The following is a 144,179-nucleotide window of genomic DNA, read 5'->3' on the forward strand; positions in this document are numbered from 1 at the left end:
ATGCCTAAATGCACTGAGTTGCCGCCATGTGATTGGCTGATTAGAAATTAAGTCTTAACACACAGTTGGACAGGTGTACCTAATAAAGTGGCCAGTGAGTGTATATGCAGTATGTATGTATGTTGCATGCATGTGGTATATATGCAGTATGCATGTATGTTGCATGTATGTTGCATGTATGTAGCATGTAGTATATATGTTGCATGTATGTAGTATGTATGTAGCATGTAGTAGGGATTTTTTTTTTTTTTTTGTACATTCAACACATTAGCTGGATGATGGGACTACTACTGTCCCATCATTGGCTAATGTGTCAATCACCGTCATGGTAGCAGGCATCGCCCGATGGGACTTGTAGTCCCATCGGACGATCCTGCACAGACCCCCGCAGCCTGCTCAGACCCCCGGACAGTCGGCACAGCCCCCGGTAGGCTGGTACAGACCCCCGGCAGTCCGAACAGACGCCCGGGCAGTCGGCACAGACCCCCGGATAGTCGGCACAGCCCCCCGGCAGGCCGGCACAGCCCCCCCGGCAGGCCAGCACAGCTCCCTGGTAGGACGGTACAGACCCCCGGCAGTCCGCACAGACCCCCGGGCAGTCGGCACAGACCCCTGGAAGGCCAGCACAGCCCCCCGGTAGTCCGGTACAGACCCCTGGGCAGTCGGCACAGCCCCCCGGTAGTCCGGCACAGCCCCCCGGGCAGTCGGCACAGCTCCCCGGTAGGCCGGCACAGCTCCCCGGTAGGCCGGCACAGCTCCCCGGTAGGCCGGCACAGCTCCCCGGTAGGCCGGCACAGCTCCCCGGGCAGTCGGCACAGCTCCCCGGGCAGTCGGCACAGACCCCCGGACAGTCGGCACAGCCCCGTGGCAGGCCAGTACAGACACCCGGCAGTCCGCTCAGACCCCCAGACAGTCGGTACAGACCACCGGCAGGCCGGCACAGCCCCCCGGCAGGCCGGCACAGCCCCCCGGCAGGCCGGTACAGACCCCCGGCAGTCCGCTCAGACCACCGGACAGTCGGTACAGACCCCCGGCAGGCCGGCACAGCCCCCCGGCAGGCCGGTACAGACCCCCGGACAGTCGGTACAGACCACCGGCAGGCCGGCACAGCCCCCCCGGCAGGCCGGTACAGACCCTCGGAGAGTCGGCACAGACCCCCGGTATATATGGCCGGCACAGCCCCCCCGGCAGGCCGGTACAGACCCTCGGACAGTCGGCACAGACCCCCGGTATATATGTAGTATGCATGTTGCATGCATGTAGCATATATGTGGTATATATGTAGTATGCATGTTGCATGCATGTGGTATATATGCAGTATGTATGTATGTTGAATGCATGTAGTATATATGTTGCATGTATGTAGTATGTATGTAGCATGTAGTATGTATGTAGTATGTATTTTTTTTTTTTGTACATTCAACACATTAGCCGGATGATGGGACTACTACTGTCCCATCATTGGCTAATGTGTCATTCACCGTCATGGTAGCAGGCATCGCCCGATGGGACTTGTAGTCCCCTCGGACAATCCTGCTCAGACCCCCGCAGTCTGCTCAGACCCCCGGCAGTCCACACAGCCCCCCGGGCAGTCGGTACAGACCACCCGCAGGCTGGCACAGCCCCCCGGCAGGCCGGTACAGACCCCCAGGCAGTCGGCACAGACCACCGGGAGGCCGGTACGGACCCCCGGCAGTCCGCTCAGACCCTCGGGCAGTCTGCACAGACCCCCGGCAGGCCGGTACAGAACCCCGGGCAGTCGGCATAGACCCCCCCCCTCCGGAAGGCCCGAACTGATGGCGAATCATGATGCGCACAGACTGCGAATCATGATGACGTCATTTCGGCAGCCAATCAGAGCCACAGCAGTGGCTCTTTGCATTATGGGAACTTCCGATTCCGATATCCGATATTTTAAAAATATCGGTACTCGGTATCGGAATTCCGATACAGCGAATATCGGCCGATACCCGATATTTGCAGTATCGGAATGCTCAACACTACATACAGTACATACATATAGACATACAGTACATATAACATAAAAAGCTGCGTGGGAACTTTCTCACGCAGCAATGGCATAAAGTGAGACTAGGGACTTTTTTTTTTTTTACAGTGGTGGAGGAATACAGTGCAGAAGGATACCTACCTTCCGTCATTGTATTCCTGGAGCTGGTAGAGAACGGTAGCATCAGCTGATGCTGCTGTTCTCCACGCAAGATCGACGTGGGACCCTCGTGGACTTCTGCGGATCGGGGTAAGTATATTGGTGTTTTTTTATTTTGATATTTATTCCTCAGGCGACAATGGCTTCGGGGATCAAAGTGACAAGTGACGGTGAGTATGTACTCTATGTTATATGTACTGTATGTCTATATGTATGTATTGTATGTAGTATATATGTATGTTGCATGCATGTAGTATATATGTTGTATGTATGTTGCATGCATGTAGCATGTATGTAGTATGTATGTTGCATGTATGTAGTATATATGTAGTATGTATGTTACATGTAGTATGTATGATGCATGTAGTATATATGTTGTATGTATGTTGCATGCATGTAGTATATGTATTATGTATGTAGTATGTAACATGTAGTATGTACACTCACTGGCCACTTTATTAGGTACACCTGTCCAACTGTGTGTTAAGACTTAATTTCTAATCAGCCAATCACATGGCGGCAACTCAGTGCATTTAGGCATGTAGACATGGTCAAGACAATCTCCTGCAGTTCAAACCGAGCATCAGTATGGGGAAGAAAGGTGATTTGAGTGCCTTTGAACATGGCATGATTGTTGGTGCCAGAAGGGCTGGTCTGAGAATTTCAGAAACTGCTGATCTACTGGGATTTTCACGCACAACCATCTCTAGGGTTTACAGAGAATGGTCCGAAAAAGAAAAAAAATCCAGTGAGCGGCAGTTCTGTGGCCGGAAATGCCATGTTGATGCCAGAGGTCAGAGGAGAATGGGCAGACTGGTTCGAGCTGATAGAAAGGCAACAGTGACTCAAATTGCCACCCGTTACAACCAAGGTAGGCAGAAGAGCATCTCTGAACGCACAGTGCGTCGAACTTTGAGGCAGATGGGCTACAGCAGCAGAAGACCACACTGGGTACCACTCCTCTCAGCTAAGAACAGGAAACTGAGGCTACAATTTGCACAAGCTCATCGAAATTGGACAGTAGAAGATTGGAAAAACGCTGCCTGGTCTGATGAGTCTCGATTTCTGCTGCGACATTCGGATGGTAGGGTCAGAATTTGGCGTAAACAACATGAAAGCATGGATCCATCCTGCCTTGTATCAACGGTTCAGGCTGGTGGTGGTGGTGTCATGGTGTGGGGAATTTTTTCTTGGCACTCTTTGGGCCCCTTGGTACCAATTGAGCATCGTTGCAACGCCACAGCCTACCTGAGTATTGTTGCTGACCATGTCCATCCCTTTATGACCACAATGTACCCAACATCTGATGGCTACTTTCAGCAGGATAATGCGCCATGTCATAAAGCTCGAATCATCTCAGATTGGTTTCTTGAACATGACAATGAGTTTACTGTACTCAAATGGCCTCCTCAGTCACCAGATCTCAATCCAATAGAGCATCTTTGGGATGTGGTGGAACGGGAGATTCGCATCAGGGATGTGCAGCCGACAAATCTGCGCCAACTGTGTGATGCCATCATGTCAATTTGGTCCAAAATCTCTGAGGAATGCTTCCAGCACCTTGTTGAATCTCTGCCACGAAGAATTGAGGCAGTTCTGAAGGCAAAAGGGGGTCCAACCCCTTACTAGCATGGTGTACCTAATAAAGTGGCCAGTGAGTGTATGTAGCATGTATGTAGTATATAACATGTATGTTGCATGTAGTATATATAGTATGTATGTTACATGTAGTATATATGTTGCATGCATGTAGTATGTATGTAGCATGTATGTAGGTAGCATGTATTTTTTTTTTTTTTTTTTACATTCAACACATTAGCCGGATGATGGGACTACTACTGTCCCATCATTGGCTAATGTGTCAATCACTGTCATGGTAACAGGCATCGCCCGATGGGACTTGTAGTCCCATCGGACGATGCCTGCACAGACCCCCGGAGCCTGCACAGACCACCGGCAGGCCGGCACAGCCCCCCGGGCAGTCGGCACAGACCCCCCGGCAGGCCGCACAGACCCCCGGAGCCTGCACAGACCACCGGCAGGCTGGCACAGCCCCCGGGCAGCCGGCACAGACCCCTGGAGCCTGCACAGACCACCGGCAGGCTGGCACAGCCCCCCGGCAGGCCGCACAGACCCCCGGGCAGTCGGCACAGACCCCCGGAGCCTGCACAGACCACCGGCAGGCTGGCACAGCCCCCCGAAAGGCCCGTACAGACCCCAGAGAGGCTGTACAGGGCAAAAATAGGGTTTTTCTTATTCCGATACCGGAAGTCCCATAGACTTGAATGGGACTTCCGGTATCGGAATCGGTGATACCCGATATTTTTTTTTAGATCAGCTGATCCATTCCGATCCGATACTTTTAAGTATCGGACGGTATCGCTCAACACTAGTCATTCCCCTTTGACTATTGGGCTGTTAAACTGGACACCTGGCCTGAATTGGCACAATATGCCTTGCAGGAGCTCGCTTGCCCAGCTGCAAGTGTGCTATCGGAAACAGTCTTCAGTGCAGCTGGATCAATCCTGACAGAAAAAAGGACCCATCTGTCAACCCAAAATGTGGATGATCCAACCTTCATTAAAATGAACCATGCATGGGTTTCCAAGGATTTTGTCCCACCTTCCCTTGATGACACATAGGTTGCCAGAAAAATGGCTTGCTTTGGTCCTCCTCCTATTCTGCGAACTTGACCTATTTCGCCTTTTTCAGCAGCTGAATGTCCCACATCAACATATGCCACTTTGTAAACCTCCCTAAGTGGGCGGGCCCCCCCATGGCTGGGGTCACCACCTAGCGCACAAAACCGTGCAAGTGCCGTTGCCCTGGACAGGTGGGTAGGCCGACTCTTGGGCGCGGGCACTGGCATAGGGTCCCTCATAGTGCAATCAAGTGTCTCTGACAGTGGTGGTGCACACCCGCTGTCAGACACACCGCCGTACTATGAGGGGCCCAGTGCCAGTACCGACGCCCACGAGTGTGCCCCCCTTGCTTGGGCAGGGCCCCAGCATTTGCAATGTTTACCTCTCCCTGCTCCTCCGCTGTGTAGTCTGGGCTGTCAAATCCTTCACTGGGACTGCCACTACAAATTGATTGAACTGAAAGATGATGGTTAAGATGTAGCTATGCCCTGTCCTGCTGGCTGGGCTCTAGCTCCAGATGATCAGTGGCTTCCATTTCTTATGGACATCGACTCACAGTTACATGCAGTGGTGGTTTATCATCAGCTTTCACAGTTTTCCTACTCACTAACGTGTGACATTCCGGCACACATTTCAAAATGTGCCCTCTCATGCCAATCGAATAGAATCACCTACGGCCTGTGGCTTCTGTCTTTTGCACTCCAAAGTTATGTGACAGATCATGATAGCCAGTGAGCACCATGTTTACATCGCTCCCTGTGATAAAAATTGGATTGAGATGAGTAACAGTGATGGAATCAATGGAAGTGCGATACAGCAAGACTTTATTCACAAAAAAATGTTTTCACTGTCTCAACACACAAATTAATTGAGGGTCAGCATCGCCTATGAGAATTGTGACGGAAGTTTTTTCCCGTGAATAATAATTCCTAGATTTCTGCAATCAATAGCCTTTATGTCACTAATTGTATGCATCTCATTTCCTATTGCGGAGAGGCTGGACTGTATTACTGAGACAGAAATATATATGAAGATTTAAAAATAACACCAAAAGTATATAGTTGTGTACGCCTCAAATACATTTCCTTTTTTCCACTTTTTAGATTGCTGTGTAATCCATACTGAGAACACAGAGATTTTACATGTTTAAACTATGCTATATATACCTGCTATCCAGTGATAAAGTACCCTTTCTCAACTTTGTACAATCTGGTCAAATCTATACTGGGCCTGAGAACATCTGAGTCTGCCTCCTGATCTATAGACATATATTTTTAATGTGTAAACTAGGCTACATATATACGTGTTATCCGGTGAAACTGTACCCTTTATCAACTTTCTACAATGTTGTTGAATCCATACTGGGCCTGAGAACGGCTGCCGAGCTGTTAAGCAAGCTACAGCACCTGTGGTTTGGACACGTAATTTTTTCAGGAATGACGGTTAGGCCTAACTCCGGAATTGTGGTTGACCTGAACTTACTGGGAAATCATCGTTCACGGGGAATAATCTGAATCCCAGATCCCCATCACTAACGGAGTTCAGCAGGTTATCTGCACCTGTAAGCGACAAAAGCTGGTCCTTTCAGTGTAGCGTGCATGCAGCCCCGGACATGTACTGGAATGCTAGACCTGTTATTGCTCGATCTCACGTGCCACAGCCTCGCGTATCCCTCTAGTAAGCTTGACGTGTACCGCGGGGCCATGCCGGAGTCTCGGTCATTAACAGAATAAAGCTGAGAAATCGCTAGCACAACTACAAACGGACATACCACACACAGAATCGACAAAGCTTGCAATCTGTCCATCTTTTCTGTAGCTTGTATGGTAGTGGTTTCCCGGGTGCAGTCCAATTAAGCCACAGGCTCCACTCCTGGTGGTGCCCTTTTGGACATTCCTTTAAGGTTCAGCTTTGCAATCATACTGCCCCCGGAAACCAAAAACTTTGCCTTCAGGGACGCTGCTTGGAGGTTCGTGGGAATAACGCCGCCCGATCAGCAGTCGACATATGGGTCGCCCTCCCAGGGCTGTGGGGTACTCGGTACCTGGCCGATGTCAGTGGGATGTGTCACAGCAGCGGTGACCCGGATGGTGGCCCTGGGCGCCCATGTAAATGGCGTGGTATAATGGTAAAGAGTTTATATAGATAGTTTGACGCCACCTGTGGTGTTCGGCAACATAGATGTTAGGCCGACGCTGCATGCAGATCCTCTGGGACTGATGGTGTTGTGCAGCAAAGATGGTGAAGCTCCCCACAGGTGGAGCTGGAGTCCCAGGGAAGTGTAGATGTAGTGATGGGATGGGGGAAAGGCACAGGCGGTGTAGATGCTTGTACCCAGATGTAGCGGTGCTGGAATAACTGTAGGACACCAGAGCGTGCCTGCCTCCGTGCTGTGTCCTCCGGGTCAGGACCTCTGCCAACCTCCGGGACCAGAATGGAAAGCTCCCTTCCAACACTCCGCCAACATGTACCTTCCTGAACGTCTCCTTTCTAGCGCTTGTGGGGGAAGCACTCACTGGACCGTGGTTCACTGAAACGCCTCCTGTCTAACAGATGTTCCTCAGACTTTACTTGTATGGCAGACAGCTGTAGCCTTTTCCTTCTGCCTCGCACACGTCGATGCTGGGGCCTCCGAGCCTTAGTTGGGTACAGAGCATTTATAGCTGCTACTTCCCCCGGTTTCTGCTGCAGGAACGTCAGTGTCCCTACAAACTCGGAGACCGGAATCCGGACCATGCGCTCCAGCTAGGAGTGAGCCTTAACTCTGCTCATCCTCCAGCTCCCCTTCTCACGTCCACACACTTCCCCTTCCCTGCACAGAGTGCCCTAATTTACCTCCTCCCGACCACAGAGAGCAGCTCCTCAGCAGTCAGGTTCAGAGGTCTCCCTGCTGGCCTGGAGTGGGAAATGTGTTGTGTGTTGGTTTCACTGCTAGAGAGATCCTTCGTTGTTCCCAAGCTTGACAACACACTCCCTAGGAGGAAGGCAATGCCACAGTGGCGACCGTACTCTTGGGGACGCCACAAGTGCACTGAGGCCCAGCCACTGCTGGATGATGCTGCTGGTACATTGACCCAGACCACTACATTCCCCTCGCAATCTACACAGCCAGAATCTGACCCAGAGGAAACTCAGGTTCCCCTTCCCGCATACTATACCACCTTACACGGTGACAAAGAGGAAGGTGCAGATGAAAGTGCAGGTTCCATGAGCAGGTGGGGGGGCATACTCATGGGCGATGGCACTGGCACAGGGCACCGCATAGTACGCAAAAGTGTCTCTGCCGGTGGGAGGGCCTTAACAGCCAAGTGCAGTGAGATGGAAGATGGTGACGACAAGGAGTTCAGAGTAGTGCAGGGATTCCCTAGCAAGGAGACTTATGTAATTCTTTTCAATGTTGGGACAGCAATTTTTGGGGAGCACTATACTCTGGTGAATGATATATGGGGCCCACCATACATTGGAGCATTCCAAAGGTGGAAATCAGACACTGGAGCAGCATTTACAGGGCCCATTATACACTAGAGCAGTAGAAATGGGGCCCATTATATATGGAGCATTATTTGGGCCCATAAGACAGTGGAGCTTCCATTGGGACCAACATATACTGTAGCATTATGTGGAGCTCATCATAACCGGTTTGAAACATTATATGGGAATAATGATTCCGTATGGAGAAATATATGGGCCTCATTACTCTGTATAGCGCACTAAGCGCTGGCCATAATACTGTATGGAGTTATATACTGTCCGTTTTTGCAGGTATTGGAGAATTTAAAATGGATATCAGTCATGAGATGTAAGAAGTGAAGTATTTTTCATTGTACTATACTGCTATTTCTCTGCCGTATCGGAGCATCATGAGTTGTGGTATGTTAAAGGGGCGCTCTTTGGCCCTGGGCCCACGAAAACCTGGAGCCAGCCCTCCCCCCCCACAACTGTAGCCAAATAACCCCCATTTTTCAGTGCGTAACTAGTATTATGAAGTTAATTAAGGTTGACAAGCTTCAGTAACAAGAATTTATGCTTTTGGATTTCAAATGGGCACTGTTGGTGTGTTTCCTGTCCTCCTCTCACTGCCGACTTTAATTCTCCATTGACTTACATTGAGTTTCGGGACGACCCCGACTTTTCCCTATAGTCGGCCGATTTTGCTCGACCCTAAAAAAACAAGTCGCTCAACACTACCCATTAGGGTTAGGGTTAGGGCTAGGGTTGGGACTATAGTTAGGGTTGGGGCTAAAGTTAGGGTAGGGGATAAAATTAGGGTTGGGGCTAAAGTTACGGCTAGGATTGGTACTAAAGTTAGGATTATGGTTACAGTTGGGATTAGGGTTAGGAATAGGGTTAGGGGTGTGTTAGGGTTAGGTTTGTGGTTAGGGCTGAGATTAGGGTTAGGGGTTGTGTTGGGGTTAGGGTTGGAGTTAGAATTGGGGGTTTCCACTGTTTAGGCACATCAGGGGCTCTCCAAATGCGACATGGTGTCTGATCTCAATTCCAGCCAATTTTGCAGTGAAAAGTCAAGCAGCGCTCCTTCCCTTCCGAGCTCTGCCATGCACCCAAACAGTGGTTTACCACCACATATCAGGGACCAGAATACTCAGGACAAATTGCACAACAACTTTTAGGGTCCAATTTCTCCTGCCACCCTTGGGAAAATAAAAAATTGGGGGCAAAAATATCAGTGAAAAAAATATGATTTTTTATTTTTAGAGCTCTACATTATAAACGTCTGTGAAGCAGAAACGTGACATGGCATCCAAACTCAATTCCAGCCAATTTTTCATTAAAAAGTCAAACGGCGCTCCTTCCCTTCCGAGCTCTGCCATGCGCCCAAACAGTGGTTTACCTGCATATATGGGGTATCAGCATACTCAGGACAAATTGTACAACAACTTTTGTTGTCCAATTCCTCCTGTTACCCTTGGTAAAATAAAACAAATTGGATCTGAAGAAAATTTTTTGTAAAAAAAAAGTTGAATGTTCATTTTTTCTTTCATGTACACGGATCAGTCGTCCTGGTCGCTTTACAGAGAAACAGCCCCAAAGCATGATGTTGCCACCCCCATGCTTTTCATGCTGTTCATTGGATACAACTCAGCATTCTGTCTCCTCCAAAAATGACGATTTTGTTTCTACCAAACAGTTCTACTTTGGTTTCATCACACCATATGACATTCTCCCAATACTCTTCTGGATAATCCAAATGCTCTTTAGCAAACTTCACACTGGCCCGGACATGTACTGGCTTAAGCAGGGGGACACGTCTGGCACTGCAGGATCTGAGTCCCTGGCGGCATAGTGTTACTGATGATAGCCTTTGCTACAGTGGTCCCAGCTCTATGAAGGTCATTCACTAGGTCTCCCCGCGTGGTTCTGAGATTTTTGCTCACCATTCTTGTGATGACTTTGACCCCACAGGTTGAGATCTTGCGTGGAGCCCCAGATTGAGGGAGATTATCCGTGGTCTTTTATGTCTTCCATTTTCTTACTATTGCTCCCACAGTTGATTTCATCACACCAAGCTGATTGCCTATTGCAGATTCAGTCTTTCCAGTCTGGTGCAGGGCTACAATTTTGTTTCTGATGTCCTTCGACAGCTCTTTGGTCTTCACCATAGCGGAGTTTGGAGTGTGACTGTTTGAAGTTGTAGACATGTCTTTTATACTGATAACAAGTTCAAACAGGTGCCATTACTACAGGTAATGAGTGGAGAACAGAGGAGCCTCTTAAAGAAGAAGTTACAGGTCTGTGAGAGCCAGAAATCTTGCATGTTTTGAGGTGACCAAATACTTATTTTCCACCATATTTTGCAAAAACAATCTTGCAAAATCAGACCTGTACAGCGCTGGGTCCGGAACTGTCAAGGCTGCATCCCAGGTTGTCCGGGAAAAGGATAGGAGACCGCATAGACCTTGTGAACCAGAAGCAGGGGGCATGGCAAGTGAGAAAGCGTCCGCAGAGATGGTCAGTTTTCCGCTTACGGTGACTGAGGAGGTGTGTGCACAGCATGCTCTGCTGGGTGTGCAGCAGCCCCGCAACATACCATGGTCGCTGTACACGAGCACGTCGCTGAGCTCAGCAGCAGAGGAAGAGACATGGGCTCCGTTAGGTTCAGTGCCGCACATGGGCAAAGCAACGAGGGCCGTGTTCTGGACTGTTCTTTGTGGCCCTCTTTGCCGGACAGCACACCGCAGACCCCCCCTTGTTAATAAACTGTATGCAATTCCGTTGACTTTGGCTGCACAAGTTTATGAACTATTTGACTCAATGGGTAAAAACCAGAGACTGCCCGTTGCCACCAGAAGATATACTGTGAGCTGTGGAATCTCCTCTGAGGAGATTGCACCGGCCGTTGCTGAGACTACAGCCCTCATTGGATCATCCATGGCCGAAGAAGCCACAAACACGATAAGTTGATTGTGCAAACTGTTATCACATTGTGTTTGTTTATTTCCCTATCATTTGCCCCTTTAGTTAAATGAACAGTTGTTCATTTCCCTGCAAGGAGTATTTTTTCTGTTAAATTAAAATGTTAACCCTTGCTCTGCCTTTCTTGCGTCACTGCATCCAGCAACCTGCTTACACATGTACCATATCAAGCATACAGTTGTGGCCAAAAGTATTGACACCCCTGCAATTCTGTCAGATAATACTCAGTTTCTTCCTGAAAATGATTGCAAACACAAATTCTTTGGTACTATTATCTTCATTTAATTTGTCTTAAATGAAAAACACAAAAGAGAATGAAGCAAAAAGCAAAACATTGATCATTTCACACAAAACTCCAAAAATGGGCCAGACAAAAGTATTGGCACCCTCAGCTTAATACTTGGTTGCACAACCTCTAGCCAAAATAACTGCGACTAACCGCTTCCGGTAACCATCAATGAGTTTCTTACAATGCTCTGCTGGAATTTTAGACCATTCTTCTTTGGCAAACTGCTCCAGGTCCCTGATATTTGAAGGGTGCCTTCTCCAAACTGCCATTTTTAGATCTCTCCACAGGTGTTGTTGATTTCTATGGATTCTGCCACACTAGGGTGTGGCCCGTCTTAATTGTCTGTGGCCAAATTGGATCTCTGGCAGAGATTTTACGTGCACGGAGAAAAGAATACACAAGACAAGGTGTATCATGTCAATATGATTCTTCTCTATCTTTAATCCAAGGTGTACAGTTTTTAGAACAGAAATCGTGCTGTCTCATTGTGTTACATCATGGGTGCATTTCCAAATTACTGTTTACCCCAAATAGTAAATTAGTATTGATCTCATATGTTCCCATATCGCTACATAATCATTATGTACATAATTATCGTCTTCTAGCCCGATCCACCCTAGTCCACCCAGTCCACCCAGTATTGCATAAAGCCTAGGTGGGTTATACAATATAGAAACAATTCTCAGAAAATCAGAAGTATCTTAAAGTTACATGATCCCAATATTCAGCAAAGCGTCTATATAGTGGTACAGTTTTGATTCTTGTATATATTCATATGCCATATATTCTCCCCTTAACAGTCCCTCCTTTGGAAATATGCAAAATCAAAATCCTAATCTCATCGAACCTATCGATCTGTCCTCCCGGCCTACCTATCTCAACAATGCTGGAACCTAACTAACTAATCTTCACCGTATACACGAGACGACCCATCTCTAGTAGATGGACCCCCTCCTAACGGACTTTGCACAGGAGGAAGTCAGATCCTGGACTTTCCCTCGTTGGTTGGCTTCAGGCAAGCATATTCCGGAGGTGGATATGGCATTATTCTCATGAGTTCATAGGAGTATCTTTCATATAGGGGATCTTCAAAATCGGCATGCATGGTCATCACTGTGGTTTCCATAGTTTTCATCATCATTTTCTTAAGGCATGGAGCTATGCAGCATAGAATTAAGGAAAATATGATCAAAGGACATAAAATAACTATTGTAAGCTTCATGGGTCAATAATTGCCTTTATGACATCCCCAAGGTATTTTATAAACCGTTGTTGACTATTGTATAAATAGTTTATCCGCTTTGCATTCTTATTTACGGGGATGGTGGGTTTAAACACAACTATTGTCTCGTCCTCAACTTTGAATTTGTCAGGTGCTCCCTGTGTGCCCCCACTGGTATCTATGCTTCTTAGCCAAAATTTTCCTTTTTTGTCACCATTTTCCCTCCCAAGTTTAGTACTTGAGCCTAGTACATATAACCCTTGCTCATTCTCTGAAGGGTTGTCAATAGTAAGGTACAGAACTATGCATTCCTCCTTGGGGCAGTGAGCGGCAGTGACGGGGAGTATTGAATCTGGAAGGTCACTCTGACCCTTAAAATGGGCTTTGGACAGGGTCATGCGGCTTAATAGGCTTATTACCCATTTGTCCCTTCGCTGCAGGGCCTGGACATTCTTATTGTGAGACAGTAGTCAAATTGATATGTTACTCTTGGGGTGGAGACATTATACCAGAAAGTCAGTATGCCCATCTCATGAGTGACTACCCCTTGGTGACTGACTACCCCTTGAGCTAGGAAAAGGATAAGTGCCAGATGGATGAAGAGTGTCAGCCGCTACTGGACTCTGGATCCGGCATCTCCTTGCAGTGGGAAGCGTGGACCCATGGACTGCTGCGATAGTTGACAGGACTTGGAGCAGGCTGTCATCTCTAGGTTCAAGGGTACGACTGTTGAACCTCTTGGTGATGAGGACTCAGTCACCGGGCAGGATCTGGTGGGCTCCTATGTCCTTAGGATCTGGGATGGATGAAAAGACTTGAAAATGCATTTTAGTCACATGTTTTTAAACTTAGTCTACATATAGGCAATTATAAAGAACAAAATATAATCCTAAACTGTGAATATTTACAAGTAGGATCTTATAGGGCTGAGTTTTGTTGGACCGCAGTCCTGCCTTTTGGATATAGGCAGTGGTTTTGCTGGCAGCATGTATCTTCTGTGGCTACTGCTATACCAGTGTGCAAACGGCCTTCTTGGTCTGCATACCTTGGTCTATCCAGAAAGAGCGTCAGGTCAGGATCTTCCAGGTGTTCTCTTGCCTCATGACAGCAAAACAATTGCGTTCAGCCATTTCAGAGTCGACTACCTCTTCCACTAATGTGTCAGAGATGTGGTTTTCATCCTCCATCTTCCTCCCCCCTTTGGCAGAGGTAGAAGAGTAGCTGGACAGCACATCTGGAGATGGTGACGTTGTCCGGGAGCAGAGTAGGGCATTGCAGACAGGTGCTTTGGGCCAGGACCTTCAACTGGTGACCCATAAAAATATCAGAAGCTTTGTCCAGCACAGGTGGGTTGCAAACACAGCTCTCATGCAGGTTGGGGCTCCACGAGCCACTGGGTAAAGTCTTGGAGAGTATAAGCCAGGAGGGCATTGTCTTCCTCCGTGAAGCTGTGTCAGGACTCCAGTTGCATGGTTAGGCTTCTTCATGACATACAGACAAAACAGTTCGGTATAGCCTGGCAGTCCTAGAGCTGTGAAAATGTGATTGCAATTTAGTATATAAAACGCATTGATGCCTTTTTTGGTTAACCTTAAAATAGTTATAAAAAGGTTGCATGTGTAAAAGAGCAGTATTGTCTTGGCTGTCTTCAGTCAGGGTCGGAGGTCATCCATATGTATTGTAAAAAAAAGTGGCTGTGGGATGTATCCTCTTCCAGGGCTCCAGAACCGTGGTCATGGCTCGGGTCAACATAGAGGCTATACTGTGCCCCTTGAGGCATCATAGTCCAAATATATTGCTGGCATCATACGTAAAAACAAACAGGTACTGGCTTGCAGCATGTAGAAATAAACTGAAGAAAGCATTGGCCAGGTCAATCACCGTAAACCATAGAAAAATAAATAGAATTGATAAAAAAAAACATAGTGTGTGGGTTTGGCACCATAGATGTGTTCAGTACTATAATTTCATTGACAGCACATAAGTCATGTATCATCTATTACTTGATAAAAATAATTACAAATTATGAAATGGAGGGTGAATATTGCAATTTCCTTGGTAGCAGGGCTACTGGCTTCGGCCCTACCTTTAAAAACTGGATTTTCAGCCTGTCAATATGAAGTCTGGGATCAGTGCCATTAGTTCAACGCCCACATGATCTATAGATGTGTCCTGTAAAAAAGAAAAGACTACATACTTCTTCAGCAAGTAGATGAATATCCCTGATTACTCTTCTGATTGCATCGGGACCCACCAAAAATTTGAGAGGAGTATCCTCAACCTCTGTCTGGGTGAGAGATGTTGTTTCTCTATTGTATTTTTGTGGGGGGGGCTGTAAGAGTATACGTACTTTCATGGGTTGTGGAATCAGTATGCCAATACCCTATTAAAATCTGGAGCTCGATGTTGGTGGGTGCCAAGCTTCTTCCAACTGGGAACTAATTTGCATTTCAGATCTGAGATCCAGAAACTTTTTGTTTCATTGGTGGAAGAAATTATCCACAGGTTCTCCTTTTCCCTGCATGACATCCTGGAGAATGGGGGTCTGGCAAGCTGCTTACTAGGGTCTCTCTCTCCTGGTATTTCCAGGAGTCCTTGTGTGGAGTAGATTGTGTACAAAAGTATGAGCTTTAAGGCTTAAAAGATGATGATGATGATGATTGTCCCCCCACCATATAACGATAAATACTGTAGATTATCAGTCTGAGCTATTTATTTCCTGTCTCCTCCTGTTCCGTTTAATTATATACCTCCATGTCATATACATCTTTTTCTTCATTATTCTTTTCATAAACTACATTAATTAATAAAACTATAATGGATACTGGACAGGATGTAGCATAAGACGTGCCATCTATATAAATAGTTGGAAAGAAGGTACGGCTCTTTGGGTTGGTCATCTGACAGTCAGAACAAGTCTTATGATATTCTGCATTCTGCGTTTGACAGCTGTCACACGTCCAGTCATCGGGAATGTATATAGAAGTATAAATGAATGTAATGCAGATATTGCAACTGACACATCTTCCTGTGTAAATGTTTGTTTTGCATAAAATTCAGCAATCTTGTTATATTCCTCTCCTCATCCCTTTTTCCTAACTTCCTCTGCCATCTTATAAAATGCTTCAGGGTCCTGTAACACCTCATAGTACCTGAGGCTGGGACGCTGCTCTCTACTCATTAACACATTCTTCCATCCCTTCTTATCTAATGCTCCTCCCCTCGTGATCGGAGGGTTTCTTAACGTACATTTTCTTCCTCACTCCACTATGGGTCATATCTGTCTTATAGATATTGACTGACTGCTCCCACCCATTCTATCATCTGAATTCTGAGTATATCTGAAAAACATATGTATGTGTGCGTCTTGAAACAAATTCTCACGGGGTTATGAACAGTTGGATATATGACTGTAAAAGCTGTATGTACTACTTATGTCCGAGTAAAGGGGTCTTCAATGAACATAGTGATGTCTAGCTATCTTGAACACAGTAATATAGGGAATTAACCAACAACTAACACCAGAGTATTTCACAAATCTTGTGTATCCAGAAACTCAGGATACAAATCCAGCTCACCAGACATAGCATTCCAACATCGGAGCACGAGACCGCTGTGTCAAAGCGCACAATCCAAGGCAATGAGAAAAAACTTTGTCCAGCTCCACGATGTAGTGAAAAATATTCTTTATTCACTCAGTAGAAATGAGGTTTAAAAGCCAGCATGAGTTACAAGGCATGCGATCGATCTACGCGTTTCGAGTGGCTAGGCACTCTTAATCATGATACGCAGCTTTGTCCATGGGTAGATCTTATATACTCTATCCGGTCTACACACCGGTTAAATAATTAATTAAAACAAATATAAAACATAGAGAAAAAACTAACAATCACAATTAAATATAACAATTTGATTCATTAAGATACAATATTATCGCCTTCAGTAGTATTTTCTCTTTTTTTTTTTTTTATTTCTTAATTTTTATTCATTATTCTCTTGTTATTATCCATGAAAGAATGAAGCAAACTTCTGAAATAGAAGAGAAACATAACAGATCTCAATGTTGCAACCATTCACAACAGTAAAATTCACATAGATACAATTTTTTCAAAATGCATGCGGTTTTCAATTACATGTCAAATTTTTATTTCTTTTTTGTGCAATGTTAATTTTAGCACAACAAACCATTTTTTAGTATGCACATGTATACAAAGAAAAAAAAAATCCAAGATTGGAAAGATTTTTTTTCCAGGGACTATTTCAATTAGCGCACCAAATGTGCACACAGCCATAATATATTCGTTTAAAGAGGAGATAGAAAACTCCAATTTGCACTGTTCTAAATAATTTTTTTCAGTGTATGTGATTTTTTTTTTTATTTATATACACAGCCAAAAAAACATTTAATTCTTTTATTCCCCATCATACACCAATCATAAAAAATCCGTTCTGATACATTTATTGAAAAGTCGTTATCATAAACTTTCTCAAGACAGAAAGATGGAAAGCTTCAATTTGCACAAAAAAAAGTAAAAATTTTTTCGTTATATTTAATTTTTAGTTTATATCTGCAACCCAAAAAAAGGGGGGGGGGGGGGAGCATTTGGTTATTATATTTCCCCTTCATGCACTGAAAAAAAATGTTCTAATGCATATATAGAAAGATTATCATAGACTTTCCCAAATAAATGAAGTATTTCCTAAATAACTAAGCAACACAAAATTGTCGAATATTTTAGATTTTATATTTTAAACATGCAGATTCAAAAAACAGCATGAAAATACAGTTCTATGCACAAAAAATACCCTATGAAAAACCTTGCAAAAAAACTACCATATTCCCACATATTTTAATATATATTTAATCAGAACATGAGGATTCATTATAAATGTAATAAAATAGATATTTCAAAAAGGAAAGGGTTGATAAGTGCTAGTCTAATAAAAGAGCATGGTGTCTTTTCTTTTATTCAAGCCTCGTGGCATGCTGGTGTTTAATTTGAACATCCACCACGCCTCCCTATTCCTAAGCACAGGTTCTAAGTCCCCACCTCTGATCCGATTGTGGACTTTCTCAATTCCATATACTTTTAATGAGTCCAGTTTTTTACTATGAGTCTCAATAAAATGTCGGGAGAGCTGCGATATGTTTCTATTCATATTAGCATTCTCTATATCGAGAATGTGCTCTCTAATCCTAGTTTTTAACGTGCGTTTTGTGCTACCCACATATTTTAGTCGGCATGAAACACATTCCATGATATAAACTACATTTTTGGTGTTGCAGTTTATGAAATCTTTGATCTCAAATAGATTACTGTCATCAAAATCTCCAAATTTATCACACCTTTTGGTATAGGTACACATCTTGCACTGACTGGCAGCACATTTAAAAAAACCTCTCGTTTTCAACCAATTGCCCATATGTTCTTGCCGAGTACAAAGAAAACTTGGTGATAAACTATTTTTTAAGGATGGTGCTTTTCTGGAAACTATCCTTAGTCCTTTTTTTATTATTTTTTCAATATCTGGATCTTCTTTTAAAATTGCCAGGTTATCCTCAACTATTTTTTTAATATTGGAAAACTGATTACTAAATTGTAACACCATTGTTATAGGATTAGCAGAATTTTTGGACAGTTTATGCGGGTCTTTAAAACGAGATTTTTTTGAAACAATCTTTTCAGCCCTGTCTAGACTCCATCGATCATAACCTCTCCTACCCAAACGTTGTCTAATGTCAGAAACTTCTTTTATAATCAGAGGGACAACTACAATTTCTCTTCGCACGCGTCATTTCACCCACAGGAATACCCTTAATTGTGTGCTTGGGGTGATGACTTTTTGCATGGAGAATTGTGTTCCCAGCTGTCTCCTTGCGATATGTATGAGTAATAATGGATTTGTTAGGTATGCCAGTCAGATTTAAATCCAAAAAATCAATAGTGGTCTTTTCATGTCGTGTTAGAAATCTTAGATTCAGAGAGTTGCAATTGATATATGCATCAAATTTCTGTACTGTTATTATATCTGATTTCCAAATAATGACAATATCATCAATGTATCTACCGTAAAACTGTATACAATCAGTGTAAGGATTATCAAGATTGTAGATATACATTTCTTCCCACCAACTCATAACGAGATTTGCTAGGGAAGGGGAATATTTAGCTCCCATGGATACGCCATTTACTTGTATATAGTAATTCTCATTGAATATAAAATAATTGTTGGAAATCAACAAAAAAGTGACATCCAAGATGAAATCTTGGAAGTCACACGAGAAATTACTATATTTTTGTAGATGAAATTTTAATGCGTTAATTGCTACTGTGTGTGGAATCGATGTGTAGAGAGAAACAACATCAGTAGTTATCCATGAAAATTTGGAATCCCAGATTAAACCATCCATTGAGTTTAATACTTCTGTATTATCTCTAATAAAACCAGGGACCCTCTGAACCAAGGGTTGTAGAAGCAGATCTAACCATTCCCCTAGTTTCTCACTCACAGATCCTATCCCTGATAAAATCGGTCTCTTGGGTGGAGGAAAACTTTTTTTATGGGTTTTTGGTAATGCATAAAGCGTTGGTGTAGCTGGATTTAACACCTTTAGATAATCCCTCTCTCTCATAGTGATAAAACCCATACAAAAGCCTTCATCAATAATCTGAAAAATACGCTCTTTGATGTTAAGAGAAGGATTCTCTAAAATACGTTTGTAAATCATGGGGTCATTAAGCATATTTTCAACCCAGTTCACATAATCATCCCTATTCATAAGGACAATCGATCCACCCTTATCTGAATTCTTTATTATAATATTATCATTTGCCTTCAGTTCTAACAATGCTTTTTTCAGGGACGGCCTCAAGTTACTGCAGGCACAATTCACACCATGCGTTTTTTCAGATAATAGTCTAAGATCATTTTCAACAGCACTTTGAAACCTAACTGCTGATCAACGTGAGTTACTTTCATTTGGACTTTCTTTTGTTCCTAGTTGTAATTTTAATCTTTTCTCCACAATATGTGATGTTAATAGATTTATTAGGAATATTACTTTGAAATTGCATTTTGAAGATAACCCTGATATTACTATGGAAAATGATGTGAATTTTGAAAATACTTATAGTAATTGTTCCTTTCCAGAACAAATGTCTATTATCAATTTGCAGGCTTTACAAGATGAAAGCATGCCAAATGTTGATATTGCTGTTTCTTCAGCAAAAAGCATCAGTATTCCTAATCCAAACTATTATCCGGTTAAAGCAAGGAGACCTGTGATGGATAGGTCCCTGGTTTTATTAGAGATAGTACAGAAGTATTAACCCCTTCCTGACATGAGACGTACTATCCCGTCCACGGTACCCGGGCCCGTATGACCGGGGACGGGATAGTACGTCTACCGCGATCAGCGGCGCCCACGTGGTGAGCGCCGCTGATCGCGGCCGGGTGTCAGCTGATTATCACAGCTGACACCCGGCACAATGTGTCAGGGGCGGTCACGGACCGCCCCCGACACATTAACCCCTTGCACACCGCGATCAAACGCGATCGCGGTGTACCGGGAGTTAAAGGGAAGCATCGGCAGGGAGGGGGCTCCCTCCGTGCTTCCCTGAGCCCCCCACGGCAGCGCAATGTGCAGCGCTGCTGCGGGGGACTCCTATCCTCCAGGCCCCCGAATCCAAGATGGCGACGGGGGCCTTCGGGGGCCTGGGGAAGCTGGCTTCCTCAGTGCCTGCAAAGCGCAGGCATGAGGAAGCCTTGTGCACTGCCTGTGACAGATTGCTGATCTGTCACAGTGATCTGTGATGTGACAGATCAGCGATCTGTCACAGGACAGTGATGTCCCACCTGGGACTATGTAATAAAGTAAAAAAAAATTTAAAAAAAAGTGTAAAAATAAATTTAAAAAAAAAAAAATCGCCAAATAAATTAGTAAAAAAAAAAAAAAAAAAATTCCCCAATAAATTCATTTTTTTAAAATAATAAAAAAAAAAAACAATAAATGTACACATATTAGGTATCGCCGCGTCCGTAACGACCTGCCCTATAAAACTGTCCCATTAGTTAACCCCTTTAGCGAACCCCTTAAAAAATAATAAAAAACGAAGCAAAAAAATGATTTATTATCATACCGCCAAACAAAAAGTGCAATAACGCGAGATCAAAAAGACGCATATAAATATCCATGGTACCGCTGAAAACGTCATCTTGTCCCGCAAAAAACAAGCCGCCACACAGCATCATCAGCAAAAAAATAAAAAAGTTATAACTCGCAGAATAAAGCGATGCAAAAATAATTATTTTTTATATAAAATAGTTTTCATTGCATAAAACCGACAAAAACATAAAAAAAGACCTAAATGAGGTATCGCTGTAACCGTACTGACCCGAAGAATAAAAGCGCTTTATCAATTTTACCGCACGCGGAACGGTGTAAACGCACCCCCCCCAAAAGAAATTCATGAAACGCTGGTTTTTGTTCATTCTGCGTCCCAAAAATCGGAATAAAAAGCGATCAAAAAATTTCACGTGCCCGAAAATGGTACCAATAAAAACGTCAACTCGTCCCGCAAAAAATAAGACCTCACATGACTCGGTGGGTCAAAATACGGAAAAATTATAGCTCTCAATATGCGGTGATGCAAAAACTATTTTTACAATAAAAAGCGTCTTTTAGCGTGCGACAGCCGCCAAACATAAAAACCGCCATAAATAGTAAATCAAACCCCCCGTTATCACCCCTTTAGTTAGGGAAAAATAATAAAATAAAAAAAATGTATTTATTTCCATTTTTCCATTAGGGTTAGGGCTAGGGTTAGGGCTAGGGGTGTGTTGGGTTAGGTTAGGGTTAGGGCTAGGGCTAGGGTTAGGGGCGTGTTGGGGTTCGGGTTGGAGTTAGAATTGGGGGTTTCCACTGTTTGGGCACATCAGGGGCTCTCCAAATGCAACATGGCGTCTGATCTCAATTCCAGCCAATTCTGAGTTGAAAAAGTCAAATGGTGCTCCTTCCCTTCCAAGCTCTGCTATGCGCCCAAACAGTGTTTTACCCCCTCATGTAGGGTATCAGCCTACTCAGGACAAATTGCAAAACAATTTTTGGGGTCCAATTTCTCCTGTTACCCTTAGGAAAATAAAAAATTGGGGGCAAAAATATCATTTTTGTGGAAAAAAAATGATTTTTTTATTTTCACGTCCGAGTGTTATAAACTTCTGTGAAGCACTTGGGGGTTCAAAGTGCTCACCACACATCTAGATAAGTTCCGTGGGGGGTCTAGTGTCCAAAATGGGGTCACTTGTGGGGAGTTTCAATAGTTTAGGTACATCAGGGGCTCTCCAAACGCACATGACAACCGCAGACCATTCCATCAAAGTCTGCGTTCCAAAACGTCACTGCTTCCCTTCCGAGCCCCGACGTGTGTCCATACAGTAGTTTTCTCCCACATATGGGGTGTCAGCGTACTCAGGACAAATTGGACAACAACTTTTGGGGTCCAATTTCTCCTGTTACCCTTGGGAAAATAAAAAAAATGGTGACTAAAAGATCATGTTTGTGGAAAAAATACGAATTTTTTATTTTCACGCCCGGGCGTTGTAAACTTCTGTGAAGCACTGGGGGGGTCAAAGTGCTCACCACACATCTAGATAAGTTCCTTGGGGGGTCTAGTTTACAAAATGGTGTCATTTGTGGGGGGTTTCCACTGTTTAGTTACATTAGGGGCTCTCCAAAGGCAACATGACACCCGCAGACCATTCCATCAAAGTCTGCATTCCAAAACGTCACTACTTCCCTTCCGAGCCCTGACGTGTGTCCATACAGTAGTTTTCTCCCACATATGGGGTATCAGCATACTCAGGACAAATTGGAAAACAACTTTTGGGGTCCAATTTCTCCTGGTACCCTTGGGAAAATAAAAAAAATGGTGACTAAAAGATCATGTTTGTGGAAAAAATACGAATTTTTTATTTTCACGCCCGGGCGTTGTAAACTTCTGTGAAGCACTGGGGGGGTCAAAGTGCTCACCACACATCTAGATAAGTTCCTTAGGGGGTCTAGTTTCCAAAATGGTGTCATTTGTGGGGGGTTCCACTGTTTTGGTACATCAGGAGTTTTCCAAACGCGACATGGTGTCCGATCTCAATTCCAGCCAAAAACGTCAAATGGCGCTGCTTCCCTTCCGAGCTCTGCCATGCGCCCAAATAGTGGTTTACCCCCACATGTGGGGTATCAGCGTACTCAGGACAAATTGCACAATAACTTTTAGGGTCCTGTTACCCTTGGGAAAATAAAAATTGGGGTGAAAAGATCATTTTTGTGGAAAAAATATGATTTTTTAATTGTACCGCTGTACGTTATAAACTTCTGTAAAGCCCTTGTGGGTTCAAAGTTCTCACCACATATCTAGATAAGTTCCTTGGGGGGTCTAGTTTCCAAAATGGGGTCACTTGTAGGGGGTTTCCACTGTTTAGGTACATCAGGGACTCTCCAAACGTGACATGGCGTCCGATCTGAATTCCAGCCAATTTTGCATTGAAAAAGTCAAACGGCGCTCCTTCCATTCTGAGCTCTGCCATGCGCCGAAACAGTCGTTCCCCCCCACATATCAGGTATCTGCGTACTCAGGACAAATTGCACAATAACTTTTGCAGTTCAATTTCTCCTGTTACCCTTGGTAAAATAAAAAAAATTGAACCTGAAGTATTTTTTTTATGAAAAAAAAGTTAGATGTTCATTTTTTTTTAAATATTCAAAAAAATTCCTGTGACGCACCTAAAGGGTTAATAAACTTCTTGAATGTGGTTTTGAGCACCTTAAGGGGTGCAGTTTTTAGAATGGTGTCACTTTTGTGTATTTTCTATCATATAGACCCCTCAAAGTGGCTTCAAATGTGATGTGGTCCTAAAAATAAAATGGTGTTGTAAAAATGAGAAATCGCTGGTCAACTTTTAACCCTTATAACTTCCTAACAAAAAAAAATTTTGGTTCCAAAATTGTGCTGATGTAAAGTAAACATGTGGGAAATGTTAGTTATCAAGTTTTTTGTGTGCCTTATCTCTGTGATTTAAGGGCATAAAAATTCAAAGTTGGAAAATTGCGAAATTTTCAAAATTTTCGCCAAATTTCCGTTTTTCTCACAAATAAACGCAAGTTATTTGAATGAAATTTTACCACTAACATGAAGTACAATATGTCACGAGAAAACAATGTCAGAATCACCGGGATCCATGGAAGCGTTCGAGAGTTATGACCTCATAAAGGTACAGTGGTCAGAATTGTAAAAATTGGCCCGGTCATGAACGTGCAAACCACCCTTGGGGGTGAAGGGGTTAAACTCAATGGATGGTTTAATCTGGGATTCCAAATTCTCATGGATAACTACTGATGTTGTTTCTCTCTACACATCGATTCCACACACAGTAGCAATTAATGCATTAAAATTTCATCTACAAAAATATAGTAATTTCTCGTGTGACTTCCAAGATTTCATCTTGGATGTCACTTTTTTGTTGATTTCCAACAATTATTTTATATTCAATGAGAATTACTATATACAAGTAAATGGCGTATCCATGGGAGCTAAATATTCCCCTTCCCTAGCAAATCTCGTTATGAGTTGGTGGGAAGAAATGTATATCTACAATCTTGATAATCCTTACACTGATTGTATACAGTTTTACGGTAGATACATTGATATTGTCATTATTTGGAAATCAGATATAATAACAGTACAGAAATTTGATGCGTATATCAATTGCAACTCTCTGAATCTAAGATTTCTAACACGACATGAAAAGACCACTATTGATTTTTTGGATTTAAATCTGACTGGCATACCTAACAAATCCGTTATTACTCGTACATATCGCAAGGAGACAGCTGGGAACACAATTCTCCATGCAAAAAGTCATCATCCCAGGCACACAATTAAGGGTATTCCTGTGGGTGAAATGATGCGTGCGAAGAGAAATTGTAGTTGTCCCTCTGATTATAAAAAAGAAGTTTCTGACATTAGACAACGTTTGGGTAGGAGAGGTTATGATCGATGGAGTCTAGACAGGGCTGAAAAGATTGTTTCAAAAAAATCTCGTTTTAAAGACCCGCATAAACTGTCCAAAAATTCTGCTAATCCTATAACAATGGTGTTACAATTTAGTAATCAGTTTTCCAATATTAAAAAAATAGTTGAGGATAACCTGGCAATTTTAAAAGATCCAGATATTGAAAAAATAATAAAAAAAGGACTAAGGATAGTTTCCAGAAAAGCACCATCCTTAAAAAATAGTTTATCACCAAGTTTTCTTTGTACTCGGCAAGAACATATGGGCAATTGGTTGAAAACGAGAGGTTTTTTTAAATGTGCTGCCAGTCAGTGCAAGATGTGTACCTATACCAAAAGGTGTGATAAATTTGGAGATTTTGATGACAGTAATCTATTTGACATCAAAGATTTTATAAACTGCAACACCAAAAATGTAGTTTATATCATGGAATGTGTTTCATGCCGACTAAAATATGTGGGTAGCACAAAACGCACGTTAAAAACTAGGATTAGAGAGCACATTCTCGATATAGAAAATGCTAATATGAATAGAAACATATCGCAGCTCTCCCGACATTTTATTGAGACTCATAGTAAAAAACTGGACTCATTAAAAGTATATGGGATTGAGAAAGTCCACAATCGGATTAGAGGTGGGGACTTAGAACCTGTGCTTAGGAATAGGGAGGCGTGGTGGATGTTCAAATTAAACACCAGCATGCCACGAGGCTTGAATAAAAGAAAAGACACCATGCTCTTTTATTAGACTAGCACTTATCAACCCTTTCCTTTTTGAAATATCTATTTTATTACATTTATAATGAATCCTCATGTTCTGATTAAATATATATTAAAATATGTGGGAATATGGTAGTTTTTTGCAAGGTTTTTCATAGGGTATTTTTTGTGCATAGAACTGTATTTTCATGCCGTTTTTCGAATCTGCATGTTTAAAATCTAAAATATTCGACATCATTTTGTGTTGCTTAGTTATTTAGGAAATACTTCATTTATTTGGGAAAGTCTATGATAATCTTTCTATATATGCATTAGAAAGGTTTTTTTCAGTGCATGAAGGGGAAATATAATAACCAAATGCTCCCCCCCCCCCCTTTTTTGGGTTGCAGATATAAACTAAAAATTAAATATAACGAAAAAAAAATTTACTTTTTTTTTTTTGTGTGTGTGCAAATTGAAGTTTTTCATCTTTCTGTCTTGAGAAAGTTTATGATAACGACTTTTCAATAAATGTATCAGAACGGATTTTTTATGATTGGTGTATGATGGGGAATAAAAGAATTAAATGTTTTTTTGGCTGTGTATATAAATAAAAAAAAATCACATACACTGAAAAAAATTATTTAGAACAGTGCAAATTGGAGTTTTCTATCTCCTCTTTAAACGAATATATTATGGCTGTGTGCACATTTGGTGCGCTAATTGAAATAGTCCCTGGAAAAAAAATCTTTCCAATCTTGGATTTTTTTTTTTCTTTGTATACATGTGCATACTAAAAAATGGTTTGTTGTGCTAAAATTAACATTGCACAAAAAAGAAATAAAAATTTGACATGTAATTGAAAACCGCATGCATTTTGAAAAAATTGTATCTATGTGAATTTTACTGTTGTGAATGGTTGCAACATTGAGATCTGTTATGTTTCTCTTCTATTTCAGAAGTTTGCTTCATTCTTTCATGGATAATAACAAGAGAATAATGAATAAAAATTAAGAAATAAAAAAAAAAAAAAATAAAATACTACTGAAGGCGATAATATTGTATCTTAATGAATCAAACTGTTATATTTAATTGTGATTGTTAGTTTTTTCTCTATTTGTTTTATATTTGTTTTAATTAATTATTTAACCGGTGTGTAGACCGGATAGAGTATATAAGATCTACCTATGGACAAAGCTGCGTATCATGATTAAGAGTGCCTAGCCACTCGAAACGCGTAGATCGATCGCATGCCTTGTAACTCATGCTGGCTTTTAAACCTCATTTCTACTGAGTGAATAAAGAATATTTTTCACTACATCGTTGAGCTGGACAAAGTTTTTTCTCATTGCCTTGTATCCAGAAACTGCGTAGTCTAAAAATACCTGATAAATTGTTAACATTTCTGTTTCCTCAAACCTTTCGCTCTAAAACATTGCAAAGAAAACATAGTAACATAGTAATTAAGGTTGAAGGGAGACTTTAAGTCCATCTAGTTCAACCCATATCCTATCCTAACTTGCCCTAACATGTTGATCCAGAGGAAGGCAAAAAAACCCATGTGGCAACAGTAAGCTTCACACTGGGGAAAAAAATTCCTTCCCGACTCCACATACGGCAATCAGACTAGCTCCCTGGATCAACGCAATATTAAGGAAACTAGTGTATATACCCTGTAATATTATACTTTCCAAGAAAGGCATCCAGTCCCTTCTTAAATTTTAGTAGGGAATCACTCATTACAACATCATATGGCAGAGAGTTCCATAGTCTCACTGCTCTTACAGTAAAGAATCCGCGTCTGTGAGTATGCTTAAACCTTCTTTCCTCCAGACGTAGAGTATGCCCCCTTGTCCCCATCACAGGTCTAAGAGTAAAAAGATCATTAGATAGGTCTTTGTATTGTCCCCGCATATATTTATACATTGTAATAAGATCACCCCGAAGCCTCCGATTCTCCAAACTAAATAACCAAGTGTAATAACCTGTCTTGGTATTGCAGACCCCCCTAGTTCGCTAATAACCTTGGTCGCTCTTCTCTGCACCCGCTCCAGTTCAGCAATATCTTTCTTATACACCGAAGACCAGAACTGAACACCGTATTCTAAGTGTGGTCGCACTAGTGACTTATATAGAGGTAAAATTATTTTCTCCTCATGAGCATCTATGCCTCTTTTAATGCATCCCATTATTTTATTTGCCTTTGCAGCAGCTGCCTGACACTGGCCGCTAAATGTGAGTTTGTCGTCCACCCATACACCCAGGTCTTTTTCAGTGCCAGTTTTGCCCAGTGTTTTGCAATTAAGCACATAATTATACATCTTGTTCGTTCTACCCAAGTGCATGACCTTACATTTATCCCCATTAAAGCTCATTTGCCATTTATCAGCCCAAGCTTCTAGTTTACATAAATCCTCCTGTAATATAAAATTGTCCTCCTCTGTATTGATTACCCTGCAGAGTTTAGTGTCATCTGCAAATATTGAAATTCTACTCTCTATGCCCCCTACAAGGTCATTAATAAATATGTTAAAAAGAAGCGGGCCCAAAACTGACCCCTGTGGTACCCCACTGCTAACTGTGACCCAGTCCGAGTGTGCTCCATTAATAACCACCCTTTGTTTCCTATCCCTGAGCCAGCTCTTAACCCACCTACACATATTTTCCCCTATCCCCATTGTTCTCATTTTATGTATCAACCTTTTGTGTGGCACCGTATCAAAAGCTTTTGAAAAGTCCATGTACACCACGTCCACTGAATTCCCTTGGTCCAGTCCGGAACTTACCTCTTCATAAAAGCTTATCAGATTAGACTGACAGGAATGGTCCCTTGTAAACCCATGCTGATATTGGGTCATAAGGTTATTCTTCCCCAGATACTCCAGTATAGTATCTCTTAGAAAAACCCTCCAGGATTTTACCCACAGTTGAGGTTAAACTTACTGGCCTATAATTTCCAAGTTCAGTTTTTGTCCCCTTTTTGAATATTGGCACCACATTTGCTATACGCCAGTCCTGTGGTACAGACCCTGTTATTATAGAATCTTTAAAGATTAAAAATAATGGTCTATCTATGACTGTGCTTAATTCCTGCAGTACTCGGGGGTGTATCCCATCCGGGCCCGGGGATTTGTCAATTTTAGTGATTTTTAGACGCCGCCGTACTTCCTGCTGGGTTAAGCAGGTGACATTTAACGGAGAATTTTTATCCCTGATCACGTTATCCGTCATGGGATTTTCTTGTGTAAATACGGTTGAAAAAAAGTCATTTAGCATATTGGCTTTTTCCTCATCCTCATCCACCATTTCACCCAGACTATTTTTAAGGGGGCCAACACTATCATTTTTTAGCTTCTTACTATTTATGTAGTTAAAGAATATTTTGGGATTATTTTTACTTTTTCTGGCAATGAGTCTCTCTGTCTCAATCTTAGCTGTCTTGATTTGCTTTTTACAGAATTTATTTAATCTTCTGTATTTAGTTAATGCCTCATCACTACCTACTTGCTTTAATTCTCTAAATGCTTTATTTTTATCTCTTATTGCACCCCTTACAGCTCTATTTAGCCATAGTGGTTTCCTCCTATTTCTAGCATGTTTATTCCCATATGGTATATATTGTGCACAGGTCCTATTCAGGATGCTAATAAACGTCTCCCATTTTCTTTGTGTATTTTTATGTCTCAGGATATTGTCCCAGTTAATTGCACCAAGATCATCTCTCATCCGTTGGAAATTTGCCTTCCTGAAGTTAAGTGTCCTTGTAATCCCTCTACTACACATCTTATTAAAGGATACATGAAAACTTATTAATTTGAGATCACTATTACCCAAGTGACCCCCAACCCTTACATTTGATATGCGGTCTGGCCTGTTGGTTAATATTAGGTCTAGCAGTGCCCCCCCTCTTGTTGGGTCCTGAACCAGTTGTGAAAGGTAATTGTCTCTCATAGTAGTCAAAAACCTATTACCTTTGCTGTAACTGCAGGTTTCGGTTCCCCAATGTATTTCAGGGTAGTTGAAGTCCCCCATAATAATGACTTCTCCTTGAGTCGCAGCTTCATCTATTTGCTTTATGAGGATATTCTCTGTTGCTTCCATTATTTTTGGAGACTTATAACAAACCCCTATCAGTAGAGTTGAGCGATACCGTCCGATACTTCAAAGTATCGGATCGGAATGGATCGGCCGATCTTTAAAAAAAGTATCAGTATCGCCGATTCCGAAAGTCCCATTCAAGTCTATGGGACTTCCGGTATCGGAATAAGAAAAACCCTGTTTTAGCCTTGTACAGCCTCTCTGGGGTCTGTGCCGGCCTGCCGGGGGGCTGTGCCGGCCTGCCGGGGGGATGTGCCGGCCTGCCGGGGGGCTGTGCCGGCCTGCCGGGGGGCTGTGCAGGCATCGTCCGATGGGACTACAAGTCCCATTGGGTGATGCCTGCTACCATGACAGTGATTGACACATTAGCCAATGATGGGACAGTAGTAGTCCCATCATCCGGCTAATGTGTTAAATGTTAAAAAAAAAAAATACTACATACATACTACATACATGCTACATACATGCTACATACATGCTACATACATGCTACATACATGCTACATACATGCTACATACATGCTACATACATAGACATACAGTACATATAACATAGAGTAACATACTTACCAATACTTGTCACATTGTTCCCCGAAGCCATTGTCTTTTCCGGAATAAATATTAACATAACAAACCACAAAAATACTCACCCACGATCCGAAGCAGTCCACGAGTGTGTCCCACGACGATCTTGGGTAGAGAACTGCAGCATCAGATGATGCTGCCGTTCTCTACGGGCTGCAGGAATCCAATGACGGAAGGTAGGTATCCTTCCGCACTGTATTCCTCCGCCACTTAAAAAAAAAAAAAGTCCCTAGTCTCACTTTATGCCATTGCTGTGTGGGAATTTCCCACGCAGCAATGGCATAAAGTGAGACTAGGGACTTTTTTTTTTTTTAAGTGGCGGAGGAATACAGTGCGGAAGGATACCTACCTTCCGTCATTGGATTCCTGCAGCCCGTAGAGAACGGCAGCATCAGCTGATGCTGCAGTTCTCTACCCAAGATCGTCGTGGGACACACTCGTGGACTGCTTCGGATCGTGGGTGAGTATTTTTGTGGTTTGTTATGTTAATATTTATTCCGGAAAAGACAATGGCTTCGGGGAACAATGTGACAAGTATTGGTAAGTATGTTACTCTGTTATATGTACTGTATGTCTATGTATGTATTGTATGAATGTATGTATGTATGTATGTAGTATATATGTGGTATGTATGTAGCATGTAGCATGCATGTAGCATGCAGTATGTATGTAGCATGCATGTAGTATGTATGTTGTATGTAGCATGTATGTAGCATGCATGTAATATATGTAGTATGTATGTATGTAGTATGTATGTAGCATGTAGTATGTATGTATGTAGTATGTATGTAGCATGCAGTATGTAGCTAGTATGTAGCATGCATGTAGCATGCATGTAGCATGTAGTATGTATGTAGCATGTATGTAGCATGCATGTAGCATGCATGTAGTATGTAGTATGTATGTAGCATGCAGTATGTAGCATGTATGTAGTATATATGTAGTATGTATGTAGCATGTAGTATGTATCATGCATGTAGTATATATGTAGTATGTAGCATGCATGTATATATGTAGTATGTATGTAGCATGTAGTATGTATGTAGTATTTTTTTTTTAACATTTAACACATTAGCCGGATGATGGGACTACTACTGTCCCATCATTGGCTAATGTGTCAATCACTGTCATGGTAGCAGGCATCGCCAGATGGGACTCGTAGTCCCATCGGACGATGCTTGCACAGCCCCCCGGCAGGCCGGCACAGCCCCCCGGCAGGCCGGCACAGCCCCCCGGCAGGCCGGTACAGACCACCGGCAGGCCGGCACAGCCCCCCAGCAGGCCGGTACAGACCCCCACAGGGTGCACAGACCACCGGCAGGCCGGCACAGCCCCCCGGCAGGCCGGTACCGACCCCGGGCAGTCCACACAACCCCCCGGCAGGCCGGCAGAGACCCCCGGAAGGCCCGAAATGACGGCGCATCATGATGCGCACACACCGCGCATCATGATGACGTCAGGCCGTCAATCAACTTTGAACTTCCGATTCCGATGCCGAATTCCGATATTGAAAAAATATCGGAAGTCGGTATCGGAATTCCGATACAGCAAGTATCGGCCGATACTCGATACTTGCGGTATCGGAATTCTCAACACTACCTATCAGTAATTTATTATTTTTCCCCCCTCCCCTTATCTCTACCCACAGGGACTCTACATTTTCATTAGATTCATATATATTATCACGAAGGATGGGTTTTAAGGATGATTTTACATATAAACACACACCTCCCCCTCGCTTATTTGTTCGGTCATTTCTGAACAGACTATAGCCCTGTAAATTAACCGCCCAGTCGTGGCTCTCATCCAGCCATGTCTCAGATATCCCCACCATGTCATAATTATGCTCCAACATTAACTCCAATTCCTCCATTTTGTTGGCGAGGCTTCTGGCATTAGTATACATGCACTTTATGTATCTCTCTGTACCTCTATTCTTTCTCAAATTATTAACTTTTCTAACCCCACCCCCCATGCCACCCCCACCCCCAATGTCATTATTTGTGCCCAGGTATCTATCTGCACTGTCTTCCCCTCCTATAAAAGGAATACCTTCCCCCCCCCCATCCCTAGTTTAAACACTCTTCCAACCTTCTAGCCATTTTCTCCCCCAGCACAGCTGCACCCTCCCCATTGAGGTGCAGCCCGTCCCTAGCGTAGAACCTGTAGCCAACTGAGTAGTCGGCCCAGTTCTGCAGGAACCCAAACCCCTCCTTCCTACACCAATTCCTGAGCCACTTATTAACCTCCCTAATCTCCCATTGCCTCTCTGGTGTGGCACGTGGTACAGGAAGTATTTCCGAAAATACCACCTTGGAGGTCCTTGCTTTAAGCTTACAGCCTAATTCCCTGAAATCATCTTTAAGGACCTTCCACCTACCTCTAACTTTGTCATTTGTGCCAATGTGCACCATGACAGCTGGATCCTCACCAGCCCCTCCCAGTAATCTGTCAACCCGATCAGCGATGTGTCGGACTCGAGCGCCAGGTAGGCAGCACACCGTTCGACGATCCCTGTCTTTGTGACAGATTGCCCTATCTGTTCCCCTAATAATTGAGTCTCCCACTACCAGAACCTGTCTGGCCTGCCCTGCTCTCCTATTTCCCCCCTTACTGGAGCAGACACTCCTCCGGCTTTCAGAGGACATGCCTTGCTGCAGCAGTGCTACTCCTGCACTAACACTCCCCTCATCTGCCAACTTAGGCCTCTTTCACACATCAGGTTTTCGCCGTCAGGCGCGATCCGGCGCTTTTGACAGAAACCGGATCCGGCGAAATGCAATGCCGGATCCGGTTTCACCCACATTGACTTGCATTTGCGCCGGATCGTGCCGGATGGCCATGCGTTTCATCCGGTTTTCGCCGGATCCGGCAATGTGTCGCAATGTGTCGCGATCCGGCGTCTGGAAAAAACGTCTACTGTAACGTTTTTTGTCTCCGGCGAAAAAGCCGGACACGCCGGATCCGGCGCGTCCGGCTTTTTCACACAATGAAAGCCTATGAGCGCCGCAATGCGCCGGATCCGGCGGCCGGATCCGGTTTTTTGGTCTGAGCATGCTCAGTAGCTCTGCCCACAAGACATATATAAAAGCAAGACAGTGGGACCCACAGCCACACCCAACATGCCACCCAAGAAAGCAACCAAGCGAAGCAGGAGAAGGCAGGAGACCACTGCAGCACCACCACCACCCCAAATGGAGCAGCAAATAGAACATGCTGAGGAGGGGAGGCCAGCAGCAGAGGAGAGACGGTAATTATCAAATCCCCCATTCCTCCAAACTAGGGCCATGGAATATCAAGATATTCATTGGCCCTTTGTTTCTCTTTATTCAACAGCCGCCAAAGAAATGCAGCAGCAGCAGCAGAAATGGCATCACTGGCAGCAGCAATACCCACAGCCATGGAGTCTGGCCATCAACAGGACAGCACATCTTCTTCTGGGAGCCCTCCCTCGCATCGTCAGCGTTTGACGGTAAGTTTTTATTTCCAAAATCCATCATCTCTGTAATATATGTCTATTCATTGCCTTTTATTTCAAAACAGGAATCACAAGATGAAGAGGAGCTCCCAGAAGAAGAAGGAAGGGGTGGACAGACACCTGGAGTGGGCTCACAATTGGTAAGTTTTTTGCATCAAACGCAGAAACACAACATCACACTACACACAACACATAGAAAACAATGTTCTGCAGACCACACACAGCAAACAAATGCCTACATCCAAAGACATAACATTTTTTGTTTTCTTCTCTAGTCTTCCCAATCTGGTGCTCGGCCAAGAGGTCCTCGCAGTGCCTCCCAGGGTCGTCGGCGACAGCAACGCGGCGGTCACCAGCGTGTAAGTATTAATATTTTTGCTTTGTTTTTTTGCACTTTTTATTTCATTTCTTTTGTGGAGGCTAATTATGTTATTTTTGTCTTTTTCTTTAACAGCCTTCACAGCGTGCTCCCGACTCTGACGGTGAGGATGGAGGGATTGATGTGGACCGCCTCATCGATCTCGTCAAAGAAAGGGAGCCGCTCTGGAATATGGCTGACCGCCGCCACGCTGACCTGATCATTACCCGACGACTCTGGGAGGAAATCTGTTCTCTCCTTGTGGGCCGCTGGGAGGACCTCGAAGCTCGGGACCAGATTAAAGAGCGTAAGTATATACAGTAATGGTTGCTTGATGTAAACCAGTGTTTCCCGAACTCCAGTCCTCGTGGTCCCCACGGATCATGTGTTCAGGATTTCTATTTACTATTGAAATCCTGAAAACATGACCCCTGGGGACCATGAGGACTGGAGTTTGTGAAACACTGATGTTGTATACTAACCACTCCTTTCTCGTTTCAGGGAACAGAATTGTGAATCGGTGGCGGTCTGTGAGGGATCGGTTCAAGAAGGAGTTCAATAAAGAGATGCGGGCCCCGAGTGGATCTGGAGGACGCAGGAGCAAGTACAAGTACGCACAAGCCCTGTCGTTCCTCCGGGAAACAATGCTCACCAGAAGGTAAATATTACACACCACATGTGAAAAAAATGTTAGATGTAACTTTTTTTTTTTTCAGCCAGGGCCATACCATGTCAGTATTTTAATTGTTTTTTTTTCTCTTTATTCCACAGCACGGTGAGCAGCACTCGGGAGCCTGCACGATTGGACCCTTCTGAGGCGATCCCTGAGGAGACCGGCACCGAGGGACACTTCGACCGCCCCGGTACATCTGCACCTTCCCAGCCTTCCCACACATTCGACCCATCTGTCCCATCCACCAGCACAGGAGCATCGTGGCCGCCTACATTACATGAAGCTGCTGGTGAGGAGATCGCTTTCCCTTTACCCCACCCTTCTGCCCCTGCCGCCTCTAGTACACCTGCGGGTACTGGGCGACAGCGGCAGAGGGGTCAGGAAAAGAGTTATGCGCAAGAGTTATTGCATCTGAATGCATCTTTCCAGAACTGTCTCAAAGTCTTGTCAGAGCAAATCTCCGCAGGCTTTCAGCAGATCAACTCCAGCATTCTGGAGGTGAAGACACTTCTGCAAACCATGCATTCAGAAGCAAGATCTTCACCAAACCACACCTTTTTCAGGTCTGTTGTGGAGCGCATGGAAACGCTCTCTCCTGCCCAGCAGATGCATGTAATGCATTCGTGCCACGGTGCTCTACAGCAGGTTACCTCCCAACCTCCACCTCCCACCACTGTAGTTCCTCCACCTGCACCCCCTCCAGCCACTTTCCATCCTCCCCCTCCTATTACATCTGCACCCCCTCCAGCCACTTTTCATCCTCCCCCTCCTACTACATACCAGCAACCTCCCCAGTACCAGCAACCTCCCCAGTACCAGTCATCTCCCCACTTCCAGCAACCTGCCCCGTACCAAACTCCTTCCCCGTACCAAACTCCTTCCCCATACAACTTTCCATCAACATCATCTGCTCCTACAGTCCCTGCCCAACCCTCCACTCCACCACCCACCACCTCTTCTTCTTCCCACATGTCCACCCATTCTGTAGTTTTTTCCACACCTTCACCTCTAACTGTTCCTTCCCCACCAAGATCCCAGTCCTCTCTCCACACACCCAGTGTCGAAGTGTCCCGCAGCCCCTCCAGCAGTATTTCCACCCCACAGTACACAGAATTGTAATGTGTGTTTTTTGTAATAAAAATGCCCATTGGGTTTAAATCTTTCTAAAAAATTTTTTGCACTTTAAAAACATTTTACAAAAAAAAAAAAAAATTTAAATAAAAGTTAAATTATCGTTTCACAATGGTTGTCTGTCATTTCTTTCTGCGGCGAACTATGTTTTAAAAAAAGGTTAAATACAGGGTATTTCAAAGGTAAAAAGGTATTCAAAACCAGGTATAACTGTGGGTAAACTTTAGCTTTTTGCCACAGTTGTGTTCCTGGTTGTGTTTGAAGCAAAGTATTTCACTTAAAAAGTTGTGTTTATTGTTGGTGATTTCCTACCAATGTACACAACTTTTGTTAAAAGGTGAAATACTTTGCATAAAACACAACCAGGTACACACCTGTGGCCTAAAGGTAAAAATAGTAAGACCATGACAAGATAGCCAACTTTGGTTGGCAAAGGTATATACTGTTGGTCCAGAAGGTACACAAGTTTAGGGCAAAAATCTCTCACACTCTGTCATCCCAGTGTACTCTGCCTTGAGGTGACAAAGTATAGTGGAAAATTGTCCCTGAAACCGTCACAGAACTTCTAGTGGTAATATTTCCAATGACAACATCCATCTTCGCCAGTAACTTGCTCTTCTCTCCAACCTGCACTTTCTTCTCTACAACCTGTCAAAGAAGGGCTGTAGGAACATGCTATATCTAGTTTTCCAGTAGCCAATCCCGTTCGGAAGGCCACAAGGGTCAATTTTAAAAACCGGATCCGGCGTAATCCGTCGAAAAACGGATGAACCGGATGAGACGGATACGGTTTTGTCTGTCAAGAAAAAGACGGATCCGGCAGAAAACCGGATCCGTCACATCCGGTTTTACTAAACATTTGCCGGATCCGGCGTTCCGGCACGACGCCGGATCGCGCCTGACGCCGAAAACCTGATGTGTGAAAGTAGCCTTAGCAAACTTATTGGGGTGTGCCAGATCAGGACTAGCCTCCCTTGTGCTCTTCCCTCTACCCCGCCTTCTAACTGTCACCCAGCTAGCTGCTTCATTGTCCTGCAGCTCCAACCTAGCATCCCCCCCTCCTCTATCCCATTGAGCGTCTGCTCAGTGTGAAGAAGACTCCTTTCCATATTGTCTATGGATCTCAGTGTTGCCAGCTGCACATTTAGATCCAGTATCTGGGCTTCCAAATGCACAACGTGCTCACATCTCGCACAGCAGTATGCACCCTCGACCGGCTGTTCAAGGATTTCATACATGCGGCAAGACGTGCACTGGATGGCATTGGCAATAGTGGAACACATCCTGATGGGGATTGCACCAGACAATAAGATAAGCAAAAATAAATTAAAAAAAAATATTAATATAATATAACAGCAATTTAGTAAGACCTCCCTTGGAAACTCACTGAATCTAAAGTCACTGAATCTCAAGTCACACACTTACCACAGTTCGCACTTACGCTCAGGTCACACTCGCTCAGGCAGAAGATTTAAAAGAGTTTTTTTTTTTTGTTTGTTTGTTTTTTCCCCTTTTACCAGCACACCACCTTGCTGCTCAATGCACTTCCAAAAAAGAAATGTAGTGACATTGGTAAAACAATAATAACTAAAAAGTGACAATAGACCTCGGATCTCACAGAGATATCTGTACAAATCAAAGCAATTACCATTCAAGTAATTCTCTTTCTACCTTAACAAATTTTAACAACTAACCTTATAATTATAGTATGCAGAACAAAACTAGTTTATCCAATTCTCTAATTTCACAACATATATATATATATATATATATATATATATATATATAATGCATTCAAAAATTTTAACCACATGCTAGTACGCCACCTGCCGGCAAATCATACACACTACAAAAGACAATGAATTTAAAACTGGTACTGACATCAAATACTGTGAATCCTTGACACCAAAACAATTCACAATTTATCTATCCATATGCCAGCCTGATTTGTAGAGGTGAAAAATCTACACCTGTGTAGGGTTGGTGGGGCGAGCTGGGGAGGTGGTCCCTCTTCTTACCGCGCAGAGACGAAACAGAGACGAAATGGAGGCAGATTCTGGGTGCAACAGGTCCAAGTTTATTTTCGCTCGCCGTCCGCCTGACGGCCCTCGCAGCACATCGCCATATCTCTCTCTCTCTCGGCCCTTCGTATCCAGAACCACTTCACAATACAGCACAGTACCTCACTCATGGCCCTCTGTATCCAGAGCCGCTTCACACACCGTGTTTCTCGCCTGGGACGTATATATACACGTCCTGTCCTTTTTCCTTTCCTGATGCACTGACAGCTTCCGACACTGTGGCTGCCCTAGGCCTAATCACCAACAGTCCTTTCACTGGTCAAACGTCGTTCTTTACACGGTATGCTTATTCTCTTTAACTCGTCTCTGTTGCGGTATATCTGTCAGGACCACCCCCCTGACGTTCTCTCTCCTCAGTCCCCCTGGTCTGGATTCTCCTCACAGCGCAGACTGTAGCAGTCCTCCTGTCACTGGAGCTCCCCCTGGGGACTGGAACCTTCTGGAACCCTCCCTCAGTATTTATAGCTCTCCCGATCCCCTGTCACTGTAACCCCGCCCCCATGACCAACGGTTTCTAAAGCCCTAAGCTGATGTCAAGTCCTTTGCTCACACTCCTCCCTGCCTTCTAATGGTCAACCCAAGGTACTGCACGTCCACTACAGTGGGAAAACAGCCAGGAAAGTGTAATAACTGACACCTACCTACACTGTGCAAACCTTTCCTTCTTCACTCTGACTAGTCCGTCCGGTCACCTTCCCTACACTCCCCCTTCCTTAGTCCATTGTCGTCCTCGATAATCGTCATCCCTGCCTTCATCGTTCTGAAGCTGCACCCACACTGTCGGACCAGCTGTTGGGCCAATCCCACTATCTGCGGGGGCCGAACCATACTGGGAGCACTTTGCTCTGAGCAGCCTACTGCTACTCACCAGCGCGCACGCCACATGACATCTTTCAAATTGGGCTAGGTACACCCATATTCTCTCTATGACGTGTACCTTCCCCTACTGTCACCTTCCACTATTCGGTACGCCATGATCGAGGTCTCATACCTTCCAGATCATTACCAGCGCCCGCCTTCCTCCTTCAGGGGTGTCCGTGGTGTTGGGGACCTCACCTAGGACGGCTGTCTCTCTCACGTCTTCCAACTCATTTACATGTCATGGTCGGCGTCCCTGTCTCCCAGACCTCCGCAACTCTTAGATCCCTACCGGATCTCACACGTTCCTTTGGTCCCGCAGACCTTCCCTTACCCGGACCTGTTGCATTTTCTTGTGCATATTGTACACCAAAACAACTTTACAATATCACAAGCACCCCATTTTTATAATTTTTTTTTTCATTTTCTTTTTGCTTTTAAAACCAACATATAACAACATAACATTGCAGATCCTCTTTCTTCCTCCCCCCTTCCTTGGACCTGGACACTCCTCCGCTTTTTCGTATCCCCGTTCTGTCAGGCAAACATATTTTCGCATACTTTCCATATAAAGAACATAAAAAGGAGAAAGAAAGAGAGAGAGAGAATAGTTGCATCAGATAAACAACAACAAAAACATTTTTTTTTTTTCACTCTAAATGCAACTGTCCTTATAACCTGCACAACGGTGCATCGAACTCCTGACAGTCTATCCCACTCTCAATGGACAGAGGTGAGGGCTCCACAGCCGTGGAACCCCTGGGGGAACCGAGAGTGTCCATATCAGTCCTTTTTTTCACGGGGGTCCGCTTTGCTCGGGCTCCGTCAGTACTGCCACCGCATAATACCCACGGGGGCAGTACTCTTTATAGTAGGAGACGAAGTCCCCTTCCTTCAGGGCCCAGCCATGACGTATGGATGCTACATTCACGTACACTTTTTGGCCAGACTGGTCACGAATGAAACAGTACCCCCTGTCCGTGTTGGTGTACACCAGCCGCCCCCGGAATCTTTCCACCGCCATGCCAGCCTCCCCTTTTGAGTGAAGCAGGCTCCATACCTCCTGCTCCCGGATCTTCTTTTGTTTAATCACCTCCACAACCCAGACAGAGGGTGTCGCGCCAGTCCCAGAGTCCGGTGGGTGGGACCTTGACGAGAAAGGGCGTGGATCAGAGGCGGCCGATGATTTCTGCGGCTCAGCAGCCGATGGAGCCGGGTGGCGGATGGGAGCAGCCGTGTTTCCGGGGGGCTGGTCCACAGGGCCTGTTACACAGGCCACAGCCGGTTCTAATGCAGGCATAACCGCGGCCGCAGGCTAGGCCGCATCCAAAACTTCCAGCAGAGCCGGAGTGACGGCGGTTTTTCCGGCCGAGAGAGCACAGACGCATCTTCTGTCAACAAGCTCCGCCCTGGTGACTCCGGGAGGGATGGCTCAGGGACGGGGGCAGGGGCCTCTCTCAACTCCGCGTATATCATAGGGCCCTCTGCAGCCCGACCTTCCGGTATGCTGGAGACCGCGTGCTGTGGCAGAATGGTGCGGGCCGCTTGCGGAGGCACTGGTGGTGCCGGAGGTACTCACCTTCCCCGGCACTGCAGCCTCCAATCACATCAACACGCGACTTCCCCCGCAGCCTCCGTCCCTCGCTCCACTGTCCTGCGGGCCTTTCCCCCAGACTCGGGGGCTCCGCTGAGAAGTCCTCTGCCGGTATTGGTGGCGGCCGCTCTCGCTGACTCCGCTCAGGCTCCGCTCCCCAGCCCAGCATCCCGCTACCTGCCCGTGGTCCTGAGGGTGACTTCTGGCACAGCTCCATCCCCTGCCGCCACTGCCACTCTAGGCGGCCGAGGCCCCGACACCCACAGTGTCTCATACCGTCCGTGGGGCAGCAATCAAATGGCGCCAGACAGCCGCAGCCAAGTCCTTCTTCTGTGCCACTCCTCCTGCTGGGTGGGGCGCTAACAGGCCTCTCCACCCATCTGCCAGGGTCCAGTACATGGGAGCGTCGGCCTCCGGGCACATACTGTTGCCCACGGGGGTACGTTGGAGGGGGCCCCAGTCCATTCAACACGGCTGTAAACACCCGGACCTCTCCCCTGCGCTGTAGCAATGCCGCCATCTTGCACAGCACCTGGTACCGCCCGGATCTTCTGTCAGCACCACGGAGTCACCACAGCGCTCCCAATTTGTAATCCACAGCTAAGCCAGTTGTAATCCACAGGTGTGTTCACTCCATGCAGCATAGTCCAAACCCCTTTCCATTACTTGAGGCAGCCCTGCCGCAGAAGATGGGGTATTAGCGGCGGCGATCCTGCCGACTACGCCAAATGTAGGGTTGGTGGGGCGAGCTGGGGGGGGTGGTCCCTCTTCTTACCGCGCACAGACGAAATGGAGGCAGATTCTGGGTGCAACAGGTCCAAGTTTATTTTCGCTCGCCGTCTGCCTGACGGCCCTCGCAGCACATCGCCATATCTCTCTCTCGGCCCTTCGTATCCAGAGCCGCTTCACAATACAGCACAGTACCTCACTCATGGCCCTCTGTATCCAGAGCTGCTTCACACACCATGTTTCTCGCCTGGGACATATACACTCACTGGCCACTTTATTAGGTACACCATGCTAGTAAGGGGTTGGACCCCCTTTTGCCTTCAGAACTGCCTCAATTCTTCGTGGCAGAGATTCAACAAGGTGCTGGAAGCATTCCTCAGAGATTTTGGACCATATTGACATGATGGCATCACACAGTTGGCGCAGATTTGTCGGCTGCACATCCCTGATGCGAATCTCCCGTTCCACCACATCCCAAAGATGCTCTATTGGATTGAGATCTGGTGACTGAGGAGGCCATTTGAGTACAGTAAACTCATTGTCATGTTCAAGAAACCAATCTGAGATGATTCGAGCTTTATGACATGGCGCATTATCCTGCTGAAAGTAGCCATCAGATGTTGGGTACATTGTGGTCATAAAGGGATGGACATGGTCAGCAACAATACTCAGGTAGGCTGTGGCGTTGCAACGATGCTCAATTGGTACCAAGGGGCCCAAAGAGTGCCCAGAAAAAATTCCCCACACCATGACACCACCACCACCAGCCTGAACCGTTGATACAAGGCAGGATGGATCCATGCTTTCATGTTGTTTACGCCAAATTCTGACCCTACCATCCGAATGTCGCAGCAGAAATCGAGACTCATCAGACCAGGCAACGTTTTTCCAATCTTCTACTGTCCAATTTCGATGAGCTTGTGCAAATTGTAGCCTCAGTTTCCTGTTCTTGGCTGAGAGGAGTGGTACCCAGTGTGGTCTTCTGCTGCTGTAGCCCATCTGCCTCAAAGTTCGACGCACTGTGCGTTCAGAGATGCTCTTCTGCCTACCTTGGTTGTAACGGGTGGCAATTTGAGTCACTGTTGCCTTTCTATCAGCTCGAACCAGTCTGCCCATTCTCCTCTGACCTCTGGCATCAACATGGCATTTCCGGCCACAGAACTGCCGCTCACTGGATTTTTTTTCTTTTTCGGACCATTCTCTGTAAACCCTAGAGATGGTTGTGCGTGAAAATCCCAGTAGATCAGCAGTTTCTGAAATTCTCCATACTGATGCTCGGTTTGAACTGCAGGAGATTGTCTTAACCATGTCTACATGCCTAAATGCACTGAGTTGCCGCCATGTGATTGGCTGATTAGAAATTAAGTCTTAACACACAGTTGGACAGGTGTACCTAATAAAGTGGCCAGTGAGTGTATATACGTCCTGTCCTTTTTCCTTGCCTGACGCACTGACAGCTTCCGACACTGTGGCTGCCCTAGGCCTAATCACCAACAGTCCTTTCACTGGTCAAACGTTGTTCTTTACACGGTATGTCTATTCTCTTTAACTCGTCTCTGTTGCGGTATATCTGTCAGGACCACCCCCCTGACGTTCTCTCTCCTCAGTCCCCCTGGTCTGGATTCTCCTCACAGCGCCCAGACTGTAGCAGTCCTCCTGTCACTGGAGCTCCCCCTGGGGACTGGAACCTTCTGGAACCCTCCCTCAGTATTTATAGCTCTCCCGGTCCCCTGTCACTGTAACCCCGCCCCCCATGACCAACGGTTTCTAAAGCCCTAAGCTGATGTCAAGTCCTTTGCTCACACTCCTCCCTGCCTTCTAATGGTCAACCCAAGGTACTGCACGTCCACTACACTTTCCTAGCTGTTTTCCCGCTGTAATAACTGACACCTACCTACACTGTGAAAACCTTTCCTTCTTCACTCTGACTAGTCCGTTGCAGTTTATGAAATCTTTGATGTCAAATAGATTACTGTCATCAAAATCTCCAAATTTATCACACCTTTTGGTATAGGTACACATCTTGCACTGACTGGCAGCACATTTAAAAAAACCTCTCGTTTTCAACCAATTGCCCATATGTTCTTGCCGAGTACAAAGAAAACTTGGTGATAAACTATTTTTTAAGGATGGTGCTTTTCTGGAAACTATCCTTAGTCCTTTTTTTATTATTTTTTCAATATCTGGATCTTTTAAAATTGCCAGGTTATCCTCAACTATTTTTTTAATATTGGAAAACTGATTACTAAATTGTAACACCATTGTTATAGGATTAGCAGAATTTTTGGACAGTTTATGCGGGTCTTTAAAACGAGATTTTTTGGAAACAATCTTTTCAGCCCTGTCTAGACTCCATCGATCATAACCTCTCCTACCCAAACGTTGTCTAATGTCAGAAACTTCTTTTTTATAATCAGAGGGACAACTACAATTTCTCTTCGCACGCGTCATTTCACCCACAGGAATACCCTTAATTGTGTGCCTGGGATGATGACTTTTTGCATGGAGAATTGTGTTCCCAGCTGTCTCCTTGCGATATGTACGAGTAATAACGGATTTGTTAGGTATGCCAGTCAGATTTAAATCCAAAAAATCAATAGTGGTCTTTTCATGTCGTGTTAGAAATCTTAGATTCAGAGAGTTGCAATTGATATACGCATCAAATTTCTGTACTGTTATTATATCTGATTTCCAAATAATGACAATATCATCAATGTATCTACCGTAAAACTGTATACAATCAGTGTAAGGATTATCAAGATTGTAGATATACATTTCTTCCCACCAACTCATAACGAGATTTGCTAGGGAAGGGGAATATTTAGCTCCCATGGATACGCCATTTACTTGTATATAGTAATTCTCATTGAATATAAAATAATTGTTGGAAATCAACAAAAAAGTGACATCCAAGATGAAATCTTGGAAGTCACACGAGAAATTACTATATTTTTGTAGATGAAATTTTAATGCATTAATTGCTACTGTGTGTGGAATCGATGTGTAGAGAGAAACAACATCAGTAGTTATCCATGAGAATTTGGAATCCCAGATTAAACCATCCATTGAGTTTAATACTTCTGTACTATCTCTAATAAAACCAGGGACCCTCTGAACCAAGGGTTGTAGAAGCAGATCTAACCATTCCCCAAGTTTCTCACTCACAGATCCTATCCCTGATAAAATCGGTCTCATGGGTGGAGGAAAGCTTTTTTTATGGGTTTTTGGTAATGCATAAAGCGTAGGTGTAACTGGATTTAACACCTTTAGATAATCCCTCTCTCTCATAGTGATAAAACCCATACAAAAGCCTTCATCAATAATCTGAAAAATACGCTCTTTGATGTTAAGAGAAGGATTCTCTAAAATACGTTTGTAAATCATGGGGTCATTAAGCATATTTTCAACCCAGTTCACATAATCATCCCTATTCATAAGGACAATCGATCCACCCTTATCTGAATTCTTTATTATAATATTATCATTTGCCTTCAGTTCTAACAATGCTTTTTTCAGGGACGGCCTCAAGTTACTGCAGGCACAATTCACACCATGCGTTTTTTCAGATAATAGTCTAAGATCATTTTCAACAGCACTTTGAAAGCACCAAAAAATGTAGTTTATATCATGGAATGTGTTTCATGCTGACTAAAATATGTGGGTAGCACAAAACGCACCTTAAAAACTAGGATTAGAGAGCACATTCTCGATATAGAAAATGCTAATATGAATAGAAACATATCGCAGCTCTCCCGACATTTTATTGAGACTCATAGTAAAAAACTGGACTCATTAAAAGTATATGGGATTGAGAAAGTCCACAATCGGATTAGAGGTGGGGACTTAGAACCTGTGCTTAGGAATAGGGAGGCGTGGTGGATGTTCAAATTAAACACCAGCATGCCACGAGGCTTGAATAAAAGAAAAGACACCATGCTCTTTTATTAGACTAGCACTTATCAACCCTTTCCTTTTTGAAATATCTATTTTATTACATTTATAATGAATCCTCATGTTCTGATTAAATATATATTAAAATATGTGGGAATATGGTAGTTTTTTGCAAGGTTTTTCATAGGGTATTTTTTGTGCATAGAACTGTATTTTCATGCCGTTTTTCGAATCTGCATGTTTAAAATCTAAAATCTTCGACATAATTTTGTGTTGCTTAGTTATTTAGGAAATACTTCATTTATTTGGGAAAGTCTATGATAATCTTTCTATATATGCATTAGAAAGGTTTTTTTCAGTGCATGAAGGGGAAATATAATAACCAAATGCTCCCCCCCCCCTTTTTTGGGTTGCAGATATAAACTAAAAATTAAATATAACGAAAAAAAAATTTACTTTTTTTTTTTTTTTTTTGTGCAAATTGAAGTTTTCCATCTTTCTGTCTTGAGAAAGTTTATGATAACGACTTTTCAAAAAATGTATCAGAACGGATTTTTTATGATTGGTGTATGATGGGGAATAAAAGAATTAAATGTTTTTTTGGCTGTGTATATAAATAAAAAAATCATATACACTGAAAAAAATTATTTAGAACAGTGCAAATTGGAGTTTTCTATCTCCTCTTTAAACGAATATATTATGGCTGTGTGCACATTTGGTGCGCTAATTGAAATAGTCCCTGGAAAAAAAATCTTTCCAATCTTGGATTTTTTTTTTTCTTTGTATACATGTGTATACTAAAAAATGGTTTGTTGTGCTAAAATTAACATTGCACAAAAAAAGAAATAAAAATTTGACATGTAATTGAAAACCGCATGCATTTTGAAAAAATTGTATATATGTGAATTTTACTGTTGTGAATGGTTGCAACATTGAGATCTGTTATGTTTCTCTTCTATTTCAGAAGTTTGCTTCATTCTTTCATGGATAATAACAAGAGAATAATGAATAAAAATTAAGAAATAAAAAAAAAAAAAATAAAATACTACTGAAGGCGATAATATTGTATCTTAATGAATCAAACTGTTATATTTAATTGTGATTGTTAGTTTTTTCTCTATTTGTTTTATATTTGTTTTAATTAATTATTTAACCGGTGTGTAGACCGGATAGAGTATATAAGATCTACCCATGGACAAAGCTGCGTATCATGATTAAGAGTGCCTAGCCACTCGAAACGCGTAGATCGATCGCATGCCTTGTAACTCATGCTGGCTTTTAAACCTCATTTCTACTGAGTGAATAAAGAATATTTTTCACTACATCGTTGAGCTGGACAAAGTTTTTTCTCATTGCCTTGTATCCAGAAACTGTGTAGTCTAAAAATACCTGATAAATTGTTAACATTTCTGTTTCCTCAAACCTTTCGCTCTAAAACATTGCAAAGAAAACATAGTAACATAGTAACATAGTTATTAAGGTTGAAGGGAGACTTTAAGTCCATCTAGTTCAACCCATATCCTATCCTAACATGTTGATCCAGAGGAAGGCAAAAAAAACCCATGTGGCAACAGTAAGCTTCACACTGGGGAAAAAAATTCCTTCCCGACTCCACATACGGCAATCAGACTAGCTCCCTGGATCAACGCAATATTAAGGAAACTAGTGTATATACCCTGTAATATTATACTTTCCAAGAAAGGCATCCAGTCCCTTCTTAAATTTTAGTAGGGAATCACTCATTACAACATCATATGGCAGAGAGTTCCATAGTCTCACTGCTCTTACAGTAAAGAATCCGCGTCTGTGAGTATGCTTAAACCTTCTTTCCTCCAGACGTAGAGTATGCCCCCTTGTCCCCATCACAGGTCTAAGAGTAAAAAGATCATTAGATAGGTCTTTGTATTGTCCCCGCATATATTTATACATTGTAATAAGATCACCCCGAAGCCTCCGATTCTCCAAACTAAATAACCCCAAGTGTAATAACCTGTCTTGGTATTGCAGACCCCCCTGGTTCGCTAATAACCTTGGTCGCTCTTCTCTGCACCCGCTCCAGTTCAGCTATATCTTTCTTATACACCGAAGACCAGAACTGTACACAGTATTCTAAGTGTGGTCGCACTAGTGACTTATATAGAGGTAAAATTATTTTCTCCTCATGAGCATCTATGCCTCTTTTAATGCATCCCATTATTTTATTTGCCTTTGCAGCAGCTGCCTGACACTGGCCGCTAAATGTGAGTTTGTTGTCCACCCATACACCCAGGTCTTTTTCAGTGCCAGTTTTGCCCAGTGTTTTGCAATTAAGCACATAATTATACATCTTGTTCGTTCTACCCAAGTGCATGACCTTACATTTATCCCCATTAAAGCTCATTTGCCATTTATCAGCCCAAGCTTCTAGTTTACATAAATCCTCCTGTAATATAAAATTGTCCTCCTCTGTATTGATTACCCTGCAGAGTTTAGTGTCATCTGCAAATATTGAAATTCTACTCTCTATGCCCCCTACAAGGTCATTAATAAATATGTTAAAAAGAAGCGGGCCCAAAACTGACCCCTTTGGTACCCCACTGCTAACTGTGACCCAGTCCGAGTGTGCTCCATTAATAACCACCCTTTGTTTCCTATCCCTGAGCCAGCTCTTAACCCACCTACACATATTTTCCCCTATCCCCATTGTTCTCATTTTATGTTTCAACCTTTTGTGTGGCACCGTATCAAAAGCTTTTGAAAAGTCCATGTACACCACGTCCACTGAATTCCCTTGGTCCAGTCCGGAACTTACCTCTTCATAAAAGCTTATCAGATTAGACTGACAGGAACGGTCCCTTGTAAACCCATGCTGATATTGGGTCATAAGGTTATTCTTCCCCAGATACTCCAGTATAGTATCTCTTAGAAAAACCCAGGATTTTACCCACAGTTGAGGTTAAACTTACTGGCCTATAATTTCCAAGTTCAGTTTTTGTCCCCTTTTTGAATATTGGCACCACATTTGCTATACGCCAGTCGTGTGGTACAGACCCTGTTATTATAGAATCTTTAAAGATTAAAAATAATGGTCTATCTATGACTGTGCTTAATTCCTGCAGTACTCGGGGGTGTATCCCATCCGGGCCCGGGGATTTGTCAATTTTAGTGATTTTTAGACGCCGCCGTACTTCCTGCTGGGTTAAGCAGGTGACATTTAACGGAGAATTTTTATCCCTGATCACGTTATCCGTCATGGGATTTTCTTGTGTAAATACGGTTGAAAAAAAGTCATTTAGCATATTGGCTTTTTCCTCATCCTCATCCACCATTTCACCCAGACTATTTTTAAGGGGGCCAACACTATCATTTTTTAGCTTCTTACTATTTATGTAGTTAAAGAATATTTTGGGATTATTTTTACTTTTTCTGGCAATGAGTCTCTCTGTCTCAATCTTAGCTGTCTTGATTTGCTTTTTACAGAATTTATTTAATCTTCTGTATTTAGTTAATGCCTCATCACTACCTACTTGCTTTAATTCTCTAAATGCTTTATTTTTATCTCTTATTGCACCCCTTACAGCTCTATTTAGCCATAGTGGTTTCCTCCTATTTCTAGCATGTTTATTCCCATATGGTATATATTGTGCACAGGTCCTATTCAGGATGCTAATAAACGTCTCCCATTTTCTTTGTGTATTTTTATGTCTCAGGATATTGTCCCAGTTAATTGCACCAAGCTCATCTCTCATCCGTTGGAAATTTGCCTTCCTGAAGTTAAGTGTCCTTGTAATCCCTCTACTACACATCTTATTAAAGGATACATGAAAACTTATTAATTTGAGATCACTATTACCCAAGTGACCCCCAACCCTTACATTTGATATGCGGTCTGGCCTGTTGGTTAATATTAGGTCTAGCAGTGCCCCCCCTCTTGTTGGGTCCTGAACCAGTTGTGAAAGGTAATTGTCTCTCATAGTAGTCAAAAACCTATTACCTTTGCTGGAACTGCAGGTTTCGGTTCCCCAATGTATTTCAGGGTAGTTGAAGTCCCCCATAATAATGACTTCTCCTTGAGTCGCAGCTTCATCTATTTGCTTTATGAGGATATTCTCTGTTGCTTCCATTATTTTTGGAGACTTATAACAAACCCCTATCAGTAATTTATTATTTTTCCCCCCTCCCCTTATCTCTACCCACAGGGACTCTACATTTTCAATAGATTCATATATATTATCACGAAGGATGGGTTTTAAGGATGATTTTACATATAAACACACACCTCCCCCTCGCTTATTTGTTCGGTCATTTCTGAACAGACTATAGCCCTGTAAATTAACCGCCCAGTCGTGGCTCTCATCCAGCCATGTCTCAGATATCCCCACCATGTCATAATTATGCTCCAACATTAACTCCAATTCCTCCATTTTGTTGGCGAGGCTTCTGGCATTAGTATACATGCACTTTATGTATCTCTCTGTACCTCTATTCTTTCTCAAATTATTAACTGTTCTAACCCCACCCCCCATGCCACCCCCACCCCCAATGTCATTATTTGTGCCCAGGTATCTATCTGCACTGTCTTCCCCTCCTATAAAAGGAATACCCTCCCCCCTATCCCTAGTTTAAACACTCCTCCAACCTTCTAGCCATTTTCTCCCCCAGCACAGCTGCACCCTCCCCATTGAGGTGCAGCCCGTCCCTAGCGTAGAACCTGTAGCCAACTGAGTAGTCGGCCCAGTTCTGCAGGAACCCAAACCCCTCCTTCCTACACCAATTCCTGAGCCACTTATTAACCTCCCTAATCTCCCGTTGCCTCTCTGGTGTGGCACGTGGTACAGGAAGTATTTCCGAAAATACCACCTTGGAGGTCCTTGCTTTAAGCTTACAGCCTAATTCCCTGAAATCATCTTTAAGGACCTTCCACCTACCTCTAACTTTGTCATTTGTGCCAATGTGCACCATGACTGCTGGATCCTCACCAGCCCCTCCCAGTAATCTGTCAACCCGATCAGCGATGTGTCGGACTCGAGCGCCAGGTAGGCAGCACACCGTTCGACGATCCCTGTCTTTGTGACAGATTGCCCTATCTGTTCCCCTAATAATTGAGTCTCCCACTACCAGAACCTGTCTGGCCTGCCCTGCTCTCCTATTTCCCCCCTTACTGGAGCAGACACTCCTCTGGCTTTCAGAGGAAATGCCTTGCTGCAGCAGTGCTACTCCTGCACTAACACTCCCCTCATCTGCCAACTTAGCAAACTTATTGGGGAGTGCCAGATCAGGACTAGCCTCCCTTGTGCTCTTCCCTCTACCCCGCCTTCTAACTGTCACCCAGCTAGCTGCTACATTGTCCTGCAGCTCCAACCTAGCATCCCCCCCTCCTCTATCCCATTGAGCGTCTGCTCAGTGAGCAGAAGACTCCTTTCCATATTGTCTATGGATCTCAGTGTTGCCAGCTGCACATTTAGATCCAGTATCTGGGCTTCCAAATGCACAACGTGCTCACATCTCGCACAGCAGTATGCACCCTCGACCGGCTGTTCAAGGATTTCATACATGCGGCAAGACGTGCACTGGATGGCATTGGCAATAGTGGAACACATCCTAATGGGGATTGCACCAGACAATAAGATAAGCAAAAATAAATTTAAAAAAAAAAAAAGTATTAATATAATATAACGGCAATTTAGTAAGACCTCCCTTGGAAACTCCCTGAATCTAAAGTCACTGAATCTCAAGTCACACACTTACCACAGTTCGCACTTACGCTCAGGTCACACTCGCTCAGGCAGAAGATTTAAAAGAGTTTTTTTTTTTTTTTCCCCCCCTTTTACCAGCACACCACCTTGCTGCTCAATGCACTTCCAAAAGGAGTTGAGCCCCAACCAGCTGCCCCTTATAAACCCTTAATTACTGTATGAACTCCCACAATTAACCACTTGTGAAAATAGTTACACCTCAAGATTTAAATGCAATATAGTTAACCCTTAAAAACACATAGTAAAATAAGAGATTAACCCTGTAGAGAGAAAAAATAGGTTAAACAAGCCCCCAAGCCCCCCCAAAATTGGACAGGTAGAAAGCACTCAGCAACCTACAATTCAGCAACTCACACAGGTATTTGTTATAGGTTTTCCAAATACCTCTTCACTGAATCTCAAGTCACACACTTACCACAGTTTGCACTTACGCTCAGGTCACACTCGCTCAGGCAGAAGATTTAAAAGAGTTTTTTGTTTTGTTTGTTTGTTTTTTCCCCTTTTACCAGCACACCACCTTGCTGCTCAATGCACTTCCAAAAAAGAAATGTAGTGACATTGGTAAAACAATAATAACTAAAAAGTGACAATAGACCTCGGATCTCACAGATATCTGTACAAATCAAAGCAGTTACCATTCAAGTAATTCTCTTTCTACCTTAACAAATTTTAACAACTAACCTTATAATTATAGTATGCAGAACAAAACTAGTTTATCCAATTCTCTAATTTCACAACATATATATATATATATATATATATAATGCATTCAAAAATTTTAACCACATGCTAGTACGCCACCTGCCGGCAAATCATACACACTACAAAAGACAATGAATTTAAAACTGGTACTGACATCAAATACTGTGAATCCTTGACACCAAAACAATTCACAATTTATCTATCCATATGCCAGCCTGATTTGTAGAGGTGAAAAATCTACACCTGTGTAGGGTTGGTGGGGCGAGCTGGGGAGGTGGTCCCTCTTCTTACCGCGCAGAGACGAAACAGACGAAATGGAGGCAGATTCTGGGTGCAACAGGTCCAAGTTTATTTTCGCTCGCCGTCCGCCTGACGGCCCTCGCAGCACATCGCCATATCTCTCTCTCTCGGCCCTTCGTATCCAGAGCCACTTCACAATACAGCACCTCACTCATGGCCCTCTGTATCCAGAGCCGCTTCACACACCGTGTTTCTCGCCTGGGACGTATATATACGTCCTGTCCTTTTTCCTTTCCTGACGCACTGACAGCTTCCGACACTGTGGCTGCCCTAGGCCTAATCACCAACAGTCCTTTCACTGGTCAAAAGTCGTTCTTTACACGGTATGCCTATTCTCTTTAACTCGTCTCTGTTGCGGTATATCTGTCAGGACCACCCCTTTGACGTTCTCTCTCCTCAGTCCCCCTGGTCTGGATTCTCCTCACAGCGCACAGACTGTAGCAGTCCTCCTGTCACTGGAGCTCCCCCTGGGGACTGGAACCTTCTGGAACCCTCCCTCAGTATTTATAGCTCTCCCGATCCCCTGTCACTGTAACCCCGCCCCCATGACCAACGGTTTCTAAAGCCCTAAGCTGATGTCAAGTCCTTTGCTCACACTCCTCCCTGCCTTCTAATGGTCAACCCAAGGTACTGCACGTCCACTACACTTTCCTGGCTGTTTTCCCACTGTAATAACTGACACCTACCTACACTGTGCAAACCTTTCCTTCTTCACTCTGACTAGTCCGTCCGTCCGGTCACCTTCCCTACACTCCCCCTTCCTTTGTCCATTGTCGTCCTCGATAATCGTCATCCCTGCCTTCATCGTTCTGAAGCTGCACCCACACTCTGTCGGACCAGCTGTTGGGCCAATCCCACTATCTGCGGGGGGCCGAACCATACTGGGAGCACTATGCTCTGAGCAGCCTACTGCTACTCACCAGCGCGCACGCCACATGACATCTTTCAAATTGGGCTAGGTACACCCATATTCTCTCTATGACGTGTACCTTCCCCTACTCTCCCCTACTGTCACCTTCCACTATTCGATATGCCATGATCGAGGTCTTATACCTTCCAGATCATTACCAGCGCCCGCCTTCCTCCTTCAGGGGTGTCCGTGGTGTTGGGGACCTCACCTAGGACGGCTGTCTCTCTCACGTCTTCCAACTCATTTACCCTTCTTTCAATTACATGTCATGGTCGGCGTCCCTGTCTCCCAGACCTCCGCAACTCTTAGATCCCTACCGGATCTCACACGTTCCTTTGGTCCCGCAGACCTTCCCTTACCCGGACCTGTTGCATTTTCTTGTGCATATTGTACACCAAAACAACTTTACAATATCACAAGCACCCCATTTTTATAATTTTTTTTTCATTTTCTTTTTGCTTTTAAAACCAACATATAACAACATAACATTGCAGATCCTCTTTCTTCCTCCCCCCCTTCCTTGGACCTGGACACTCCTCCACTTTTTCATATCCCCGTTCTGTCAGGCAAACATATTTTCGCATACTTTCCATATAAAGAACATAAAAAGGAGAAAGAAAGAGAGAGAATAGTTGCATCAGATAAACAACAAAAACATTTTTTTTTTTTTCACTCTAAATGCAACTGTCCTTATAACCTGCACAACGGTGCATCGAACTCCTGACAGTCTATCCCACTCTCAATGGACAGAGGTGAGGGCTCCACAGCCGTGGAACCCCTGGGGGAACCGAGAGTGTCCATATCAGTCCTTTTTTTCACGGGGGTCCGCTTTGCTCGGGCTCCGTCAGTACTGCCACCGCATAATACCCACGGGGGCAGTACTCTTTATAGTAGGAGACGAAGTCCCCTTCCTTCAGGGCCCGGCCATGACGTATGGATGCTACATTCACGTACACTTTTTGGCCAGACTGGTCACGAATGAAACCGTACCCCCTGTCCGTGTTGGTGTACACCAGCCGCCCCCGGACTCTTTCCACCGCCATGCCAGCCTCCCCTTTTGAGTGAAGCAGGCTCCATACCTCCTGCTCCCGGATCTTCTTTTGTTTAATCACCTCCACAACCCAGACAGAGGGTGTCGCGCCAGTCCCAGAGTCCGGTGGGTGGGACCTTGACGAGAAAGGGCGTGGATCAGAGGCGGCCGATGATTTCTGCGGCTCAGCAGCCGATGGGGCCGGGTGGCGGATGGGAGCAGCCGTGTTTCCAGGGGGCTGGTCCACAGGGCCTGTTACACAGGCCACAGCCGGTTCTAATGCAGGCATAACCGCGGCCGCAGGCTAGGCCGCATCCAAAACTTCCAGCAGAGCCGGAGTGACAGCCGGTTCGGGTGATGGCGGTTTTTCCGGCCGAGAGAGCACAGACGCATCTTCTGTCAACAAGCTCCGCCCTGGTGACTCCGGGAGGGATGGCTCAGGGACGGGGGCAGGGGCCTCTCTCAACTCCGCGTATATCATAGGGCCCTCTGCAGCCCGACCTTCCGGTATGCTGGAGACCGCGTGCTGTGGCAGAATGGTGCGGGCCGCTTGCGGAGGCACTGGTGGTGCCGGAGGTACTCACCTTCCCCGGCACTGCAGCCTCCATCACATCAACACGCGGCTTCCCCTGTAGCCTCCGTCCCTCGCTCCACTGTCCTGCGGGCCTTTCCCCCAGACTCGGGGGCTCCGCTGAGAAGTCCTCTGCCGGTATTGGTGGCGGCCGCTCTCGCTGACTCCGCTCAGGCTCCGCTCCCCAGCCCAGCATCCCGCTACCTGCCCGTGGTCCTGAGGGCGACTTCTGGCACAGCTCCATCCCCTGCCGCCACTGCCACTCTAGGCAGCCGAGGCCCCGACACCCACAGTGTCTCATACCGTCCGTGGGGCAGCAATCAAATGGCGCCAGACAGCCGCAGCCAAGTCCTTCTGTGCCACTCCTCCTGCTGGGTGGGGGCGCTAACAGGCCTCTCCACCCATCTGCCAGGGTCCAGTACATGGGAGCGTCGGCCTCCGGGCACATACTGTTGCCCACGGGGGTACGTTGGAGGGGGCCCCAGTCCATTCAACACGGCTGTAAACACCTGGACCTCTCCCCTGCGCTGTAGCAATGCCGCCATCTTGCACAGCACCTGGTACCGCCCGGATCTTCTGTCAGCACCATGAAGTCACCACAGCGCTCCCAATTTGTAATCCACAGCTAAGCCAGTTGTAATCCACAGGTGTGTTCACTCCATGCAGCATAGTCCAAACCCCTTTCCATTACTTGAGGCAGCCCTGCCGCAGAAGATGGGGTATTAGCGGCGGCGATCCTGCCGACTACGCCAAATGTAGGGTTGGTGGGGCGAGCTGGGGGGGTGGTCCCTCTTCTTACCGCGCACAGACGAAACGGAGGCAGATTCTGGGTGCAACAGGTCCAAGTTTATTTTCGCTCGCCGTCTGCCTGACGGCCCTCGCAGCACATCGCCATATCTCTCTCTCGGCCCTTCGTATCCAGAGCCGCTTCACAATACAGCACAGTACCTCACTCATGGCCCTCTGTATCCAGAGCTGCTTCACACACCATGTTTCTCGCCTGGGACGTATATATACGTCCTGTCCTTTTTCCTTGCCTGACGCACTGACAGCTTCCGACACTGTGGCTGCCCTAGGCCTAATCACCAACAGTCCTTTCACTGGTCAAACGTTGTTCTTTACACGGTATGTCTATTCTCTTTAACTCGTCTCTGTTGCGGTATATCTGTCAGGACCACCCCCCTGACGTTCTCTCTCCTCAGTCCCCCTGGTCTGGATTCTCCTCACAGCGCACAGACTGTAGCAGTCCTCCTGTCACTGGAGCTCCCCCTGGGGACTGGAACTTTCTGGAACCCTCCCTCAGTATTTATAGCTCTCCCGGTCCCCTGTCACTGTAACCCCGCCCCCCATGTCCAACGGTTTCTAAAGCCCTAAGCTGATGTCAAGTCCTTTGCTCACACTCCTCCCTGCCTTCTAATGGTCAACCCAAGGTACTGCACGTCCACTACACTTTCCTAGCTGTTTTCCCGCTGTAATAACTGACACCTACCTACACTGTGCAAACCTTTCCTTCTTCACTCTGACTAGTCCGTCCATCAGGTCACCTTCCCTACACCTGGGCAAACCATACTTTTCAGGGAGAGAGCAATCACTCAGTCACATCAACACGGTAATTGTAATTAGTATAATTACCCTTCCACCTGTATAACTTATGAACCTATGCTGCAGCTAAAACACCATCACCTTAGCCAGGTGATGTCCGGTGGGAACCCCGCAAGAAGTCATCAACCACTTAGAGGTTGGAAAATCACTCAGAGTAATCAAGCCCCTACTCCCACTTGCTCACTGGGAGAGACACAGTTCAGACTTCTGCGATCATCGGTCAAGCCGAGAGCAGGACCAGAACCAGAGTGACAGTGAATTTGCTCAGTACGTCTCCCTATCTATATTTTTTCCTTTTCAGGCTGGCTGAGGTAACAATCACGTATGCAAACAACCAAAACATCAAAGCAGAGAGGCAAAGCATATAAGGCAGACAATTAAGGAAATCGTGACCAGGGTGGGTTTTTGGTGCTAGGACTTGTCGTAACGAGATGGACTCTGTCTGAGCTTCTGTCAGAGTGTTAGCACAGAGGAGGAGGTAGATTTGTGTGGGCGTGGTGCCCCACAAACGGCACATGTGTCCCTCCAATCTGGGTTCTGATTTTGGCAGACTGCACATGTCCACCCCTCTGGAGAATACGGAGGTGGTTTGTGTGGTGCAGGTGCTATTATGAATAGCAATACAATAATCAATGTATTCCTTATCCCTTTCACTGTTCTTTTGTTACCAAGGCAACTAGGGCTGGGCTTTTGTCACTTTAGGTGTAGCAAATAGTGGTAATCACCTCTAGATAGGTGGTTGATATTTCAGCAGAAGGGGAAAATAGTAATCACCTCTTTCCTTAAAAATATATATATATGCCGTGTCATTCACGTCACCGGGCCCAGTTTATACCGTGGGCGTATGGCCGGACGTGAGCACCTATATGTGTGTATATATATATATATATATATATTACACCTATAACTTCTTTGACCATCTAAGGTCGGAACCAGGGTGATAGCCCAGTGTGAACACCCCCTTTGTACTCTGCTCTGTATGTTTCTAGTAGCCCTAGTGCAGTATGAAATAGTTTTTAACAGATACTAGACAGATTCTAGACACACCCTCCGAATTGGTTAGACCGGACAATACACACAGACAATTAAGGAATTATATATCTGACCGGGTCCGTAGGCTCAGGACTTTCAAACGTGGTCAGTTTAAGGGTTCAGAGTAGACAGCCAACTATTTCCTCCCAGCCGGACGTGAATACAGAAGGGTAGGTAAGATGATATATTTTCTCACCTGGTCTCGAGCTGCAGCCTCGTCCTGCTGGAAAGACGTCCGTACAGGGGGAGATTTTGTTGCGGCTGTGATCGTCTGGTATCGTCCTGAGCCCCACGTTGGGCGCCAACTGTTGATTTCTATGGATTCTGCCACACTAGGGTGTGGCCCGTCTTAATTGTCTGTGGCCGAATTGGATCTCTGGAAGAGATTTTACGTGCACGGAGAAAAGAATACACAAGACAAGGTGTATCATGTCAATATGATTCTTCTCTATCTTTAATCCAAGGTGTACAGTTTTTAGAACAGAAATCGTGCTGTCTCATTGTGTTACATCATGGGTGCATTTCCAAATTACTGTTTACCCCAAATAGTAAATTAGTATTGATCTCATATGTTCCCATATCGCTACATAATCATTATGTACATAATTATCGTCTTCTAGCCCGATCCACCCTAGTCCACCCAGTATTGCATGAAGCCTAGGTGGGTTATACAATATAGAAACTATTCTCAGAAAATCAGAAGTATCTTAAAGTTACATGATCCCAATATTGAGCAAAGCTTCTATATAGTGGTACAGTTTTGATTCTTGTATATATTCATATGCCATATATTCTCCCCTTAACAGTGTTCTATGGGATTCAGGTCTGGACTCATTGCTGGCCACCTTAGAAGTCTCCAGTGCTTTGTCTCAAACCATTTTCTAGTGCTTTTTGAAGTGTGTTTTGGGTCATTGTCCTGCTGGAAGACCCATGACCTCTGAGGGAGACCCAGCTTTCTCACACTGGGCCCTACATTAAGCTGCAAAATTTGTTGGTAGCCTTCTGACTTCATAATGCCATGCACACGGTCAAGCAGTCCAGTGCCAGAGGCAGCAAAGCAACCCCAAAACATCAGGGAACCTTCACCATGTTTGACTGTAGGGACCGTGTTCTTTTCTTTGAATGCCTCTTTTTTTTTTTCCTATAAACTCTATGTTGATGCCTTTGCCCAAAAAGCTCTACTTTTGTCTCATTTGACCAGAGAACATTCTTCCAAAACGTTTAGGCTTTTTCAGGTAAGTTTTGGCAAACTCAAGCCTGGCTTTTTTATGTCTCGGGGTAAGATGTGGGGTCTTCCTGGGTCTCCTACCATACAGTCCCTTTTCATTCAGACGCCGACGGATAGTACGGGTTGACACTGTTGTACCCTCAGACTGCAGGGCAGCTTGAACTTGTTTGGATGTTAGTCGAGGTTCTTTATCCAACATCCACACAATCTTGCGTTGAAATCTCTTGTCAATTTTTCTTTTCCATCCACATCTAGGGAGGTTAGCCACAGTGCCATGGGCTTTAAACTTCTTGATGACACTGCGCACGGTAAACACAGGAACATTCAGGTCTTTGGAGATGGACTTGTAGCCTTGAGATTGCTCATGCTTCCTCACAATTTGGTTTCTCAAGTCCTCAGACAGTTCTTTGGTCTTTCTTTTCTCCATGCTCAATGTAGTACACACAAGGACACAGGACAGAGGTTGAGTCAAATTTAATCCATGTCAACTGGCTGCAAGTATGATTTAGTTACTTCCAGCACCTGTTAGGTGCCACAGGTAAGTTACAGGTGCTGTTAATTACACAAATTAGAGAAGCATCACATGATTTTTCAAACAGTGCCAATACTTTTGTCCACCCTCTTCTTTATGTTTGGTGTGGAATTATATGCAATTTGGCTTTAGGACAATTATTTTTGTGATTTTTCATTTAAGACAAATTAAATGAAGATAATAATACCAAAGAATTTGATTTGTGTTTGCAATCATTTTCAGGAAGAAACTGAGTATTATCTGACAGAATTGCAGGGGTGTCAATACTTTTGGCCACAACTGTATAAAATACATTATTTCAAACCAACCATGGAAAAAAGTTGCCTTTTCCCCTGTAACTTGATCTAGAAAGTCAGTCTAATTGCATTGGCTAATGATAATAATTGATGTCACAGATACGCTAAATACTCTTGTGTAGTAAACAAGACTCCATTCTCCCTGATAATCACTTAATGGGTATCTTCTTAAAGGTGCAAATCCTCTTTATGTGTAATAAAAAGAAGGCATCAGAGAGACTGTTTAGCAAGGGAAGAATTTAATGCATATTGGTAAAAAAGAACAGGAACCATTATTTAAATCAGAGACAAGGAGAAAAAAAATAAAAGGTAAAGCAAGTGTGCATTCCTTTAGATAAATAAATTTAATGATTATAGTATACACAGGAATTTATTTAAGCCTCTTAATATTATTGTGTGAACATGCGTGCGCACAGGGTTTTTTTTCTTACGTTTTTCAATGTTTTTTACTGAATCTGTTGATAAAATAACATTATAAAGTACATTGTAAAGGCTCAGTCTGTGTACATTATCTTTATTAAAGATAAGTTAACCATACATGCCCAAAATCAAAATGAATATCCAAATAATAGAGTAAGTTCTCATCATAATGGGAGAAAGTGCGGTAAGCATAAACGTGACATATTCTTCTGTAATTATCTTATGTGGCATAAAAGAAAATGTAGTTAAAAAGGAATGTGAACAAAAGTCTGCACAACATGAAAAGTTATCATTAAATTATTAAATGATGCACTATTACCATACGAATTAAAGAAGCAATTCTCTTCCCACCAGTTTTTATCTTTATATATTGCAGTCATATTACATAGCAGTGTGCACTTCCAATTGCTCATTTTGCCTTTCTACACAGCAAATGCCTTTTTTTTTCTGCTCTATGCAGAAACAGGAAGTATCTTGTCCCTGAAGAAATAATTCCTTTCTTCCACTCTTGACCAAGATTCGCCCCTCCCCCGGCAATTGACTTTTCCAGTGACTGTAATTTGGGCACAGAAAATTAACCTCCTGTTTAGAGATCAGTGAACCTGAACTAAACCCGAATTTAAAAGTTTGGGGTTCATACAGGACTCCTAGTGTCGGGTGCTGAACTCCGAACACGGACTGCTTCTGGAAGTCTGTTTTACAGTTCAGGGAGAGAGAAAGATATTTTCCAGCTCCAAAGTTCCCATTGATTTCTATTAAGTCCAGATTTATGTTCATGTTGGGGTACAGTTCTTGTACCAGAACCAACCTTTGGACTAAATTTCGGATGAACCCGAATTCCTGTTTTTATATAGAGCTTAGAAGGATTCATCTAGTCAGTCTCTAATCACGTGATGTCATAGACCTAACGGAAAATAGAATAATTAAGTAGCTTGAAAGGCAAAATGAGCAATTGCAAGTGCACAGTGCTATATAATATATGTAATGACTGCAATATTTTAAGAGGATAAATGTTTTGATGGGATGAGGAGTGCTTCTTTAAGAAGAATAGAACTTGTACCATGGAAAATAAGCTTAAAGATGTTGTTCACATATACCTGAAAAAGTACATGACAGATTTTGCTGGGAATCCATTTTTCACATGTGTGTTAAAACCCTTCATGGCTAAACTCATATTGTGCTTTACTAATTTAACCCCTTAAACCCCAAGGGTGGTTTGCACGTTCATGACCGGGCCAATTTTTACAATTCTGACCACTGTCCCTTTATGAGGTAATAACTCTGAAATGCTTCCATGGATCTTGGTGATTCTGACATTTTCTCGAGACATACTGTACTTCATGTTAGTGGGAAAATTTCATTCAAATAACTTGTGTTTATTTGTGAAAAAAACAAATTTGGTGAAAATTTCGCAATTTTCCACCTTTGAATTTTTATGCCCTTAAATCACAGAGATACGGCACACAAACAACTTAATAAGTAACAGTTCCCACATGTTTACTTTACATCAGCACAATTTTGGAACCAAAATTTTTTTTTTTTTTTTTTTTAGGAAGTTATAAGGGTTAAAAGTTGACCAGAGATTTCTCATTGTTGCAACACCATTTTATTTTTACGGACCACATCACATTTGAAGCCACTTTGAGGGGTCTATATGATAGAAAATACCCAAAAGTGACACTATTCTAAAAACTGCACCCCTCAAGGTGCTCAAAACCACATTCAAAAAGTTTATTAACCCTTCAGGTGCTTCACAGGAATTTTTTGAATATTAAAAAAATGAACATTTAACTTTTTTTCACAAAAAAAATACTTCAGGTTCAATTTTTTTTATTTTACCAAGTGTAAAAGGAGAAATTGGACTGGAAAAGTTATTGTGCAATTTGTCCTGAGTTCGCTGATACCTGATATTTGGGGGAACCACTGTTTCGGCGCATGACAGAGCTCAGAAGGGAAGGAGCGCCGTTTGACTTTTTCAATTAAAAATTGGCTGGAATTCAGATCGGATGCCATGTAACATTTGGAGAGCCCCTGATGTACCTAAACAGTGGAAACCCCCCACAACTGACCCCATTTTGGAAACTTGACCCCCAAGGAACTTCTCTAGTTATGTGGTGAGAACTTTGAACCCACAAGGGCTTCACAGAAGTTTATAACGTACAGCCGTACAATTAAAAAATCATATTTTTCCACAAAAATGATCTTTTCACCAACAATTTTTACTTTCCCAAGGGTAACAGGACCCTAAAAGTTATTGTGCAATTTGTCTTGAGTACGCTGATACCCCATATGTGGGGGTAAATGACTATTTGGGCGCATGGCAGAGCTCGGAAGGGAAGCAGCGCCATTTGACTTTTTTGGTTGGAATTGAGATCGGACACCATGTCGCGTTTTGAAAGCCCCAAATGTACCAAAACAGTGGAAACCCCACACAAATAACACCATTTTGGAAACTAGACCCCCCAAGAAACTTATCTAGATGTGTGGTGAGAACTTTGAACCCCCAAGGGCTTCACAGAAGTTTATAACGTACAGCCGTACAATTAAAAAATCATATTTTTTCCACAAAAATGATCTTTTCACCCTCAATTCTTACTTTTCCAAGGGTAACAGGACCATAAAAGTTATTGTGCAATTTGTCCTGAGTACACTGATACCCCATATGTGGGTGTAAACGACTATTTGGGCGCATGGCAAAGCTCGGAAGGGAAGCAGCGCCATTTGACGTTTTTGGCTGGAATTGAGATCGGACACCATGTCGCATTTGGATAGCCCCTGATGTACCTAAACAGTGGAATCCCCTACAAGTAACCCCATTTTGAAAACTAGACCCCCTAAGGAACTTATCTAGATGTGTGGTGAGCACTTTTAACCCCCCAGTGCTTCACAGAAGTTTATAACGCCCGGGCGTGAAAATAAAAAAAAAAAAATCGTATTTTTTCCACAAACATGATCATTTAGTCTAAATTTTTTTATTTTCCCCAGGGTACCAGGAGAAAATGGACCCCAAACATTGTTGTCCAATTTGTCCTGAGTACAACGATGCCCCATATGTGGGAGAAAACTACTGTATGGGCACACGTCGGGGCTCGGAAGGGAAGTAGTGACGTTTTGGAATGCAGACTTTGATGGAATGGTCTGCGGGTGTCATGTTGCCTTTGGAGAGCCCCTGATGTACCTAAACAGTGGAAACCCACCACAAATGACACCATTTTGGAAACTAGGCCCCCTAAGGAACTTATCTAGATGTGTGGTGAGCACTTTGAACCCCCAAGTGCTTCACAGTAGTTTATAACGCCCCGGCGTGAAAATAAAAAAAACATTTTTTTTCCACCAAAATTATATTTTTGCCCCCAATTTTTTATTTTCCTAAGGGCAACAGGAGAAATTGGACCTCAAAAGTTGTTTTGCAAATTGTCCTGAGTAGGCTGATACCCCATATGTGGGGGTAAAACACTGTTTGGGTGCATGGCAGAGCTTGGACGGGAAGGAGCACCATTTGACTTATTCAATGCAGAATTGGCTGGAATTGAGATCAGACACCATGTTGCACTTGGAGAGCACCTGATGTGCCCAAACAGTGGAAACCCCCCAATTCTAACTCCAACCCTAACCCCAACACACCCCTAGCTTTTACCCTAGCCCTAACCCTAATGGGAAAATGGAAATAAATACATTTTTTTTAATTTTATTATTTTCCCTAATTAAGGGGGTGATAACGGAGGGTTTGATTTACTATTTATGGCGGTTTTTATATTTGGCAGCTGTCACACGCTAAAAGACACTTTTTATTGTAAAAATAGTTTTTGCATCACCACATATTGAGAGCTATAATTTTTCCATACTTTGACCCACTGAGTCATGTGAGGTCTTATTTTTTGCGGGACGAGTTGACGCTTTTATTGGTATCATGATCGGGCACGTGACATTTTTTGATCGCTGTTTATTCCGATTTTTGGGACGCAGACTGAACAAAAACCAGCGTTTCATGAATTTCTTTTGGGGTGCGTTTACACCGTTCCGTGTGCGGTAAAATTGATAAAGCGGTTTTATTCTTCGGGTCAGTATGGTTACAGCGATACCTTGTTTATTTTTTTTTATGTTTTGGCACTTTTATGCAATAAAAACAATTTTATATAAAAAATAATTATTTTTGCATCGCTTTTTTCTGCGAGCTATAACTTTAATTTTTTCTCTGATGATGCTGCATGGTGGCTCGTTTTTTGCGGGACAAGATGATGTTTTCAGCGGTACCATGGATATTTATATGCATCTTTTTGATCGCGCGTTATTGCACTTTTTGTTCGGCGGTAAGATAATAAAACATTTTTTGCTTCGTTTTTTATTTTTATTTTTTAAGGGGTTCGCTAAAGGGGCTAACTAATGGGACAGTTTTATAGGTCAGGTAGTTACGGATGCGACGATATCAAATATGTGTACTTTTATTGGGTTTTTTTTTTTTATTTACAAAAAATGAATTAGGGAATATTTTTTTATTTATTTATCGATTTCTAAAAAAATTATTTTTACACTTTTTTTTAACTTTATTAGGTTGTCCCAGGGGGGACATCACTGTCCTGTGACAGATCAGCGATCTGTCATAGGCAATGAAGAAGACTTCCTCTTGCCTGCGCTTTGTAGGCACTGAGGAAGCCAGCTCCCTGCAGGCCCCCGAAGGTCCCTGTCGCCATCTTGGATTCAGGGACCTGCAGGGAAGGAGACCTCCGCAGCAGCGCTGCACATTGCGCTGCTGTGGGGGTCTCAGGGAAGCATGGAGGGAGCCCCCTCCCTGACGATGCTTCCCCTTAACCCCCGGTACACCCCGATCGTGTTTGATCGCGGTGTGCAAGGAGTTAACGTGTTGGGGCGGTCCGTGACCGCCCCTGACACATTGTGCCGGGTGTCAGCTGTGATAATCAGCTGACACCCGGCCGCGATCAGCGGCGCTCACCACGTGGGCGCCGCTGATCGCTGTGACGTACTATCCTGTCCCTGAGAATTAAGTCCCAGGACACATGGCAATAAGGGGTTAATACTGCAAAAATCTAATTAATTTTTTGTTCAGGAAACCAGCGTTTTTACATGTCTGTTTTTGTCACAATATTTTGTATAAAATTAGCATCAAAATGATCCAAAAGTTCAGCCAAGGAACTTGCTATGGTTGAAAAGGTTTTTTTTCAATGATTAAAATGACAGTACCTTTTTTGCAAAGAAGTCAGAAAGATTATAGAATAAGGTAGAGCTGTGTCAATTGGGGAGAGAAGGATGGGCCAGGTGAAGAGTTATAGAAGGACAAAAATCTGCAAGTTATTGTTTTATTTATTATCCTTTGTGTCATGGTCTCATCAATGACTGTGGTTGAGGGACTCTTTGAGTGACAGTTCAGCCGTTCTATGGGATCTGAAGTATACTGGACTGTCAGTTTTGTGACTGACAGTCAAGTCATTCAATCTGATCCTGGGGCTTGCTGGGCTGTCAGCATTTGACCGCTCAATCTGGTGTCTCCCATCCTTAAAAATTTGATAGCTATTTTACTGGTTAGCTGTGAGCAGTCCATTGTCAGTTGTAGACTAGCTTTGCTAGATGTGTGTGCTCAGCTCTGTGTTGCTCACCTTATTGTCAGACCTAGGATTTGCTGTGACTATCTGTGTGAACTATCCCTTCTGCTCTCGACACTCTGACTTCAGGTGTCAGACCCCGGACATGGCCTCCCGCTATCCATTTGTTGTACTCCCTTGTCTTGACATACCCTCCTGTCACTTGACCCCGAACTGTTTCCTAACCATGCCTTTGTCTTACCCCTCTGTACTTCAAGCCCTCCTGGTATCTGACCTCAGACTTCCTGACTACACTGTCTCACAGAATGTCCATGAGTAGTGACTTAGAGTCACGCTTTTCTTATATAACACAATCATATTTTGCTACACTTTACAGATATTATCATCACTGTCCCTATTGGGGCTCACAATCTAAATTCTATATCAGTATGTCTTTGGAGAGAGGGAGGAAACTGAAGTACCTGGAGGAAACCCACACAAACATGGGGAGAGCATACAAACTCTTTGTACATGTTGTCGTTATTGAAATTTGAACCTAGGACCTCAGCGTGGGAAAACAACAGTGCTAACCACCGCCACCATGCTGTTCACACATTGAAATACCCTCAATGCACTTTTCAAATATAGATCATATTGCTATGTAAGAGGTATCTTGTTGTAATCTTCATGCAAACCTATACAGACATAGGACTGAGTCCTGTTATGAATGGGTCACCGAGGAGGATAGCAGGAACAGGCTAAGCCACCAGAAGATCAGAGAGGTTGGTAACTAAGCGGATTGCAGACCCCTGATCCTATCCACACAACTAGCAGTAGCCGTGTGTCATGATCCATGCTGGATCTGGACTGATATAAAGCACAGGTAACCTTTTTTTTCTTAAGCTGTGCTTAAATTTGTTTTTTTTGCCCCCGGTGGCAATTAGGATTATTGCACTGTGGTGTCTTTTGTTCTAAGTTTGCCCCCGGTGGTGGTGACCGTCATTGCACTGTGGTTTCTTAAGTTAAGTGCACATGATTATAATACAGGTGTGATTGCGCTGGCTCTGCTATAAAAGAGTCACAGGTGTTGCAATCAGTGTTGGTGATAGTGTTCATTTCAACCATCCTTGGTGGAGGAAGGAGCTGGAGAGCGTTCCTTGCAGCACTGTCTTAGCCCTGGTGTGGAAGGAGTCATAGGGGATTTCCTTGTAGCTCTGACAGAGCTTGGTGGCAGCAATTCAGGAGGAAAGCTGCATTCTGGTGGTGGACTCTGTTGCCAGGAGCAAGTGCAACAGAGTAAAGCTAAGTGGTGTTTCCCTGTTTGTGTTTTTCCTTAGTGTGTATTAGTACAGTGGTGGCTCCAGTGCCTGCGCCACCCAGCTCCCTAGCAAGGGATAGGTGTATGGTGTGCTAGGGCGACAGGTTCCTGATCGGCGCCCGGTGCGGAACTGGCATATGGAACGTTAGGAGCGTTAGGGACAGACTCAGGGGAGTGCAGGAGGTCTCCACGTCCCTTTTCCCTATCGCAGGGCCCACCGTTGTAACTGTTTCCCCTTTCCTTGTGTCTTGTTGCTTTAGTTACCGGCCTGCGGGCCGTGTCACACAGGATAGTATCACGTACGTCTTGTTGTTTTAGTTACCGGCCTGCAGGTCGCGTCACACAGGACGGGTCATCGTGACACCGTGGAGCGTTCCTACGATGCCCTAGATGCTTCGTCACAGCCGGAGGACTAACTAAGCCTAAAGACAGAAAGATGAAATCTAAACTGCAACGGAGCAGATCCCTAAAGGAATAGACAGCCCCCAAACATATGTTGTCGGTGAGACAAGATGAGACACAAACACAGGCAGAGAACAGACTGAGCAAACGGTGGGGCCCAAGCTGTCTAGACAGGACAGGACAGAAAAGATACTGTCTGCAATCATGCACAAAACCCTGAAAAAGTCCAACACTTCTGATATACAAAAAACCTGAGGTCACACGACCTCACCCCTGCTAGATCAGCACTCTGGTATAAACTGGCAGCAAAGCAAAAAGATACTAACATAACAGGGGACTGAACAAGCTGCAACATATGAAGCAGGGCCCAGCGCTGCCCCCAGCAGGGAGCACGCTGAACCCTAGCAGCAAAACAGAATGCAAAAAAAAAGACACAACCAGATTAGATGCAAAGGATTAGCAAAAGAATCACTTAGCTGAACCATGCAGATCAGGCAGGAGACAAAAGAGCTCCAAATGCACACAGTGGAAATCACCAGCAAGAACAGCCAGCTTAATTATATGCTCCCAGCCAGTAATCCCAGGTTCCCAATTATTTTAAACATGCCTCCTGACAAAACCGAGGACGGTGAAACGCGCGTTGGGGCTCTAGCACATCTCATGTGGCATCCCTGCACTTTACCAGGATCATGACGCAAGGTATTTATTTTTTGATTTATGGTTCCTATCAATTACTTTATGCCTTGCATATACTAGCATAGGATATCTAGATGGTCTAGATGGTCTTGCCTTTAGAACACAGTGATTATTTACACTTAGGCTGGACAATTTTTTGCCTTTAGATTAAACAATTAGCACTGGGTTTTCTTATCATCGGTTTGATTTACCATCAAGACCACTCATGTTTATAATCTTTAATACTACTTTCCTGGCATAGTGCAGTTCTGGCCCATGGGATGTTTTTTCTGTCTGGCATTTCATTTACCAACTTTGATTGTGCCGTTATCTTTTAGTTGCTTCATTTGTTATCTACCGTACTCGAATACCTGTATATTGTCTACTTAATTATATGTGCAATAAAATAAAATTATTATTGATATTCACCTCTCTATTTTTGTGGCTTACTTTTAGCACATGTTCAACCTTATTTGGTATTCTAATATTTGAATAACATCATATATGCTTTAGTCTTTTGGTGTAAAGTCCCAATTATTGTCGTCAGGTGGGGAACTTCCATCCACCTGGCCAGCTCCACTACTCTCAGTAACCACCAGAGGGAGCTTCGGCTCAGAACTTCGAGCAAGGGAATTCACAACAGGTTCCAATGCGAAAATCCTGCTGACAGTGATATTATTTAATTCAGTTCTAAACATTCTACCACACTTATCAAGTGTGTAGTGTTTTAATTTTTTATATTATCCATATAAAAAATCTTGAAATATTTCAATTTATTTTTACCTTCGATCACAGCTGCGAGCTAATGCTGTCATTTCTTCCTCAGACCCTTTGTACTCTCCCTTCCATCATACATTAGAGATACCTCGGACCTTTTGCAGAAACATAAAGGTCTGCATGTGGTGGAACATAATTCATTGATGTGGAGGCTTTATATCCCACATGAGTCTGGTATCCAAGGAATCCTCCACTTTCTTGAGTCATGATCCACAGCATGCAAAAATAATATTGCATTTGTCATGGATCTCCTTAGGTTTACCCTCACCCATAATGTTTTCCTCTTTGAACAAATGTACTTCCACCAGCACAGGGACACCGTGATGTGCCCCATCATTTGCGGACCTGTTCTTGGACTGGTGAGAGAAAACCACTGTGTTTGGGGATGAGCTGAAGTGGTAGTACTCCCATATATGAGTATGGTACATGTTGTTGACATCTTCATTATCTGGTCTGGTACCAAGGAGCAATTCATTGAGTTTGTTACAGATAATGTTAATACAGTAAGTTTGAATTTCATGTCTGAATCAAGCAATAAGGAGCTACTTTTTTGGATGTAGTGATTAAAAAAAGAATACAGTTGAACTGTAGGAACTTGCATCTATCAAAAAACACCCAGCACAAACAGTCTTATAAAGTGGGATAGCCACCACACTGCCTCCCTTAGAAAAGGTATAGCAAAAGGGCAAATCCTCAGATTGAGGAGGAACTGCTCGAATACCCAAGAATTCCAGAGACAAGCGAAAGATATGTATGGCAGATTTAGGGATAATGGTTACCCCCATCATATTCTTGACTAAGCCTGCATATTTGCAGAAAATGAAGGAGAAAAAAAAAGATGTTTCCCAAAACGATATCACCAGGATTATTGGCACCTATGATAGCTTTCATGATCAGGTCTGAAATGTGCCTAGGAGACATTGGGATATCTTGAGGATGGATCCGGACCTGCGGAAGATTGTGGAGGCTTTCTCCATGACCACCTACAGGAAAAGAAGGTCCATTAGAGACTATTTGGTGCATAGTCTTTACCAAGAACCCAGGTTGGTGGGAACATGGATAGATAGAAAGACATGTGGGTTCCTCTGTGATCTAGAAACTCATAAGTTTCTTTTCAGCATGCTATTTGCTGAAAGAGTTAAGCGGCCATGTTATGGACGGGTTTTTAAGTGAGGAACTACTCACCATATCTCCACCTCAAGGGTGTTGCTTGGGAAATAAATGTCCAGCCAGCTTTTTTCCCCTCTGTCTGTGTTGTGTGGAGGGAACGAGGTCTCCATACCGAAACTCCTGTGACAGCTGCCATATGCGTTGTCCCAGAAGTACTCTGTAGGGCTGGCGTATGAACTATTTGCTTTCTTGTGAGATGGACATGCTCTTCTCTCACTCTGGGAGGTTTGAGCATTCCTACATGAACAGTTTCCTGGACAGTGGATTGGCCACCAAGGTCTCCCAATCTGACCCCCTTAGACTTTTATCTTTGGGGTCATCTGAAGGCAACTGTCTATGCTGTGAAGATACGAGATGTGCAGCATCTTAAACAGATACTGGAAGCCTGTACTAGCATTTCTTCTGCGGTGTTGCTATCAGTGTGTCAAGAGTGGGAGAAGAGGGTTCTATTGACAATCCAACACAATGGGCAGCACTTTGAACACATTTTATAAGTGATCATAAACTTGTAAATAACTCATGAAAGAATAAATTTACGTTAAAACCAAGCACACCATTGTTTTTCTTGTGAAATTCTCAATAAATTTGATGTGTCACATGACCATCTTCCCATTGAAAAAAATAAAGTTGGATCCAATATGGCTGACTTCAAAATTGCCACCAAGGTCACCACCCATCTTGAAAAGTTTCCCCCCTCCCATATACTAATGTGCCACAAACAGGAAGTTGATACCACTAACCATTCCCATTTTATTTAGGTGTATCCATATAAATGCCCCACCCTGTATCTACAGTAGCCATAAAAAAAATCATTCCACCCTATCTTTTAATAGGCAAGCATCACACAATAATAAACTCCATACCATCAATCTTGAAGGCCTAACCAATTCACAAAAAGCACTGCAAAAAGGCAAACCAAAAGCTGTTCCTTCTATCCTATCTTTTAACTTCTTTCCAAAAACCCTTCAATACCTGGCCCACCAAAAATTCCTTTGTCACATCCTTTACACTTTCTAATTTAAACAAAATGCCAATATTTGCATCACTGCGGACACCGATTTACCGAACACAAAATCCTGCCCCAAGAAGGGTAATACCAAAAGCAACCTATCTTTATAAAAAGAAATCACGTCTGTTTTAACACCAAAGTCCTCCCATTCCTTCCAAACTTTATGAGAATGACCCCACATAACCTCTGTCACAGTGTACCTGCTTAACTCAAACCCTACACTATTATCATGCTTGACAGCCCATTGGAACATTTTGCTCTCACTTCGTCCACCCATGGTACCAGACCTCGAAATCTGTGGAAACTGTCAGTGCATCAGTCACATCATTGGATAGCCCTGGAATATATCTAGCTACTACATACACATTCCACTCCAAACACCACAAAACCAAACAAGCTACTACTGGAGGAGACTTAGCTAAGAGTGCATTTATCACGTGAACCACCGACAGATTATCGCAATGAAAACACACTTTTTTGCCAGTAAATTCTGACTAACAAAAGCTCAAGAGCCACTACAATTGGAAATATTTCCAATAAGGACAAGTTACTCACTAAGCCTGATGCCTGCCAAGACTCAGGCCAACGGCCGATACACCAGTGCCCCTGAAAGAATACACCAAAACCAACAGAACATGCGGCATCCATGTAAAGCTGCAAATAACCATTGAACACCACCGTATCCATCCACAATGTATAACCATTGCGCTCTTTTAATAAGGAATCCCAAACCTCCAGATAAGCCCTGATTTCCAGATTAATGCGAACAAAGTGGTGCGGGGCTGACTTCCCTGACATGGCCGTTGATAAAAGTCTGGAAAATACCAGGCTCATTGGCATAATTTGGCAAGTGAACTTAAGCTTACCTAGCAAAGCCTGTACTACCTTTAACTTAACTTTCTTGTCCCAGCTCAAAGCTGCTACCACCAGCTGCAGATCAACCAGTTTTTCAACTGAAAGCCTACACTCCATAGCTATACTATCAATCTCGATGCTTAGAAAGCACATCACCTTAGGAAGGCCCTCAGTCTTGTTTTGAGCCAATGGAATATCAAATAATGAAGCTACCTTTTTTAACGTAACTAGTAAAACTCAACAAATCATTGAACCTGAGGGACCAACACAAACTAAATTGTCCAGGTAGTAAATTATTGAGGGAACACCTGACACTTCCATTCAAATTAACTGAAAGCCTTGAAATGCAAACTTGAGTTGGAGAAACCCATGGGTAACCACCAAAAAAAAGAAAATTCTCCATTCCACATACATCCCCAACAGATGAAAACTGCCAGGGTACACTGGGAGCAAACAAAAAGCTGCTTCAATGTCGGATTTTGCCATCAAAGCCCCAGCCTTGTTGTCCTTACCAAATGCAATGCCCTATCAAAAGAGACATATGACACCAATGACAATTCCAGCTAGATGCCATCATTCACCGAATCTCCCGTTGGGTGGGATAAGTGATGGATAAGCCAAAACTTATTGGGTTCTTGCTTAGGAACAACTCTCAAAAGGGAAATCCTTAACTCCGGCCAAGGAGGATCATGGAATGGACCTGCCATGCACCCCAATTCTATTTGCTTACATAGCTTTTTCTTCACTACCTCCAGGTGCTCCCTTGCTGACCTTGTAAGGGGTGTACCGGGACCATGTAATACCCCACACTCTTCCTTACTGTTCTTTGTATTTAATTATTGCTGTTATAATGTACAGTATATACAGGGTGGGCCATTTATATGGATGCACCTAAATAAAATGGGAATGGTTGGTGACCCAGATCGGTGTGCTGAATTTGCAGAATGGACAAAGCAAAAATTGGAACAGGACCCTCAGTTTACACAGAACATTTTGTTCAGTGATGAGGCAAACTTTTTTGGGTGTGCCAGTTACATGGATACACCTAAATAAAATTGGAATGGTGACAGTTTTCTTGCGTAGGGTGTCTTGCATTGAAATCTGCTGCAATTACCTGGGTACTGAGTTCACCAGAGAGCAACATAATTTCAATCCACTCCTCATGTGTTAACCTCTGTGATATGGCTGTAAACAAAGAGAAACTTGTAAATAACACATGAAAGAATAAAGTTATGTTAAAACTAAGCACACCATTGTATTTCTTGAGAAATTCTCACTAAGTTTGATGTGTCACGTGACCCTCTTCTCATTAAAAAATAAAGTTGGATCCAAAATGGCCGACTTCAAAATGGCCGCCATGGTCACCACCCATCTTGAAATGTTTCCCCCTCCCATATACTAATGTGCCACAAACAGGAAGTTAATATCACCAACCATTCCCATTTTATTTAGGTGTATCTATATAAATGGCCCACCATGTATATTGAGTGTAATATATTGTATTAATGCTTTTGTTAGGGAGAGCATAGTGACCATTTTTGGCCACTAGATGGGGGACAAGTGCCCGGAATGATGGCAGTGACCACGCAATGTTTGTTAAGGAAGAAGCCAAGCCATCCACAGCACCAGGCCAGAATAGCAGCAGGCCAGAACAGCAGTGGGCCACAACAGTCTTGGAACAGAAGCTTAAGACAGAAACAGTGGCAGAACGGGGATGCACGTGGCTCCATAATGTGGCAACTTATCGCATGGGCTGATACCCTTAGATCTGGGGTGAAACGGCTGAGGGAACTCCCAGATGCAGTGAGTTTGGACCAGGTCACCACAGGAGACAGTACAGAAGGGCAGGTCACTCACCATGTAGCAGCTGACTTTGGAGGCTGATACTCATGTCTGGAGTGAAACAGACTAGGGGATGTCTAACCGTAACAGCGCTGAACAGGGAGGATGCTGAGGAACCGTACGATACGGTCTGACCCGGGTACATACTGTGTGACAGAGAGAAAAGTGCAGGGTAAGAGGAAGAAATGTGCAATGTGGAACATGTTGTTAATGCTCTGAAGCATATGGATGTGCCGCATAAAGAAAGCAGTAAAGCTGTTCTTTTGAAAGTTGAAATGGACTGTGTCTCTAATCATGCAGAACTGTCAATAGGGAGCCTTCAACAGCACAGAGAGGACCCTGACGGCACAGAAAGTGAAGCCACAGGTATGCAGAGTAATGGACACTATTTTCATGTGATGGGAGGATGGGAGGACAGGGCACAGATACACCGGTGTCTTTGGCCATAGCTACAGCCCTGTAATTCCCTCAACTTCAAATTTCCTGCCCAAAAAATAGGTGCCCCAGGATCAAACGGGATCCTGAATCCTTGTAAGAAACTAAATTTGAGTAAAATAGTATTAGGAGTCAGGTTCCTGTCTCTGCACAGCAGGAATCCCGGGCCTTGCCTTCTGCAGTCTCCCATTCCTCTCCAGCCGCAGAGGAGCCTGCTCAGCCAAGATGTCGCTCCCAGTGTCTTGCTCAGGCTAGTGCTGTCAGGGTGGTTGCTGCTGCGACCTCTGGTTCAGCTTTAGCAATCTGCACTAGCCAGCAGCAAACAGCTCCAGAGTCTAAGTCCTTTTTGCAGCCTACTGAGCATGCCCATGGGATGACCTCCCATTGGAGGTCGGAGGTCACATGCTCAGGTCCTCAAGCAGCTCGGATTGGACCATCAGGAAGGTCCCGGAAGGACGCTGCTATAAAAGGTTCGCATGGCCGCTCGGCCATGCGCTAGTATAGACTCATTTGCTTATGGTGTGTATGATGATGGATGCATGTATCTCGTGACTGACTCATTTCAAACCCCTACCCTTGGTTGTGTCTGTTGTTAGGGTCTTGTGGTTAGAGTCAGCGCCTGTCAGTGGCTAGGCTATAAGCCATAGTGCTTCCAGGTCTGGACCTCACTTATCGTCATATTGTGCCATCCAGCACAAGGCACATAAGTACCACATCTACTGCAGCGTATGTCAGCATCGTGTGCACTTCTGTAGTGTTAAAGTATGCTTTCCAGTTCTAAGTCTTGACTGGTTAGTGGCGTCTGCCAGTGTGGCACTGTATGCACTTTAGTGCGGTATTTCCTACCTTGTCCTCCCTGGCACCGCAGCTGTGGTGCCGAGTGCTGGTGAGTCTAGAGGGACTCCGACCCTGTGTCTTGGTGCAGAGTCCTGTGACTTTACACCAGCGCTCACTTCTCCGAGCTCTGTGAGCTTAACAGGTTTCGACATTTACCATATATACCCAAGTATAAGCCGACCCGAGTATAGGCCGACCCCCCTAATTTTGCCACAAAAAAGTGGGAAAACTTGTTGACTCTAGTATAAGCCTAGGGTGGAAAATGCAGCAGCTACTGGTAAATTTAAAAAATAAAAATAGATACCAATAAAGTTAAAATTAATTGAGAAATCAGTAGGATAAATGTTTTTGAATAGCCATATTGAATCAGGAGCCCCATATAATGTTCCATATAGTTCATGATGGGCCCCATAAGATGCTCCATACAAAATACACTCCATATCATGCTGCACAAAGGTTAATAATGGTCTCATAAGATGCTCCCTAGAATAATATGACCCATATGCTGCTCCATAAAGGTTATGGCCCCATAAAATGCTCCATAGATTATGCCCCCATAAGATGATCCATAGATTATGCCCCCATATGCTGCTCCATGGATTATGCCCCCATATGCTGCTCCGTTTTTTATTCCCCCATATGCTGCCCCCATAAGATGCTCCATACATTATACCCCCATATGCTTCTCCATAGATTATGCCCCCATATGCTGCTCCATATATTATGCCCCCATATGCTACTCCATAGATCAGGGGTGGGGAATCTTTTTTCTGCCAAGGGCCATTTGGAATTTTATAATATCGTTCGGGGGCCGTATAAAATCTACTATATAATTGTCTAATTCTGTCTGTCTGTAATGGAAATCCTGCCTTGCTGATTGGTCACGGCAGTTAGGCTGTGACCAATCAGCGACAGTTGCTTAGTCGTTGCGGCAACACGGCTGCATTACTTATTGTACAGGCACATTACAGCCGTTAAAGGCATCACTGCTGCGTCGCTCATTACACAGGCACAGTCCTGTACATATTCTGGAGTACAATGCATTAGGTAACAGCAGAAAGGTGACTGCAGCTCTGGGTGTAACTGAAGTGCAATACATTAGGTAACAGCAGAAAAGTGACTGCAGCTCTGGGTGTAACTGGAGTACAATACATTAGGTAGGATCTGAACAGTGACTGCAGCTCTGGCTGTAACAGGAGTATAATACATTAGGTAAGAACAGAATGGTGACTGCAGCTCTGGGTGTAACTGGACTACAATACATTAGGTAAAAGCAGAACAGTGACTGCAGCTCTGGGAGTAACTGGAGTACAATACATTAGATAACAGCAGAACAGTGACAGCAGCTCTGGGTGTAACTGGAGTACAATACATTAGGTAACAGCAGAACAGTGACTGCAGCTCTGGCTGTAACAGGAGTATAATACATTAGGTAAGAGCAGAATGGTGACTTCAGCTCTGGGTGTAACTGGACTACAATACATTAGGCAAAAGCAGAACAGTGACTGCAGCTCTGGGAGTAACTGGAGTACAATACATTAGATAACAGCAGAACAGTGACAGCAGCTCTGGGTGTAACTGGAGTACAATATATTAGGTAACAGCAGAACAGTGACTGCAGCTCTGGCTGTAACTGGAGTACAATACATTAGGTAACAGTAGAACAGTGACAGCAGCTCCGGGTGTAACATGAGTATAATACACTAGATGGTGGCCCAATTCTATTGCATCGGGTAGTTTAGAGTCTCTGTTAAAGTAAAAAATAGTTATATACTCACCTTCCGACGGCCCCCGGACTCTGTCCCACCTCTCACCACGCTCCCGGCATCTTCCGGTCCTAGTAATGATTAGCGAGAAGGGCCGAAGATGACGTCACTCTTGCGAGAGCGCGACGTCATCAGCAGTGTTTCGCACAAAGCATTACTAGGACCGGAAGATGCCGGGAGCGTGGTGAGAGGAGGGACAGAGTCCGGGGGCCGTCGGAAGGTGAGTATATCACTATTTTTTATTTTAACAGAGACTCTAGAATACCCGATGAGATAGAATCGGGTCACCATCTAGTTATTAATAATGATGAGCGAGTATACTCATTGCCCGGGTTTTCCCGAGCATGCTCGGGTGTCCTCCGAGTATTTTGGCGTGCTCGGAGATATAGTTTATGTCGACACATTTGCATGATTTGGGTGTTATATGGAGTCTGTGGTATACAGGACATGGGGGTACATGGGGCCTGAGGTATACAGCACATGGGGAGTACATGTGGCCTGAGGTACCGTGATTACCCTGCACACTGCAGCCGTCTCCCCAGTGTAGCCATCTCTCCAGTGCAGCCGTTTCACCCTCACTACACCGCTAATCATCATACCCAGCTCTGCTACTCTGCTCCTATCACCCACACTACACCATTATCCTTCTAACCCAGCTCTGCTACTCCGCTCCTATCACCCTCACTACACCGCTAATCATCATATCCAGCTCTGCTACTCCGCTCCTATCACCCACACTACAGCACTATCCATCATACCCAGCTCTGCTACTCCGCTCCTATCACCCACACTACAGCACTATCCATCATACCCAGCTCTGCTACTCCGCTCCTATCACCCACACTACAGCACTATCCATCATACCCAGCTCTGCTACTCCGCTCCTATCACCCACACTACAGCACTATCCATCATACCCAGCTCAGCTACTCTGCTCCTATCACCCACACTACAGCACTATCCATCATACCCAGCTCAGCTACTCTGCTCCTATCACCCACACTACAGCACTATCTATCATACACAGCTTTGCTACTCCCCTCATATCACCCTCATTACACCACTATCCATCATACACAGCTCTGCTACTCTGCTCCTATCACCCACCTACAGCACTATCCATCATACCCAGCTCTGCTACTCTGATCCTATCACCCACACTACAGCACTATCCATCATACAAGCCCACCTCCCGCACACCCACCTGCCCTGCCTGCCACACCACCTACCTCTTCTTAGCGATGGAAGGAGCTGCTGGGGCCGGCCTACAGGTATCTGGAGAGGACCTCAGCCTGCACTGAGAACAAGCAGACACCGGGGAACCCTCGGCTGCCTCAATGCTTCCGTGTTGTGCAGAGGAGGGGGGCCGAGGGAGAGGTCATAGCGAGGGCACTCTGTGGCTTCCCATCAGGCAGCACGAAGGCCTTTATTAAGCAACCTGCCAGGGGATGAGGCGGGGCGGATCATCACGTGGGACCCCTGCAGCAGCCGGAAGACTGAGGTGGGGGTGGCACAATACCGCACGCACCTCATAAAGGGCCCGCAGCCAAAAAATGGAGAAAGTGGCTGCGGGCCGATCAAGATGATATGGCGGGCCGTATATGGCCCGCGGGCCGGACGTTCCCCACCCCTGCCATAGATTATACCCCCATATATTATGCCCCCATATGCTGCCCCATAAGATACTCCATAGATTATGCCCCCAAATGCTGCTCCATAGATTATGCCCCCATATGCTGCTCCATAGATTAGGCCCCCATATGCTGCCCCCATAAGATGCTCCATAGATTATGCCCCCATATGCTGCCCCATAAGATGCTCCATACATTATACCCCCATATGCTGCTCCATAGATTATGCCCCCATATGCTGCTCCATAGATTATGCCCCCATATGCTGCTCCATAGATAATGTCCCCATATTCTGCTCCATAGACTATGCCCCCATATATTATGCACCCATATGCTGCTCCATAGATTATGCTCCCATATGCTGCTCCATATATTATGCCCCCATATGCTGCTCCATACATTATACCCCCATATGCTGCTCCATAGATTATGCCCCCATATGCTGCTCCATAGATTATACCCCCATATGCTGCTCCATAGATTATGCCCCCATATGGTGCTCCATAGATTATGCCCCCATAAGATGCTCCATAGATTATGCCCCCATAAGATGCTCCATATATCATGCCCCAGTATGCTGCCCCATAAGATGCTCCATACATTATGCCCCCATATGCTGCTGCTGCTGCAAATAAATATAAAAAATGACATACTCACCTCTCCGTCGCTGGGTGTCAGGTGCCGGTGTCGCTGCTGGCTCAGGACTCAGCACTTGAGACATTCACCTGTCCTGCATCCATCACTGCTGTTCACCGCTATCTGCCACGTCATCTGTCAGTGACGTTCAGGCAGCAGAGGGCACGGCATGCACTAACCACATCACCGTGCCCTTTGCTGTCTGAATGTCACTGACAGAGGACATATCAGACAGCAGCAAGCAGCAATGGAGCAGGGACAGGTGAATATAGCCTATACGTAACACGTCCTGGCGCGGTCTCTGCAGCTCCGTTCTCCCACTGTCTCCCTTCCTGCCTTCAGCGGTCACGTGGTACCGCTCATTAAACTCATGAATATGCACATATTCATGAGTTTAATGAGCGGTACGATGTGACTGCTCAAGGAAGGAAGGGAGACCATGGGACAAGCAGGGGGGCTGCAGAGACCATGCCAGGAGGGGTAAGTATGACCTGACACCCCCGCTCCCCCTCCGACCCCCTGGCATAAATGACTCGAATATAAGCCGAGATGGGGACTTTCAGCCCAAAAAAATGGGCTGAAAATCTCTGCTTATATTCGAGTATTTACGGTATATTCAGCGGTAGTGCGGCTCTGTGAGGCACCAGAGTCCGCCTCCTACACACCGCCATATAGTGTCTGCCATTACCAAGCAGCAGTTAACATCTCTGCACGGTGGACCTCGGGCTGCGAACGCACCTAAATACCTTCTATATTATTTGGTGCGTTCCGCCAGCCCTTAACAAACAGGAGCCTCATAAACCGGGTATCTACTTAAAAAATGGAAACATTGCCACGACCCTTTCTGAGGTCCTCCCTTTTTCCAGCACCCTCCACTGAATTTCCCTTTGATTGCTTAAAGCACTTGGCGAGTCCTTGACTGCCGGAACACACGTTTAAACTTAAATGCTGCCCCAAATTTGCACTGTCCCTCGATAAACTGCCAACAGTAACCTTTCTTTTGGGTCGCTGAGGATCCACTCGCGGAGCTAGAACCCACAGCACCTCCCTGAAAGGGCTGATACACGGAAGCTGCAATCAAACACATCCATAAGGAAAGATCCTTATGATCTCACCGCATACTAGGCCTCATGAACTTTTTCTGCCTAAACTGCTCATTGTACCTCAGCCACACTAAGCCCCCACAAACCCTATCGCATCCGTATATCCAAAAACAGCTGACCAGGGCTCTGGGTCCTTCTCATCAATTATGCTTTCCAAGATTGCGAACGCCTGCAGTCAATTCGCAAATGTCCTCGGAATTAATCGATACCTATGCTTCTCTTCAGCATCCTTTTGTTTTTTGAATCACTAGGCTTAACCTTATCCAAATTTAATTTTTCTAGCGGAAGAGTATATTTCTACATACTCCTCTTTCCAGAACTTATCCCTAACATCCTTCTTCAAGGGCACCACCAATGGGCCGTTAAAAGGGTACATACATCTCGCTCCTGAACCTATAGTTCAAGCACACCAACTTATCCTCCTCCTCTTTCTCCCTGACACATTTTTTGAGACTACACCCAAAGCACCACTCTGTTGCTCACCCACCACAGTGTCCTGCATAACTACTTCAGCCTATCTGACTCCCAACCTGGAACCTGCAGTGGCGACCCATGCACCCACCGGAAACCACGGATCACTAACTACAGCCCACTGTCATGCTAACCTCTGTAACACCCCCAATAACTGATCTCATAAATCAGGCCCACCGAAATTCAACCCTTGACTATCTCTAGTGACTACCCCAACATTATTAACCCACAACTCATAACCAAAATCACTCACAACAGGTAAATTTGCAACAGCTGATGTCTCCTCACCAGGCTGCCTCTGAGAAATTCTCGGACCAGCTGTGAAATCTCCTAATGGAGCTTGTTCATATGCTGATACTCCTGGGGAAATCTTGCCTTCCAATCCACTGGACTCAGAGCTCCCCACAAAGTCAGCAGGCCTTGATAAGGCCACAGGAGGAACCACCCGACGTCGTCCATGCTCCACTTCCATGGACATCCTTCTTTAATCATATTCTTCCACAAGCTGTTTTCCTCTTCTGACCAGTTGACTAATGAAGGGCCCTGTGGGACTGGTTGGATTCCCGGACCCCAGCTGGATCCAGGAACCCAGCAGGCTGCAACCCTCCCTGCCAATTGCAGGGAAGATCCTCCTGAACTCTCCACCTCTGGTTTTGACCTTTGACTATCACCTCCCTAGTGGTCACTGCTACCAGGGAATGGAGTTTAACAGGCCACACCCCAGAGGAGGGCTGCTACCCCCCTTGCTGCCTGCAAGGGGGCTCACTGATGCTCACCCAACGCTGGGTTCGACCCCCAGCCGGCTCATCACCGGGAGTAACCGCCATGCTGGGCTGGTACATAGCGGGCCGCGACCTGGAAGTAGACCATAGCTCAGGAACGCCCACTTCCAGTAGGCCACGGCTCCAATGAGGATTCATCCTGGTGACCAGAGAAGGAGTCGCTGACTCACGTTGCCCCAGAGGGTCCCCGAGGGGTCTCCTGTAGCGTCTCCTGCTCTGTCTCTCACTTTTCAGTGAGTAACACTCTGGTGGCCGGGACAACAGAGCGCGCTGCGGGCACAGGTGGCCATGTCTCCACAGCAGGTGGGGAAGTACAGGTCACCTGAAGCTGCTCCTGCATCATCCTGGGACTGTGTATCGCAGTGGCAGCCCTCACCAAATTCATCAAGGCAGCAAGATCCATGATTGCTCCTCATCCTATTGTCCTGGATCTGCAGTGGCTGTGTCCCATTCAACCCCTTTTATCCACTCTTAACTCTGCCCTCAAACCCTCCCCTCCAGTCAAAACCCCCCACATGTAACCCTGCTATTCATTTCAAATTCTTTAACCCATTACTCCACACCTTATGTATTGTTATGCAATCTGTACACCCTATGGGGTTCCCTTGCCTTTCTATTCATCTTGTGTGCTCTTCTAAGTTATTTTAAGAAATAAAAAAATAGTTTCTGAACTCACAATGTAAAGGCAGAATATCAAGAGAATTCCATTTTAGGAAAAAAAGTTTCTGCACTCTCAATGTAAAGGCAGAATATCAAGAGAATTCCATCCAACCTATAGGTGATTTGCATAGCTTGTCCCATTGTCTAGGACATATTGTAGTCAATAGCCCCTACTAGAGTTGAGCGAAACGGGTCGAAAAATTTCAAAAGTCGCCGACTTTTGGCAAAGTCGGGTTTCATGAAACGAAACCCGACCCTAGGATGAGGTCGGCCACGAGGTCGGCGACTTACGCGCCAAAGTCGCGTTTCAAAAGTTTGTTTTGCGCTCTTTTTCAGCCAATCAGGATCCACGGACACTGTGGGCAACGTGATGACATAGGCAGGGGTCACCACCATCTTTCAGAAGGGCATGCAAGTGATTGGCTTGCTTTGGTGGGCGTCACAGGGGGTATAAAAGGGCGTGCACGCCGACCGCCATCTTACTTCTGCCGATCTCAGTATAGGGAGAGGTTGCTGCTGATTCTGTAGGGAGAGCGTTAGGCAGGGAAGAAGACAAAAAAACTGCTTCTGCTGCTAGCGATTTGGCCTGCACAACACACCAGTCACTGTGTGTGCAGTGCAAGGGGAGGCTATATAGTGGTGTATCAGTGGTGTTGGTTGTTGGGCTGCCTTCTAAGGCTTCCTGACATTCCTGCATTGCTGTTTACCCACTGCTCCGCAAACTGCTTTTTTAAAAGCAATCCCAATTTTTTTTTTTTTGTCCTGCTGAGAAGAAAAAAAAACTGCTTCTGCTGCTAGCGATTTGGCCTGTACAACACACCAGTCACTGTGTGTGCAGTGCAAGGGGAGGCTATATAGTGGTGTATCAGTGGTGTTGGTTGTTGGGCTGCCTTCTAAGGCTTCCTGACATTCCTGCATTGCTGTTTACCCACTGCTCCGCAAACTGCTTTTTTAAAAGCAATCCCAATTTTTTTTTTTGTCCTGCTGAGAAGAAAAAAAAACTGCTTCTGCTGCTAGCGATTTGGCCTGCACAACACACCAGTCACTGTGTGTGCAGTGCAAGGGGAGGCTATATTGTGGTGTATCAGTGGTGTTGGTTGTTGGGCTGCCTTTTAAGGCTTCCTGACAGGCTGGCATTGCTGTTTACCCACTGCTCTGCAAACTGCTTTTTTAAAAGCAATCCAATCTCCCTTATCCTCTAGTCACTTTTGTCACAGCTGTGCCATCGAGCCTGTGACATAGCGCTCAGATATCAGTGGGCCTCACACAATCCAAAAGTGTCCAGTGTCCACAAGTGTCTGCAGAAATTCAAAATCTCACTTATCCTCTCGTCACTTTTGTCACAGCTGTGCCATCGAGCCTGTGACATAGCGCTCAGATATCAGTGGCCCTCACACAATCCAAAAGAGTCCAGTGTGCACAAGTGTCTGCAGAAATTCAAAATCTCCCTTATCCTCTAGTCACTTTGGTCACAGCTGTGCCATCGAGCCTGTCACATAGCGCTCAGATATTCATTGGGCCTCACACAATCCAAAAGTGTCCAGTGTCAACAAGTGTGTGCAGAAATTCAAAATCTCCCTTATCCTCTAGTCACTTTGGTCACAGCTGTGCCATCGAGCCTGTCACAAAGCGCTCAGCTATTCATTGGGTCTCACACAATCCAAAAGTGTCCAGTGTCCACAAGTGTGTGCAGAAATTCAAAATCTCCCTTATCCTCTCGTCACTTTTGTCACAGCTGTGCCATCGAGCCTGTGACATAGCGCTCAGATATCAGTGGGCCTCACACAATCCAAAAGTGTCCAGTGTCCACAAGTGTCTGCAGAAATTCAAAATCTCCCTTATCCTCTAGTCACTTTGGTCACAGCTGTGCCATCGAGCCTGTCACATAGCGCTCAGATATTCATTGGGCCTCACACAATCCAAAAGTGTCCAGTGTCCACAAGTGTGTGCAGAAATTCAAAATCTCCCTTATCCTCTAGTCACTTTGGTCACAGCTGTGCCATCGAGCCTGTCACATAGCGCTCAGATATTCATTGGGTCTCACACAATCCAAAAGTGTCCAGTGTCCACAAGTGTGTGCAGAAATTCAAAATCTCCCTTATCCTCTCGTCACTTTTGTCACAGCTGTGCCATCGAGCCTGTGACATAGCGCTCAGATATCAGTGGCCCTCACACAATCCAAAAGTGTCCAGTGTCCACAAGTGTCTGCAGAAATTCAAAATCTCCCTTATCCTCTCGTCGCTTTTGTCACAGCTGTGCCATCGAGCCTATGACATAGCGCTCAGATATCAGTGGGCCTCACACAATCCAAAAGTGTCCAGTGTCCACAAGTGTGTGCAGAAATTCAAAATCTCCCCTGTCCTATAGACACCTTGTACCTTGTTTTACATTACTATATAGTTGGTTGGATTTTGTCTACATTTCTACCAAAAATGAGGAAGGCTGGTGGAAGAGGCCGTGGAATTGGGCGGGGGTTGGCAGCTGGTAATGATGGTGTTGGTGGTGGATCTGATGGTACTGGCAAGAACCCAATACCAATGAGTATGGTGGAAGATGATACTGACAGAGTGCCAAGAAGAAATAATATACTGTATACAGCAACACGTGAGGATAGATAAAAACACCTTTATTAATATATAAATGGGTGTACACTTAAATAAAATAAAAAATAATAAAAAGGCATCCCAAATAAATGCGTAATATTGGATTATGATATCCTACAACATAGGGTAAAATGTATACCCATAAGGCAAGGCTCGAAAGGAATATGAAAAAAGAAAATTAAAATAAATATTAATGGAACCTTAATAAATCCCCCAAAAGGAATTGTGTATACAGTGCACCATATAATAATGAATATCCAAAAATTGTGTAAACACAGTATACAAAAAATAATAAATAAAGAATAATAATAACAACAACAGCTGTGCAAATAATGTGTAAAATGAACCGTGCAATAAAAAAAAAAAAAAAAAAAAATAGTGCAGTGAACAAAAAAAGACACTACGAGAGTGTCACACAATGTGAGAGGGGAAAGAAGTAATGGGAGCGGAAAATAAAATAATACCTAATGAGCCGGAGAATGATGCCTGGGGATGCCTGTGAACGCGCCCCGACGCGCGTTTCGGAATAAAACTTCCTTCGTCAGGGGGTAGGTACAAGGCCGGTCAGTACCTCCTTATATGCTGGACTAATTAGCGGGCAGGACACATGACGGCGCATGCGCCGCCGCCGCGACCCGGAAGACGCATCGCGCGCGGTGTCACATGACCAAACACCGCCAGGTGAACCCGGCGCATGTGGTCATGGGAAGACGCCGTCGCCATGCGAACGACCAGCGCCGAGGCGGCACACGCGCACCAGTGCCTGTCCATGAAAATAAGGGATATGTAAGTGCAGCAATAGCTATATAACAGTTCACAGCATATTGCGTTACTGCAATAAAATGAAACTAATGAGGACAAGATATATATATATATATAAATAAGAGTAATAAAATCAATATGGTGAAACAAATAACAATAAGATATGTACATATGTTAATATGTGAATAAGATAATGCACGGTCACATGAAAAACAATGTGTGTGAAAAAATGAAAAATAAAAAATAATGAATGAAGAAAATTATTGATAAATGATACATATAAATGATAATAAAAAATGACAAAAAATAAATAAAAATAAAAAATAATAAATAAAGAATAAAAAATAATAAAAAGAGAAAAATGTGAAAGAAATAATAAGGTGAATAACAATACAGCATACCGCAAAATTTATGAATGCTTATGAAACAACCAAATGACATAATATGATGTGTGAATACAATATATATGCGCGCAAGTCTTCTCATTTTTTCATTATTCTTTGTTAATCAGTGTGAATAATCCACCATGACATAGATACCGACCAGGCCATCTAAAATAAGAATACAAATTGTATAGAATATTAATAAGTGTACAAAATAAGATTTCATAAAAATGGAATAAAAGAAAGACTCTCGTTCAAACCCAGTGGGGACACAGTGTTCAGTGTCCAGATCCACTGGGTTTCTAATTGAGCAAGGCGTTTGCTCACATTGCCTCCCCTAATCCCCTTACAAATCATGTCAATACCAGACACCCTTAATAAGGAAGAATCACAGTTGTGATGTATTTTAAAATGTTTGGGCAAGGTTTTAAGGGAGGCAATGTCATCAACCTCCCCCGCTGCCTTTATGCCTAAGACGTGTTCGCGAACCCTCACCTTCAGTTGGCGAGTAGTGAGTCCAACGTAGATGAGGGAACACGGGCAAGTAGCATAGTAAATCACAGCTGTAGATGAACAAGTGATGGATTTATTGATGTTATAAACGCACAGTCCATCAGAGCTGGTAAAGGAATGAGCACTAACAATATTACAACAGGCAACACAAGAACCACAGGGTTTGCACCCCGTGGGTCTTGTGTATTGGGTCAGGAAGTTGTTTGCCGGTATAGGGGTATAGTGGCTTTTGATCAACCGGTCACCAAGATTTGGTGATCTGCGGAAAGAAATGTTCGGAAAGTCACCAATATATTTGGAGAGTATGGGGTCATTTTTCAAGATAGGCCAAAATTTCTTTAAATAGAATCTCATCTGTTCATTTTGACCATTGAATGTGGTAATGAACCTAACCAACTCTTTAGGTTCAGATCTATTCATGTCAGCATAAAGAGCATTATGGCGTGACATGTGCCTAGCCCTATTAAAGGCTCTCTTTAATGATCGCCTACTATACCCACGCTCAAGGAATCTCTCCTTTAATAAGTCAGCCTGCCTAATAAAATCAGTGTCTGTAGAACAAATCCGTCTGAGGCGTAGGAATTGTCCGATGGGAATTGAGTTTATAAGCGTACGAGGATGGGAGGATGAAGCATGGAGAAGTGCATTAACAGAGGTATGTTTTCTAAAAAGGTCTGTCTGAAGAAAATTGTCAGAATCTCTCCTCACTAAGACATCAAGGAACTCGATGGTTTTCAAATCACTGTGATACGTGAGATGTACATTGATATCATTAGAATTCAATGTATCAATGAAATCAGGTAGCACACCGATGGGATCCTGCCAAATGAAGAAAATATCGTCAATGTAGCGTGTCCAAAAAGGAACACGCTCCATTTGTGCAATCTTGCCAGATAAAAAAAGGTCCCTTTCCCACAGGCCCAGGAACAGGTTGGCATATGATGGGGCAAAGGAAGCACCCATAGCTGTTCCCTGGGTCTGCAGGAAAAAGGAATCCTTAAAAATAAAAAAATTGTGTGACAACGCAAACTCAAGTAAATTAATAAAAAATATAGTGAAAGCTCGTGAAAAGGAGGAATGTTGCAAAAAATAAGAGACAGCAGTTATCCCATCGGTGTGCTTAATGTTGGTATAAAGAGACTCAACGTCACATGTGACAAAAGAAGAATCTTCATCGATATGCAAACCATCGATTTTCTTGAGAAAATCATTGGTATCCCTAGTATAAGATGGGAGGGCAGTGACAAATGGTTGTAAGATGTAATCAATGTATTTGTTCACATTTTCTAGAAAGTTACCCCTCCCAGATATAATAGGCCTACCGGGTGGTACTTCTTTATTTTTATGTATTTTGGGTAAGAGATAAAGGGTGGGAATGGTGGGTTCATGAACTTGTAAGGCCAAAAAGAGGTCGTTGGAAATAATATCATCATCTTTAGCATCATTCAATAATTTTTTCAGTTCAGCCTGAAATTTCAAAAGAGGATTAAACGTCAGTCTCTTATAACAATCCAAATTATTTAGCTGACGAGATGCCTCTTTTTCATACATAGCTTTAGGCCATACCACCACATTCCCACCCTTATCTGCTGGTTTGAAAATTACATCCTGGATACCTGACAATCTCCTGAGACAGATTCTCTCCTCTTTACTCAGATTGTCTATATCACTATGTGGGGGAATTTTGAGAAACTCACTGCTTACAGTCCTGACAAAAATGTCTATATTGGAGCATGAAGATAATGGAGGGAATTTGGTAGACGACTTTTTAATGATGGCTGGTACCTCACCTTCACTGATGTCATGTTCTTTCGCTAATTGTTCAAGATCGGCTAACGCCTTCTGTTCTGCCTCTGTTGGAAAGAGTTTAGAATCATCCGAGTTATGATATATGCGTTTGAATAACAATCTCCTAGCGAACAAATGTAGATCTTTGACTGCAGTAAAGCAGTCAAAGTTTGCTGTAGGGCAAAACATGAGCCCACGAACTAATATATCCATCTCCAAAGGTGAGAAAGTGTGAGTACTTAAATTAATTACCTTCAGACGATTGGAGTTTGGATCAGGAGAATAATTTCTCTTATTAGAAGGAAAGCGCAGATTTCTTTTCCTCTTAGGAGTGACCATGGATGTGACAGAGGCAGAAGAGGAGGCAACAGATGCATCACCAATAGATGAGTTGGAGGTAACAGACACAGAGCGTTCTCTGTTGGAGTCAACATTCAAATGTCTTTTCCAATGATAAATGTTACCCGAAGACAAATCGATCTGATCCCTAGTCAATTTATTGGTGTGTTTGTGTTGTATGTCCTTCACCAATATCTCCAGATCTTTATCAAGGGAAACGTTGAGAATATTAAATTGTTCAGCGGATAAAGTGGATTTTGCTTTTTCGAATAAATCATCCAATTCTTTTTCCACATTGGTGATCAATTTAGTATTCAACCCAACCAAAAGCTCCATTAATTTCCAAGAAGTCTCATTACATGTTTTCTCCCAAGAAGTCACAAATTCATCATCTGTGACTATGAAGGTCGGAGTCAACCGTACCCTCAAAACTCTTGGTATCAGTAATTTCTGTATATAGTTCTGCAAAAATGCTCTTGTCCACCACATCCTGGTGCGCTTGAAAAGCACCTTTTTAATAGATTTAAGTAGAGAGTCAAAAGTCAAACCATCCGTGTTGGATACACGTGTTGTACTTAAATTGCCAAAAACATTATTCACTTGGCCCTGCCAGGATAGCTCCCTGGTCTTGAAATCCATCTCAAGGTATACCTCAGCCTGTGCAAAACACAGAAAAATGTAACACTTAGAACAATGAGGGTAATGTACTAATTAAAAATAATAATAAAAAAAAATGAAAATCCACAACCCCTCTAGAAATATGGATGGCAGACCATCCGGTAAAAGAACCCAATACCAATGAGTATGGTGGAAGATGATACTGACAGAGTGCCAAGAAGAAATAATATACTATATACAGCAACACGTGAGGATAGATAAAAACACCTTTATTAATATATAAATGGGTGTACACTTAAATAAAATAAAAAATAATAAAAAGGCATCCCAAATAAATGCGTAATATTGGATTATGATATCCTACAACATAGGGTAAAATGTATACCCATAAGGCAAGTCTCGAAAGGAATATGAAAAAAGAAAATTAAAATAAATATTAATGGAACCTTAATAAATCCCCCAAAAGGAATTGTGTATACAGTGCACCATATAATAATGAATATCCAAAAATTGTGTAAACACAGTATACAAAAAATAATAAATAAAGAATAATAATAACAACAACAGCTGTGCAAATAATGTGTAAAATGAACCGTGCAATAAAAAAAAAAAAAAATAGTGCAGTGAACAAAAAAAGACACTACGAGAGTGTCACACAATGTGAGAGGGGAAAGAAGTAATGGGAGCGGAAAATAAAATAATACCTAATGAGCCGGTATGGGTGTCTGGACACCCAATACCAGGGTGTCTGGTATTGACATGATTTGTAAGGGGATTAGGGGAGGCAATGTGAGCAAACGCCTTGCTCAATTAGAAACCCAGTGGATCTGGACACTGAACACTGTGTCCCCACTGGGTTTGAACGAGAGTCTTTCTTTTATTCCATTTTTATGAAATCTTATTTTGTACACTTATTAATATTCTATACAATTTGTATTCTTATTTTAGATGGCCTGGTCGGTATCTATGTCATGGTGGATTATTCACACTGATTAACAAAGAATAATGAAAAAATGAGAAGACTTGCGCGCATATATATATTGTATTCACACATCATATTATGTCATTTGGTTGTTTCATAAGCATTCATAAATTTTGCGGTATGCTGTATTGTTATTCACCTTATTATTTCTTTCACATTTTTCTCTTTTTATTATTTTTTATTCTTTATTTATTATTTTTTATTTTTATTTATTTTTTGTCATTTTTTATTATCATTTATATGTATCATTTATCAATAATTTTCTTCATTCATTATTTTTTATTTTTCATTTTTTCACACACATTGTTTTTCATGTGACCGTGCATTATCTTATTCACATATTAACATATGTACATATCTTATTGTTATTTGTTTCACCATATTGATTTTATTACTCTTATTTATATATATATATATATCTTGTCCTCATTAGTTTCATTTTATTGCAGTAACGCAATATGCTGTGAACTGTTATATAGCTATTGCTGCACTTACATATCCCTTATTTTCATGGACAGGCACTGGTGCGTGTGCGCCGCCTCGGCGCCGGTCGTTCGCATGGCGACGGCGTCTTCCCATGACCACACGCGCCGGGTTCACCCGGCGGTGTTTGGTCATGTGACGCCGCGCGCGATGCGTCTTCCGGGTCGCGGCGGCAGCGCATGCGCCGTCATGTGTCCTGCCCGCTAATTAGTCCAGCATATAAGGAGGTACTGACCGGCCTTGTACCTACCCCCTGACGAAGGAAGTTTTATTCCGAAACGCGCGTCGGGGCGCGTTCACAGGCATCCCCAGGCATCATTCTCCGGCTCATTAGGTATTATTTTATTTTCCGCTCCCATTACTTCTTTCCCCTCTCACATTGTGTGACACTCTCGTAGTGTCTTTTTTTGTTCACTGCACTATTTTTTTTTTTTTTTTTTTTTTATTGCACGGTTCATTTTACACATTATTTGCACAGCTGTTGTTGTTATTATTATTCTTTATTTATTATTTTTTGTATACTGTGTTTACACAATTTTTGGATATTCATTATTATATGGTGCACTGTATACACAATTCCTTTTGGGGGATTTATTAAGGTTCCATTAATATTTATTTTAATTTTCTTTTTTCATATTCCTTTCGAGCCTTGCCTTATGGGTATACATTTTACCCTATGTTGTAGGATATCATAATCCAATATTACGCATTTATTTGGGATGCCTTTTTATTATTTTTTATTTTATTTAAGTGTACACCCATTTATATATTAATAAAGGTGTTTTTATCTATCCTCACGTGTTGCTGTATACAGTATATTATTTCTTCTTGGCACTCTGTCAGTATCATCTTCCACCATACTCATTGGTATTGGGTTCTTTTACCGGATGGTCTGCCATCCATATTTCTAGAGGGGTTGTGGATTTTCATTTTTTTTTTTTTATTATTATTTTTAATTAGTACATTACCCTCATTGTTCTAAGTGGTACTGGCAAGAGCAAAATAGGACCGAATGCAGGAGGTGTTGAGCCTGCGTCATCGTCTGGCTACATAAGGCCTCGAACGCTTAGTTTTCTAGGAGTTGGCAAACCGCTTTTAAAGCCAGAGCATCAGGAAAAGTTTTGTCTTACATTGCTGACTCAGCCTCCAACTCTATCGCCTCCTCTTCTTCAGTTGTAAAAAGTAAAAGCACTGAGTCGTCATTGGAGGCTCATGTTCATGAACCACACCTTTCCTTGTGTCCTTCACCCCAACCAAGATTGAAGGATGACGCAGGCCATACTACTGATTACTCCATGGAGCTGTTTTCACATACCATGCCAGGATTATCAAGTCAAATGGTGAATTACCCAGGCCAAGATGAATCTGACATGGAGTGCACTGATGCACAGCCGCTGATGGATGATTCTGCTGGTACATTCACTCAGAGCACTACATTGTCCTCGCAGTGTACAGAGCCAGATTCTGACCCTGATGAGACTCAGGTGCCCCTTCCCGCACACTATACCACCATACACGGTGACACAGAGGAAGGTGCACATGACATAGAAGAGGAGGTGATGGATGACCCAGTTGTTGACCCAGATTGGCATCCATTGGGGGAAGAGGGTGCTGCTTCCAATAGCTCAGATGAGGAGCATCCACAGCAGACATCGACATCGCAACAGCTGTTATCTGGCAGGCCCGTAGCACTCCAAAGACAGGTTCCAAACATCAAAAGAGTTGCTGGACAGCTTGTCCAGAGGGTCAAAAGATCACAGCGTGCTAGGCCGCAAAATGTCTGCCAAAGTAGGAAGAGTGCAGTGTGGAACTTTTTTGACCAAAATCCTCATGATCAGGCCAAGGTTATCTGTAAGAAGTGCGCAAAGACCTTTAGCCGAGGGAAAAATCTGAAAAATTTGAATACCAGTTGCATGCTTAGACATTTAACCAGCATGCACTTGCAAGCATGGACACAACACCAAACCTCAAGTGCCACATGTGCAACTGATCACAACGAAGGTAGTCAGCAACGCTACATTGTTTTCCCCACTGTAAGCCCACCGGTTAGCACAGCAGCAAATGTTGAGGTGTCGTTGCAAGGCCACAGCAGTCAGGGAATCCCACTGTTATATCAACGAAAGACTGATTCTAGGCCATCAGAAAGAACACCAACTCCATCACCATCATCAACCCTCTCTCAGTCCGCCCTGTCCACCGCTACTTCCACCATATGCAGCTCTCAAGTCCAGCTCACCCTCCCAGACACTATGAGTAGGTCAAGAAAGTACTCAGTCTCTCATCCGCGTACACTGGGTTTGAACGCCCACATTGCCAAACTAATCTCGTTTGAGATGATGCCCTTTCGGTTGGTGGAAAGCACAGCTTTCCGCGAACTCATGGCCTATGCAGTACCACGCTATGACCTACCCAGTCGCCACTTCTTCTCTCGCAAAGCCATCCCAGCCCTCCACCATCATGTGAAAGACCGCATTGTCCATGCACTCAAGCAGTCAGTGAGCGGAAAGGTGCACCTCACAACTGATGCATGGTCCAGTCGGCATGGCCAGGGCCGTTACGTGTCCATCACTGCGCACTGGGTTAATGTGGTGGATGCAGGGTCCACAGGGGACAGCGGTGGTGGGACAGTGCTGCCTAGCCCACGGTATAGGAAACAGTTGGCTGTAGGCGTTCGATCCTCCTCCTCCTCCAGAAGCGAAAGCTCGTCCACAGAGCGCAGTCGTACGAGCACTCCATCTGCAGCTGCCACTGTTGCACACGATGTGTCCCCCTATCGAGCAGCTAGTGGAAAGCGTCAGCAGGCTGTGTTGCAGATGATGTGTTTGGGCAACAGACACACCGCCGAGGTGCTGGCCGAGTACTTGAAGTGACAAACTGAGTCATGGCTGGGCAGTGTACATCTTGAGGCAGGCAAGGTAGTTAGTGATAACGGCCGTAATTTTGTGGCAGCCATAGCCCTTTCAAAACTCAGCCATATACCTTGCTTGGCTCACACCTTGAACCTGGTGGTGCAGTGCTTCCTCAAAAATTATCCGGAGTTAACAGCCCTGCTCCAGAAGGTGCGAAGACTGTGCGCGCACATCCGCCGGTTGCCTGTACACTCCGTTCGTATGCAGAAGCTGCAGCGATTGCTCCACCTTCCCAACCACCGCCTCATTATCGACATTGCAACAAGGTGGAACTCCACCCTGCACATGGTGGAGCGGCTGTGCGAGCAGAGGCAGGCCATAATGCATTTGTGGGAGGATACACGGCCAGGCACTTTGAGAGCAGACATGGAGTTGACAGGTGTGCAGTGGTCGAAGCTGAAAGACCTCTATAAAGTCCTTCAGTGTTTTGAGGAATGCACACGGCTGGTAAGCGCAGACGACGCCATCCTAAGCATGAGCATCCCACTTATGCGTTTGCTCATGCAAACTTTGACGCACCTTAAGGAGCAGGCGTCTGCAGCCAATGTTGATGAGGAGGAAGAGGAGGAGGGAATCCTTGATGACATTCAGCCATTGTCTGCTCAGGGACCTCTCCTGGACGAGGTGGAGGAAGAAGAGGAGGAGGAGGAGGATGATGGGGATGATTACTTAGGGGAGGAGGATGCATCTCGTGGGGCAAGTGAAAATGTTGGCGTGGCAAGGTCTGGTACAGGGTTTGTGCGTGACTGGAGGGATGTGGATTTGCCAGAAAGTGCTCCTCCAACCAGCACTTGCAGTGCATCATTGACACCGGGAACATTGGCCCACATGTCAGATTATGCCTTGCAGATCCTAAAAAGGGACCCACGCATTGCCAAAATGATGAACGATGACGACTACTGGTTGGCCAGCATCCTGGATCCACGCTATAAAGGCAAATTACAAAACATCATGCCACAGGAGAACCTTGACCTAATATTGGCTAATAAACAAGCAACTCTGGTAAATCGGTTGCTTGAGGCATTCCCAGCACACAGCAGCGGTGATGGTTCTCACACGAGCCGTACGGGCCGGGGGCAGCTTGGCAGAGGTGTTCGTGGTGCACACAGCAGAAGTGGCGTTGGAGACAGGGGTTTCATGACAATGTTGTGGACTGATTTTTCAAGTACCGCTCACGCAACTGGTAATACTGCATCGATGGAAAGTGACAGGAGACAGCAGTTGTCAACTATGGTTACAAACTACTTTTCCTCCCATATCGATGTTCTCCCACACAGGTCATTCCCCTTTGACTATTGGGCCGCTAAACTGGACACCTGGCCTGAATTGGCACAATATGCCTTACAGGAGCTCGCTTGCCCAGCTGCAAGTGTGCTATCGGAAAGAGTCTTCAGTGCAGCTGGATCAATCCTGACAGAAAAAAGGACCCGTCTGTCAACCCAAAATGTGGATGATCTAACCTTCATTAAAATGAACCACGCATGGGTTTCCAAGGATTTTGTCCCACCTTCCCCTGATGACACATAGGGTGACAGAAAAATGGCTTGCTTTGGTCCACCTCTTCCTGGGACTTGACCTATTTCACCTTTTGCATCAGCTGAATGTCCAACATCAACATATGCCACTTTCTAAAACTCCCTAACTGTGCTGCCTCCCCCCCCATGGCCGGGGTCACCACCTAGCGCACGACACCGTGCGAGTGCCGTTGCCCTGGACAGGTGGGTAGGCCGACTCTTGGGCGCGGGCACTGGTACAGGGTCCTTCATAGTGCAATCAAGTGTCTCTGACGGTGGTGGTGCACACCCGCCGTCAGACACACCGCCGTACTATGAGGGGCCCAGTGCCAGTACCGACGCCCACGAGTGGGCCCCCCTTGCTTGGGCAGGGCCCCAGCATTTGCAATCTTTACCTCTCCCTGCTCCTCCGCTGTGTAGTCTGGGCCGTCAAATCCATACTGTGCCTGACACCGTCTGAGCCTGCCTCCTGATGTATAGACATATATTTTGAATGTGTACGCTATCCATACATGTTATCTGGGGATACGGTACCCTTTCTAACCTTTGTGCAATCACGTGCAATCCATACTGGGCCTAACACCGTCTGAGCCTGCCTCCTGATGTATAGACATATATTTTGAATGTGTACGCTATCCATACATGTTATCTGGGGATATGGTACCCTTTCTAACCTTTGTGCAATCACGTGCAATCCATACTGGGCCTAACACCGTCTGAGCCTGCCTCCTGATGTATAGACATACAGTATATTTTGAATGTGTACGCTATCCATACATGTTATCTGGGGATACGGTACCCTTTCTAACCTTTGTGCAATCATGTGCAATCCATACTGGGCCTAACACCGTCTGAGCCTGCCTCCTGATGTATAGACATATATTTTGAATGTGTACGCTATCCATACATGTTATCCAGGGAAACGGTACCCTTTCTAACCTTTGTGCAATCACGTGCAATCCATACTGGGCCTAACACCGTCTGAGCCTGCCTCCTGATGTATAGACATATATTTTGAATGTGTACGCTATCCATACATGTTATCTGGGGATACGGTACCCTTTCTAACCTTTGTGCAATCACGTGCAATCCATACTGGGCCTAACACCGTCTGAGCCTGCCTCCTGATGTATAGACATATATTTTGAATGTGTACGCTATCCATACATGTTATCCGGGGAAACGGTACCCTTTCTAACCTTTGTGCAATCACGTGCAATCCATACTGGGCCTAACACCGTCTGAGCCTGCCTCCTGATGTATAGACATATATTTTGAATGTGTACTCTATCCATACATGTTATCTGGGGATACGGTACCCTTTCTAACCTTTGTGCAATCACGTGCAATCCATACTGGGCCTAACACCGTCTGAGCCTGCCTCCTGATGTATAGACATATATTTTGAATGTGTACGCTATCCATACATGTTATCCGGGGAAACGGTACCCTTTCTAACCTTTGTGCAATCACGTGCAATCCATACTGGGCCTAACACCGTCTGAGCCTGCCTCCTGATGTATAGACATATATTTTGAATGTGTACGCTATCCATACATGTTATCTGGGGATACGGTACCCTTTCTAACCTTTGTGCAATCACGTGCAATCCATACTGGGCCTAACACCGTCTGAGCCTGCCTCCTGATGTATAGACATATATTTTGAATGTGTACGCTATCCATACATGTTATCTGGGGATACGGTACCCTTTCTAACCTTTGTGCAATCACGTGCAATCCATACTGGGCCTAACACCATCTGAGCCTGCCTCCTGATGTATAGACATATATTTTGAATGTGTACGCTATCCATACATGTTATCTGGGGATATGGTACCCTTTCTAACCTTTGTGCAATCACGTGCAATCCATACTGGGCCTAACACCGTCTGAGCCTGCCTCCTGATGTATAGACATATATTTTGAATGTGTACGCTATCCATACATGTTATCCGGGGAAACGGTACCCTTTCTAACCTTTGTGCAATCACGTGCAATCCATACTGGGCCTAACACCGTCTGAGCCTGCCTCCTGATGTATAGACATATATTTTGAATGTGTACGCTATCCATACATGTTATCTGGGGATATGGTACCCTTTCTAACCTTTGTGCAATCACGTGCAATCCATACTGGATCTAACACCGTCTGAGCCTGCCTCCTGATGTATAGACATATATTTTGAATGTGTACGCTATCCATACATGTTATCTGGGGATACGGTACCCTTTCTCACCTTTGTGCAATCACGTGTAATCCATACTGGGCGTGAGAACGGCTGGCGAGCTGTTAAGCAAGCTACAGCACCTGTGGTTTGCACACGTAAGTTTTTCATCTTTTCAGGAATGACGGTTAGGCCTAATTCCGGAACTGCGGTTGACCTGCACTTACTGGGAAATCATTGTTCGCGGGTAATAATTGTAATCAGTGATCCCCATCACTAACGTTGTTCAGCGGGTTATCTGCACCTGTAAGCGACAAACGCTGGCCTTTTCAGTGTAGCGCACATGCAGCCACGGACATGTAAGGGCATGACACACCAGTTATTGGCCAATCTCATGTGCCAGAGCCTCACGTGTCCCTCTAGTACAGGGTTTCCCAACTCCAGTCCTCAAGGCACACCAACAGATCATGTTTTCAGGATTTCCTTAGTATTGCTCAGGTGATAATTGCTTCACCTTTGCAATACAAAGGAAATCCTGAAAACATGATCTGTTGGTGTGCCTTGAGGACTGGAGTTGGGAAACCCTGCTCTAGTAAGCCGGACTCGGACCGCGGGGCATGACGGAGTCTCGTTCGTTTACGGAATTAAGCTTGCAATGTGTGCATCTGTTCTGTAGCTGGCATGGTTGAGGTTTCCCAGGTGGAGTCGAATTTAACCGTAGGCTCCACTCCTGGTGGTGCCCTTCTGGACATTCCTTTAAGGTTCAGCTTTGCAACCATACTGCCCAAGTAAAACAAACACTTTGCCTTCATGAACGCTGTTTGGAGGGTCATGACTCGTGGGAATAACGCCGCCCAATCAGTTAACCTGCTAGAGAGATCATTCGTTGCTCCCAAGCATGACATCACACTCCCTAGGAAGAAGGTAATGCCACTGTGGCGACCGTACTCCTGGGGGCGACACAAGTGCACTGATGCCCAGCCACTGCTCGATGAATCTGCTGGTACATTGACCCAGACCACTACATTCCCCTCGCACGCTACACGACCTGAATCTGACCCTGATGAAACTCAGGTTACCCTTCCCATATACAGTTCCATCTTACATGGTGACAAAGAGGAAGCTGCAGATGAAAGTGCAGGTTCGGCCCACCCGCCATCAGACACACCACCGTACTATCAGGGGCCCTGTGCCAGTGCAGTCGCCAACGAGTGGGCCCCCCCTGCTTGCTCAGGATCACAGCACTTGCAAAGTTGAAATACTGTGCAGTGAGATGGAAGATGGGGACGACGAGGAATCCAGACAAGTACAGGGATTCCCTAGCGAGGAGACTTATTTGATTGTTTTCAATGTTGGGACAGCAATTTTTGGGGAGCACTATACTCTGGAGAATGATAGATGGGGCCCACCATACACTGGAACATTCCAAAGGTGGACATCAGACACTGGAGCAGCATTTACAGGGCCCATTATACACTAGAGCATTAGAAATGGGGCCCATTATGTTTGGAGCATTATTTGGGCCCATAAGACAGTGGAGCTTCATCCATGGGGACCAACATATACTGTAGCATTATGTGGAGCTCATCATATACTGTTTCAAACATTATATGGGACCAATGATTCTGTATGGAGAAATAGATGGGCCTCGTCATGAGATGTAAAAAGTGAGGTATTTTTCATTGTACTATACCGCTATTTCTCTGCCGTATCGGAGCATGATGAGTTGTGGTATGTGTTAAAGGGGCGCTCTTTCGCCCAGGGCACATGAAAACCTGCAGCCAGCCCTCCCCCCCACAACTTTAGCCAAATAACCCCCATTTTTCAGTGCGTAACTTGTATTATGAAGTTAATTAAGGTTGACAAGCTTAAGTAAGAAGAATTGATGCTTTTGGCATTCAAATGGGCACTGTAGGTGTGTTTCCTGTCCTCCTCTCACTGCCGACTTTTATTCCCCATTGACTTACATTGGGTTTCGTGTTTCGGGACGACCCCGACTTTTCCCTATAATCGGACGATCTTGCTCGACCCGACTTTTGGAAAAGTCGGGTTTCACGAAACGAAACGCGACCCTAAAAAACCAAAAGTCGCTCAACTCTAGCCCCTACCATTATAAATACATACTCCTAAAAAAAAGTCAGGATCCATGATGCTCACAATGGAGGGGTGTTGAAGTGTCTCTTCAAATATTACTTTATTTTATAGAACTTAAAGGGCACCAAGAAGAAACTGCAAATCTCAACTCCTTTTTGGGTACACAGCTGTTCAAGACTCTACATGATTTATATGGCAAGCGTGCCATAGGCAAATTACACAAAATATCAGTGTAATCCTAGGAAGTCTGATCACAAAGTTCTAGAGATAGGTTATTACTGATGATGTTGTAACTTTGTAGATTTTCACATACTCTGTGCTGTGTAATTGCACATTATACAATTATCCAATATCTGGGGAAATTGTTGTTGTCACGATCCCACCGCTGACAGCGATATGTCACGGACAGGGGGATGTGACCTTTGGCCACACACGGCTATCACAGGCGCAGGGGGGCTTATCTTAGTTATCCCACCGCTGGCACCATGTGATAAAGACGGCAAGCTAGTCTTGCCCTAACAATTTACTGCAGGGGGGTTTATTTTAGTTACCCCACCACTGCCACAACATGTTACAAGCTGTCGGGATTTATGGATATCCCACTTTCCCAGTTCCACTTTGGAACTTGCAGCTCTCCAGTGCCCTCTTTACCCTCAGGTCAGTCAGGGAACTACACCTAGGATAATTGGTCGCTGGCGGGCTGCTCACTGTGGACTGGCATGTAGGCGTGCTGTAGCGAGGGAATTATAAATGCTCTGGCCGCAGCCACACAAAAGCTTATAAAACCCCTTCTGTCGCTGCCAGCTAGCCCAACAAGCCAAAACACACTTCGCTGCCACCAGCTTCAGATTTCTCCGATTAATATATAAAACTCATAGAGGGGTTCGAAGCAAACCCGAATCAGTAGCGTAATTAGCTTATAGGCGCGTGAATTTGTCACAGAGCAAGGAGGCAAAACTAATACATTTTATGGTTTATTCCCAAAAGGTGGGCAGTGTTTACAGACGATAAAAAGGCTTTACAAAATGAGACAATAATAGTATGTACAATACTATTACAAATAAAATGGATTAAAATAGAAAGTAGACACATGTTGATCAGATCATCTCAGGCAAAACCATGCGGGGAGGAGGAGCAGCCAGACGTCACCATGCATTTGGGACCCTATTGGCACGGCATCCCAGGCTAGGAATGAGGGAGGGGATCAGTTGCAGACTTATAAGTCTGGGCTTGTGACATCACCAAAGTGGCTGTCTGGTGACGGTCCTCCCCCCTAGTCTCTAGGTTGCAATTTTGGTTCTGAAACTTAGAATAACCATATCTCGCAGAGGGTACCTCGTATAGAAATGCACAGTGTTATCTTTTCCAGGTCATCGCTGGCGATCATCCAAAACCAAACACGGACTAGTTATTTCACACGGTTCAGGAGAAATCTATTTCTCTGATTCCGTGGGTGCTAGAAATTAGCAAGAAGCACTGTGATGGAGCTTGATCGGAGTACATCGCAATGTGTAATTTTCATATTTCTGTCGTAATCTGCCAGCTTTTTATGACCAAATGATTAGATTCTCATTATTGCCTATGAGAGTAGCTAAGCACATGCTGAAGGGACAAAGGGACCCCCTGCCATGAGGCAGGAAGCCAGTGATTAGTAATTCAGGATACACTGGTTGTGTGTGAGCTGTGGTTTCATGTTACAGGCTAACAGTGAGTCAAAATTTGCAGGCAAAGGGAAAGAAAGGGAAGGGGGGTCGAATCCGTCACAGCTGGGCATAGCAGAGTTCAGTGTGAGAATAGCAGAGACTTGACTGTTCCAGAAAATGTAATCATCAGGGGAATATTCTGTCATATTTTACATTATCACTACAGTTGTGTTCTGTGTAGGTGACTTGTAAACTCTAGGGCCTGAGTCATCATATGCATTTTTTTAAGTCACTTTTCTTCTTTGCCCTTTGATATTCGTTGCAGGTTACTGCGTCAAATTCTTCAAAATTGCACATGCAGTTCATGACTTTTTTGCTCCACTTCAAAAATGCTCATTACTATTAGCGCAAAAGGCCATGCATCTTACAAAATGGCACACAAATATCTACTGTACATATAATCACTTCATGAGGTACATTTGTGACACATTTTGTGACTATTTGGAAAAGTCTATAGTGGGAATCAGATGAAAACATTTGGTAACCTCCAAACCCTGCTCACAAAAAAAACCCTGCAGCATAAAAAAAAAAATCAAGCAAACTATACTAAATAGATTTAAAAAAAAGCACAAATGGAAAGATAAATGAGGAGCAAACAAAGAAGTCACAAAACTCTAAAGTAAGTGGTGCAAATGCAATAATAAATCGAGCTCTAGATGTTAAGAATTATTCATAGTGACCAACATTATTTATGGCTGAAGTAGACCTGCAAAATAAATGCCAAATAATAAAAATACACTCATGTATTGTATTGTTGTATTTTATCTTGTAGCCTACCCACTTCACAGCTCTCTTCATACAATGCCCAAATTATTAACAAAACAAAGCAAAACTCAATTTTGCATTGTCGGGATCCCTCAGATATCTCTTTCATCTGAAGGACCGATGTTCTTGGGTGTAAGGCACCATATGTCTCTAATTGATTGCTCCGTCGAGAAGGATAACACAGACACAAGCTGTATAATACAACTCGGGATGCCTGCCAAGACGCCTCTGGCTTATCAGTTAGGCTTCCATCTTTTATAGCAAAGAATTTAGACATTTACAGTCATGCGCAGTATAAAATGATTTCACAACTTGATTTCTACAAAGAAAGTCATATAGGCTAAAAAACAGGAGTATTTGACCTTGGTTCACAAGGGAGATGTCTGAGACATCTCCTCGAAGAAAAGATAAAGTTCAGCAGAATTCATTTAACTCATTCAGTTCTTATCATTCCTCCCTTTGACATCTTCATTTTCCACAATCTGGAACACTGGATCCTGCAACAACAGCGGATAGTGGCTCGTTCACCAGGTACTATCCCAGGCCGACGGGTTGCCCAAGGGAGACAGGTCTTCTACCTTCTCCATCCCCCAGATACTGAAGCCACGTCCATCATTGCAAGAGTACACTCCTTCATGCCAGAAATGAGATGTCAATCTAGGACTCAAAGGAATAATAGTTAAATTCTTGTTGTTTACAGTCAAACTTCCTTATCTATTTCTACATTTTTTCTTGCATACAGAGATACACCAAAAAACAAGTTTCAATAGCACATATATTATAAGGAGACAAACGGCAATACGTAATAAACTTAGTATAATCCCAGCTATCCAGCCTCCAATACCCTTAAACCAATTAGCTGGATTAAGAAAGGAGAAAGTGTCTGACCACCAACTATCTTTAGTACGATCATTGTCTTTATCATACTGATCTCTAAGTCTCAGGACTTCAGAAGGAGACAAGCCTGTGTTTCTATTTGGAGTGTGTCTGACTGAAAAGAGTGCAAGAGGCAAGCACTCCACCCAGCTCTTTCCTGTGTCTGCCATGGCCTTTTGAATTTTCAGTTTGTGTCCCATTTAGTCTTTCCACTTTCCCACTACCTTGTGGCCTATATGGTGTATGAAATGTTTGCTGTACACCCGGGGCCTGCATGACTTCCCTCTTTATTTCTCCCGTGAAGTGTGCACCCCTATCTGTTTCTGTGGTTTCTGGGACACCATACCTGCAGATCAGTTCTTTCATCAGTTTGTCTGTAGTCATTTTAGCATTTCCACGTTTTACCGGATAGGCTTCCGGCCAACCAGAGAAGAGATCTACACATACTAGGATATTTGCATACACTCCTACCTTGGTAGCTGTATGTCGTCAATCTGCAGTCTCTGAAACGGGTAGAGAGGCCTAGGTGTCGCTTTCTTAGGGACTTTTACTGTTTTACCTGGGTTGTGCTGTGCACAGATGAGGCATGATTGTACAAGTTTCGCGGCTGCGTAACTGAAGCCAGGAGCGATCCAGAAGGCATCTACCATGGCACACATGTGACTTTTTGAGGTGTGATTGGGGCCATGTGCTGCTTGCGCCATGATTGGGAACAGGGACTTTGGTGGGCACATTTTATCCTTATTCTTCCATACTCCATTTGAGTTCAGCTCAGCTCCCAGTCTCCCCCGGTGTACCTTCTCTGTTTGGGCAGCTTTATGCTGGAGGGATTTCAGGACATCTAGACCCAATGTGGCTGGAATACGCTGACTCCCCGCCACCGTCCACTGCTCTCTCTAGGCCGCCTTGTGCTATTTTAGCAGCCTCGTTCGCCCTTCTATTGCCCTCTACCTCCACGGAGTCACCTTTGTGTGTGCTTTTACCTTGACAATGCCAACCTGGACTGGTAACATCAATGCCTCCATCAATTGTTTCACCAGCTCTGCATTTTTAATGGGCTTCGAATCTGTGAAAATATTAGCGACTTTACCTGCAGCGGCTCTACACGCCTCAGTGAGTGCCTTCAACTCTGCCTCCTGCGCCGACATGTGAGGAGAGAGTGGTTCCGCTCGGATTACCTCATGTGAGGATACTACTGCATATCCAGTGTAGAATCGTCCATCCTGGTGGTATCTGGGGCCATCTACAAAAAAGAAACTCAAAGTCTGCATTAGGAACAGGTTTTTCATGAATGTGTGCAAACCCAACTGTCTCCTGACTCATCAGTTCTATGCAGACATGTTCATGCGTCATGTCAAAGTATCCTTCCTCACTCACTAATATGGTCACCAATTCCCGCTTTTCTGAATCCACAGGCAGGAGGGTGGCTGGATTCAGAACGTTACATCTTTTGAGGAGTGACATACTCAGGAATTAGTAGAGCACACTCAAGTCGGAGCTGTCTGGCCATAGACAGATGTTTTGGTTGAACTTGTAGGAGTATGGCATGGATGTCATGTGGGGAATAGATTGTCAAAAGAAACGTCAGTGTGATCTCACATGCCTTCCCTATTACGTCTCCACTTTTTTCCTTGTGCTCCAGCATACATGACAGGTCGTCTTATTGTCCTTGTTTGCTCAATTTCTTTAGCTACCTCAAGGAGGTCTTTTGGATCTACATATCTCCATTCAGGTCTGACTGTCTGTACTGCATCTCGTAAGTCTTTGTTCATACCATCAATGAATGCATTCACCAGTATTCTAACATCAAGTGGGTTTATGCAAATGTACCCCATGTCTGCCCATTTCAGCTGTAACTGTCCAAAGTACATCTCTACACTCTCACCTTTTTGCTGTGTCACATTAGTCAGGAGTACAGACTGCTCTGATTGTTCCACTGCAGCCCATTGTTTTAGTGACTCACAGTACGTCTCCCCAGATCGTGCAGATTTATCATCCATGCCCCAAGCCTGATCCTTTGTCACATCTGTGTGTCTTAATTATATGATCTAGTGCGTCACCTGCCTTTAAACTCACCAACCTCTCTAGGTCTGCCCAGGTACACTTATATGTCTGCTGTACTTCCTTTATGTGTCTGTAAAACAGGAATGGTTGGTCTTCAGGGTCAGGCAGCTGCTTCAGCAAAGCTAGCTGGTCAGAGGGGCTCCAGGGATAATACACCTGCATCTTTCTTATTCTAGTCACACTTCTAGGTCCTGATGGGGTTGGTCGTCTGATGTCTACTGTCAGCTTACTCCTCAAGGGCCAATGTCCCCACTACCCACTATCCACACTATTATGTCAGCTTCTTATGATCTTGTCTGGATAGGATTTAGTGCAATTCGCTTAGGTCAGTAGCACAGGTCACACAAGTAGCTATTCAGTCTGGGTTTGTCTGAGTCTGACCACAGTGTTTACAAGTCCATCTGTTTTGTCTGGGTCTCTGGTTACACTTTGTCAATCAAACATTCATAATACACCTTCCATACTGCTGCACATTCTCAAGCATCATTTATTCACTTGCTATTTTCTTCCCTTGTCTGTGCCTTTTTGTACATCCAAACATTCACACTCTGGTATTTTTGCCTTTTTCAATATTTGTCCCACTTGTTTTACTGCTTCCTTCCTTCTCTGTCTTTTGTAATTTGACACAATTTGCTATACAAATCAATCACACAACTAGAAGCAGGTTCAAACACATTAATGACCAAGCAATCACTTACAATGACCAAACAATCACTTACAATTCCCTTCTAAATTAGGCACCATATCTTACTTTTAACTTCCAATCTTCAATTAAGTACTGTTGCTTTAAAATGCACAAATCTTTCAGCGCGTACCTTACGGATAGAATTACAGAGAATTTTGAGCACAGCTCACACTCAGCAGAGATAAGAGCGAAGGGAGAAGAAAAACTGCGCAGCGCCATCCTTCCCCCCTCCCATCAGAATGCAGCGTCGTCCTTCACAGAATTCTGTAGTTCTTTAGACTTATCAAAATCAATTTCTACAAAGAAACTCAAAATCACGGGATTTCACTGTAAGGGCAGATAACTGTATAATGAGATTAACCATGCCTTGCCCTTTTTCTGGCCAAATGCATTCAGGAAACTTTACAATGTAATGCCACATATAACACGAACTATATCATTACTCAATTCATTCAGTCTCAGATGTAGATTTGAAATATCTATAACGCATCTGTCCGGGATTCCACCACAACTAGAAAGGTCACAAATCTCTTGACACAAAAATGATGTGTGATGATTCATTCATACGTGCTCATTCACTGTTTTTTTTTTTTTTTTATACTCAATTACTCATCTCTCATCTTATTCAGAGGTTCTCATAGACATATATACAAGGATTCACACAGCCTGACTATCTTGCACTTTGGATTTGATTAATACTTTTTCCAGGTTCTTTGCTGCACTACTTCCATATCTATCCTCAATTATATCACATAACCGGTCTCCTTCTTCGGGTGTCTTTCCCTGATTGTTCCCCATTTTATCTTTTATTCTTATCCTGTTTTTCTTGTTTCTTTCCTGTTAATCCTCTCTTCCTTAGGTGGTGTATTGGGTAAGCTCAAGACTAGGCTCTACTATACCTCGTTACCTTCTTCCTAAGGTGCCAACAGGTTAAACGGGGTGTCTGTTCCTCCTTGTACTACGTGTCTCGTGTACCTATATGCTAGGTAGCATCCGAACAGTAACACTCCCACAACACACAGGATTGTAAACAAAGTATCCATTTATCGGGGTTCTTCAGTCATATCCTGTCACAGGCTCATTTCGTGGTCCTGTGCTCATTCGGTCACACTCTTATCTGTCACAAGGTTTATTCGTAAAGGGTGTTGATTAGTGTTGAGCATTCCGATACCGCAAGTATCGGGTATCGGCCGATACTTGCTGTATCGGAATTCCGATACCGACTTCCGATATTTTTTCAATATCGGAATTCGGCATCGGAATCGGAAGTTCAAAGTTGATTGACAGACTGACGTCATCATGATGCGCGGTGTGTGCGCATCATGATGCGCCGTCATTTCGGGCCTTCCGGGGGTCTCTGCCGGCCTGCCGGGGGGCTGTGCCGGCCTGCCGGGGGGCTGTGTGGACTGCCCGGGGTCTGTACCGGCCTGCCGGGGGGCTGTGCCGGCCTGCCGGTGGTCTGTGCACCCTGTGGGGGTCTGTACCGGCCTGCCGGGGGGCTGTGCCGGCCTGCCGGTGGTCTGTGCACCCTGTGGGGGTCTGTACCGGCCTGCCGGGGGGCTGTGCTGATGTCCGGGGGTCTGTGCAAGCATCGTCCGATGGGACTACAAGTCCCATCGGGCGATGCCTGCTACCATGACAGTGATTGACACATTAGCCAATGATGGGACAGTAGTAGTCCCATCATCCGGCTAATGTGTTAAATGTTAAAAAAAAAAAAAAATACTACATACATACTACATGCATGCTACATACATACTGCATGCTACATACATACTACATGCATGCTACATGCATACTACATGCATGCTACATACATACTACATGCATGCTACATACATACTACATGCATGCTACATACATACTACATGCATGCTACATACATACTACATGCATGCTACATACATACTACATGCATGCTACATACATACTGCATGCTACATACATACTACATGCATGCTACATACATACCACATGCATGCTACATACATACTACATGCATGCTACATACATACTACATGCATGCTACATACATACTACATGCATGCTACATACATACTACATGCATGCTACATACATACTACATGCATGCTACATATATACTACATACATGCTACATACATACTACATACATACTACATGCTACATGCATACTACATGCATGCTACATACATACTACATGCATGCTACATACATACTACATGCTACATACATACCACATACATACTACATACATACTACATACATACTACATACATACTACATATATACTACATGCATGCTACATACATACTACATACATACCACATACATACTACATACATGCTACATACATACTACATATATACTACATGCATGCTACATACATACTACATATATACTACATGCATGCTACATACATACTGCATGCTACATACATACTACATGCATGCTACATACATACTACATGCATGCTACATACATACTACATGCATGCTACATACATACTACATGCATGCTACATACATACTACATGCATGCTACATACATACTACATGCATGCTACATACATACTACATGCATGCTACATACATACTACATGCATGCTACATACATACTACATGCATGCTACATACATACTGCATGCTACATACATACTACATGCATGCTACATACATACTACATGCATGCTACATACATACTACATGCATGCTACATACATACTACATGCATGCTACATACATACTACATGCATGCTACATACATACTACATGCATGCTACATACATACTACATGCATGCTACATATATACTACATACATGCTACATACATACTACATACATACTACATGCTACATGCATACTACATGCATGCTACATACATACTACATGCATGCTACATACATACTACATGCTACATACATACCACATACATACTACATACATACTACATACATACTACATACATACTACATATATACTACATGCATGCTACATACATACTACATACATACCACATACATACTACATACATGCTACATACATACTACATATATACTACATGCATGCTACATACATACTACATATATACTACATGCATGCTACATACATACTGCATGCTACATGCATGCTACATACATACTACATACATACTACATGCTACATACATACCACATATATACTACATACATACAATACATTCATACAATACATACATAGACATACAGTACATATAACATAGAGTAACATACTTACCAATACTTGTCACATTGTTCCCCGAAGCCATTGTCTTTTCCGGAATAAATATTAACATAACAAACCACAAAAATACTCACCCACGATCCGAAGCAGTCCACGAGTGTGTCCCACGACGATCTTGGGTAGAGAACTGCAGCATCAGATGATGCTGCCGTTCTCTACGGGCTGCAGGAATCCAATGACGGAAGGTAGGTATCCTTCCGCACTGTATTCCTCCGCCACTTAAAAAAAAAAAAAGTCCCTAGTCTCACTTTATGCCATTGCTGCGTGGGAAATTCCCACACAGCAATGGCATAAAGTGAGACTAGGGACTTTTTTTTTTTTTTAAGTGGCGGAGGAATACAGTGCGGAAGGATACCTACCTTCCGTCATTGGATTCCTGCAGCCCGTAGAGAACGGCAGCATCAGCTGATGCTGCAGTTCTCTACCCAAGATCGTCGTGGGACACACTCGTGGACTGCTTCGGATCGTGGGTGAGTATTTTTGTGGTTTGTTATGTTAATATTTATTCCGGAAAAGACAATGGCTTCGGGGAACAATGTGACAAGTATTGGTAAGTATGTTACTCTATGTTATATGTACTGTATGTCTATGTATGTATTGTATGAATGTATTGTATGTAGTATGTATATAGTATATATGTGGTATGTATGTAGCATGCAGTATGTATGTAGCATGCATGTAGTATGTATGTAGTATGTATGTAGCATGCATGTAGTATGTATGTAGTATGTATGTAGCATGTAGTATGTATGTAGTATGTATGTAGTATGTATGTAGCATGCATGTAGTATATATGTAGTATGTATGTAGCATGTAGTATGTATGTAGCATGCATGTAGTATATATGTAGTATGTATCATGTATGTATGTAGCATGCATGTAGTATATATGTAGTATGTAGCATGTAGTATGTATGTAGCATGCATGTAGTATGTATGTAGCATGCATGTAGTATGTATGTGGTATGTATGTAGCATGTAGTATGTATGTAGCATGCATGTAGTATGTATGTAGCATGCATGTAGTATATATGTAGTATGTATGTAGCATGTAGTATGTATGTAGCATGCATGTAGTATATATGTAGTATGTATCATGTATGTATGTAGCATGCATGTAGTATATATGTAGTATGTAGCATGTAGTATGTATGTAGCATGCATGTAGTATGTATGTAGCATGCATGTAGTATGTATGTGGTATGTATGTAGCATGTAGTATGTATGTAGCATGCATGTAGTATATATGTGTTATGTATGTAGCATGTAGCATGCATGTAGTATGTATGTAGTATATATGTGGTATGTATGCAGCATGTAGTATGTATGTAGCATGCAGTATGTATGTAGCATGCATGTAGTATATATGTAGTATGTATGTTGCATGTAGTATTTATGTAGTATGAATGTAGCATGTATGTAGTATATATGTAGTATGTATGTTGCATGTAGTATGAATGTAGCATGTATGTAGTATGTAGTATGAATGTAGCATGTATGTAGTATGCATGTTGTATGTATGTAGCATGTAATTTTTTTTTTTTTTTTTACATTTAACACATTAGCCGGATGATGGGACTACTACTGTCCCATCATTGGCTAATGTGTCAATCACTGTCATGGTAGCAGGCATCGCCCGATGGGACTTGTAGTCCCATCGGACGATGCCTGCACAGACCCCTGAAGCCTGCACAGCCCACCGGCAGGCCGGCACAGCCCCCCGGCAGGCCGGCACAGCCCCCCGGAGCCTGCACAGCCCCCCGGCAGGCCGGCACAGCCCCCCGGCAGGCCGGCACAGCCCACCGGCAGGCCGGCACAGACCACCGGAGCCTGCACAGACCCCCTGGCAGGCCGGCACAGCCCCCCGAAAGGCCCGTACAGACCCCGGAGAGGCTGTACAAGGGCAGGAAAGGGTTTTTCTTATTCCGATACCGGAAGTCCCATAGACTTGAATGGGACTTCCGGTATCGGAATCGGCGATACCGATACTTTTTTTAAAGATCGGCCGATACCATCCGATACGATACTTTGAAGTATCGGACGGTATCGCTCAACTCTAGTGTTGATTTAAGCTTAGGCGGTGACCTCCCCGAAAGGACGCTGTCACATAACCCAGTTAGGCAATATCACTACTCTTTGAACGAATACCTACTGTGCAGCTTATTTTTCTACTTTCCACAACCTTTCAAATCAAAGTAGCCATTCAACAACCTCCCTGATTCCTAACACGGAATCTTCTATTGTGGAGAACTTGTCCGTCGGGGCTTTGCAGCATGAACTGTTCACCCAGCCTTATATTCCGTGATGTCAGACCTCTCCCATTTCGATTTGCATCAGCTCTTTTTCTAAAAATAGCTGTGCACAGACAGAACCTACAGTAATCTCTCATTCGAGCAGAAATTACATATGCGTGTCACACCCGATTTCCTCAGAGTTCTTATATGGACCTGATCTTACGGCCCCCTCCTCTACTAGATTCCCCTTTATACGGACCTTAGTTATAATGATACATTATGAAGAGCAGAGAAGAGAAAAATTGATCTCTTACCTGGCCAGGTGTTTAGGTCTGCTGTTCACAATTTCATCAGTAACTGGAGTGGTCTGTAGATCGGGTAGTCTTGGAGAGGTGCCTATATCAGGTCCCTGTTTCGGGCGCCAGGAAACTGTCGGGATCCCTCAGATATCTCTTTCATCTGAAGGACCGATGTTCTTGGGTGTAAGGCACCATATGTCTCTAATTGATTGCTCCGTCGAGAAGGATAACACAGACACAAGCTGTATAATACAACTCGGGATGCCTGCCAAGACGCCTCTGGCTTATCAGTTAGGCTTCCATCTTTTATAGCAAAGAATTTAGACATTTACAGTCATGCGCAGTATAAAATGATTTCACAACTTGTTTTCTACAAAGAAAGTCATATAGGCTAAAAAACAGGAGTATTTGACCTTGGTTCACAAGGGAGATGTCTGAGACATCTCCTCGAAGAAAAGATAAAGTTCAGCAGAATTCATTTAACTCATTCAGTTCTTATCAGCATTGATTTTTCCTCCTTTGACTGAATCCCCTATAAGTGGATTTATTATCACAGAGTTAAAGGATATTTGATAAATGGTTTACATTATGGATTTAATCTGGGGAAGCAGGTTAAAATATATCAGGTAGGACTGCACAGAGAAGACAGCTGCTCGCTGGCTCATCCATGCCATTGTTTTGTGTTTGTTAAAAAATAGAGGCTGCAATTGAAATCCTTGTTATTCCTCTGACAGCAGATTTATCTCAGACTGTAGTTTTGCTGAAAGGCTCCGCTCTCCACTAATACATCCCAGGAGAGAAGGAGATGTAGTGCAGTGAACTCTTTACTTGTTGGTGATGAGGATAACACACAGCTACCATTTTTTAGAAAGCTTCCATCACTCCAGGACTATTCCACCTTCAACAACATTTTCTGCTGTATATTTGTCCTGGGAATTTTGTTTTGTTTTTTTTGCTTTTTCTCATTCGCATTGTGATAAAAGTGAATTACTGCATCATAACACCAGTGGTAGCTCATAAATGTGTGTTTTGGTGCATGTAGAATGTAGATGATATATAAAAGCTATAGTGTATCTCTATGCGAACCTCCGCTGATTTTTGCTCTATCAAAAGTAAGCATCATATGATGATTGCCAAAACAAACGAAAAAATTTGAAATGGCAAGATAACTGTTTTTTTTAAATTACAATGCATCCCCTGAAAAATGAAATAAAAAGAGCTCAGAAAGTCATAAAGATACCAAAATGGTATAAAAACTACAACTCGTCCCACAAAATAAGCCGCAACACAATGCAAGCGACCATCAACCAAAGAACACAAAAGTTTTGGCTCTCAGAACATGACAACTGAAGCCATATTTTTATTTTTCACATTTTTTTTCCCTTAATTCTTCTTTAAGTAACTAAATTTAAAAAAATCTTATATGAGCGGTATTATTACACCAAACTAATCCATGGAAAAAAGTTAGTAAGTCAAGTTGAGAAATAAATAACTGACAACGCTGAAATTTCAGTGTTTCTTCAAATACATCCCTTTAGGAATTTTATTTCTCATTTTCAGCACATTATATATTAAAATTAATAGGATCATTTAAAATAGAAACTTTTCCTGCAAAAACAAGCCCTCATACTGCTATGTCGAAGAAAAAATAGAAAAGTTATGGTTCTTGGAAGAAGAAGAGGGGGAAAATGAAGGCGTCAAAACTAAAACTGATACTGCCTTTATGATGTGATTGGGAATTTGTATTCAAGTTTTGGTATCCCATCTGAGAACAGCATAATGTAGAGGCAGAGAACCTGATTCCAGTAATGTGTCACTTACTGAATTGTGCATTGTAGTCTTGATAAAATCCCTGTTTTAATTACTGCAGAACTTGAAGTTCTCTGAATGCCAAGACTGGAGTCACATTAGCGATTTTAAAATCGGTTTGATTTTGTTTCTGCAAAGTCGGACAAGTGTCATGCGAGTTTCATGTGTTTTCATGCAAGTACAATCTGATTTTTCACATCTAGCATTCGATTTACATCCGAATGCAGTGTGATTGCCATCTGATTGCAATGCAATTTTAACATTAGCTTTCACATAGAGCAATTCTCTATGTCATTTACACATCATTTTAAAAGGAAATATCCTTCAAAACACAAAAAAAACTTCCTTCTCACCCCCAGTGGGGGTGTTTTTTTTATCCTTTCTCACTTTCGGGTCTTCAACCAGAGGCCTGGGAGTTTGAGGGTTCTGAGCAGGATGTTCGTTGTTCCCAGCATTGTGCTTTTCTGGACAGAGAGTTCATATGTTGCTCCTGGGATCCGTTGTAGCCATTTTCCAAACTTGGGGGTCACTGATCCAAGTGCTCCTATCACCACTGGAATCACTGTCACCTTGTTGGCAGCAGATTATTCAGGATACTCTCCAAGCGTGTGACAACAGAACTTCTTTATTCAGGAACAAACAGGAACAATATATGATAAGCTTAGTAGATCAGGAATAAATCATTTGTGTGTCTCTATCTGTGCAGCATATATGGGACGCCCTCACACCCAGGGCTGTGGGGTACTCTGTACCGGGCCCGATGAGCTTCAATAGGAGATGTCACGGCAGCTGTGACCCGGCCCGTGGCCTTGGGCGCCCATTGTAATAGGGGTTGTTTCAGTGTGCTTGTAGTGGTGAAAGTTTATAAGTAATTCGTGACGCCACCTGTGGTGTTCGGCAATGAAGATGTAAGCCGACGCTGCAGACAGATCCTCTGGGACAGATGGTGTGGTGCAGCAGTGATGGTATAGCCCTCCACAGGCAGGGCTGTAGTCCTAGGGCAGAGTAGATGAGGTGACGTGTAGATGGTGTAGTGTCAGGTACAAGGGATGTCGTAGTGCTGGGCAGGTTGGCGCAGGAATAAGTGGAGGACACCAGGGCATGTAGTTCCAAAGCTTTACTCACAGTCTGTTGTAAAAACAGGTGCCTGCCTCCGTGCCGTGTCCTCCGGGCCAGGGACTCAGTCAACCTCCAGGCCAGATGGAATACTCCTTTCCAACACTCCGCCAATATGTACCTTACTGAACGTCTCCTCTTATAGCACCTTTAGGTGAAGTACTACTAGTACTGAGTAACACTGGAGTTCCTCCTGTCCGATGTTCTTATGAACTCTACTTGTACGGCAGACAGCTGTAGCCTGCTTCGGGAACTCCTTGCTACTAAGTCCCGGCTCACTATTGTGTTGCTGTTGTGCCCCAAGTCTTGTGTGGGAATAAAGTGGTCACTACTTCTATTCCTCTGGTGTCTGCTGCAGGACCATTAGTATCCATACAACCTCGGGGACCGGGCCCCGGCCTTGCGCTTAGAACTTTTAGGAAGGGTTCTCTTCTAACCCACGTCCTCTGTTCTCTTTTACTCCTCACGTTCCGCACTGATTTTCCTCTCTATGGAGAGTCAGGCTTCCAGTCTACGTTGCTCTCTCTCTCTTCCTTTCCCGTGCCAGCAGACCCAGGTCACTGGGATCTGCTGCAGCACTTGCATCCATCTATCCCTCTCTCCAGGGATGTTCTTCTCTCCAACTCTCCAACCAACTCACTCCACTCAACTAACTGTTGTCCTAAACTCTTCCCGCTCTTTGTAATGTCATCTAACACCACCCACCTCCCAGCACGTTTCGTGTTCCAAGCAGGGAGCCACCAATGGGTGCTTTGCTATGCTCCAAGCAGGGAGCCGCCGAAGGTGCTTTGCTACACTACTTTGTGGTGTGGGGTGCAGGTGTTGGCGCGTGGTCAGGAGTTCCCACCTTACCTGGATTGTGGGATACCACACCTCAGGAGGAGGTGCAGCACCTCTATGGCAACTGAGCCTCAGGGGCGCCACATATACAGCAGGTTGCTTCTCTCATACACAGACACAGGAAATATAGTCACATGCGCTCCCTGTATGAGCCTCTGGGAGTTTTTTTTTACTTTATAAACAGCATACAAATCGAGCAACTAAACACTCATAGACATGAATAGAGTTGTTGCACCAAACATATTGCTACACACCTTCACCTTCCACATCTTCTCCAGTTCTCCTCTGAGGCTCTGGTATTTCTCCAGCTTCTCATATTCCTTCTTTCTGATGTTGCTGTCACTTGGCACTGCCACTTCTATTATCATTGCTGTCTTCTGATCCTTGTCTACTATCACAATGTCTGGTTGGTAAGTCAACACCTGCTTATCCGTCTAGATTTTGAAGTCCCACAGGATTTTAGTCCTTTCATTTTCCAATACTTTCTCTGGGGTCTCCCACCTGGACTTAGGGGAACTTAGCCCATATGCTGTGTAGATGTTCCTGTAAACAATTCCCGCTACTTGGTTGTGGCGTTCAGCATACGCTGTTCCTGCTTGCATTTTGCATCCTGCCACTATGTGTTGGACTGTTTCTGAGGTTTCTTTGCATAGTCTGCACCTTGGGTCTTCTCTTGTGTGATATTCTTGCTTCTATGGATCTGGTACTTAGTGATTGTTCTTGTGCCGCTATGATTAGTACCTCTGTGCTGTCTCAGAGTCCACCTAGACTTAGGGTAGAGACCTCCATGCAATGTGAGGAGCTTTCATGTCTTCACATCTGCAGCTTCCATCTCTTCTTTTGGCCAGCACACTATTCCAGCAGGGTGTATGATAACTGGCAGGGCATGTGTATTGATGGCGTGAATTTTATTTTTCCCATTGAGCTGGGTCTTCAGGACCTGGCTTATCCTTTGATGGTATTTGGATGTTGCTGCTTTACTTGCCTCCTCATCATGGTTATCGTATCCCTGTGGGATGCCGAGGTACTTGTAGTATGTGTGTACATCTGCTATGTCCCCTGCTGGTAATTTCACTCCATCAGTCTTGACTACCTTGCCTCTCTATTACCAACTGGCTGCACTTCTCCAGTCCGAAGGATATCCCGATGTCTTTCCTGCATATCCTTGTCAGGTGGATCATTGAACTGATGTTGCAGTCTTTTTTCGCATACAGCTTGATGTCATCCATGTAGAGGAGTTGGTTGATGGTGCTTCCACTCTTGAACTTGAATCCACTGCACTGGTGTTGTGCGGTTTTTCTTTCTCCCATATGTTCCTCCAGTATTGTTGAGTCTCTGCTATTGGTAGAGTTGCTGCCTTTGTACTGTTAGTCTGTAGTTGTGAGTACACCTTGGATAGTTCTTTGGAGAACAGGGCATTTATCTTCTTGAACTCAGTTTCTCTAGTGTATCTCCTTAGTCTTGCAGCAAGTGCTGTGAGCCTTTGATTAGCAGTCTCTAGGGCCTCAGTTGGGGACAGGCCTTTCTACTTGTCCAGCTTGGTCTTATTCTTTATGTTTACACCTTTGTGTATTTCTGTTAGTTGGCTGACTTCCCTATGTGTCACCTTGATCTTTGTGTCCTGTCTTCTTTTCCAAGGGGGGCACGTACTTCTGTTGTTCTTGCTTGGTGTATATGTGGCGCCCCTGAGGGTTCAGTCACCACAGAGGTACTGCACCTCCTCCTGAGGTGTGGTACCCCACCATCCAGGTAAGGTGGAGACACCTGACCACACTCCAACACCTGCATCCCACACAGCATAGTAGTGTAAGCAAAGCACCTTTGGTGGCTCCCTGCTTGGAACACGAAGAGTGCTGGGAGATGGGTGGAGCTTAGTCTGCACCAGAGAGCAGGAGATGTTTGGGATGAGGTCAGTCAGTCTGACGAGGAGTCAGAGAGAGGATCCCCTGAGTGGGATAGATGAAGGAAGTGCTGCAGCAGACCTCAGTGACCTGGGTCTGCTGGCACAGGAAAGAGATATTCAGAAAGCCTAATTCTCCATAAGAAAGATTGATTTGTACGGAACGTAAGGAGAAGGGAACTAAGGATTAGTGTTAGAGCAGAGCCCTTCCTCAAGTTCTAAGCGCATGGCCGGGGTCCGGTCCCCTAGGTTGTATGGATACTAATGGTCCTGCAACACACCGGAGGAATAGAAGTTGTCACCACTTTATTCCCACACAAGACTTGGGGGCACAACAGCAACATAATAGTGAGCCGGAACTTAGTAGCAAGGAGTCCCCGAAGCAGGCTACAGCTGTCTGCCGTACAAGTAGAGTTCATAAGAACATTCGACAGGAGGAACTCCAGTTTAACTCAGTACTAGGAGTACTTCACCTAAAGGCGCTATAAGAGGAGACGTTCAGAAAGGTTCATGTTGGCGGAGTGTTGGCACAGGAAAGGAACATCGATAGAAAGCCTGACTCTCCATAAGAAGGAAAGGATTAGTACGGAACGTGAGGAGAAGAAGAGAACTAAGGATTAGGGTTAGAGGAGAACCCTTCCCAAGTTCTAAGCGCAAGGCCGGAGTCCAGTCCCCGAGGTTGTAAGGATACTAATGGTCCTACAGCAGATACCGGAGGAATAGAAGTAGTGACCACTTTATTCCCACACAAGACTTGGGGGCACAACAGCAACGAGAGTGAGCCGTGACTTAGTAGCAAGGAGTCCCCGAAGCAGGCTACAGCTGTCTGCTGTACAAGTATAGTTCTAAGAACATCTGAAAGGATGAGTACTTCACTACAATTGCTAAGGAGGGAGACCTTCAGAAAAGACACATATGTTGGCGGAGTGGTGGAACAGAGTACTTCATCTTGCCTGGGGGTTGGCTGAGCTCCTGACCTGGAGGACACAGCATGGATGCGGGCACCTGTATGCATAACAGACTGTGAGTAAAGCTTTGGAACTACATGCCCTGGTGTCCTACGCTTATTCCTGCGCCAACCCACTTGGCACTGCTACATCTCTGTGCTGAACACTGCACCCTCTTCCTCAACATCCATTACACTGCCCTGGGACTACAGCCCTGCCTGTGGAGGGGTACACCATCATTGCTGCACCACACCATCTGTCCCAGAGGATCTGTCTGCAGCGTCGGCTTAACATCTTCATTGCCGAACACCACAGGTGGCATCACGAATCATTCACTAATAAACTTTAATCATCATCCACACACTCAACATTCCCCTTTTACAATGGACGCCCAGGGCCACGCACCAGGTCACAGCTACCGTGACATCTCCCATTTAAATCAACGGGCCCGGCTCCGAGTACCCCACGGCCCTGGCATGGCGAGGGCGATCCATATAGCCAAGTATTTCAATGATTGCTGAGGCAGTAGTATAGAGCAGTTGATTTGTTTGAGTTTTGGTGGTGGTGTTGCACAGCTTCTGGATACCCACAGTTGCAGTAGAAACTTCACAGAGCAGATTACATGGGGTAACAGGCTTTTACTTCTCAGAACATGAAGTAAAGGAAAAAATGCACAGTCATTCAGTGCTGCATCAGGAAGTAATAAAACAAAACTGAAAGTACAAGAGAGACTTTTTCTTTTACAATTCATTAAGCGCGGGAACTTTACACAACAACACTATCTATTGTCAGATTAGCATAAACTCCTCCTTCACATTATCAAAGAAGTCCACAACTGTTGCATATATCAACAGGTGGTAGGTATTGATGCAAGTGCTCTATTGGCATATTATAGCATACTATCTGGTGGTGTTTCTTTGCTGAGCCTTGGAAGTCGATCTCTGGTATTAATGGTATGTAGTTTATCTGAGGGTATGTGCAGACGGTGCGGATTCTGCTGCGGTTCTGCAGCGTTGCTGCAGCTGCGGGTCCGCAGCAGATTCTGCTGCGTTGTACAATACCTTTATTTCCTATGGAAATTAAAAAACGCTGTGCACATGCTGTGGATTTTTCCGCGCGGTTTTGCTGCGGTTTACAATCCGCAGCATGTCAATTGTTTGGTGCAGAAACGCTGCAGTTTTACACCTCATCCATTATGAGGTGTAAAACCGCAGGCAAAACCGCAGATAAACCACAGGACTTTTGTAGTGCGGATTTACCTGCGGTTTTCTCGCCAAAATCCACACACCAAAAAAGCTACGTGTGCACATAACCTAAGATCTTCTGTTTCAGACCAGCTGCAGTGCTCTCTAGTGGCAGGGTTGGATCAGGATTTTCAGAGGGTTGCACACGTTCTTCCAGGTCTTCATGTGGAGTGGATCTGACCTGCAGTGGAGTTGATCCATCTCAAGTTGTGATAATAGCTTTCTCTTTATGACATTGAAACGATGGGTGACTACAGTAGTTGTTGCTCAGTCAGTGGACATGCAGGTCTAGTATCTATCCAGAGTTTCCTGGATGTACAGATATACTTTACATACATCTATATACGTATTCTATGTGTATATATCTATTCTGTCTATTCTATTCTAACCTGTCACTCTGTGATTTTACTGTATGCGGCTGCTGAATTGCTGGCTCTTCCAAGGACATCTGTGCATAAAAATCAGACAGCACTTGAATGGTCTGAGTGCTGTGTGATTTTTTTCTCACACCCATTTGACTTCTATTGTGTAATGCAATCCGATTTCCGATTATAATCACAAGTTTTTTCCAGTCCTGATGTATAAATATGTATACACTGGCACTGACAAATAGTAAAATGGGCTGCTGGTACCTAGACAGAAGCTGTGCTTGTACTGTCAAGGTGTTAGGAATGGCGGAACGCACTAAATAAAAATAATAATAAAGTGTGTTCGCCGCTCGGGGTCCACCGTGCAGTAGGTGTTACAACCGCTGCTGAGTAATGGCAGACGAGTAATATGGCGATATAATGCACACGGGTTCAACTTCACCCGAAGTGTGCAGAGCGGGCTCTGTTCACACACAGAGGCGCCGCAACAAAAACATACAAAAAGGCTGAGTCTGTTAGAGTCACAGGCCTCAGGTAAATGCACACACGGTAAAAGGTCACAGGAGCAGGAACTAAGACAGAGGGGTTGCGTCCGTCTAGACCTACCGTGTGTGCGGCATCGCTACTGCGAAAGCCAAGAAGGGCTGCAACTGCAGCGTGGCGCAGGACACTGCCGCTGGACGACACAGCTACAAAGCAGGCGCTATGTCGGACGCTAGCGCAGAGGTGCGGTGTGCACAGTGGCCTAAGGCTTGCCACAGACTGGCGCAGACTACTGAACTAATTCCCTAACCACATGAGTAATATCAGAGGGAAGGGGTTTCATAATAAGTCATACATTCGTCACCATTCACACATAGCAGAATAGTATATACTAGCGCATGGCGGAACGGCCTTGAATGCTTTTTATAGCAGCCGGGACGTTCCGGAAGCTTCCAGATCTCCGAGATGGACCAATGAGAACTGGAGCAGGACCTGAGCACATGACTCCCGATCTCCAATGGGAAACCGTCTCATGAGCATGCTCAGTAGGAGGACAGAGGGACTTAGCCCCTGGAGAAACTTGCTGCAAGGCAATCTCCTCTACGGTAGATAAAGAGCAAGAGACCGCAGAATGTAAGGGTCTGGATTCCTGCAGAGCAGACGCAGGAACCTGACTCCTAACACAAGGGAGGCTTAAAATAAATAAAAGAAGGTACCACGCTCCAAATTGCATAGGAAAGGCTCAATAATGTTGAAAGTGAAAATGAAAGTGAATGATCTGAGCCTCACATATATACCCGACACTCGGAGCATGAAGGAGATACAAATCCACCACGCCAGCAATGTTTCACTAATGAATCATGATGGACAAATGCCGCAAATCATACAGACTTACTCTAACTCTAGCTGAATGAAATGTGCTGTCCCGATCACAGTAAATGTTCCACAATTGCGCTGGATAAATATGTGGGCTGAGAAGATGGGAGGTCAAATGATCCGAGGTCAGGTACAGGAAATGGCACAGTACAACAAGGGGTAGTCAGAGACAAAATCCAATTCACGAGCCGGGGTCAGGAAAACAAGTAAGGCAATATAGTTTTGGCTGAGTTCACATGTGGCGTTTTTTTCGTGTTTCCTCGGCGGTTTTAACCGCGCGATTTTGCCGCGAAAACGCGAAAAATAAGCATCCCATGCATTCCTAGGGGATTCCGCAATGCTGTGCTAATGCTGCGGTTTTTACCGCGGTGGAATCGCTTCGCGGTAAAAACCGCAGCATGCTCATTAACTTGCGGAATCGCGGCTATCCCGCACCCATAGGAATGCATTGTTCCGCTTACTTCCCGCATGTGGCTGTGCACACCATGCGGAAAGTAAACAGAACAATTGCGGATGGTACCCACGATCCGGAGGAGAGGAGACTGTCCTCCGGGCTTTGGGTACCATATCCCTGTAAAAAAAAGAATTTAAAAATAAAAAATATTGTTATTCTCACCCTCCGACGTCCCGCGCAGTCTTCCCGCTTCTCTTCACGCTCTCGTTCCCAGTAGTCCTTTGCAAAAATGCCCGCGATGGCGTACGTTCTCGCGGGATCGCGAAGTCTCGCGGTCATTCGCGCAACGTCATCGCGAATGACCGCGAGACTTCGCGATCCCACGAGAACGGACGTCATCGCGGGCATTTTTGCAAAGGATTACTGGGAACGGCTGCGCGGGACGTCGGAGGGTAAGAATAAAACCATTTTTTAATTTTTTTTACATTCTATCTTTTACTACTGATGCTGCATAGGCGGCCTCAGTAGTAAAAAGTTGGTCACACTCGTCAAACACTATGCTTGCAAAATGCTAGTTTTTCCGCGGGAAAATCGCGGGAATTTAAAATGCGATTTTCCCGCGGAATGGAATTCCGGAATTCTCGCGGTAATTTCCGCGAGAGTTCCGGTACGTGTGCACTTAGCCTAACAGTGAGCAGGCAAAAGAGAAGTCAGGTCACAAGCAAATAGTCTATGGCTAGGAAGGGAATAAAGTCAGGCTGGATCAGGAGAAGAGCACCCAGTTATCAGACTTAGGGCTCATACTCACTTGCGAGAAACTCGGATGAGTCTCGCACGTCAATACCCGGCACTGCCGCCGGCACTCAGATTGGAGCGTTCAGCTACATGTATTTCTATGCAGCTGAACGCTCCGATCCGAGTGCCAGTGGCAGTGCCAGGTATTGACGTGAGAGACTCGTCCGAGTTTCTTGCATGTGAGTATGAGCCCTTACACAGGCAACAGCAAGTGTACGATTGGCACAGAGTAAAGGAGCTAGCATGCTTAAGTAGAAGACTAATCAAGGAAAGTGAACACAGATGATGCAGCACAAACTCAGCACAACCCCAACACAAAGTATCATATCAGACAGGAACATAGTGGAGATCGTGACACAAAGGTGTTTCGGGGTTGCTTTGCTGTCTCAGGCACTGGGTGACTTGACTGTGTGCAAGGCATCATGAAATCTGAAGATTACAAATGGATTTAGAGTTGCAATGTAATGCCCAGTGTCAAAAGCCTAGGTCACGGGTCTTCCAGCAGGACAATGTCATCAAACATACTTTAAGAAGCACACAGAAATGGATGGAAACAAAGCGCTGGAGAGTTCTGAAGTGCCCAGCAATGAGTCCCAATCTAAATCCCATTGAACACCTGTGGAGAGATCTTAAAATTGCTGTTGGGAGAAAGTGCTTTCAGATATGAGAAACCTGGAGCAGTTTGCAAAAGAGTGGTCTGAAATTCCAATTGAGACATATAAGAAGCGTGTTGATGGTTATAGTAAGTGATTGTGTAGGTAGGGTAACTGACTGGGGAGGGGGGTGATCCACTTTTTGCTGCAGACAAACACGAGACTGAGACAGAATTTGTATTCAACAGGTCCGTTTTTATTGGCCGCCCTTCTGACGACCACAGCAATTCGCCACAGTAGCTTCACATTTCTCCATACACAGGCCCGGGTACCTTCACTTCTTTTTCACTGTAGTCGTGGCGTCTTTCATGGCTCTTTTCACTGTGGCTGCCCTAGGCCCATCCACCACAGTGCTTCACCAGTCTGAATCCGCCGTCCGTTTGGTACCCCCAGCCTGTCTTCGTCTGCGGCTACTGTCCTCTGGGCCACCCCCATGACCGCCTCAACTGTCAGTCCCCTCTGGAGTCTTTCTACTGTCTCTTTCTCCTCAGCAGAACTTCCTCTCTACTGTGCTCCTCTCGCTGACTGACCTTCCAGAACCTTCCCTCAGCCTTTTATACTTCCAGTTCTGGTAACTCCGCTCACCATCAACTGACAGTTTCCCTTACCAATGGCAGTTATTCAGTCCCACTCTTACACTCTCCACTGCCCTCTAATGGTCAAACTACAATACTGCACCCTTTCTCTTTATCTCAGCGGTTTCACACCTACACTGCGCTACACCTCCGCCTACCCACTACAGACAGGTCTGTCTGTCAGTCCACCTTCCCTACAATTGATTGCAGTTATTTATTTCAAAGGGTGTGCAACCAAAGAATAAGTTAAGAGTGCCAACAATTTGGTCCGGCTAATTTTTGGAGTTTTGTGTGAAATTATGTCCAATTAGCCCCTTTTTACTGTTTTTTTCTATGTTTTTCCAATAAACACAAAGAAATAAACATGTGTATAACAAAACATGTGTAATTGCAATCATTTTCTGGGAGAAATACTTCATTTTCTGGAACAATTTCAGGGGTGTCAACACTTCCGGCCATGACTCTATATGTGTCTAGAAAAAGTGACCCTGAAAACACATCAGTTGCAAAGCAAATCTCTCATGAGGGAGGATAGCACATTGATCCAATATACCAGTGTGCCTGTATCTATGGTCAATGAGAAGAAAGTCTTGCATGCACTAGTCTGAATTATGGACAAACAAACTGACGCAATGCCGACGAGCACACTGAATTGCACAATGAGCCAGTGACTGGCCTGCGTTTTAGTGTAGCCGTCTGAACCCAACCTTTGATTGCAAGTGGATCTGAAAATTGAGGCAGGAAATAAATGGAGTGGTGATAAAAGGCTACAGCCTCTGAATTAATAGATTACACTTCCACTACAGGAAAGAGAATGGAACATAGTTAGATTTTTACAGTCAACAAGTAATAGTACAATACATTACTATGTTACTTTCCTGACTAAATGCCCATAAAAATGAAGACATGTCGTTTTAATAAGGAGACATGCTGTGTAAGCATGGCTTTGTTCACATTTGTGCTGAAGACTAAGATCTGCACATTACATCATTATGTACACTGTGGGTATCAGAAGGACATACCATATGATGGGCCATTAGTAGTGGCTCTGGTTCAATCCAACCAATGACCACATCCACATTAACCCCTTTCCGACATTGTCAATAGTAATACGTCCCTGGGCCTTATTGACGCGGGACGTATTATTATGTCCATGCGATTGTGTGTGCACATGTAAGGAGGTCAAGGTCCTCGCCCTATAAATAGTAACATTATTGTGTATTATCTGTGTGTTGTATGTATGTTGTGTGTGTTTGTGCCCACACATTAGTTAGTTAGTTGTAGTGTTAGAAAAGGGCCACTAGATGGGGGCACTGAGCTCAACTAGTGAGAAGACTGTTAGGAGGGAATCGGAGAGGAGTGGCTAGTGAGAGATAGAAAAGGAGATAGTTTTCCATCCATGAGTCAGTTGAGCCAGGGGTAGCTGGACTGGACAGAAGTGAACACAGCAAATGCCTACAGCAGTAGCCAGCACGTAGTGGTGCTGGAGGTCCTGCAGTTAGAGACTGGAAACTGAAGGACCAGGGAGACCGAAGAAGGAGTCTCAGTGGTCTTGTCAGCTATCAAGGGAGAGTTGAAGTGACAACCAAGCCAGTCTATTCAAACCAGCCCATGTCTGGAATTGTGCAAGCCAGGGAGGTCAATGTGAGCCCCTATGGAAGTAGCAGCTGGAGTACGGGAGCTTTGTGAAGAGTCTAGTGAGCTGCGAACCTAGGACACAAACAGGAGCAACAGTGCCATAAAGGGGTGAGCTGTAACAGATAAGTCAGGTACCTTCGTGGGCTGAAGTCAGGCTCTGGAAGAAGGGAAGTCTTCCGTGTTCATCGTGCTCCGTGTGACGTGTCAGCTTGTCTGTGTGGTTCATACTTGTGAAGTGAAGGGAGAAGTGACGTACTGCTGTAGATGAAGATGTATTGCTGTTACCGACTAAAGAGTCCTGTAGCCGATGTGGACGTGCTGTGCCCTGAAGAAAATAAAGTTGAACTGTTTAAGTTGTTTCCAGCCTCAGTCTGCAATCATTTGGGTCCCCAAAGTGGACAGCATACCGGAGGTGAAACAGCCTCCAGCACAGTGAGTACTGGAGCGACGGCAGAAGCTACCCGCCGGCGACCATGGTATTACACACACAGACTGTGCGCGCTCGATCGCCGTTGGGTGTCAGATGATTTTGATGCTCAGAGCATGATCAGCAACTTTCTCTATCAGTGCAGAGCTAATGGTTTGAAAAGCATAAGGATGCTGCTGCACCCCCATGCTCTATACAAGCGATCAGCCTGCAAAAATGATAGTCCCATAGTGGGACAAAGCAAAAAAGTAAAAAATGCTTTAAAATAATTGTAAAAATATAAAAAAAAAATTAAAAAAAAATAATAAAACGTCAAAAGATATTGCACCCATAAATAAATTTTTGTATGAAAAAAATAATAAGTACAAATATTTGGTATAGCCACGATCATATCTATAAAACTGTCCCACTAGTTAACCCCTTTAGTGAACACCATGGGGTCACTTATGGGAGCTTCTGCTGTTCTGGCATCTCATGGGCTCTCCCAGTGGGTCATGGCACCTGCAAATCATAACAGTAAAACCTGGCGTTCCTTGCCTTCTGAGCTTTGCACTGTGCCTGAAAAATATTTCCTCGCACACTCAGGAAAAAATGGACCTGAGTTTGTTGTAAAAAAAATTTCCTGTTGGCACTTAAAAAAATTAAAAACGTGGTGCTATAACAACATTTTAGTGGTAAAAATGTAATTTATTCCTTCTTCACCGCTCACTAGTATAAAATTCTGAATAGTATAAAGGAAATTTGTGGATAATGTCCACGCTGCCAAACAGTACAAATCCAGATGTATTTATAAGACAAGGTGGTTTATTCTACGCATTTCAAAGTCTATCTGACGTCTTCTTCAGGAAATACCACAATGTCTGAGAAAATAAACAGAGCGCTCACGGAAGTGTCACATGGATGTGTGAATGCAGCCCAACTCATTACATGCCAAATTCTTTAATTGCTAATATCTCCCCAACAGAGAAGCGGACATAAAGAAAGACAAAAAATGTTTTATTCCACTCTGAAGCCACTATTACATTGTGTCCAGCTCAACATGAAAAACTTAGTAAAAGGTCCTCTTTAATAGAGGCACAGGTGCTAAAATGTCTTTGCCTGCATTCACTTTGAGATTACTGCATTGAACTGTATGTTACTGTGTTTTCAGCCGCATTACATGAACACTGCCTTAAAATAGAATTAGGTCAGAAAACACAGATTGATGTGTAAAATTAACTCAATATGGATCAGATGTTCAATTATGTCTGCAAAAAAACCAAGCAAAAAAAACAGAACAAACTTAGACTGTACTATCCGAATGGATTGCGATACTTTTGATTTGCCACAAGGTGGCATGTAATCACAGGCTTTTATTTTAACCATTTTAGTTTTTTTTTTCCCCTTATAGGCAATCACTAGTGTTGAGCATTCCGATACTGCAAATATCGGGTATCGGCCGATATTCGCTGTATCGGAATTCCGATACCGAGTACCGATATTTTTTCAATATCGGAATCGGAAGTTCCCATAATGCAAAGAGCCACTGCTGTGGCTCTGATTGGCTGCCGAAATGACGTCATCATGATGTGCAGTCTGTGCGCATCATGATGCGCCGTCAGTTCGGGCCTTCCGGGGGGGGTCTATGCCGACTGCCCGGGGTTCTGTACCGGCCTGCCGGGGGTCTGTGCCGACTGCCCGGGGGTCTGTGCCGACTGCCGGTGGTCTCGACTGCCGGTGGTCTGTACCGGCCTGCCGGTGGTCTGTACCGACCTGCCGGGGGGCTGTGTCGACTGTCCGGGGGTCTGTGCAGGCTGTGGGGGTCTGTGCAGGATCGTCCGATGGGACTACAAGTCCCATCGGGCGATGCCTGCTACCAAGACGGTGAATGACACATTAGCCAATGATGGGACAGTAGTAGTCCCATCATCCGGCCTATGTGTTGAATGTAAAAAAAAAAAAATACATACTACATACTACATGCTACATACATACTACATACATACTACATGCATGCAACATACATGCATACATGCTACATACATACTACATACATACTACATACATGCAACATACATACATACTGCATATATACCACATATATACTACATGCATGCAACATGCATACTACATATATACCACATATATACTACATGCATGCAACATGCATACTACATATATACCGGGGGGCTGTGCCGACTGTCCGGGGGTCTGTACCGGCCTGCCGGGGGTCTGTACCGGCCTGCCGGGGGGCTGTGCCGGCCTGCCGGTGGTCTGTACCGACTGTCCGGGGGTATGTGCAGGCTGTGGGAGTCTGTACCGGCCTGCCGGGGGGCTGTGCCAGCCTGCCGGTGGTCTGTACCGACTGTCCGGGGGTCTGAGCGGACTGCCAGGGGGTGTACCGGCCTGCCGGGGGTCTGTACCGGCCTGCCGGTGGTCTGTACTGACTGTCCGGGGGTCTGTGCAGGCTGCGGGGGTCTGTACCGGCCTGCCGGGGGGCTGTGCCGGCCTGCCGGTGGTCTGTACCGACTGTCCGGGGGTCTGAGCGGACTGCCGGGGGGTTTGTACCGGCCTGGGGGCTGTGCCGGCCTGCCGGGGGGCTGTGCCGACTGCCCGGGGGTCTGTGCGGACTGCCGGGGGTCTGTACCGGCCTACCGGGGGGCTGTGCCGACTGTCCAGGGGTCTGTGCAGGCTGCGGGGGTCTGTGCAGGCATCGTCCAATGGGACTACAAGTCCCATCGGGCGATGCCTGCTACCATGACGGTGATTGACACATTAGCCAATGATGGGACAGTAGTAGTCCCTTCATCCGTCCTATGTGTTGAATGTAAGAAAAAAAAAATACATACTACATGCTACATACATACTACATACATGCTACTTACATGCAACATATATACTACATGCATGCAACATACATACTGCATATATACCACATGCATGCAACATGCATACTACATATATACCACATATATACTACATGCATGCAACATGCATACTACATATATACCACATATACCGGGGGTCTGTGCCGACTGCCCAGGGGTCTGTACCGGCCTGCTGGGGGGCTGTGCCGGCCTGCCGGTGGTCTGTACCGACTGTCCGGGGGTCTGAGCGGACTGCTGGGGGTCTGTACCGGCCTGCCGGGGGGCTGTGCCGGCCTGCCGGTGGTCTGTACCGACTGTCCGGGGGTCTGAGGGGACGGCCGGGGGTCTGTACCGGCCTGCCGGGGGCAGTGCCGGCCTGCCGGTGGTCTGTACTGACTGTCCGGGGGTCTGAGCGGCCTGCCGGGGGTCTGTACCGGCCTGCCGGGGGGCTGTGTTGGCCTGCCGGGGGGCTGTGCCGACTGCCCGGGGGTCTGTACCGGCCTTATGGGGGGCTGTGCCGGCCTGCCGGTGGTCTGTGCTGACTGCCCGGGGGTCTGAGCGGACTGCCAGGGGTCTGTACCGGCCTTACGGGGGGCTGTGCCGGCCTGCCGGTGGTCAGTACTGACTGTCCGGGGGTCTGAGCAGACTGCCAGGGGTCTGTACCGGCCTGCCGGGGGGCTGTGCCGGCCTGCCGGGGGGCTGTGCTGGCGTGCCGGGGGGCTGTGCCGACTGCCCGGGGGGCTATACCGGCCTTCCAAGGGTCTGCACCGGCCTGCCAGGGGGCTGTGCTGGCCTGCCGGGGGGCTGTGCCGACTGCCCGGGGGTCTGTACCGGCCTTCCGGGGGGCTGTGCCGGCCTGCCGGTGGTCTGTGCCGACTGCCCGGGGGTTTGTGCCAACTGCCCGGGGGTCTGTGCGGACTGCCGTGGGTCTGTACCGGCCTGCCGGGGGGCTGTGCTGGCCTGCCGGGGGGCTGTGCCGACTGCCCGGGGGTCTGTACCGGCCTTCCGAGGGGCTGTGCCAGCCTGCCGGTGGTCTGTGCCGACTGCCCGGGGGTCTGTGCGGACTGCCGTGGTTCTGTACCGGCCTGCCGGGGGACTGTGCCGGCCTGCCGGTGGTCTGGACTGACTGTCCGGGGGTCTGAGTGGCCTGCCGGGGGTCTGTACCGGCCTGCCGGTGGTCTTTACCGGCCTGCCGGGGGGCTGTGCCGACTGTCCGGGGGTCTGTGCAGGTTGCGGGGGTCTGTGCAGGCATCGTCCGATGAGACTACAAGTGCCATCGGGCGATGCCTGCTACCATGACGGTGATTGACACATTAGCCAATGATGGGACAGTAGTAGTCCCATCATCCGGCCTATGTGTTGAATGTAAAAAAAAAAAAAAATACATACTACATACATACTACATGCTACATACATACTACATGCTACATACATACTACATACATACTACATGCTACATACATACTACATACATGCTACATACATGCAACATACATACATACTGCATATATACCACATGCGTGCAACATGCATACTACATATATACCACATATATACTACATGCATGCAACATGCATACTACATATATACCACGTATATACTACATGCATGCAACATACATACAACATATATACTACATGCATGCAACATGCATACTACATATATACTACATGCATGCAACATACATATATACTACATGCAACATGCATACTACATATATACTACATGCATGCAACATACATATATACTACATATACTGTATACTACATACATGCATACTACATATATACCACATATATACTACATGCATGCAACATACATATATACTACATGCATACTACATGCATGCAACATACATACTACATATATACCACATGCATGCAACATGCATACTATATATACTACATATATACTACATGCATGCAACATACATATATACTACATATATACCACATTTATACTACATGCATGCAACATATATATAATACATATATACTACATGCAACATACATACTACATATATACCACATGCATGCAACATGCATACTACATATATACTACATATATACTACATGCATGCAACATACATACATACTACATATATACCACATGCATGCAACATGCATACTACATATATACTACATGCATGCAACATACATATATACTACATACAATACATTTATACAATACATACATATAGACATACAGTACATATAACATAGAGTACATACTCACCATCACTTGTCACTTTGATCCCCGAAGCCATTGTCATCTATGGAATAAATATTAAAATAACAAAGCACGAATATACTCACCCTTGATCCGCAGAAGTCCACGGGTGTCCCACAACAATCTTGCGTGGAGAACAGCAGCATCAGCTGATGCTACCGTTCTCTACGGGCTCCAGGAAACCAGTGTCGGAAGGTAGGTATCCTTCCGCCCTGTATTCCTCCGCCACTGTAAAGAAAAAGTCCCTACTCTCATTTTATGGCATTGCTGTGTGAAAAATTTCCCATGCAGCTTTTGCCATAAAATGAGACTAGGGACTTTTTTTTTTTTTTTAACACTGGCGGAGGAATACAGGGCAGAAGGATACCTACCTCCCGACACTGGTTTCCTGGGCCCCGTAGAGAACGGTAGCATCAGCTGATGCTGCAGTTCTCCACGCAAGATCGTCGTGGGACTCTCGTGGATTTCTGCGGATCAGGGAGTATATTGTTTGTTTGTTATTTTAATATTTATTCCAAAAATGACAATGGCTTCGGGGATCAAAGTGACAAGTGATGGTGAGTATGTACTCTATGTTATATGTACTGTATGTCTATATGTATGTATTGTATGAATGTATTGTATGTAGTATATATGTATGTTGCATGCATGTAGTATATATGTAGTATGCATGTTGCATGCATGTGGTATATATGTAGCATGTTTGCATGTTGCATGCATGTAGTATATATGTATGTTGCATGCATGTAGTATATATGTAGTATGCATGTTGCATGCATGTGGTATATATGTAGTATGTATGTAGTATGTATGTTGCATGTAGTATATATGTATTATATATATATGTTGCATGCATGTAGTATATATGTAGTATATATGTATGTTGCATGCATGTAGTATATATGTGGTGTATATATATATAGTATGCATGTTGCATGCATGTGGTATATATGTGGTATGTATGTTGCATGCCTGTTGTATATATGTAGTAAGCCTGTTGCACGTAGTATATATGTATGTTGCATGCATGTAGTATATATGTAGTATATATGTAGTATGCATGTTGCATGCATGTGGTATATATGTAGTATATATGTAGTATGTATGTTGCATGTAGTATATATGTATTACATATATGTTGCATGCATGTAGTATATATGTATGTTGCATGCATGTAGTATATATGTGGTATATATATAGTATGCATGTTGCATGCATGTGGTATATATGTAGTATGTATGTTGCATGCATGTAGTATATATGTAATATGCATTTTGCATGTAGTATATATAGTAAGCATGTTGCATGTAGTATATATGTATGTTGCATGCATGTAGTATATATGTAGTATATATGTAGTATGCATGTTGCATGCATGTGGTATATATGTAGTATATATGTAGTATGTATGTTGCATGTAGTATATATGTATTACATATATGTTGCATGCATGTAGTATATATGTAGTATATATGTATGTTGCATGCATGTAGTATATATGTGGTATATATATAGTATGCATGTTGCATGCATGTGGTATATATGCAGTATGTATGTTGCATGCATGTAGTATATATGTAGTATGCATTTTGCATGTAATATATATGTATGTTGCATGCAGGTAGTATATATGTGGTTTATATGTAGTATGCATGTTGCATGCATGTAGTATATATGTTGTATGTATGTTGCATGCATGTAGTATATATGTGGTATATGTAGTATGCATGTTGCATGCATGTAGTATATATGTAGTATATATGTATGTTGCATGCATGTAGTATATATGTAGTATGCATGTTGCATGTAGTATATATGTATGTTGCATGCATGTAGTATATATGTGGTATATATGTAGTATGCATGTTGCATGCATGTAGTATATATGTTGTATATATGTATGTTGCATGCATGTGGTATATATGTAGTATGCATGTAGTATATATGTGGTATATATGTAGTTTGCATGTTGCATGCATGTGGTATATATGTAGTATGTATGTTGCATGCATGTAGTATGCATGTTGCATGTAGTATATATGTATGTTGCATGCATGTAGTATATATGTGGTATATATGTAGTATGCATGTTGCATGCATGTAGTATGTATGTAGCATGTATGTAGTATGTATGTAGCATGTAGTATGTATGTAGTATACAGACCCCTGGGCAGTCGGCACAGACCCCCGGACAGTCGGCACAGCCCCCCGGTATATGTGGTATATATGTAGTATGTATTCATGTAGTATATATGTGGTATATATGTAGTATGCATGTTGCATGCATGTGGTATATATGCAGTATGTATGTATGTTGCATGCATGTAGTATATATGTTGCATGTATGTAGTATGTATGTAGTATGTTTTTTTTTTTTTTTGTACATTCAACACATTAGCCGGATGATGGGACTACTACTGTCCCATCATTGGCTAATGTGTCATTCACCGTCATGGTAGCAGGCATCGCCCGATGGGACTTGTAGTCCCCTCGGACGATCCTGCACAGACCCCCGCAGTCTGCTCAGACCCCCGGCAGTCCACACAGACCCCCGGGCAGTCGGTACAGACCACCGGCAGGCCGGCACAGCCCCCCGCAGCCTGCACAGACACCTGGGCAGTCTGTACAGACCACCCGCAGGCCGGCACAGCCCGCCCGGCAGTCCGCACAGACCCCCAGGCAGTCGGTACAGACCACCGGCAGGCCAGCACAGCCCCACGCAGCCTGCACAGACCCCCGGGCAGTCGGTACAGACCACCGGCAGGCCGGCACAGCCCCCCCGCTGCCTGCACAGACTCCCGGGCAGTCGGTACAGACCACCGGCAGGCCGGCACAGACCACCGGCAGTCCGCACAGACCCCCGGGCAGTCGGCACAGACCCCCGGACTGTCAGCACAGCCCCCCGGCAGGCCGGTACAGACCCCCGGCAGTCCGCTCAGACCCCTGGACAGTCGGTACAGACCACCGGCAGGCCGGCACAGCCCCCCGGCAGGCCCGTACAGTCTCCCGCAGCCTGCACAGACCCCCGCACAGTCGGTACAGACCACCGGCAGGCCGGCACAACCCCCCGGCAGGCCGGTACAGACCCCCGGCAGTCCGCACAGACCCCCGGACAATCGGTGCAGACCCCCGGGCAGTCCGCACAGACCCCCGGGCAGTCCGCACAGACCCCCGGCAGGCCGGCACAGCCCCCCGGCAGGCCGGTACAGACCCCCGGCAGTCCGCTCAGACCCCCGGACAGTCGGTATAGACCACCGGCAGGCCGGCACAGCCCCCCGGCAGGCCGGTACAGACCCCTGGGCAGTCGGCACAGACCCCCGGACAGTCGGCACAGCCCCGCGGTATATGTGGTATATTTGTAGTATGCATGCATGTAGTATATATGTGGTATATATGTAGTATGCATGTTGCATGCATGTGGTATATATGCAGTATGTATGTATGTTGCATGCATGCAGGGCCGGCGTTATGGGCAGGCAGACCAGGCAGCTGCCTAGGGCCCCCGCTCCTCCAGGGGCCCCCAGCCAGCGGCACATCACACAGCCACTATGGGGCCCCTGTGAGGCAGGAGGGCCCGCCTGCCCCCAGCGCCGACTCCCGCCGCCGCACTGAAGGAGGCAGTGATGGGGGAGAGAGCGTCAGCTGACGCTCCCTCTCCCATCATTCCCCGCTCTGCCTCTGACACAGCGGGGGCGCAATGACGTCATCGCGCTCTCACTGTGTGCAGGAGGAGACAGGAGCAGCCAGCAGCGCGGGCATGAGGAGAAGGTGAGGAGTGTTGTTTTTTTTTTTTTTTAAATCAGTGCGAGTACTAGACTGTGGGGCCACTTTGGGGGGACTATATACCATGCTCGGCTGTATACCATGCTGGGCTGTATTACACCACTCTGGGGGGACTATATGTATACCATGCTCGGCTGTATCATACCATGCTGGGGGGCTATATACCATGCTCGGCTGTATTATACCATGCTGGGGGGGCTATATATCATGCTGGGCTGTATTATACCATGCTGGGGGGGCTATATACCATGCTGGGCTGTATTATACCAGGCTGGGGGGGTTATATACAATGCTGGGCTGTATTATACCGTGCTGGGGGCTATATACCATGCTGGGCTGTATTATACCATTCTGGGGGGGGCTATATACCATGCTGGGCTGTATTATACCGTGCTGGGCTGTATTATACCATTCTGGGGGCTATATACCATGCTGGGCTGTATTATACCATGCTGGGGGGGTTATATACCATGCTGGGCTGTATTATACCATTTTGGGGGGGGCTATATACCATGCTGGGCTGTATTACACCATTCTGGGGGGACTATATACCATGCTCGGCTGTATCATACCATGCTGGGGGGGGCTATATACCATGCTGGGCTGTATTACACCATTCTGGGGGGACTATATACCATGCTCGGCTGTATCATACCATGCTCGGCTGTATTATACCATGCTGGGGGGGGGGCTATATACCATACTGGGCTGTATTATACCAGGCTGGGGGGCTATATACAATGCTGGGTTATATACCATGCTGGGCTGTATTATACCATTCTGGGGGGCTATATACCATGCAGGGCTGCATTATACCATTCTGGGGGGGCTATATACCATGCTGGGCTCTATTATACTATGCTGGGGGGCTATATACCATGCTGGGCAGTATTATACCGTCCTGGGCTGTATTATACCATTTTGGGGGGGCTATATACCATGCTGGGCTGTATTATACCATTCTGTGGGGGGATATATACCATGCTAGGCTGTATTATACCATGCTGGCCTGTATTACACCATTCTGAGGGGGTGCTATATATACCGTGCTGGGCTGTATCATACCATGCTGGGGGGCTATATGCCAGGCTGGGCTGTATTGTACCATGCTGGGCTGTATCATACCGTGCTGGGGGGCTATATGCCATGCCGGGCTGTATTATACCATGCTGGGCTGTATCATACCGTGCTGAGGGGCTATATACCATGCTGGGCTGTATTATACCATTTTGGGGGGGCTATATACCATGCTGGGCTGTATAATACCATTCTGGGGGGGCTATATACCATGCTGGGCTGTATTATACCATTTTGGGGGGGCTATATACCATGCAGGGCTGTATTATACCATACTGGGCTGTATTATTCCATTCTGGGGTGCTATATACCATGCTGGGCTGTATTATACCATTCTGGGGGGGGCTATATACCATGCTGGGCTGTATTATACCATTCTGGGGGGGCTATATACCATGCTGGGCTGTATTATACCATTCTGGGGGGCTATATACCACGCTGGGCTGTAATATACCGTGCTGGGCTGTATTATACCATTCTGGGGGGGCTATATACCATGCTGGCCTGTATTACACCATTCTGGGGGGGGCTATATACAGTACCATGCTGGGCTGTATTATACCATACTGGGCTGCATTATTCCATTCTGGGGTGCTATATATCATGCTGGGCTGTATTATACCATGCTGGGGGGATATATACCATGCTGGGCTGTATTATACCATTCTGGGGTGCTATATACCATGCTGGGCTGTATTATACCATGCTGGCCTGTATTACACCATTTTGGGGGGGGGCTATATACAGTACCATGCTGGGCTGTATTATACCATACTGGGCTGTATTATTCCATTCTGGGGTGCTATATATCATGCTGGGCTGTATTATACCATGCTGGGGGGATATATACCATGCTGGGCTGTATTATACCATACTGGGCTGTATTATTCCATTCTGGGGTGCTATATACCATGCTGGGCTGTATTATACCATGCTGGGCTGTATTATACCATGCTGGGCGGGCTATATTATACAATGCTGGGCTGTATTATACAGCCCAGCATGGTATACAGCCTGTATACCATGGTGGGCTGTATACCATGGTGGGCTGGGCTGTATACTATGCGGTGTGTTATATACCATGTAGGGTACATTTTACACTATATTCTATAGGGGGAGGCTGTGTTAAATTATATGGGGGGCTACATTATATTCTATGGGGAGGTGGGCTGTATTATATTCTATTTGGGGCTACATTATATTCTATGGGGGACGCTGTATTATAGTTATTATATGAGGAGGGCTACATTGTATTCTATGGAGGGGCTACATTATACTATATAAGGGGCTTCATTATATCCCATGAGGGGGTTGCCATATATTCTATGGAGGGGCTGCATTATACTATATAGGGGGTGGGACTGCATTATATACTATGGGGAGTTACATTATATTCTGTGGAGTGGCTGCATTATATTCTATGGGGGTTACATTATATTGTATGGCGGGGCTGCATTATACTCTGTGGGGTGGCTGCATTATACTATATGTGGGCTGCATTATGCTGTATCGAGGACTATGGGGAATACATTATATGAAGAACTATGGGGTGCATTATGCTATGGGAAGTGATTTGTACTACATGGGTGACTATGGCGGTGCATTATACTATATGGAGTGTATTATACGGAGGACTGAGCAGTGTATTTTAATATATGGAGGGCTATGAGGAGTGTAGTATACTATATGGAGGACTGAGCAGTGTATTTTAATATATGGAGAGCTATAAGGAGTGCATTATACTATATGGAGGACTTTGGGGCAGATTATATTATATGGAGGACTATGGGGTGTAAACTGTAGATGTCCTGCTGATAACATGATACTGTATGGTGATCTGTTAGGGTGGTTTCACATTAGCGTTGCAGGCCGCTAAGCCCCCCGCTCTCTGCCGCACCTCCTTCGGTAGCTCCGCCTACGGGCGCATGACGCTTTAGCACTGGGGACGCACACGGCCGCCGCTAAGCCCCGCTACCTGCCGCGCCTCCTCTGGTAGCTCCGCCTATGTGCGCATGAAGCTGCATGCGTCCTGCATCCCCTATCTTTAGCACTGGGGACGCAGGCTGAGCGCAGGTATGTGTTTGGCGGCGCATGCGTCCTTTTGACGGTGCGCCGAGCGCACCAAATTGCAACAGGTTGCGTTTGGCGCTGGTCGGTGCACCGTCAAAAGGACGCATGCGCCGCCAAACGCATATCTGCGCACGGCCTGCGTCCCCAGTGCTAAAGATAGGGGACGCAGGACGCATGCAGCGTCATGCGCCCGTAGGCGGAGCTACCGGAGGAGGCGCAGCAGGTGGCGGGGCTTAGCGGCGGCCGTGTGCAGGCCGATGCTGCGGCCTGAAACACTAATGTGAAACCACCCTTAGGGTGTGTGCACACGTTGCGGATTAGTCTGCGGCGAATCCATATCTCTTGGCAGAAACTGCAGGGTAAAACACATGCATTTTTTCTGCGGATTCCTAGCATGTGTACAGCGGATTTGATGCAAGTTCTAGTGCGGTTTGGCAGTGTGAATGAGAGAGAGAGAGATTGATTTGTATGTCCCGGAACATACACTGCAGCTGCGGTCCCGCAAAAAAGACGTAACATGCTGCGGAAAATAAACCGCAGCAAATCGGCGCGGAATTTTCCGCAGCATGTGCACGGCGGATTTGGTTTTCCATAGGTTTACATTGTACTGTAAACTATATGGAAACTGCGGCGTAACCGCAGCAAAAACCGCAACGTGTGCACACACCCTTAGTGATCGTTCTGTTCCCATCATTCTTTCTCAGATGGTGGAAAGAGGCCGGGAAACAAGCATTGAACAACTTCAATTTTGTCGATCATTTAGCGGCCCGAACTCAGTGCATGTAAATACAATCGAAATGCTTCTGTGTGATGTGCAGTATGTTAGCATTTGGGGCCCCATTTTAAACTTTGCCTAGGGCCCCACTTTGCCTAAAACCGGCCCTGCATGCATGTAGTATATATGTTGCATGTATGTAGCATGTATGTAGTATGTATGTAGCATGTAGTATGTATTTTTTTTTTTTGTACATTCAACACATTGGCCGGATGATGGGACTACTACTGTCCCATCATTGGCTAATGTGTCAATCACCGTCATGGTAGCAGGCATCGCCCGATGGGACTTGTAGTCCCATCGGACGATCCTGCACAGACCCCCGCAGTCTGCTCAGACGCCCGGCAGTCCGCACAGACCCCCGGGCAGTCGGTACAGACCACCGGCAGGCCGGTACAGCCCCCCGCAGCCTGCACAGACACCTGGGCAGTCGGTACAGACTACCCGCAGTCCGGCACAGCCCCCCCGGCAGTCCGCACAGACCTCCGGGCAGTCGGCACAGACCACTGGCAGGCCAGCTCAGCCCCCCGCAGCCTGCACAGACCCCCGGGCAGTCGGTACAGACCACCGGCAGGCCGGCACAGCCCCCCGCAGCCTGCACAGACACCCGGGCAGTCAGTACAGACCACCGGCAGGCTGGTACAGACCACCGGCAGTCCGCACAGACCCCCGGGCAGTCGGCACAGACCCTCGGACAGTCGGCACAGCCCCCCGGCAGGCCGGTACAGACCCCCGGCAGTCCGCTCAGACAAGTGACTAGAGGATAAGTGAGATTTTGAATCTCTGCACACACTTTTGGACACTGGACACTTTTGGATTGTGTGAGGCCCACTGATATCTGAGCGCTATGTGACAGGCTCGATGGCACAGCTGTGACCTAAGTGACTAGAGGATAAGGGAGATTTTGAATCTCTGCACACACTTTTGGACACTGGACACTTTTGGATTGTGTGAGGCCCAATGAATATCTGAGCACTATGAGACAGGCTCGATGGCACAGCTGTGACCTAAGTGACTAGAGGATAAGTGAGATTTTGAATCTCTGCACACACTTTTGGACACTGTACACTTTTGGATTGTGTGAGGCCCAATGAATATCTGAGCGCTATGTGACAGGCTCGATGGCACAGCTGTGACCTAAGTGACTAGAGGATAAGGGAGATTTTCAATCTCTGCACACACTTTTGGACACTGGACACTTTTGGATTGTGTGAGACCCAATGAATATCTGAGCGCTATGTGACAGGCTCGATGGCACAGCTGTGACCTAAGTGACTAGAGGATAAGTGAGATTTTGAATCTCTGCACACACTTTTGGACACTGGACACTTTTGGATTGTGTGAGGCCCACTGATATCTGAGCGCTATGTGACAGGCTCGATGGCACAGCTGAGACCTAAGTGACTAGAGGATAAGTGAGATTTTGAATCTCTGCACACACTTTTGGACACTGGACACTTTTGGATTGTGTGAGGCCCAATGAATATCTGAGCGCTATGTGACAGGCTCGATGGCACAGCTGTGACCTAAGTGACTAGAGGATAAGGGAGATTTTGAATCTCTGCACACACTTTTGGACACTGGACACTTTTGGATTGTGTGAGGCCCAATGAATATCTGAGCACTATGAGACAGGCTTGATGGCACAGCTGTGACCTAAGTGACTAGAGGATAAGTGAGATTTTGAATCTTTGCACACACTTTTGGACACTGGACACTTTTGGATTGTGTGAGGCCCAATGAATATCTGAGCGCTATGTGACAGGCTCGATGGCACAGCTGTGACCTAAGTGACTAGAGGATAAGGGAGATTTTCAATCTCTGCACACACTTTTGGACACTGGACACTTTTGGATTGTGTGAGGGCCAATGAATATCTGAGCGCTATGTGACAGGCTCGATGGCACAGCTGTGACCTAAGTGACTAGAGGATAAGTGAGATTTTGAATCTCTGCACACACTTTTGGACACTGGACACTTTTGGATTGTGTGAGGCCCACTGATATCTGAGCGCTATGTGACAGGCTCGATGGCACAGCTGTGACCTAAGTGACTAGAGGATAAGTGAGATTTTGAATCTCTGCACACACTTTTGGACACTGGACACTTTTGGATTGTGTGAGGCCCACTGATATCTGAGCGCTATGTGACAGGCTCGATGGCACAGCTGTGACCTAAGTGACTAGAGGATAAGTGAGATTTTGAATCTCTGCACACACTTTTGGACACTGGACACTTTTGGATTGTGTGAGGCCCACTGATATCTGAGCGCTATGTGACAGGCTCGATGGCACAGCTGTGACCTAAGTGACTAGAGGATAAGTGAGATTTTGAATCTCTGCACACACTTTTGGACACTGGACACTTTTGGATTGTGTGAGGCCCAATGAATATCTGAGCGCTATGTGACAGGCTCGATGGCACAGCTGTGACCTAAGTGACTAGAGGATAAGGGAGATTTTGAATCTCTGCACACACTTTTGGACACTGGACACTTTTGGATTGTGTGAGGCCCAATGAATATCTGAACGCTATGTGACAGGCTCGATGGCACAGCTGTGACCTAAGTGACTAGAGGATAAGGGAGATTTTGAATCTCTGCACACACTTTTGGACACTGGACACTTTTGGATTGTGTGAGGCCCAATGAATATCTGAGCACTATGTGACAGGCTCGATGGCACAGCTGTGACCTAAGTGACTAGAGGATAAGGGAGATTTTGAATCTCTGCACACACTTTTGGACACTGGACACTTTTGGATTGTGTGAGGCCCAATGAATATCTGAGCGCTATGTGACAGGCTCGATGGCACAGCTGTGACCTAAGTGACTAGAGGATAAGGGAGATTTTGAATCTCTGCACACACTTTTGGACACTGGACACTTTTGGATTGTGTGAGGCCCAATGAATATCTGAGCGCTATGTGACAGGCTCGATGGCACAGCTGTGACCAAAGTGACTAGAGGATAAGGGAGATTGGATTGCTTTTAAAAAAGCAGTTTGCGGAGCAGTGGGTAAACAGCAATGCCAGCCTGTCAGGAAGCCTTAAAAGGCAGCCCAACAGCCAACACTACTGATACACCACAATATAGCCTCCCCTTGCACTGCACACACAGTGACTGGTGTGTTGTGCAGGCCAAATTGCTATCAGCAGCAGAAGCAGTTTTTTTTTCTTCTCAGCAGGAGAAAAAAAAAAATTGGGATTGCTTTTAAAAAAGCAGTTTGAGGCCCAATGAATATCTGAGCACTATGTGACAGGCTTGATGGCGCAGCTGTGACCAAAGTGACTAGAGGATAAGGGAGATTGGATTGCTTTTAAAAAAGCAGTTTGCGGAGCAGTGGGTAAACAGCAATGCCAGCCTGTCAGGAAGCCTTAGAAGGCAGCCCAACAACCAACACCACTGATACACCACTATATAGCCTCCCCTTGCACTGCACACACAGTGACTGGTGTGTTGTGCAGGCCAAATCGCTAGCAGCAGAAGCAGTTTTTTTGTCTTCTTCCCTGCCTAACGCTCTCCCTACAGAATCAGCAGCAACCTCTCCCTATGCTAAGATCGGCAGAAGTAAGATGGCGGTCGGCGTGCACGCCCTTTTATACCCCCTGTGACGCCCACCAAAGCAAGCCAATCACTTGCATGCCCTTCTGAAAGATGGTGGTGACCCATGCCTATGTCATCACGTTGCCCACAGTGTCCGTGGATCCTGATTGGCTGAAAAAGAGCGCAAAACAAACTTTTGAAACGCGACTTTGGCGCGTAAGTCGCCGACCTCGTGGCCGACCTCATCCTAGGGTCGGGTTTCGTTTCATGAAACCCGACTTTGCCAAAAGTCGGCGACTTTTGAATTTTTTCGACCTGTTTCGCTCAACTCTAGTAACCAGTGTAATGACTGGCACAAGGTAGAGGCATCGGTGTAACGATTGGTGAGGAATATGATCCTGGCTGCAGCATTCAAGACAGATTGGAGAGGGGAGAGTTTGGTAAGAGGGAGACCGATTAGAAGAGAGTTACAATAGTCGACACGAGAATGAATAAGAGAAACAGTAAGTTTTTGCAGAGTCAAAAATAAGAAAAGGTTGAATTCTAGAAATGTTTTTGAGGTGCAGATGACAAGAGCGAGCCAGTGATCGAATGTGGGGGGCAAAGTAAAGCTCGGAGTCAAGTATGACCCCAAGACAGCGGGCATGTTGCTGGGGAGTAATAGTGGAACCACACACAGAAATACCAATGTCGGGTATAGGTACATTAGTAGAGGGAGGAAACACAAGGAGTTCAGTATTTGACAGGTTCAGTTTCAGATATAGTGAGGACATGATGTTAGACACAGCGTTTAGACAATCGCCGATGTTTTCTAGAAAGGCTGGAGTGATGTCAGGAGAAGAAGCGTATAATTGGATGTCATCAGCATAGAGATGGTACTGGAAACCAAATCTACTGATTGTTTGACCAATAGGGGCAGTGTACAAGGAGAAGAGGAGGGGGCCTAGAACCCCAACAGTAAGGGGAAGGTGAGAGGAGGAGGAACCGGCAAAAGATACAGTAAAGGTTCAATCAGAGAGGTAGGAGGAGAACCAGGAGAGAATGGTGTCCTTGAGGCCAATGGAACAGAGCATAGTGAGGAGAAGCTGATGATCCACAGTGTCGAATGCTCCAGAGAGAACCAAGAGAATTAGCATGGAGTAATGACCATTTGATTTAGCTGTTAGCAGATCATTAGAGACTTTAGTGAGGGCAGTTTCAGTAGAGTGTAAAGAGCGGAAACCGGATTGGAGAGGGTCGAGAAGAGAGTTATCAAGGAGATAGCGGATAAGACGGGAGTGGACCAGGCGTTCCAGGAGTTTAGAGATGAAGGGAAGATTAGAGACAGATCTATAGTTAGCGGCACAGTTTTGGTCGAGGGATGGTTTTTTAAGTAGTGGATGTATGATGGCATGCTTAAATGAGGAGGGAAAGATACCAGAAGAGAGAGAGAGGTTAAATATTTTAGTTAGGTGAGGGGTGACAGCAGGGGAAAGGGACTGGAGGAGATGTGACAGAAATGGGTCACTGGTGCAAGTGGTTGGGCGAGAAGATGCAAGGAGCCTGCTTACTTCTTCTGTGACTGGTTCAAAATCAGAGAGTGAGCTAGATGCAGTGGTGGAGGGAGGACAGTGCATGGTATGAGGTGATTGGGAGATAAATTCCTGTCGAATCAGGTCAATTTTTTCTTTGAAGTAATTGGCCAGATTGTCAGCTCGGAGCTCCGTGGTTGGGGCCTGTACTCTTGGGTTGAGTAGAGAATGAAAAGTGTCAAAGAGATGTTTAGGGTTATTGGACAGTGAGGTGATGAGGGTGTTGAAATAGGTTTGTTTGGAGAGGTGAAGGGCAGTGCTGTATGTTCTAAGCATAAAACTATAATGGATGAAATCTTCGTGTCGATTGGATTTTCTCCACAGACGTTTGGCGCACCTGGAGCACCGCTGCAGGAAACGTGTTTGCAGGGTGTGCCAGGGTTGTTGCCGTCTGTGTTGTGGTGTTCTATTTATAGGGGGTGCAAATTCATCCAGGGCACTTTGAGGTGCTTCATTGTAATGCTTCAATGCAGAATCAGGACATGAGAGGGAGGAGATAGGAGCCAATGAAGACTGCCAGTTCTTCATAAGTTTCTGGGTGTTAATGGCCTGTATGTTTCTATAAGTATGGACAGTGGAGGTGACCTGAGCAGCCTGGCAGTTCTTGATAGAGAATGAAAGAAGATTGTGGTCAGAGAGTGGGAGAGGGGAGTTTGCAAAATCATCCACTGCACAAAGCCGAGAGAAGACCAAGTCGAGGGAGTTTCCGTCTTCATGCGTTGTAGAATTAGTAAGCTGCGAAAGGCCAAATGAGGAGGTTAGAAATAAAAGGTGAGTAGCAGATGGGGAGAGGGGAAGAGCAATGGGGATGTTGAAATCTCCCATGATGAGGGTAGGGATGTCATAGGAGAGAAAATGTGGAAGCCAAGTGGCAAAATGATCCAGGAACTGATGGGAGGGGCCGGGAGGACGATACACCACCACCACTTGCATGGAGAAGGGGGTGTAGAGTCTGACGGCATGGACCTCAAAAGAAGGGAAGACTAGTGAGGGTAGTTGAGGGATAACCTGAAAGGTACATTTTGGTGATAAGAGCAGACCAACGCCTCCACCTGCTCTATTGTCTGATCTTGGGGTATGAGAGAAGTGTAGTCCCCTGTATGAAAGAGCAGCAACAGCGGTAGTGTCTGACTGCTGGATCCAGGTTTCAGTAAGAGCCAGGAGGTTAAGAGAATTAGAAAGGAAAAAGTCATGAGTGAAGGAGAGTTTGTTACACACTGAGCGAGAATTCCAAAGTGCACAATTAAGAGAGATAGATGGCATGCAGGGAATATTAATAAGATTATAGGGGTTTCTGAGTGTAGCAGTTGGGAGGTTTGACTTTCTATAACATGGGGGACCAGGGTTGGGAGCAATGTCTCCTGCGACTAGGAGAAGGAGGATAGAAAGAGTGAGCAGATGGTTAAGTGATTTGTGAGAGCATCTCTTATGTTAAATGGTGGGACTGACTGGATCTGTGCAATTTAACAATGTGAAAAGAGCGTGAGTGCTATACATAGGAGAGGAAAGGAGCGAGGGGCCAATATGGATGAAGTATAGAGAGTTAATGCCAGGGCGGTGGATGTGTGTGAATGCAGTGGCCAGGATATAAATTACACAAATGCATATGGTATATATTTGTTGTAATCCAAATGTACAGGGAGTTGATGTATATAAATGTCTTACCTGTCTCATGCCCTGTCTAACTGCCATGTTATAACTGCCAGTACTTTGATACATGTACTTCGATTACATGTGCATAAATGCCCCCTGCATAAATGCTCCCCCAAGCTATGTCTAGGATATACAAGGAACATACATACAAGGAACATACAAGGAACAAATACAGCCACACCATGAGCAGACCACATATTACCACCACAGTGACAGAATAATAGCACATACAAGGGACAAATACCACCGCACTATGTCCAGACCACATATTATCACCCCATGGTGACTGAA

General features: G+C 44.8%; 1 long non-coding RNA gene across 1 annotated transcript; it reads right to left on the reverse strand.

Annotated features, from left to right (window-relative positions):
* Positions 1–11,942: 11,942 nt before the first annotated feature.
* On the reverse strand, positions 11,943–77,511 carry LOC141046988 (uncharacterized). The gene is made up of 2 exons (XR_012219712.1): positions 77,203–77,511; positions 11,943–14,924 (listed from the first exon to the last, which is right to left on the reverse strand). It is a non-coding gene; the product is annotated as an uncharacterized lncRNA (long non-coding RNA).
* Between the last annotated feature and the right edge of the window lie 66,668 nt (positions 77,512–144,179).

Source organism: Dendrobates tinctorius, unplaced genomic scaffold (genome assembly GCF_039654945.1).
Source record: "Dendrobates tinctorius isolate UK_male_01 unplaced genomic scaffold, ASM3965494v1 ptg000125l, whole genome shotgun sequence".
NCBI classification, from domain to species: domain Eukaryota; kingdom Metazoa; phylum Chordata; class Amphibia; order Anura; family Dendrobatidae; genus Dendrobates; species Dendrobates tinctorius.